General features: G+C 40.7%; 10 protein-coding genes across 13 annotated transcripts in view; 8 read left to right on the top strand and 2 right to left on the bottom strand.

Annotated features, from left to right (window-relative positions):
- The window catches only part of LOC134873689 (uncharacterized), a 17026-nt gene extending 2382 nt beyond the window's left edge, over positions 1 to 14644 (top strand). The window contains exons 4-13 of the mRNA XM_063897490.1: positions 537 to 639; positions 741 to 1006; positions 1144 to 1238; positions 6804 to 7072; positions 11884 to 11928; positions 12023 to 12083; positions 12275 to 12425; positions 12760 to 12856; positions 12935 to 13191; positions 13633 to 14644. Coding sequence (XP_063753560.1) covers positions 537 to 639; positions 741 to 1006; positions 1144 to 1238; positions 6804 to 7072; positions 11884 to 11928; positions 12023 to 12083; positions 12275 to 12425; positions 12760 to 12856; positions 12935 to 13191; positions 13633 to 13869 — 1581 coding nt within the window. The 3' untranslated portion in view covers positions 13870 to 14644. The remainder of the gene's footprint in view (positions 1 to 536; positions 640 to 740; positions 1007 to 1143; positions 1239 to 6803; positions 7073 to 11883; positions 11929 to 12022; positions 12084 to 12274; positions 12426 to 12759; positions 12857 to 12934; positions 13192 to 13632) is intronic.
- Positions 7444 to 11365, top strand: LOC134873198 (uncharacterized). Its single transcript, XM_063896654.1, has 3 exons — positions 7444 to 7629; positions 9263 to 10779; positions 11041 to 11365. The coding sequence occupies exons 2-3, from the start codon at positions 9297 to 9299 to the stop codon at positions 11310 to 11312; spliced, it is 1755 nt and encodes a 584-aa protein (XP_063752724.1). The 5' UTR covers positions 7444 to 7629; positions 9263 to 9296; the 3' UTR covers positions 11313 to 11365.
- Positions 14645 to 14771: 127 nt separating the features above from the next.
- LOC134873199 (arrestin domain-containing protein 3-like) lies at positions 14772 to 17929 on the top strand. Its single transcript, XM_063896655.1, has 7 exons — positions 14772 to 15087; positions 16099 to 16143; positions 16278 to 16338; positions 16543 to 16693; positions 16935 to 17031; positions 17110 to 17366; positions 17518 to 17929. The coding sequence occupies exons 1-7, from the start codon at positions 14829 to 14831 to the stop codon at positions 17758 to 17760; spliced, it is 1113 nt and encodes a 370-aa protein (XP_063752725.1). The 5' UTR covers positions 14772 to 14828; the 3' UTR covers positions 17761 to 17929.
- A 2961-nt stretch (positions 17930 to 20890) lies between these two features.
- LOC134873129 (arrestin domain-containing protein 3-like) lies at positions 20891 to 23443 on the top strand. Its single transcript, XM_063896553.1, has 6 exons — positions 20891 to 21257; positions 21371 to 21431; positions 21527 to 21674; positions 21769 to 21865; positions 22173 to 22429; positions 23029 to 23443. The coding sequence occupies exons 1-6, from the start codon at positions 20999 to 21001 to the stop codon at positions 23269 to 23271; spliced, it is 1065 nt and encodes a 354-aa protein (XP_063752623.1). The 5' UTR covers positions 20891 to 20998; the 3' UTR covers positions 23272 to 23443.
- A 1507-nt stretch (positions 23444 to 24950) lies between these two features.
- On the top strand, positions 24951 to 27173 carry LOC134873168 (arrestin domain-containing protein 3-like). The gene is made up of 6 exons (XM_063896620.1): positions 24951 to 25209; positions 25305 to 25365; positions 25468 to 25639; positions 25737 to 25824; positions 25905 to 26161; positions 26531 to 27173. Exons 1-6 carry the CDS (start codon positions 24951 to 24953, stop codon positions 26657 to 26659), a joined length of 966 nt encoding a protein of 321 aa, XP_063752690.1. The 3' UTR covers positions 26660 to 27173.
- A 21300-nt stretch (positions 27174 to 48473) lies between these two features.
- tmem167a (transmembrane protein 167A) lies at positions 48474 to 52483 on the bottom strand. The gene is made up of 4 exons (XM_063897319.1): positions 52351 to 52483; positions 50795 to 50904; positions 49394 to 49428; positions 48474 to 49285 (listed from the first exon to the last, which is right to left on the bottom strand). Exons 1-4 carry the CDS (start codon positions 52351 to 52353, stop codon positions 49215 to 49217), a joined length of 219 nt encoding a protein of 72 aa, XP_063753389.1. The 5' UTR covers positions 52354 to 52483; the 3' UTR covers positions 48474 to 49214.
- On the top strand, positions 52465 to 73878 carry LOC134873569 (DNA repair protein XRCC4-like). 4 transcript variants are annotated; one of them, XM_063897317.1, is made up of 9 exons: positions 52465 to 52576; positions 56032 to 56120; positions 56747 to 56882; positions 57771 to 57973; positions 65885 to 66051; positions 66674 to 66838; positions 66964 to 67064; positions 70038 to 70164; positions 72445 to 73878. In XM_063897317.1, the coding sequence occupies exons 3-8, from the start codon at positions 56750 to 56752 to the stop codon at positions 70160 to 70162; spliced, it is 894 nt and encodes a 297-aa protein (XP_063753387.1). In that variant the 5' UTR covers positions 52465 to 52576; positions 56032 to 56120; positions 56747 to 56749; the 3' UTR covers positions 70163 to 70164; positions 72445 to 73878. The 4 variants fall into 4 exon arrangements, with proteins under 4 accessions (XP_063753387.1, XP_063753385.1, XP_063753388.1 ...); XM_063897315.1 differs by having other exon boundaries at positions 70038 to 70168; XM_063897318.1 differs by lacking the exon at positions 72445 to 73878 and adding an exon at positions 71945 to 72427.
- Positions 73879 to 82312: 8434 nt separating this feature from the next.
- On the top strand, positions 82313 to 128722 carry LOC134873688 (versican core protein-like). Its single transcript, XM_063897489.1, has 12 exons — positions 82313 to 82397; positions 83184 to 83567; positions 84631 to 84805; positions 84958 to 85085; positions 86448 to 86741; positions 122595 to 122702; positions 122825 to 122938; positions 124385 to 124543; positions 124774 to 124856; positions 126339 to 126483; positions 126607 to 126789; positions 126901 to 128722. Exons 1-12 carry the CDS (start codon positions 82313 to 82315, stop codon positions 127056 to 127058), a joined length of 2016 nt encoding a protein of 671 aa, XP_063753559.1. The 3' UTR covers positions 127059 to 128722.
- LOC134874176 (mucin-3A-like) lies at positions 117062 to 121511 on the top strand. Its single transcript, XM_063898211.1, has one exon. It carries the CDS (start codon positions 117378 to 117380, stop codon positions 119925 to 119927), a length of 2550 nt encoding a protein of 849 aa, XP_063754281.1. The 5' UTR covers positions 117062 to 117377; the 3' UTR covers positions 119928 to 121511.
- Positions 128723 to 130783: 2061 nt separating the features above from the next.
- Positions 130784 to 138745, bottom strand: LOC134874173 (hyaluronan and proteoglycan link protein 1-like). The gene is made up of 4 exons (XM_063898208.1): positions 138467 to 138745; positions 133404 to 133748; positions 132641 to 132943; positions 130784 to 132451 (listed from the first exon to the last, which is right to left on the bottom strand). Exons 1-4 carry the CDS (start codon positions 138555 to 138557, stop codon positions 132159 to 132161), a joined length of 1032 nt encoding a protein of 343 aa, XP_063754278.1. The 5' UTR covers positions 138558 to 138745; the 3' UTR covers positions 130784 to 132158.
- Positions 138746 to 144179: the final 5434 nt, after the last annotated feature.

The following is a 144179-nucleotide window of genomic DNA, read 5'->3' as shown; positions in this document are numbered from 1 at the left end:
CATATTTGGAAGTGCATAGTTTTCACTGGACAGGGAGGGTTTTGTATCTGTATTCTGTAAAGTTTGTACAGCAGTCAACATTTTCCTTGTGTGAACTAGAATTTGACACACTGGCGTTCTTTAAGACATGGTTCCTTTTTCAGTGTCCCACTTTTTGGTGGTCTTCTAATGATGCATCTTGACTGAGGTTCACTTATTGTATAAATTCTTACTAGTAGAGTGGGTTAAATATGCATGCCTGCACTGCCCAGGTTGACTTATTTTTATATAGTACTATATAGGCTATACATTTTTATCTATTGACCTTTTCTGTGTCCTCAATAAAGCATTCTTGTTCTTGTTCTTGTTCTTGTTCTTGTTCTTGTTCTTCTTCTTCTTCTTCTTCTTCTTCTCCTTCTACTTATTATTATTATTATTATTATTATTATTATTATTATTATTATTATTATTATTATTATTATTATTATTATTATTATTATCATGTTCATTGCTCATGCATTCTAATGCACCTCATACACTGTGCTGTTTCTTTGCAGGCTCCTCTCTTAGGCTCCAACAGCATGACCGTGTGCTTCCTTTGCTGTGCCTCTGGTCCAATCACGATGACAGCCAGTACAGAGAAGCAAGGGTTCATGCCTGGTAGTGTTTCTATCAACAGATTATTATTATAATTTATTATAGTTTATAAAAACTGCTCGAAAAAAAATCAAAACCAAACACTGTGTCTGTTCTTCCTCCAGGTGAAACTGTGAACATAACTTGCAAGTTTAGTAATGCTTCATCTCGAACAGTCACTCCAAAGGTGTCACTGCAACAGAAACAGGTTTTCTACACCCTCAACAAGAAAAGCAAGAGGATGCGGATAAAGAAATTGATGTCCGTGACTGGACAGGTCATCAGTGAACACACCTCTGACGTTCACACTGTGATCATGCTCGCTATTCCATCGTCTGCATCCGTCACCATCTCTAACTGCAGCATCATTGATGTTGAATACTTTATTGAGGTTGGTAATGACAACAGATATATATATTGCTTTGTTTCTATCCATCATTCATCACACTTCTAAACCTAAAGTTATTACATCTGTTTTGGTTTTCAGTGGATTGGTCTGTTTAAATTGTTTTCTTGTTTCTCCTTTAGGTGAGCCTCAGCGTGAGAGGTTCCACCGACCTCACAGTACTGTTTCCCATTATTCTGTGTGACACCCCTATTGACGCTCAACCACCACCTTATTAGTGAGTTTCAAATGTGTTTAATATTAAAATGTTTTCTGTGTGACAACATTTAATAGTGAACAGTCATTTCTCAGTCAGTTATGAACCCCCAATAGCGTCAATGTCAGTACTGTAACTGATTCAAATGTTACTCCGTGTGGAAACTGCCATAGGTAATTATACAGCCTTCACCCTGTGTTCAAAGTGTCTGTTGTATATGTTTTACGGTAGATTACTGTTACCATCTTTAGAAAGTCTATTCCGTTTCAGTGTTGGATTGAGTAGTTGTAGTTTAAGTATTTGGTAAACATTGTGTTACAGTTTGAATGTTAAAAAACAATTCTCAATCAGGAATTGAGCCAAAGCGAAATGTTTTGCAACTGTAAAAGTTCAGACTTAATTGTTCTGCTCCTGTCTAACTAATAATTATATATGTTGCTATGTGCGAAGTCCAGGCCAAAACCTTAAAGGGGATTTTTTCAGATATGCATATAAATACTGTTTTCCAAGAAAATGTGTGGAGAGATATTGGACTCTTTAATCTGACTATTTCAGAAGTTTGCCGCAGTAAGGGTAGGTGATGATGATAACAAAGATCTACCACTCAAACCACTAAATGACTGAACTGATACAATAGCATACACAATATTACTTTTAGCTCCCGTAAGCAGAAAACTAACTATAAGAAAGCAGGTATGTTCATATTCACCAACTCTAGGGGACCTGGCGAATGTGGGTTAACATCATCTCAGGTTGCCCCTCTAACATTTGTGCTGAGTGAAAATCAAGTTTTGTTTTTGAAGTGTTTTCTTTTATATATGAAACATATTTACAGTATTGTAAAATAGGAATAGGGCTTTTTTCATTGTGTATACTTCAAAGCTGTGCTTGAACCTCAGTGCCTGTTCATGTTTTGTTTTTTTGTACCAGTAACAGGGTGACAATGGGTCAATAAGCAAATGTTTAAAAACCTCCCTGTTTTACAATCATATGTATGCGATGTCTTAACAGGGGATTTCTCAGAGTTTAAAGTGTTGCGACTATTCATTATCATCTGTTTGCCTTACAGGTTTATGTCATTTCAAAATAAAATTTTGGGAACTTGTCGCAACTCATTACCAAAGACAACTTGCGCTGATGCAGCTTTTTTTGCACTGTCACCATGCAGGTGCAGGTCTTGGGTTTATCATATTATAGTGTCAGATTCCCAAAATATGTATTGTCTTTCAGCAAGATGGATTTTTAGGTTTTCCTAAAGTCTGTCATACAATTGAAGAAGAATAAATATATGTATTGGTGAAGTCAAATAAAGCATTTGATATAAGTATGTTTTCCATCATGATTGTTTTTCTCTATTGCTTTAAAAACATATAGTTTTTTCCCCCATGCAAAGGCTGGTTGCCACGATGGTGCAGCAGGTTTTAGTGGCGTTTCTCACCATGCTTGCTCTCTGTCATATCTATTCCACTTTGACCCTAGCAATTAGCAGGCACTAAGGATATCAATGTTTAAGGTTATCAAGTTATGACATCATTTTTAGTTGTGTAAGTGGTGTGCCGTCACGTGGGAAATGTGACTGCACACCTTTACATCAACTCTTTATTGATTTTAGGAAAGTTTGATATCGCCATGTTATCACTGTGCAGGCTTTTACATCCAATTGTTTATTGTACTATAAAAGTTTATAATAGGCAATGAAAAAAAGAATCATGTTTTACTGCACAGGGCATGGACACATTATGGCAATAACATGTTTGCTGCAATTATGTATTAATTATTCAATTCTCATCATGATTTGAAACACTTTGTAACCTTATTAAAACATAAAACAGCTTCACATACAAATATACACACTATTGCTAGCATTATGCTAGGTAAATATAATCTTATACACAGTAGACAATTAACAGTCTTAATTATATAGACGTAAAAAGGGCTCATCAGGTGACGTGCTGCACTTCTGCTGCTGTACTGATTTCCATTGCTCATTATTTCCAGCATTTATTTACCTCACATGATCTGTGCTCATTCGTTTGACCGGACACGCCTACAGAAGGAGAGCCAGCAGCAGCCTGTAGTAGTTTATGCTATCACAACATACATCTAGTTAGAATGAACTCATTCATGTAAGGGTGTTGTTTAACCCCAGCAATGATTTATGCAATAAACATAAACACTCATTTTCTTTCCCATATGTAAACTTTTAGAGGCATAACTCTTTGTTTAGTATCTACAAATCCCTTTCTTACTAGTAAGCGATATTTATTGAAGTATTGTGTTTTAATCATTACACAAACCAGATTATCTATTTTATACGGATACACCTGACAACATATACAATTTATGTCCTCAACTTGCCTTATATTTTTAGCTTTCCTATACTGTATGTCAAATAATGTTTTTCAGTGGGATACAATCCCTTAAAAGAAAGTAATGTTTTCACCAGTGGTGACTGTAATACAGGAGAAATTACACTAGAACTGTTAAAAAAACCGCAACATAAATTCACTTTGAAAAGATGAAAAAGAAAAAAGTGAAACTCTGAAAAAAAGACATTCTGAAAGAGGTGGGTGACACCTTCTGCTGGTCAAACAGTCACCAGGATCATCAAGTAGTACAAGTTCAGTGTGAGTTATCTCTCTGGATTCGCAGGCTCCTAAAACAACAAAACTAAAATATACCTATATATAAGAAATAAAACAAATTTAAAAAACAATAAAGTGCAGAAAGATAATAATAAACGCGTCTGCAGGTCTATTACTTTACTAATTCTTTGATGGCACAGAGGATTGTTGACATTCACCTAGATCTATAGTTATCTTCTTCTTATTTATAGACACATGAATTTTCAAGCGTCTGGACTACCTTTATTCTAAATGTATTATCTTTTCAATGTACCCACGACATCTATTGTGTATCTGTCCATCCTGGGAGAGGGATCCCTCCTCTGTTGCTCTCCCCTAGGTTTCTTCCATTTCCCCCCGCTAACTTTGGGGTTTCTCGATGGAGTTGTCGGATGTGAGGGTCCAAGGACAGAGGGTGTCGTATTCATATTCTGTACAAACTGTAAAGTCCCCTGAGACAAATATAAAATGTGTGATATTGGGATACATAAATACACTTTGATTGATTGATTGAAGTCTGTAACAGAGCTGCAGGATTGTTATAATAAGTGCTGACTATTTGTCCTCAACAGGACTATCTGGATGTCAAGAATGCTTCCAAGTTTCCAATGCCCACTTCACAGGTGTCTAAGGAAGGAGAGCATCAATCTATCTATCCTTATTCAATTGTTCTTAACCCCTGTTATCCAGGCACATCACAAGAATGATAACATTGTATGATGTGATTGGAGAAAATCACTTTTTTCACTTGATTCACTGTGTTTTATCAGATGCCAAAGACTGGGCTGTGCTTGCTTCTTCTTGCACCAGTAAATTTGAAATATTCTTTCCCAGTACAATTCTTTCATCAGTCGGACAGCAGAAGAATGCATGACCAGCACATACTTTGACAACTATGATACCTCTGTAATTATTTATAAATAAGGAATATTACATCCAGGAGGGACTCGGAGTAGAACCGCTGCTCCTTAGTGTGGAAAGGAGCCAGTTGAGGTGGTTCGGACACCTAGTGAGGATGCCACCTGGGAGGTGTTCCAGGCACGTCCAGCTGGGAAGAGACCGAGGGGTAGACCTAGGACCAGGTGGAGGGATTATATCTCTTCGCTGGCCTGGGAGCATCTTGGAATCCCCAGTCAGAGCTGGTTGATGTGGCCAGGGAAAGGAAAGTTTGGGGCTCTCTGCTGGAGCTGTTACCTCCGCGACCCTAACGGAAAAGCGGAAGAAGATGGATGGATGGATATTACAATACGTCTTGGCCCCCTACTTTACATAACTCAATAGCCTGTTATTAAAGGATCTTAATTAAAAGACCTTATAGATAAGAGAGTTAATGAATAGGTGATAATGATAGAGGTATAAATAATATTTTCACTCTTACTGTAACTGACATGGATTTATAGTTTTAAAAAGATAAAATGGGAAAATAATAAATTACTTTGTGCTGGGAGTCTGAGCTGAGGCAACCCTGTGGATCCTCAAACTACTCTTATTCATAATCAATAATAAACACTGAGCTATTATTGATCAATACAATATGAAGGACTTAAGTCACAAGCTGTTTACAGACTGTATTGTATTAAGGAGCATGAATTTTTGATGAGAGTATTTTCTTTTCATTGTAAATAAAACCTGAATGAGTCAGTCATGCTGAGTGTGATTATAGTTCCTAAAGTAGATTTTAGTGACCGTTTCCCTCTTAATAAATCAAACAATATGTTGGAATCAAATAACTTTCCAATATCAAATATCCCAGGGGCAGTTAATACACCTACAACCACACCTTGTAATTTACAGAGTCCAATAAATCCTACCGTTGGAAAGCTTATCATGTTCGAGGTTGGTAGACACAGTGTCAGGTAAATGTTGAATGATGTGTTATCTTTTGATGTTGAAGGAGGTGGTAATGTTACATTGGGTTGCATTTACTGAAAACAATGTTAGAATAATTTGTCCATGCCCACTGGAATGAATACAGGTAGAAAGCATCTGTGATCGAGTCATCATGGGCTCTTATCTGCTGTACAACCAAATTAAGTGTGGCCTTAATGATATGGATGTGAGTTGAATAGGACTACATTAAAGTTAATACAACAAACAGCAATAATCTTTCAGCATGCTTCAACACTTTATTGTACAGTATTTTGCAGTGCTAGTGGCTTTAAGGAAGTGGATTGGAAAGTGTATTTCATGAGATACATAAACAGCGTTGCACATGATCAAGTAGGGCAGGTGTGAAGGCAGGAACAGCAACGTTTACTAAGTAGATTTACTCAAGTACTGTACTTAAGTTCAACTTTGAGGTACTTTTACTTTGTTTATTTCAATGTGATGTTACTTTTTTCTTTTACTCCACTACATTCATGTAGTATTTTTTAGTTACTTCGCAGATATAGATTAATGATAAACAATACATTCAACACTTCAATAAGAATTTAGTCACACCTGGATTAGATTCACATTCTACCCTGCAGTTAATAGAGTAATTAAAATGTGTTCCTCCTTTACCAGCTTGATAAACAAATCAATACATACATAATTAATCAAAACCTTTCAAATATAAGATTGTAAAATGGGTCCATCTGCACAATGAATACTTTTACTTTTGGTTCTTCAGGTATATTTAGAAGCCAATACTTTTGTACTTTTACTTGACTAACATTTTGAATGCATGACTTTAACTTAGAGTATTTAATCTGGTATTTATACTTTCAGTAAAGTAACATTTCTGGGCTGGGTGACGTCAAGGACAGTTACGGAAGATGAAGTACCCGGAGTTTGGCCACTACGAATATTTTCCTCAAAGTCCGGAGCAATTCCTGGGGGCTTGGGGGATGGAGTAGGGGTCGGTTTGGAATCGGGACAAAGTGTTCTCCTCAAAACTGTGACACACCCACAGCTGAGTTAAGAGGCCCTTCCTCTTAAGTCTTCTCGGTTTCAGCTAGTCGTATTTTCATGGGTGATATTACATCATGTCGAACACGGTGACGAGATTCACGGTGACCTATAGACCCGCCGCTAATGAGCAAAACATATTTACCAGTAGCGACTGGGTTTCTGGTGAGATCACGCTGGAAGTTGCCAAACAGTGCAAAATAGATTCCCTTTTAATTCAGTTCAAGGGGAAAGCAAGGGTCTTGTGGACCGAGAGCACCGGTCAAATTTCTGTAACTTATCACTCAAAGGACAAGTACGTCAGCATCAAACACTACTTCGTGTGGGACAAAGATAGCGGTAAGTGATAAATAATAGAGAATAGTAGCTTACACTGATTGGCTCCTTCGCCGAATTTTCTCAACATTCTCAAACTGTTTTGCATGCACATTTTCAAAAAAAGCAATTCAGATAGATGGCCAGTAAATCCTATCTGAAAAACATATCACACTAGAATTTTTCTGATTGGTAGGCCTACAGCCAGAGCTGGGCAGTATTTTAACTACATGTATTTGAAATACGTATTTAAAATACTTTTCAGTATTTTGCATTTTGTATTTTTACAAGATTGGAAAAAATGAAATGTAGTTTGTATTTAAATACTTTGAGGTGCTGTATTTGGGTATTTTAAATACAAAAATACTTTGCAAAAAACCTTTTTTTTAAATCAGTAAAAACTAAGCGAATCACCAGAGATCTTTGGGTCAAGACGTAAATCACGTGACACGCCCAATCGAGACTTGAATGCGACCATTTTTTCTCCGCGACGTCAGCAGTCATCACTACTACAGCAGTGAAGAGGACCTGCACCTACACGGCTCTGTTGCTGGCTTTTCGAGGCATGAAACAACACTAAGGTGAAATGTTTTGTATAAAAAAAATGCTACAGTCTTCCCACACACATTGTCAACAGAATTACACCATAAGCACTAGACTATTTTCGAGTGTTAGCTTTCTCTTGAATGATGAGTGTTTGATAGGCAGGGGTTGATAAATGACGGTCAGTCAAATTGCTTAGGTCAGCGAAATTGAGCAAGTTTCTTAGAGTGTAGCCTAGGTAGCTTATCAAATATAGACCAGAGAGGTCAAACATGAATGCTTGACTCGCAAAAGGTAAACTAGTACTAAACGTAAGATATGGTGATTAAATTAGTCACTCTCACTGAGGACAGTTAGGAGATCCAATTTTAAATTGGATGAAACGGTAGAGGAACACGGCCATATTATTTGATGTTAAACGAGAAAGGACCCGTTTCTATGACCCCCAATAAAACAAATAACGCCAGTTTTGTGTTTAAACCCGTAATAGCCCCTGTATCGGCCTAGTGATGTTGTAGGAGCCCTCGCAGGCATGTTCCCTCCCACGGCAAGACCTCGAGCTGGCGAATTCCTTTTCCACTCGGTACCAAATTCTATTACCAAACGAAAGAATGAGATAGGCTAAACTGGGCTCATAACAATGTTTTGAGCCCAGAACGATCCATAACTATAACCTGTCAATAAAGTACTTATTTATTTATTGTGAAAAAACGTGAGAAAATTGTGTTGTTTAGGGGCTTGGGCCACTTGACAAATGTCCATCATAGAGCAGTAGGCTAGGTCTAAGCATTTCTGAATAATATTAAGTCTTCTATGTTGATTCATACTAACTAATTATATGGAGATTCAGTTCCTGTTAGAGCTCCAACCAAAGCTAGGGAGGATCCTTGAAAACCCACTTTTATATAATCTTAAACTACACATTTAGCTTCTAAAATCATATTCACACTTGGCTTTTTTTTTTTTTAATAGTCCATTAGAGACCAATACAGTAGGCTGTATTAAGCATTTCTAGGGCATATTATTTATTTTATATTTGTATTTATTGAAAACTAATTCAGTATCTGTAGATCACTAGATTTGGAGTCACTGCCTGTTATGGCGCATAGTAGTTAGTTTTGTGCATGGAGCTTAGCTCAGCTGTTAGCAGAGATGTCAAAAGTAAAAGTTAAAAAAAAAAGAAAGAAAAGAAACACAGTTTCCTTCCAACACAGGTAACTTATCTGAGTAACCAGTAGACCTGTGTACTTGTCTTACGATCAGCTGACTACACTGGTTGGATCAAGTTTGTGGTGGGTCCTTGTTAGATTGTTAGAAGTGTTTTTCAGTAACAACGCAGTCTATCTATCCCATTAGGTACAATGGAGTAAATGGTCTAACAGCTATGTAATAGGCTACCACGTGCTAGTGTTGTACTTACACCAGAAAATGTACTTTTACTTTTACTTTTGACACCTCTGGCTTTTAGTTTTTCCACTTCCAAACGCTTTATCATTAGTATCCTAGGTAATATTTCACTTGGCAGGTTAGAAGAGCCCTTTCATGCAAGTGCATATAGTAGTCAGTTTCGGATTTAATTGTTTTTCCTTTTTTTATGATGTGATTTAAGTGTGTGTCTGTTGAAGAGTAACTGACTAACAACTTTTTTTTTGACAATTTCGTTTGAAATAGAGGATGTCCCACTGAACTGAGATGAGTGACAATCATGATGATGAAGAGGCGTCAGGAAACAAGAAAACACCCAGAGAATCTACAGGAATTTGAAAATTACAAAAAGGAAAGTGCAAGTGGCCAGCAGAAGAAAGCCAAAACATCATTAAGGCAGACTCGTTTGTTTGACCATGCTAGCCCAACAATATCACAAAGTAAAGTCGACTCCCTTGTGAAATCCTTTGTTGTCAAAGGAATGCACTCATTAGCCACCGTTGAACAAACAGAATTCATCGAGCTTGTGCAGGGACTTCACCCAGGTGCCAATGTAATGTCCAGACGGACACTCGGACGACGGATTGATGAAGAATTTGCAACAAAAAAAGCATTCCTAAAAGAGACGCTTAAAAATGTTCGCCGTGTTTGTACAACAGTGGATATTTGGTCAACAAAGAAAACCAGTTATTTGGGAGCAACAGTACATTGGATCAATGGAGACACGCTGGAAAGGCAGTCAGCCGCTCTTGCCGTTAGGCATTTTCCCAGCCCCCATACTTATAACCGAATAGCAGAACTGTTGGATGAGATTCACACAGAATATGGGCTGTCTTCAGACACCATTGTGTCTACAGTTACTGATAATGCATCCAACTTTGCAAAGGCCTTTAAAGAGTTCAGTGTCACTGGAAAAACAAATGACCCAGATGAAGTTGAAGAGCTGGACGATGAGCTGTCCTTCCTGGTCATAGATCCTGAGAGAGAAGAAGCATCTGAGTGTTCCATCATTTTACCACCACACCTCCGGTGTGCGACACATACTCTGAGTTTAATCTCAACTACTGATGTCAAGAAATCGATCACTAGCAATGCAACTCTCAGCAGGCTGAATCATTCAACGATGGCGAAGTGCTCAGCATTATGGACAGCATCTGGCAGACCAAAGAGTGCTGAAACGCTAGGCAAAGTAATCGAGCAGCAACTCAAGACACCCTGCATTACAAGGTGGAATTCTCTGCATGACTCCTTGAGTCAGTTGTCATTCTTGCGTGACAAGCTCCCTGATGCCATGACTGCCCTGCAACTTCCACCATTCAGGGAAGTCGAACTGGACTACATTGAGGAATTTTGCAGAGTGTTACGACCGATTGCCATCTCAATAGATCGGCTTCAAGGGCAATCTGCATGCTATTATGGTGAGCTGTTGCCAACACTTTTCACCATTCAAGCCAAGCTGGAGGATCTGCAAGCATCAAACTTGAGGTACTGCTCACACGTTCTTCAAGCAACCATAGCAGGGTTCAAAAAACGCTTCCACAATTTTCTGATGCTGGAGCATGACGTGAATGAGGCCATCCTGGCAACCACAACACACCCATACTTTAAGATGAGGTGGTTACCCCAGAGGTTGGCTTCTGAGAAGAGGCGAATACAGCAACTGATGCTGCACTCAGCAGACGAACTCGGACTTCTCTCAGAGAGTGACGGGACCACACCGAGCACAGAGGAGAATGACGAATTCTTTGTGTTCACTGATCAAGGTGAGAAGAATTTCTTTACACTTTAAAATACTTAATTATGTAATTTACAATAGCATGTTTTACCTTTTGGTGACAATTTCAGTATTTATACTTTGAAGAATGCATTATTTGGTCCTCGGGGGGGAGTTTGTGCTAGGTATTGCTATGACCCTGTCTGATTGTTGTCTATCTGTCTGTTTGTCCATGCATAGTGTCTGGCAGAGGCCAGCTTGCCATCTCTGATTGCTCTTGTTTTTTTTCTGTTGTCTTCAATCTCTACAGGAACAGTCAACCAGCTGGAGGCCGAGGCCTTGCCCAGCCACAGCAAGGCGGAACTGGAGACCCTTCATTTTTTGGAGGATCCCAGAAAAGACCTGGCTTCACTAAATGCATACCCTTTGATGAAACAGCTTTTTGTGAGATTTAACACAACCCTACCATCCTCAGCCCCGGTTGAGCGCCTGTTTTCTTTTGCTGGCTTAGTGAACCGGCCTCACAGAAGGTCATTAACACCAGATATGCTGGAGAAGTTGGTTGTCCTGAAGAACAACTGATCTGTTTTTCTGTTTAATATGGATAAAATAAAATGGATTTGAATGTAGCGTTAGCTGTCTCCTTTTTTATTTATTGTACATTCCTCAGTTTACAGACAGTATTCAATACAGGCATTATCTCGCGTGTATTTTTGTATTTTCAAAATACAAAATACTTGTATTGTATTTAAATACATTTTCCAGACCAGTATTTTTGTATTTTATTTTGATACATTTTTTGATCAAGTATTTGTATTTTGTATCAAAATACTTTATGATGTATTTGTGCCCAGCTCTGCCTACAGCTAACTGACTGAACAACAAACGCATTCCTTTGGCTGTCACGTTAAGAGGAGGGACTCTAGGGCAGGCGGAGACAATGTGGGCTCTCAATGAAGTTATCAAGATACTCGGTATTAAAACGTAAAAAGTAAGCTGTATGCTTTAACTCGTCTGCTGGGGTTGTACACTGAGTTTCCTTTTGGTTTGGATGGTAACTCGGAATTTTGAGATACTTTATCTGACCAAATGTTTAATAGTTCAACTAACACATTTTAATAGCTGCTAATTAAGTGTGTTGATTTTCCTTCAGGAGATGACAACGAAACCCTATTGACAGACCAGTTTGGAAATCCATGTAAGTATTTCTGTCTGCCTTTACTGAGCTGAGGCTACGGAGAAGTTGTAAAATGAACTTGTCTTTAAATGTTGACTTTTTTCCTCCTATTCAGACAGCAAAGTTGTTGCCCCAGGATGCCACGTTTACCCATTCACCTTTCAGATCCCTCCCCAGTAAGTAAACATTCTTATGATGTTTCTTTTATAAGTTGCAAAGACCCTTACCCTCTCCAGATAATTAATTAACGAAATGCATTAGAAAAGTGTGTTGGTCTGGACCTGAGTCCTTACAATATTTTCATTGCTTACTGTCCTGCATGTGCAATGTTTAAAACAAACTGGCTGACTCTGCTCTTCTGCTTTAGGGATATGCCCTCTTCCTTCGATGGGGACCATGGCAAAATTGTGTACTCGTTAACAGCCAAACTGAGCAGATCAATGAGGCTTCCAGCGGAAGATTCTTCCCAAATCAACTATGTTACGAAGGCAGACCTGACCAGGGACCCTGGGTTGATGGTATGTACATTCTCATTCATGGCATACCAACTGGGAAAATACTCTGCTTGTGTTGGTGAATGGCTAAATCCCAGCCTTTGAGGTGTTTTGAGGAATGTGCTTAAATCCCCAATTCCTGAATGTGTGATATTTTTGACTGAGTATGCAGTAACCACATCCTCACAGTATAATCTGAGATTCAACAATTCAGTAGTACACCTGTTGAATTGGCACAGCGTTTGGAGGGCTTTTTCTGAATGTGGGCATTTGAGACACCAGCATAAAAGCTAATAGGTGAAGTGTTTTCTGTCAGTCGATTAAGTGTATTGCATTCATATATTTGATCTTCTGTCAGGAACCTCAGCACGAGTATAAGGATAAGAAAATGAAGTTTTTCAACTCAGGAACAGTAGCCATGGATGTGAATCTTGAAAAGACAGGTTTCCTTCAAGGTGAGAGCCCTTAATCTTATATTGACACTTGTTACAAATATGCTTAGGGTTGTTTTGACACTTCTGATCTGTTTACAGGAGAAGGACTAAAGGTTATGGCCTGCATTCAGAACAACTCATCTCGGGAGATCAAGCCCAAGTACTGTGTGTACAGAAAGCATAGCTTCTTTGCACAAGGAAAGAGAAGAGTTTCAACTAAAGACCTGTTTAAAGAGGTGGGAGAGCCCATCCCTCCGTCTTCAAAACAAAATGTCACCAGAGTCCTCACCATCCCCCTTGATGTGGAGCCGTCCATCCTCAACTGCAGCATCCTGAAAGCAGAGCACAGACTCAGGGTAAGCATCCATATGTCAACAGAGATGTGTCTGCCTGTTCTTATGTAACTTATGTGTATAAAAACAACATGTCTCCTGGGAAAAAGTGTATTGTCAATTATAGGAATATTGAATGATTCATTTGACTTGTACATTTTTCAAATGTAGTCCACAATCACAAATGTAGCAATTAACAGTCCCTGCAAAAGCAAATACTCATAAATATTTAATTCTCTGAATTATTAAACAGAAAAATGATGGATACTGGGCATTGTGATGTCAACCTATCTGGATTAGTGTCTCCTATGGCTACACTTATCAGAACCTGAAGGCTTTGAGTAAACCCCGCTGTCATGGTTAATGGTGTTTGCCGAAAGAGTATGAGTTATGCACCCAGGATGTACAAATGAGTTTGATACAATAATTCTGGCGATTAAAGAAACTTCAACAATTTCTCAACAGGTCTACCTTGATGTCAAATATGCTTCGGATCCAGAGATCAAATTCCCCATAGTCATCTTGATTGCCCCTAAGGTTCCTGGTGTGGAGGCGCCCCCACTTGCTGCTTCTGGTTTTGGATTTGAAGCATTTGGAAACTCACCAGCCTGGGGAATTGTCCCTCCAGCAGCAGCAGCAGCAGCAGCAGCAGCAGCCCAACCCTCAGATCCCCCTCCTGCCTATGGAACATGGTTAATATAATTGGTTAGACTGTGAAGATATGTGGACATTCAAAAGGAGGTACAAATAAATGAGAGTTAAATAAACTTTCATTAATTTGTAAACCCTTTTTAACATTTTTTTACGACCTACATTTACATTTAAGCTGTACAATATTTACTGCTTGTTGCATCAATAAAAATGACAATACTTTGTGTAATGATAATACTTTGGAATGCTTGTGAAGAAGAATACTTTATTAATCCCCAATGGGGAAATTACTTTGTGTATATTTGTTCAAACTGGACAAAAACAGTTAACCATTGGTGATCAGTTGTAAAATGAGTGTTGAAAATTCCTTTGCTAGAGTCTTTAAAGTGTCAGGGAGATTTAAAAACATTAGTTTTGTCATCATAAAACAACATGGAATACTTTTTTAGACTTTACTGCCATTTCAGAATTATATACTGTATGTTTTGATTATAATTATAATTATTGATGCATTAATGTTTTATGCTGGTAAAGCTGCAGCCAGTTTACATTACTTTGTATGCTGCAGGGTAGCTTGTGGATTTATTCCAGGTGTGACTAAAGTCATTTTTAAGTGTTGGTTATGTTTCACATCCTTAATCAAAATCTGTACAGTAATTAAAGGTACAAAATAAATGTAGTGAGGTAAAAGTACACCATTTACCTCTGAATTGTTGTGGAGTAGAAGTACAAAGTAGCATCAAATGGAAATACTAAAGTAAAGTACAAGTATCTCAAAAGTGTACTTAAGAAGAGGACTTGAGTTAATGCTCTTCGTGACTTTTCAACCTCGATACATTCATTTGCGGAGGAATAATAACTTAAACGAGGGGAGGGAAAACAGCCTACCGCCCTATCCGGGGTTTCTCGTGGCGACACACCCATCGCGGAAGTTCGAGGTGGGCTATTTATTCCCTCGGTTTCAGCTCGGGACAACAACTTACCGTACTTTCTTCGGAAGCTGAAGCATCATGTTAACCGTGAAGAGCCTCACCGTCAACTACAACCCCGCCGCTAATGAGGAAAACACCTTTACCAGTGGCGACTGTGTTTCAGGTGAGGTCACGCTGGAAGTGACCAAGGAGTGCAAAATAGACTCCCTATTAATTCAGTTCAAGGGGAAAGCAGAGGTGTTGTGGAGCGAGCGTCACGGCCAAACTACTGTTGTCTACCACTCCAAGGACAAGTACTTCAGCATAAAACACTACTTCGTCGGGGGAAAAGATAACGGTAAGTGCTTGAAAAAACGTGTTGAGCAATAACAATTGAAGCTTACATGGATTGGCGCCTTTGCAGAAGTTTCACACAAAAAGCTTAACGTTTATTTATGCAGAATAGATCTTTGATGCAAATCGGATATATGCATAACTATCTTATAACATTTACACGAGAAACATTTGTATTAATACATTAAACATAATAATTATTATAATAATGCTTCTTAGTGCAAAAGGTCCATGCAAACCTCTTCTAACCAACGACCGTGTATCTTTGGCTGGTTCTCTTTATGTTACCTAAGAGGAGTGGCTAAAAGGGGCAGGCAGTGGAGTGAGGACACAGCGATAAAAGAAGGGCTCAACATTCCTCTGATCTATAAAACAATATTGCAAAGGTGTATCTGAACTGTCACGAATGGATTTTACTTCAAATATTTTAGCAGAAAATTAAAACTGTTTTAAAAGCTTCTATGTGATGTGAGCCAGTGACTACGAATCCATAAGATATTCTTACTACACTAGGCAAATTAGACACACCTTGGATTTAAGGGTTTTATATCAATATGTTTTATATTTTTTTTAAAGCTTCCATGTCAGGACACCAAGTGACTGCAAATCAATTCAATATTCTATAATATTTGTGTAAAAACGCAACAATATTTAATTGGAAATGTAACCTTCTGTATTAAATAAGTTTTTTATAAAAAATCCATACATGCCAAGGAAGTTATTGAAAACCAATTACACTGTAAAGACATTTGAATTTTCACAACACTATTGATATAATATATACTTTTACACACTAAGTTATGTGTTCTTGTTCTCCAGTGTAGTACAGTAATACAAACTGCATTGATTGGTCATGAGGTCACCTGCTATGGAAATTATTTTAAATAAATGAGCCTTTTAAAAAGAAAATCACTCTGAGATTAGGATAGACATTTTCCATTTTTTCATTAGACTACATGTTTGATAGCTGAAGATACAAATGTTAATTGATGTCAATGTGCTAATTTTTCTTCAGGAGATGACAATGAAACACTGTTGACAAACCACATTGGGAAAACATGTAAGTATTTCTCTCTCTGTGCCTGTGATGAGGACACAGCTATGTAATCAAAGGGCAGTTATTTTTGTAAGGGCTGTGAAATAAACCGCCATTTAGACCTGTTCCTCTTCAACACGTCTTTTTGCTTTCTTCAGACAGCAATGTTGTTGCCCCAGGATGCCATGTTTACCCATTCACCTTTCAGATCCCCTTCCAGTAAGTAATCAATCTTATAATGGTTCTGTAATGAGTTGCAAATTCCCTCCCCACCTCCAGAAGATGAATAAATAAATGATCCTAGCAAACATCTTTTGAAAAAAACATCTTAATTAATCAACCTCAGCTTTTCACTAGTAGTTCATTTCAGTAGATCCAGGAAATGTTATCATGTTCTTCTGGCTTTTTGATTTTTTACCTTAGGGATATGCCCTCCTCCTTCAAAGGCTCTGTTGGTAAAGTCTTGTACTCACTGAATACCAAATTAAGTCGATCAATGAGGGCTCCAACTACGGATTCTACCAAGATCAACTATGTCACGAATGCAGACCTGACCAGTGACCCTGAGCTGATGGTATGTGCAGAGTAACATTCTCGAACCTGTAATTCAAACAGGGAAAAACACTTTGACTGAGTATGCATTTATCAAACCCTCACAGTATAATCTGAGACTTATCAATTCAGTAGTACACCTGTTGAATTGGCAAGGCTTCTGTCGGCACTGGATGTGGGCATTTGAGACACCAGAATAAAAGCAAATAGGTTAAGTGTTTTCTGTCAGTCGATTAAGTGTATTGCATTTGATCTTCTTTCAGCAACCGCAGCACGAGTGTAAGGATAAGAAAATGAAGTATTTCAACTCAGGAACAGTAGCCATGGATGTGAATCTTGAAAAAACAGGTTTCTTTCAAGGTGAGAGCCCTAAAACTTATATTGACACTTGTTATAAATATGCTTAGGGTTGTTTTGACACTTCTGATCTATTTGCAGGAGAAGGACTAAAGGTTATGGCCTGCATTCAGAACAACTCATCTCGGGAGATCAAGCCCAAGTACTGTGTGTACAGAAAGCATAGCTTCTTTGCACAAGGAAAGAGAAGAGTTTCAACTAAAGACCTGTTTAAAGAAGTGGGAGAGCCCATCCCTCCGTCTTCAAAACAAAATGTCACCAGAGTCCTCACCATCCCCCTTGATGTGGAGCCGTCCATCCTCAACTGCAGCATCCTGAAAGCAGAGTACAGACTCAGGGTAAGCATCCATATGGCCAGAGATGTGTCTGCTTCTTCTTATATGACCTCATACAACCTCTAATTTGTAAACTAATTATAATTGCTATAACTCATTGTTTTCATCAATGAAATTTGTTTGCAGCACCATTAAAAATTGAGTTTATCAACAGGTCTACCTTGATGTCAAATATGCTTCGGACCCAGAGATCAAATTCCCCATAGTCATCCTGCCAGTCCCTAAGGTTCCTGGTATGGAGGCACCCCCACTTGCTGCTTCTGGTTTTGGGTTTGAACCATTTGGAAATGCCTACCCACCCCCAGCAGCAGCAGCCCTAACCTCAGATCCCCCTCCTGCCTATGGAACAAGTGGAACCTACCCTTTTCTGATGGATTATAACAATAAATACTCGTGATTGGAGCCTGAAGAGACGTGTACATTTAAAATAAAATAAAGTGAATGTCCTGCTATAATTACAATTTCAATGTATATCAAATTGATGTAGTGTTGCATTTTTTAAGGATGTTCAAATCGCTATGATAATTATTGCTCTTACATTCAAAAATAAATAATAGTTACCTTCATCTTGTGCTAGAGGTTATTTGTCTTTTCAAAACGTTTCGGTCCAATTCAATATGATAGAAACTGCCACTTTCCTCTGAAATCCAGGTACCCCTCAAAGGCACGCTGTTTTTAATCATGGCTCCTAAATGGTGTAATGGGTTAAAAATAACCAACTTAAATAGACAGAAAACGCAGGTTTTAAAATGGGGGTCACGGATTTAAAAAGAGAACAGCATTGAACAGGCAGGTCTGTTCAGATGATTTATGGGAATTTAACATCTAGCATATGTTTAGTTTGAAGCATCCATCCATCCATCCATCCATCCATCCATCTTCTCCCGCTTATCCGTCAGGGTCGCGGAGGTAACAGCTCCAGAAGAGCCAGCTCTGACTGGGGGTTTCCAAGGAGCTCCCAGGCCAGCGAAGAGATATAATCCCTCCACCTGGTCCTAGGTCTACCCCTCGGTCTCTTCCCAGCTGGACGTGCCTGGAACACCTCCCTAGGGAGGCGCCCAGCTGGCATCCTCACTAGGTGCCCGAACCACCTCAACTGGCTCCTTTCAACACGAAGGAGCAGCGGTTCTAGTCCGAGTCCCTCCTGGATGACTGAACTTCTCACCTTATCCCTAAGGGAGATGCTAGCCACCCTGTGGTGAAATCCCATTTTGGCCGCTTGTATCCTCAATCTCGTTCTTTCGGTCATGACCCACCCTTCATGACCATAGGTGAGGGTAGGAACGAAGATGGCCTGGAAGACAGAAAGCTTTGCCTTCTGGCTCAGCTCTCTTTTCGTCACAACAGTGCGGTAAAGCGACTGCAGTACCGCTCCCGCTGCTCCGATTCTCACTTGAGAACAAGACCCCGAGATACTTGAACTCTTTCACTTGGGGTAAGGCTTCATTCCCTACCTGGAGTGGACAGTCCATCGGTTGACGATCAACCCCGTGAGATTGGAGTTGATCCCCCTTCATACTCCAGCTCCGCCTCTAACATAGAGGGCGGAGTTGTCGGGTTCAGGAGTTCTTCAAAGTGTTCCTTCCACCGTCCTAACACCCTATCAGTTGAGGTCAACAGCGTCCCATCCTTACTGTACACAGCTTGGATGGTTCCCTGTTTCCCCCTCCTGTGGTGTCGGACGGTTTTCCAGAACAACTTTGGTGCCGACCGAAAGTCCTTCTCCATGGCTTCTCCAAACTTCTCCCACACCCGTTGCTTTGCCTCGGTCACGGCTGAGGCTGCTGCCCTTCGGGCCTGTCGATACCTTGCAACTGCGTCAGGAGTACCCAGGGATAACATATCCCGGAAGGCCTCCTTCTTCAGTCGGACGGCTTCCCTGACCACCGGTGTCCACCAGGAGGTTCGAGGGTTACTGCCCCTTGAGGCACCTAAGACCTTGAGACCGCAGCTCCCTGCCGCAGCTTCAGCAATAGAGGCTTTGAACACCGCCCACTCAGGTTCAATGTCCCCAGCCTCCACAGGGATGCCTGAAAAGCTCCACCGAAGGTGTGAGTTGAAGGCCTCCTGGACTTGGTATTCCTCCAGACATTCCCAGTTCACCCGCACTACACGTTTGGGCTTACCAGGTCTGTCCATAAGCTTCCCCTGCCACTCGACCCAACTCACCACCAGATGGTGATCAGTTGACAACTCCGCCCCTCTCTTCACCCGAGTGTCCAAAACATGCGGCCTCAGGTCCGATGATACGATAACAAAATCGATCATGGACCTTCTGCCTAGGGTGCTCTGGTACCACGTACACTTATGAGCATCCTTATGTTCGAACATGGTGTTTGTTATGGCCAATCCATGACTAGCACAGAAGTCCAGTAGCAAACCACCACTCCAGTTCAGATCAGGGGGGCCGTTCCTCCCAATCACGCCCCTCCAAGTGTCTCCATCATTGCCCACGTGTGCGTTGAAGTCTCCCAGCACGACTAAGGAGTCCCCTTCGGGAGCCCCATACAGGTTTCTTTTCAGGGTCTCCAAGAAGGCCGAATACTCTGAACTGCTGTTTGGTGCATAAGCATACACAACAGTCAGAGTTTTCCCCCCCATAACTTGCAGGCATAGGTAGGCGACCCTCTCGTCCACTGGGGTAAACTCCAACAAAGCGGCACTCAACCGGGGGCTTGTGAGTATCCCCACACCCGCTCGCGCCTCACACCTTGGGCAACTCCGGAGAACAATAGAGTCCAACCCCTATCAAGAAGTAAGGTTCCAGAGCCAACGCTGTGCGTAGAGGTGAGCCCCACCAGATCCAACTGGTAACACTCCACCTCCCGCACAAGCTCCGATTCCTTCCCCCCTAGAGAGGTGACATTCCATGTCCCCAAAGTCAGCTTCTGCTGCCCGGGTATGGTCCGTCGAGACCCTCTGCTTTCACTGCCACCCATCCGGCAGCGCACTCGACCCCATCGCTGTTTTCCGTAGGTGGTGGGCCCGCGGGACGGGGAAGCGGAGGTGTTGCCCACGTTGCTTATTCTGGCTTACTTTTGAAAACCATCTTACAAATCCCCCAATTTTATAGAAGCACAATACTTAATTGCTTGTAGATCCCTTTATCCTAAATGTAAAACAAACCACATCACATTTGTTAATATGTCTTAATTTTCATAAACACACTACTACTACTACTACATGTAATAATGGAAAAACAAAAGTGATTTAATTTTCCTTAATAGGCTACTTATCTAAGCTCGGGATAATATGCCATTAACATATACCTTGATCTCTATACAAGGTATTTTTGGAATGTTTGTGTTTCATAATGTCAAAGAGCATATGCCATGTGTTGAGTAAATGGAATTAGTTTGACGTGATTGGAAAATATGACTTGACACATAGAAGAAAGTGTATCATGTGAGTATCATAAATGGAGATGATAATCAAGAGAGCATGCTCCCAGCGCTGCATGCTCCCTGTCACTGTGTGCGCATGTGTGTCTTTCAACTGAGAAAAACAGGTTGAACAGGATTTGTCTGCTTTAGATAACATACAGTGCCAAGCAGCTGGCCAGGGTTAACAAGTCTTGGGTTTCCTCGTGGTTTTACAGGGGAGTTTTGATTTTCTGCTGTGACTTCTTTGTAAAAATGACCATCAACAACTTTTCAATTGAATATGATGCCATCAACAGCAGAAACACCTTCACAAATGGAGATACTATTAATGGGAGAATCATCATGGAGGTTTCTAAGAAAACCACTATTCAGTCTCTTGTTTTTATAGCAGAAGGAAAGGCTCGGGTCCGCTGGAGTGAAAATCACGGGAATAATCATCACCGTGTGTACTGGGCTGATGAGAAATATTATGACATCCAACAACATATCTTGAGAGAGTCAAGACAAGATGGTAATGTGTTACATTATTACAATCATTAATATGCCGTATATTGTAGGTAATGCAAAGACTTGAGATAAAGAACAATTTGAATTGCTGTTTAAGGATAAGTTATTCTCTTCCAGGCACAGAAGCTATTGGTAAAGGAAGACATGTATTCCCTTTCGCCTTCCAGATTCCTGACGGGTCAGTAATCTTTATTTCAAATGTCTTTTTAATTTATGATTCATAATGTCATCTTCTTTTTAGGTCATAACATTTAATTTTATTGTAATTTACAGGAAAATCCCATCATCATTAAAAGCTGGCATTGGCAACATTCAACATAAACTGAAGGCAGAGCTCAAACAATCAATGAAGCTGACTAAAAAGACCAAAACACACTTCACATTTGTGTCAAAAGCAGACATGGATATCCCTGGACTTCTGGTAAGAAAGCATTCATCTATAAACCTGAAACACATTTAATGACAAATGTCTGAGCGAAAAGTTATGTAACTGAGGTTTTGGTTTGTTTTTTTAGGAACCTCAGTATGGCAGCAAGGACAAATCTGTGAAGGTATTTGGCTCTGGAATCATTTCAATGGATGATCAAACCAAGCAAATGGGATACAAACAAGGTAACAAATCTAGTCTGGTAGAAGTATTCAAGCACCTGAAAGCACTCATTCACTGCCTTTCCTTACCTAGACACATGATCTTTTGTTGCAACAGTTTCATAATAGCATAAAGGAGGTAAACAACATTACGCAGAGGTTGTGAAGTGTGTATGAGGGACAAAACAAGTCTGACAGGTTTTTGGGCCCTGTGCACTCTAAAGGTTAAACCAACATTCAACATTAGCCTTTCCAGCCAGATTGCTAAATTACTCTTAAATGATTAATAATGTTTTCAACTACTTATTGGTTTTATTTCTCGTTACTACAGGTAAAGATCTCAAAGTCACAGTTGAAGTCATCAACAACTCAACTCGTTCAGTCAAGCCTAAATTGATCCTGTATGAGAAGAAGAGCTTCTTCGCCCAGGGTCGCAGGAGAGTTTCCACAAATGATATCCTTAAGGAGAAGATGGATGCTGTCGCATCCTCTAACAAAGAGACTTTGGCCCAGGTGATCAACATCCCCAGGGAATTACCTAGCTCCATCTTAAACTGCAGCATCATCAAGGTGGAATACAGGCTGAAGGTAAACTAAACTATATGCTGCTCAAAAGATACTTTGTGGGTTGTAATCTACTCTTTCTGAGCCATTCTCCTGTACAATAGCTTCTCAGCATATGGGGCTTTTCTATGTGTCTGTTTTCATTATTTTTTTTATTTTGGTAAGTGCATGAGTTTACATTTTTTCCGCCCGGGGTTACGTAACAATTAAATAGTTCTAGTGATTTAAAACCCCTGATATAAAATATACAAAAGGACAAAGAGGACCCTTTACTTCACTGGCTGTATACTAGTAAATACTAAAAGTAATATGGCAGAACACACATCAGCGCAATAGACAAAGGAAACACTGGACACTTATACATTAACCAACTTAAGAGAGTGAAAACATGACACTGAAACAGAGGTGATCTGTAGTTACAAAACAAAGTAAGAAAGACTAGGAAGCCAAACTGACTTAAACTAGATTGATACAAAAACTTTCAGATTATGAACATTTAATCTGAAGACTCTGAGCCCATCCCTCACTCATGGTGTTTGTCTAGAGAGTTAGTTATGATGCAAAGAATCAGAAGAAGAAACTAAATATGTAACAATACAATATCAACATTCTTTTCTTCTCAGGTTCATCTAGATGTCAAATATGCTTCAGACCCAGAGATCAAACTCCCCATCGTGATCCTTCCTGCGTCTGAGGATACTCCTAAAAAACAACCAGCTTCTGAAGCTGACTTTTGGTTTAATGCATTTGGGAACCCAGAACATTCACCCTGGAGCCTGGCACCACAACCACCAGCAGCCGCCAATGCTATGGATCCTCCACATCCCTATGGAGCACATGCACTACACTATACCTCCTTGCCTTAAATAACAAAACTATTCTTTGTGAGTTTCCATTCATGTTGATGCCAGATGTCTATTTTATTGTGAATGTATTGTTAATTTGTCCTTTTTGTATTGTTATGTACATATGGAACATACAACGACTTTGTACAGTTTTTAATCAGATGGTGAATTAAACATGATTCATAAAATGTTATTTCACAATTGTATTTGTTTACCTTATAAGCAATACAAAGATGAGGTGAGATGTGCTTTAGTGTTATTCGAATGCTTTTTGGTAACAATTTGGCTCTATATCGCAGTTTCTTTGACCAAAGAGTTGAATAATTTATTTTCTACCTACTGATAATTGTATCATTCCTCCTTTCTATATGTCAACTCACACACAGTACAGTAATAAAATATTATTTAAAGAAACTTGAGACTCTCAAAGAGAAAATTAGCCTGTGGCGTCTTCTAGCAAACAGACTGGCCAACATCCCTGGAGATGAACAGCCCTCCACCTTGAACTGCTACACATACGGTCAATGGAAAGGCTGTGGACGGTGTGCTGACCCTGAATCTGTCCACCCTTATGGTGTTAAGGAGTTTTCTAGATGTTTCATTGGTTAGATCTCCAGAAGTAAAACCTATTGGTTGTGATTCTTTTATGCAAAACATCTTCTGGTAAGGAAGCCACCATTCTGAATCAGATTCAGAATCAGAATCCCTTTATTGGTCCGATAGAGGGGTAATTTAAATTTGCTACAGCAGTAACAGAGCACAAAGACAGCTTTACAAAAGAAAATATGCAATTAAAAAAATATTAAGATAAAGAAAAACACACAATTTACAAAATACACATCCTGAAGGCGATATAGCAGCCAGGTAAATATTGCACTGTTATTAATAATGGCATATCTATGTTTATATATTGCACATATTTAAGGCATAACGTAAACGCTAAAGAGAGCCCACTGTATATTTCCTTAATGTTCAAGGGGCCCGATTATGCTCTTTTGGGTGTTCATTTTCCTGTAGTGTTATATAGATTTTTGTGCATTTAAGTGGTCTGCAAAGTTTACACTAGAGGGAGTTCTCTCACACACACTCCCCCCTGCCTGAAACGCCTCCATTGTTGGACTCCTTTGTTTACTTTGTTAACGCTTGCCACTTAATTGGTAAGTGCTCCAACACATTGTAAGCAATAGACTAAGGGGCGGCACCTCTCTAATTGGTTGACTATTTGTAACAGAACCAGCCAGCTAACCAATCAGAGCAGACTGGGCTCTGGTTTCAGACACAGGGTGAACAGATGTGCTGCAGCACAGGCATTATGAGAAAAATATAGTACCTTTTTGAACATTAAAACCTGGAGACATGTCACAGTAGAGGCACAAAATACAAATTTGAACCTGAAAATGAGAATAATATGTCCTCTTTGATGTCATCTTTATTTATTTGGCCAACTTAAGCTTCCAAGGCTGGAGGCTAGAGTTACCTGTGTGAAAATGACACCTGCAGCTCTTGATCACGTGATCATGTCTGACACAGATACAGCTACAGGAGATTTCCACTGCTACAGTGCGTACACCAGGTGACTCGGTCCTTATTCATCACTTCAATTCAAACCTGCTTTCTGTACATTTACAGGAGTTATTTTTAAGGAGGATTGTTGTTGTAGTTTCATACCACTTGGGAAAATTATTTGGTGTAGTCTTATCATGACTGTAAAGCATCTCTCTCTGGATTACAACAAAGTGAGCGAAAGAGGAACCTTCTCTCCCGGGGACATCCTCTCTGGCAGGGTGACTGTTGATACAAGCAAGGAAACCAAAGTGCAGTGCTTATTGGTCAAAGCCAAAGGAAAAGCTAAGGTCACATGGCAGGACCAAGAAGGAGAAGCCACGGGGACGCACAGCGACAAGAAGAAATACTTTTATTTTGAACATATTATTCTTCAGGATAAAAAAAAAGGAGATGGTTAGTATTGTCTCTCTATTTGGCAAAGCAAAAGGAAAGACCTTTTAAATGTATGGATAGTTTATAGTCTAAAAAAACATTTTCTTGCTTTTAAGGTTCAGAAATCATCCGCCCGGGGAGAAATGTGTATCCATTCACCTTTGTGATTCCAAATATGTGCGTGTGCTTATTAAGGCTAACCCTTTGCATGGAATATTTATAGTAAAAACTTCATTCATAATTAAATACTCTCCTATAATATGAATTTTTACCCTCCAGAGATATGCCTTCATCTTACAAGGGGAAATGGGGCACCATTACATACAGTTTGATGGCAAAGCTGACTCAGTCCATCTGGCTTGTCCACAAAACTAAGACTGAGGTCCCTTTTCTGACCAAGTCTGAGTTTCCCTTTGCCTCCAAATCAGATATGATAATCATTGGACTAAAGGTATGTCATTGGTTTTCAGTTTACTTCCGTTTTTTCTATCAGTTCCTGTTCAACTTTACAAGTTTACTTCCTGACAGCGTATGTGCTTCCTTTGTAGGAACAACAATATGCAACCAGGATATCATTTTATGGCTCTTCAAAGGTTACTATGAATGTAACCTCAGAAAAAATGGGAGTAAAGCAAGGTAAATAGACTTTATAAAGAACATATTTTTTGGTGGCCTTTACTGAAACATTAATGATTTATTTTGACTCCCAAATTCAGGTGACGCTGTTGGAATCTCTGTAGAGATACTCAATGACACTACACACGTGGTAACACCCAAATTCTACCTGTGTGAAAAGCAAACCTTTGTTGCTCAGTCAAAGAGAATAGTGCACACAAATGAGAGCCTCTTTTCTTCAGGAGACGCTGTCCCAGCTGAGAGCACTTTGACTATAACCAAAGTTTTGAGTATCCCTCCACAGCTCCACCCTACCTTCTTCAACTGCTGCATGATGAAACTCGAGTACAGACTCAAGGTATTGTGTCATATTGTGTCATCTTAAAAAAAAAAACCCCACTCTACTTGGATTTAAAGTGGTTACAAAAACACATCTGCTAAGAAAAAGGACATTGCATAATGTCAATAGCACCACACAGTGGCTGAATGAGGGGCAGAGACAGAGAAAGAAAGAGGGAGGATAATATGGCGTGTCTACACACTGATGATGGGTACATGTAGTACACAGTGTCATCTTTCCTGTTCTGTATATCAGCTTTAAATGTTTACGTATTTAGAACAAATCTGTTGTGACAAAGAGCAAGAGCAATAAATGGCCACTGCACAAAGAGAAGAAGGGAAGAAGATACAGTACAGAGAATAATTAAACATATGTTTATGGTTGCAGGTCACTCTTGACATCCCTCTGGCAAGAGACTCAGAGATCAAACTTCCTCTGGTCATTCTGCTGGGTTCCCCAAAACCACATCAACAAAAACCGAAGAGATCCATCTGGTTCAGGAAGCTTCCGGGTTAAACATGTGCATAAGATCAAGTACCAGATGTCAGTGTGCTGTATGACAAGGAGAAACAGGACTTAACATAACAACACACACAATAAATGTTTAAAATAGCTGCTTCTACATGAGTTTAAACTACCTCAAGGGCCTCAGAATTCACTGTGTGTTCTCTTGTCCACTAGATGGAGATGTGTGTCACTAACCCAGCAGTAGTGTTTGATTTGTTGGAGTGTATCTACTCAAATGAAAGAATCCTTTACTTAAGTTAAAATTCCATTACTACAATGTCAACCTGTAAAGTCTCTCCTGTCTGTGGTGTTATTAGATCAATATGGATGCATGTTTGCATAATATATAGCATGTTATGGTTGAAGATATAGAGGTATGGCTTGTTTAACTGTATACACTTTATATGGGTAGTTTAGTTTAACTAAGTAAACAAATCTGTTTTGATTTGGGAAAATCTTTGCTTTTTTGTTAAATAATGGATTGCTTTTTACAGTTATTAAAATTAAACCAGTGAGAAGTTTAGCACGGAAATGTTTCTTTGGTAGAACTGCTAACAATGTTTCTCAACCACACCTTTTCAGAAGCCAAAACGGTTGGTTTAATCTTAAACTATTTTTATTTATATGTCTACTATTCTTTTTCTAAATTATGTATTAAGGGCTACTGCTAAATTAGAGTGTATAAAGTTGCATCAAATGGAAATGTAGTAAAAATAACCAACATTTTTACTCAAGAACATCAACTGAGTAAATCTGCTTAGTCACTATCCATCACTTATGTATGAGGCCCTAACTAATTGGATAGATATGAATGATTAACACATAAGAAGCCATTTGTTTTAGTCTCACAACGACTGATGGGAACATTCATGGCAGCACAAGGGACAAACAATGACTCAGTAAGATCTTAGAATTATCGGTAGGGGTTTCTCACGCTCATCCACTCTAGCAACAGAGGAAAGTATTGAACAAAGGCACATTCATGATTCTAACAGTACATGTGTTACCCAACCAGCCTTTAAGTGAAACCAGGCCCATGTTCTTGTCAGAGCCTAAGACATCTCTCCCTGCCCAGGAGGGAAACATGTTGAGAGCTGAGCATTTTATGGTCTGGATCCATCCTGGATTACATCTGGCTATTGTGACAACGCACACAACACACAAACCTACCCAGAGAGAGCACAGATACGTCTTTACAATTTCACATTAAACCCACAAAACAGAGAAGAAAATTGACAGTGTTCCACCCTAGACATCAATAATAAAAAAGCCTAGGAGTGACCATCAAACAGGCTTCAAAACTCATGGTTCTGGTGTACATGTCCTCTGCACTGCTGTGGTGGGAATTGAAAAATTATGCTGCAGCTGACTTTTCATCTTGTGTTACTTGAGCCTGTTAAATTGTATTGTAATATTTGAGTGGAAACACATTAAATGTCATTCAAATACTATGTCAAACAGTCTTAAAGGTATCATTTATTGTAAGTAGCTGTAATAAATGTGATCGTATAATGACTATGTGGCTAGAGGAGAGCTGACAGCCTTTGACAGCAAATGATGGAACAATGGGGTCTAAATGCTGTATTTTGAATAGAAGTTGGCAGTGAGGCTTTTCAGATTGCAAACGCAGTGCAGATTTAGCTAATCCTGCCTCCTACACCTGCCTAGAGATCTCTGCAAAGCAGCAGGGTTGACCATGTTCTTCATTAGAAGAATATGAACTTTTATTGTGGTTGGGTATAATGCGGAACACAGTGTTGATTCCTCTACTCCCTAAATCCCACAGTTGCGTGTCATTTTCTTAATTTTTTCGGAGGCAGTTGTGGTGTTGGCTGTGCTGTAGCAGAGCCTGCCTGGTAACTACTCTGGCTCCGTGTACAGTGTGCAGGCCGTCAGCCAGCCAGCCAGCTCCCTCCCTTCTCACACGTACACACACATAGACACGGGCACGGGCACGGCACACACACACACACACACACACACACACACACACACACACACACACACACACACACACACACACACACACACACACACACACACACACACACACACACACACACACACACACACGCACACACTTGCCTGGTTTTGGAGAAGGGGTATGGAGGTGTGGCCTCTGGCACCTCCCATCTCCATAGCCAGAGCGAGTACCATGACAACCATGCGGGCCTGCTGGCGACTCCCTGTCTTCATCGGCCACGGTTGCCATGGTAACTCCCCAAAGGGGCTCCCGCAGATCAGCGGGACGGCCGTCCAGTTGACTAACCCTCTCCCAGCTGGGGAACGGCTGAGAAAGCGAGTAAGAGAGAGGAGTGGAAGGGAAGGGAGGGCGTGTGTGTGTGTGTGTGTGTGTGTGTGTGTGTGTGTGTGTGTGTGTGTGTGTGTAGGATGGCACAGAAGAGCCTGAGGAGGGAGAGATAGACAGTGTGCTACAGTGGAAGAGAGAGGAACCTCAGAAAGACACACAGGAGACAGCTAGTCTGACCTGCAGAAGCAGCCTATCTCTGCCTACATGCAGCCTTCAGCAGCTAGCATGATAACAGTGAACAGAAAAGCTTTGATGGAAAAACACATTTATCTGAACACAGCATATTATGTTTACATTAAATTCTCTGTGTCTCTTGTGATGGCAGCTTTAAAGTACTGTATATGCTCATTTACATGATTGAAGTGAATCTCTTTTGTCGTTCTATAACCAATATGCCATGAAGATTCATCTCCGAGAAACTGTCGTCTTTCTCCCTTTTTCCAATCATGTCAGTGACAAGAACCACATTTTGAGTGTGGACCCAGTAGACTAGGGCCACAGATGGCTCTGTGTAAGTAGTGTGGTTGGAGAAAGAAATGGCAATACTAGGTTCGTTGGCTAGAGAGTACTGAGGGGCTTTTTCTACTCTCTAATTGCTCCAAGCTGTGTCCCCTTGAAGGGACAGAGACACAGATTTCCATGTGAGAGTAGGATCAGGAGCTATCAAAGTGAAGGGCTTTTCAAACCAGTGTAAATGAATTTAAAGCTCATGTTTGATTATTATATTAACATTATATTAATCTGTAAAAACGATGGTGATGTTGGGCATGCTTCAATATCACATAAAGAAACAGGTGATTCAGTTAAGTACATCATAATGAAGTTTTTATTTTGGAAAAGGAGAGAGATAAACTTCCCATAGTAAACATTTTCTGATCTAATGCAAGTGCAGAAAAGTTTGAATTCTTCTTTTTCATATAAAACCTTTCTCATTATTTTAAACGTATAAAAAAGTGACACAAGGCAATTCTGTCAATGTTACAGAAGGCAAGTTGCCAAAACATTCTATACTAAATCAAATCATCTAGTTTCTTAGTTTATTTTCTTTATTATACGTGCAATAATACTTCTATCCTAAAACTAGCTCTACATAAAGTGTGACTATATTGTGCACTTGTAGTGGTAACCTTTGGAATAAGAAATGGTTTGACTGTTTAGAAAAATCCCTTGACACAAGTTGCTTGATTAGGCAAAGGATATAAAAACAAAGAGCAGGTCAATGTTATTTATGAAACTCAGAGAAGCACCCTCCCCTGCATAGGTGGACATTGCATATCTTGCATCCGAACACACTTTCATGCCGCAGTCCTTTGTTGGTGCAATTCCTGCAGCGACGAGAGCGCTCTGACATGCGCTCAAGGCGGTGTCCGTACTCTATTGGAGAATCTGCGTGTCTCTTGCGTGCTGCCCGCTCCATGCCCCTTGCCCCTTGGTAGTCCCCAATCAGCTGCTGTGCCAAACGCACCCGGAAGTGACGCTGGGTGAACTGCTTGCCGTTGAAGCCCGCCGGTGGTGCGCCCCCTCTGCTCTCCCTCAGGATGATGTAGGCGTTGACGATGCACAGATTGACGTAGAACCACAGGAAGTAGCGCCACCACTTCTTACATGGCCTGCCAACCTGGTAGCATTCTCTCAGCTGGTCACACAGGTCCACGCCCCTCATGTTCTCTTGGTACAACAGCAAGGGCAGAGGCCGAGGTACACCAAAGGACAAACCTGAGCAATTCATGCTGTCACCCTCACTCTCCCCGTCCGTCTCATGCTGCTGTCGGCCTGGACTGATACCAACAATCCCCGGGGCAGAGTTGGTAGAAAGGCAGCTAACCATCTTGACATCTCGTGTCACTGTCGCCACTAGGTTGCCACGCTGACACTGGTAGAACTCACCCTGTGACAGCTTTCCGACATTACCGGGTCGCAGGACCTCTGGGTAACCTTTGCGCCCCGGCTGGGTGGGCCCGCAGGCATACAGTCCGTCCCTCAGCAGCCGCTGGAGGAGGGGCACTGTGGTGAAGAAGCTGTCCATGAAGAGATGGTGGTACTGACCCTCCAGGCCACGCACCAGGGAGGTCACCACCCTGTGGCCCAGGGAGACAGCTTCGTCATCTTCACTAGGCTTGCCTACGTAGATCTTGGCCCGGTGGCAGTAGCCAGTACGCGAGTCACACAGCATCCACACTGTCAGCCCTTTCCTCAGGGGCTTGGAGGGCATGTACTGGGTGGGGGAGAAACGTCCCTTCATGACAATGGCACACTTGTCTATAGTCAAACAGCGGTTAGGCGTGTATGCGTCCCACATGGTGTTCTCCACCACATCAAGGAGATGCCTGATTTTGAAGAGGGCATCATACCCTCGCTCTCCACGCACAGGCTCAGACTCACGGTCACACAGCTGGAGATACTGTGTGAGCTTTTCAAAGCGCCTGGCTGTCATTGTTTTTTTAAAGCCTGCGTTTCCAATGAAAATGTCACTGGCCCAGTACATGCCGGTGTCTGGAAGCTGATTGATGCCCATAAGAATGTTCAGACCCACATAAGCTTTTATCTCCCTGACATCAGTGGGGTGCCAGTGGGGGTCTGATTTTCCACTCCTCCTTTGCCGATAGAGGGCGTATTTGTTTGTTTGTTCTACCATGTGTTCAAAAAGAGAATCTGGGAAGAGTATCCGGAAATAGTCACGGGTGTCAGCATCGTCCCCCAGCGAGTGCTGAGGGCCGCTGACAGCAGAGAATTGTTCGATTGAAATTACCTGATCAGGTTCGCCCCAGAAGTCGGGAGAAGTGCAGTCCTCGTCCGAGTCATCTTCAAAGCTGAAAAAACTCCTGCGCTCCTCCTCCTCCAAATCGGAGAAATCAATATCCGAATCGTTTGAGGTGGTATCAGAGCAGTTAGTGGAGGTAGAATAATAACAGTCCTCTGCGTACTCCTCCTCATCGTGCGTGATACCATTACTACTACCAGTGACCAAAATTATGTTGCAGCCTCCTCCTGCGATGAAGCTGGCCGCGTCTGCAGACTCCGCCGCGGCTGCTGTGCTCGTGAATCCATTCTCCCCCTCGCCGTCCTCTTCCTCGTCCGAGTCTGGCTTTCTGTAAGGAATTTCAAACCACTTTACATCGGCCGAAAGATTAAGCGGAGACTCTTGACTGTCGCACACCGTGGTACTTTCTGTGTCCGCGCTAGTTTCCAAAATAGTAAAAAGCTCTCTCCCTTTTCTTGCCGTCGCCATGTCGGGGTATTAAAGTGCCCCTGCATGAGTCTTTTTATGTATATTTTTTCAACATGAGAAAATAATCGCACAAACCGGTCATCCAAAATGAACTGATGTGCACTTAACGGCAGCCTCTTCTCAAAAACTTGCTGGTCGTAAACCTATGCGGCGTATATAAGCTTGATTCTCATTGTTTCCGCTCCTGGTTTTTCTGGGCTTTGTAGCGCAGTGTGGCCGCAGACGTCAGAAGCTGCATGCATGTCCTGCTTTGTAGGGCGTTTTGCGACTGCAGCTGGTGGGGTTGCTAGTTCGCTAGGCTGGCAGATGGCCGCTTGCTGTTCTAATGCCCGCTGGCATTCACCACTATCAATAAGCTGGATACCCATCTCTGAGGCCATGGAGATTCAAAAAGTAATGCGTAAAACCCAAACGTCAAAATCATACACTGTCAATCATCTCTCTAACCTAACATTTGGGAGTGTGGAAACTTTCCAGTGACACTGTAAATAAACTCACACACTGCACATGGTCTCTCTTGTATCTGTTATTTTAAAGTGTATTAAGCCTTTTTATATATACATTAGGAGGAAATGCTTAAAAAGCACACAACATGATTAAAATGTACTGATGGATGTCTCCACATCACACAGGACTCCTTATTCATCTGTTTTCTAAACAGAGTACACACTGAACTCGGGCAGAGAAGCAGCTTGTTCATTCATAAACATGCTTCTTCCCTCTGACAGGTTCCTACATGAATCTGAAGCCCTATAGGCTATTGTAGAATTAGGGACCTCCCTCTATTTTATGAATGTGGGCAGATACTCTTGTGTTTTACTCCCGGACTGAGGATGAAGAGTTCCCCCTGATGAGATTGATTGATCCTCTTCTGGCTGTGGCACTAGACCCATAATATGCAGGCACTCTCATTCACCAGCCTGATTTTGATTATCATTTTCTGTGTAATCATTAATACATTTATGTTCCAGACACTTTAAAGTGACATGCCTGTAACATCTGGCTACCTTAGCTGTCTTAGTCATTCCATTATGCATGTGTATTCATTTTTGCTTCAGCAGTATAGTCATACCTGTGTTTATTAACTGATAAACAACCCACCTATTATTCCCAGCCTTTACTGTTTTAGTGTCCTCCCTCAGGTGTGACTCCTATGATAAGTAGAGCAAGCTCTGATGTGTGATGTCCTCTTCAAATACTGTTCCAGGATGTTTTTAATACTCTCCCTTCATCACAATGTTATTGCAAAGGACATACAATGTAATATACACTACTTTGTCTGCATTGGTGCAATGTTTTTAACCACATAACATATACTGTGACTTTCATTGCAACAGAGAGCAGGAAAACTATTAACAAGACCTTTGGGTTCGACTTCAAAACATCAAAACAGATCGTGGATTCCTGCTCACTTGGAAGGAGACTGGTTATGTCTTCACTTATGGGGGGATGGGCAGCAGGAAGGGTCCTTTCCAAATTCTTTTAGCTGTGGCCTGAGACTACATGGCTGGCTGAGCACTGGGTTGCTGCCCCTGGGCCCTGCAGCAGAGGCACAATTTATGCGTCCTTCCTCACTAGCTTATTGCAGAGATTCTTGTTGTCTCAGTGGTATCATATTGCCTGTCTGAGCTACAAGCCTTACTGCTGAATGCACTAAAGCTGTGCAAGCAGTGCACACTGGGAACCAGTATGTTGGAAAACAGTGGAAACTGAGGGAAGCTATGGACCTCTGATATCCAGCCCAAAAATAGAAGTAAGGAAAAAAAATGTCTCACTCCAGCGTTTCCAGGCCCCTGGAGCAGAGTACTGCAGCAGACCCCTCTGAGACTCCCGCGGTGGGGTGGAGAGACGCCGACCAATGGGGGCTCAGGCACTCAGTGTGTGGGAGTGTGTGTGTGTGTGTATCTGTGTGTGTCTGTGCGGCTAACTCAGCTTCTCCACAGCTCAGATCCTTTTCTCATGGATGAGTTCAGAGATGGTTGTGTGTGTGTGTGTGTGTGTGTGTGTGTGTGTGTGTGCGTGTGTGTGTGTGTGTGTGTGCGTGTGTGCATCTGCCAGCATGTGAGCAAATGATGCAACCACTGCAGCCCTACTAAAGACACACCAACCCTTCACTCTGTCATTCCCTGACACAGTGAATGTTGTGCATATGTGTGTGTGTGTGTGTGTGTGTGTGTGTGTGTGTGTGTGTGTGTGTGTGTGTGTGTGTGTGTGTGTGTGTGTGTGTGTGTGTGTGTGTGTGTGTGTGTGTGTGTGTGTGTGTGTGTGTGTGTTGGTGAGGGGCTTATTAATAGTGATGTTTTCTTCCTCTGCCTATGGCATCTTTAGTCTTGGTCGCTGTGATTGGAATACAGAAAGTAAATCCATAGCAGTGCAGTGGATTTACTGGTAACATCAACTCATTTAAACAGAAGGGTAATCACACTCTGTCACATAATTAGACAAACTGAATTTGACTAGAGTGTTATCTAAGTAAATGTATGTTCAGGAAAGCCTTGACCTGAATGGGTCTCATTTATAGAAGCCCATTACCTGCCTAAATAATCAATGTGATGTTTAATACTGACCTTGAAAAACACTCACCTGGTTGCCCCCTCCCGTTGGGCAGCAGTGGCACACCGCCCTCTGGTGGTTATTGGAAGTAACAACTCATCCAGCACTGTGGCAATGCTGGTAGAGATGGAGTGTGTGTTTTTCTTGTGTGTTGGATTTTCATAATCACGAAGTGTGATTCTGATTCTTGAAAAAACACCATGGTTGAGATACCATTAAGAATAGATGTCGTACTTTGCTCTGATTGCTTTAAAATATTGGTTTATTCATTTTAATAAAAGTCATGTCAAAATGAGTATGTTACCATAAACATCCATCAAACAACCATTAAATGATAATAGAGAACAGACTGTGATTAAAAACCTGGTTGTCTTTGTTTGTTCAAAGGCCCATCTACGATGATGATCTGACTTAAATTTTACTATTTGCATAAAAAAAGCTATTAAAACAAACAGCCAAATTTGATCTGTACCCCATACCTTATTAGATATTGGCAACAGGTTATGGTACAGAGCAAATATGTATTCATTTATAACCACTAGATGGAGGTAGAATGCAGAATACGGAGGTAGAAAAAAACGTTTTTAGTGTACTATATATCATGTTTAATCATTTTAATGTGCACACAACTCTTTTAACAGAGCAGAGGATGAGGAAAGCTTTGATAAAAGTGTATGGAACAGTATCTCACACCACAACCTGATGTCTGACTTGGCTTTTGGTTGTCAGACCATGTGTTTCTCGTTATCTGCAGTGCTGGTCCAGGACCTGGTCAGTGAAACCCTGGCGCAGGTCTTGACACACTCACAGGTCCTCTGCTGGTTTTAAGCCAAATTCAACCCACGTGACGTGTCCCATTTATTACAGTAATTAATTGCTTGTAGTCTGAAAGTTCTGCCTTTTCAAACATCCTAATTTTCATGTTGGCTGCCATTTGAAGGGAGTACATTAAACATGTAGCACAGTCCGTCTGTTCTTAGAAACATAAGGTAGGTGAGTTATGAACAGGGAAAGAGTTTACAAGATAACACAGTTAAACTGAACTACTAATGCTCAGAATAGTGACCAATAATTTGTAGACTTAGACTTAACTTTCCATTTGAGAGAGATAAAGATAATGTTTTTGGAAGAACTTCGGACCATCTGACCATTTTAATGCTTGTTGTATTCCTTGGAAAACTGGATATAGAACTTAAAGCCCATAATTAATCCTATGTTAAGATTGCCCTAAACAGAGACATGGCGGTTCTTTGCTGCTGACCTTCATGCAAGAACAATTGAAGGATAAGTTCCAGAAGCAGCCATTTTATTCATAGAAAGCATAGAGTATTTTAATTAAAACGAACTTAGCAATATAAAATAAAAAGTGCAGAGCAGAAACTCTTCATTGTGATCTTCCCAGCTGATAATTATTTTTCATGGATGTATGAATTATTGTCTCTTTTGAAATGTCTCTACTTGCGGCAAACTAAAATGTAGTTTAAGAGTGGCTGTGTTTCTTTTGGAATCCCATTTGCCATCTACCTCTAGCAGAGCATATGTGCGCTGTTGTTGTTGTCATAACACCCAGGGACAGATTCCCACAATGACGCATCAAAGACCACAACATATGGCACATTTGGGGATTGTGCAAAAGTGTTTTGTCTGCACCATACAGAGAATGACCGGAACCCTGTTCAGAAAGTAATAAACAAACACAACAATTGTTTTGAAGAATGTTTCACTAATCCTCTAACATGTCGATAAATCACCCTTTGTTAGCATCCATGGGAAACTGAGTGAGTTGCTATTGGTTTGTATCAAAATTAAAGTTATGTGACCTCCATAACACGGGCTCTTCCCCTTCAGTTTTTTATGCACGTCTGTGATTTTATTATTAACAATAAATCATCTGTTTGCTTTGGAGTCTCCCAGATTACAAGAACTGTTTACGTGTTGCCTTTAATTACATCCAAATGTCCTGGATGGGAAAAATATCAACAAATGGATTGTGGCCGTTGTGCAGAGTTATTTATCAGCACTGTAAGTGACAAACAATGCATTCAGAGGCAGATGTTGGCAGCTGGCATGGAAGATCCACTGCCTACTACATGCTGTGTGCTAACATGGTACAAGCTCCATGGGTCCTTGTTTCCCTTCTGTTGATCCTGTATTTCAGCAATATTTGTGGACTTGTGCAGTATGTCATAAACACGCTGTTGCAACTGATAACCTGATACCTTGGAAACATACTGTATTCCTCTGGAACTTCAAAAGTTGCATTTCCGTGGCAAATTTATTTTCCCTCCACTGAGGCCATATGGCGCAATAAATAAGCTACGTGAGCCATTGTTTCAAATCTTTGAACAGGCAGTTATTCCTTTGAAATGCTATCTCTAACCACAATCTGACTTATTGGGAGCTTGACTAACCTTATAACGAATTCTGAACCAATTCTTCCAGGAACAAGATGACAAAATTCAAACATACAGTCAACATATTGAAAACAGGTCATGACATTTTCTTATTGTCAAATTGTCTTTTTCTTTGTTTTTCTAAGTTAGTTTTACAGACTCGATTGGCGATCTGCCTCACCAAATTCCACTGACCCCTTTTATGATCCGTGATGGGAAGTGAAAAGATCCAATTCTGCTGCTTCATGCACATCCCAGTGTCAAAGAATATAATTGTGCCAGGAAGTGTTTCAAGCTGTTTTTGTGTCTTCTGGAGAGTAAGTCAATGGTTTCAGTTGTCTTGTTAATACTGCCCCCTCATGTCAGAGCAGTGGAGGGAGGTAGTGACCACATATGGACCTTGTTATCATCCCTTGATGCACACTTCAGATCACAGAAAAGGGATGTGCGTGGTGCGTTTGCGTGTGTGAGCGGGCGCTCTTCAAATGTTGCACAACTACTACCACTCTTCCAAAGTCTTATATCTAGGTACTTCCCACTGTAATTGGTACCTCCTCATTGTGTTGTGTTTTTAAGGCAGCTTAAATTAGATGGATAAGAAGGATTTGAACAAAAAAAAAGCAGATTGTGAAAGCTGCATAGTGACTGACCTTAAATGAGTAGGTCTGCACAGTATTTAGCCCATCTTTGAGAGATAGGCCTTTAAATGGGAATGACTTACTGACAGTGAATCTGAACCTAAACATTCTCACGACTGCAGCAAACAAAAAAGGAGTGCAAGACATTTCAAAGTGGGGAAACTCAAAACCTCCTACAAGTGTTTTGGTCGAAGACAAACTAATCCTGAGCTTTCTGTAAACCATAGGTAATTATTTTCACCAGTTATTATGAGTGCTCAGTTTTGAGAGTGAGCAGTTAAGAGAATGAATAAAACATCTGCATGTGGCAGTGTTTGGTTCAACACTTCCAAAAGAGACAAATGACAATAGGGATGTCTTTCATGTATGTTTCTTAGACTTGAATGTTCAAGTTGTTTCCAGGAAGTGAGTTAATGAACTGATGGTCACCGGTTGTTTAGTATATCTCTTTATGTTGATCGTTTTGTAGTTTGAAAAATGAGGGCTGAGATTAGAGGTGTGTTAGTCTCTTAATATACAATATGACTAAAGTAAAGACGTAGTTAGTTTCCATAATGCTGTCTTCATAGCAGAGAGCAGGGACGGCTGTAACTGCGAGACATCATCTCCTCTCTCACCCTGAGTCATGTCTGAGAGACCAGGAGGGGACAGAGCAGCCATTGTAACGCTCCCAGTTCACACATCAGAAAAACTTGTCTCATCTGGGTAAATATTTTCCTCTTCCTTGGAGCACATGCAGTGTAAGCTGAATGATTGTCCTAAATCACAAGTGTATATTCCGGATTAGTCAATCCTATCTTGAAATTACAGAACAAGAATTTGCAAAGACTACCACCATATATCTTCACGACAACTGTGACCATTTTGCTGTGGATTTTCCTGCTTGCTCAGCCTCTTTTTCATCACTACATCACTTAGCAGTCACACCCATGGGCAGAAAGAATGAATGGTGGTTAGGGTTCCCAACAGACAACTGGAATAATAGAGGAAAACAAATTAAGTCATTAACAGCAGGGAAATAACGTATCTCTTAAATTAAATGGACTGAAGATGTGTTGGATCACAAAATATCCAAATAAAGGATCAAGTATCTGTGATCCCACAGTTACATTGGAAACCCTTAATGTGTCTCAATGAGTTTATCTATGGTGTCTAGCAATTATGACAGCGTGTGTCTTAAAGCTTCTTCAGTCTTATCTGGTGCTTCCTTATAAGTACAACACATGAAACCTTTGTGAAGATTTATTTTTAAAGAGGTTTTAAGACTGCATGGGTCCGAGACATTTTATTTTCCACACCTAACAAATTTCAAATCTGTATCAGCTGCTTTAACACAATTTTTCTGCCTCTACAGATGGATCAATAGGGCACACCATTATTTTGTTTTCCTAGGCATTTGTTATTCCAGCCTGTGCACATCACTGCTCCATTTCCTTGCCATTTTTATTGGTATTCAACATTCACAATAGAAACAGAGAAAGTAATGCATGGCCTCTGTTAACACATTTAGCTTCAGCTTAATTTGAGTGGTGTGTTACATGAGACTAATTTAAACAGACACTCTGTTTGGTTTGGTAATGAAGAGACACCATTCTGCATTGTCTGCACTGCACGATCATGTTGTGAAAATGAGTAGAAAATAAATTCAGTTTACTTCCTGGCTGATAACTCATCCTCCTGCTTGTGTGAGCTGACAGGCACGTGTGGACAAGATTCATTTTGTGGATAATTTGTTCAGGCATAGATAAACAGCTTGAGGAAATTAGTTGTCACAGTGTGAGTGATGTTATCTTTGTAGGGCTGAAAGACACTAAAAATCACAGATGTTTATTTGTTAGTCAGAAGTGTTTTATAAATTGTCGAAACATTAACAATAATCGTTAGGAGCAACTGCTTTTCATCCAAGAGAAAAGATGAAGTAAGAAAAACATATGGAAAGATTTGGAGTAGAGTGTCCAAGTGGCATCCTGCCTCTCTTTCCTGGAATATTTTTATGATTAAAAATCACAGCCAATAAGTTGTTGCAGATCTTCCCGCTCTTTTTTATTTCAAGCTAAAAGACTCTCGCAATAGTTTAATTGCTCAAACCTGGGGCTGTTTTTTATTCTACTTATTCAGGATAAATGTTACAGTAAATTGAGTAAAAAACAATGTGGAAGTGTTCATTTTCAGGCAATATCTCAGTCAGTGACTCACTGTCTGCCTCTCCTCCTGCCACACCCTGCCATATTTCATTCTATAGATCCATCCATCATTTCCTCAATTTCCCTCGGGATAAATAAAGCTTCTTGAATCTTGAATCTTGAATGCTTATCTTGACACTGCTTAAATCTACACCACCGACTCAAATCCACATATGAAAACCCCTTACAATGAAACTAGGGAATTAGATATATAAGGGGTCATCTTGACTCACTATGCTTCAGACTTTCGCTACTAAACTAAAACTTGCAGAAATAAACTGATGACTAAAGTTATCGTTGGTGCTGGAGAAACTTTGGCTTTGGCTACTCTCTAAATGAATGGCTTCTGTAAGAGTAAGGATGTGGATCCATCCAAATCTTCCTATATATTGGAAGGACAAACTGGACCTTAGTTATATACAGAAGCCCTGAATAGGCAGTCTGTATTTGATATGGAGGCTCAAGTCGTTCAGTGTTTGCAGGACACATATACTGTCCATTGTCCACCGAATACTCCCAGGAGCTTAAGTCAGGATCTTTTGCAACATCCTGTTGGCGTTTCCATCACACAATTTTCATCAGTAGTATCAGATCAGCATAGATAGATACATACATAGGGACATCGTGATATTAGTTTTGCCTTAAGGTCAGGGAAGGTGTTGGATACTTGGCTCGTATGCAAACAATCGAATTGGATTAGTATATTGATTGGTAAAGGTGATTATATATTAGCCTAAAAGACTCACCAGTTATTGATTATAAGGATAATGTGCTTAGATCACCCACTGTGTCCATCCATCCATCCATCCATCTTCTCCCGCTTTTCCGTCAGGGTCGCGGAGGTAACAGCTCCAGCAGAGAGCCCCAAACTTTCCTTTCCCTGGCCACATCAACCAGCTCTGACTGGGGGATTCCAAGGAGCTCCCAGGCCAGCGAAGAGATATAATCCCTCCACCTGGTCCTAGGTCTACCCCTCGGTCTCTTCCCAGCTGGACGTGCCTGGAACACCTCCCTAGGGAGGCGCCCTAGGTGGCATCCTCACTAGGTGCCCGAACCACCTCAACTGGCTCCTTTCAACGCGAAGGAGCAGCGGTTCTACTCCGAGTCCCTCCCGGATGACTGAACTTCTCACCTTATCCCTAAGGGAGATGCCAGCCACCCTGCGGAGAAATCCCATTTCGGCCTGCTTGTATCTGCGATCTCGTTCTTTCGGTCATGACCCATCCTTCATGACCATAGGTGAGGGTAGGAACGAAGATGGCCCAGTAGACAGAGAGCTTTGCCTTCTGACTCAGCTCTCTTTTCGTCACAACGGTGCGGCAAAGCGACTGCAGTACCGCTCCCGCTGCTCCGATTCTCCGGCCCATCTCACGCTCCATTGTTCCCTCACTCGAGAACAAGACCCCGAGATACTTGAACTCCTTCACTTGGGGTAAGGCTTCATTCCCTACCTGGAGTGGACAATCCATTGGTTTCCTGCTGAGAACCATGGCCTCAGATTTGGAGGTGCTGATCCTCATCCCAGCCGCTTCACACTCGGCCGCGAACCGATCCAGTGAGTGCTGAAGGTCACAGACCGATGAAGCCATTAGGACCACATCATCTGCAAAAAGAAGTGGTGCAATCCTTAGCCCACCGAACTGCAAACCCCCTCCCCCACGACTACGCCTCGAAATCCTGTCCATGAATATCACAAACAGGATTGGTGACAAAGCGCAGCCCTGGCGGAGGCCAACCCTCACCGGAAATCGGTCCGACGTGCTGCCGAGGACCCGGACACAGCTCTCACTTTGAGAGTACAGAGATTGGATGGCCCTGAGCAGAGACCCCCTCACCCCATACTCCCGCAGCACCTCCCACAGTATCTCCCTGGGAACCCGGTCATACGCCTTCTCCAAATCCACAAAGCACATGCAGACCGGATGAGCGTACTCCCAGGCCCCCTCCAGGATCCTTGCGAGAGTGAATAGCTGGTCCGTCGTTCCACGACCAGGACGAAAACCGCATTGTTCCTTTTCAATCTGAGGTTCGACAATCGGCCGGACCCTCCTTTCCAGCACCTTAGAGTAAACTTTCCCGGGGAGGCTGAGTAATGTGATGCCTCTGTAATTGGCACACACCCTCTGATCCCCCTTTTTAAAGAGAGGAACCACCACCCCGGTCTGCCACTCCTTCGGTACTGTTTCCGACTTCCACGCAATGTTGATGAGACGTGTCAACCATGACAGTCCCTCAACACCCAGAGCCTTCAGCATTTCTTGGCGGATCTCATCCACCCTCGGGGCTTTGCCACTGTGGAGCTGTTTAACTACCTGTTACCTGTGTTATTCAAAAGTCTTGCAAAATGAAAAACAGAAACAAACAGCCCAAGCAAATCAGAGCTGCTATTACTCAACAGAGAGGAGTGTTATTTTCTTTGCACAGCACCAAATCCTGTAACCAGCAGAGTATGAACATTCGCTGTTCGTAGCCTTACTCAACATCACTGTTTTGTTGCATCACTGCTGTTTCCGTCATCCAGCCAAAGAACATTCAGCGTGAATTGAACTAATGTGCCAAGTCATGGAGCAGCAATAAATAAAATCAAGTGATACACTTGTAGACTAATTAGAAACATTGAATTTCTGTTAAAGTTTTCATCTGTCTTATGAAGATGTTTATTCCTTGAAATCCCTGAAGACTCACAGTTGTGTAAAATCTCAAAAATAACCGATCATTAATGTTATTATTTTCAATTTGAGGTTACACCCATGAGTTTGACTCTAAGATGAGCATCTGACAGAATTCTCAAACTAATGACTTCAAGCTCGTTGGCATGTTTACATTGGCCAGATGTGCCTTGACATGGCTCTGTGAGAAGCACTGCTGTCATCTGTGTGATTGTGCCAGGACTGGCCTGGTGATGTCTGCAGCCTGTAGGTACTTGCATGAATCCACCTCTGAATGCAATACTGTACTCCCTCTGCTTTTTATGGAGACCAGTAAAGAGATAAAAGGCTACACACCGTTTAAAGTCAGAGCAGAATCAGCCAGATCTGTCCCGGCAAAGAGAATCATTAACTAATAAAGTGAGTTATGGTTATGTGGGAGGGTTTTGATAAATCAAATATGTTTACAGAGACTCTCTCTGGAAGAAGGAAAAAGCTAATTGCACTGTTCATACTGAACAGCTTTCCATAATACACTGCCGTGCAAACTCTTGTCACTGGATGGTACACAGCCTATAGACTGAAGGGACGAACAGAGACTAGAGCATGTTTATATGACTGTGATGAGGCAATGGCAGCTATCTAATAGAGGCAAACTGATAAAGGTAGTTTGAAAAGCAGTTTTATACTACCGTTACCACTGTATACTATTATACACATCTTTGAAGTTTTGTGACTGCATGGTTGTGATGATATTGTGTAAGACTTAGGCCGAATCTGGTTTTGAAGTTTTAATAACACCTTTCAAGGTTTTCAAGGTTTTATTGGTCATATACAACGTACAGTATATGTTGGCTATGAAAATCTTATGTCCCATGCTCCTCCAACAACTCAACATACATGGTGCAAATAAGATAAATAAAATAGTGCAAAAAGAGAGAAGAATATTTACAATAACAACACTAAAGATTTAAGGATGTGAAATATATACATATGTGGAATACATTGAAAGTATTTAAATACACTGTACGGTCATTTAAATACTTTACACTGTTGAATGAGGAGGTATGGACAGATGCATATTACGTTACCTTCATTGCAAAATCATATCATCAGGTGTAAGACAATGACTCAATACACACTTTCACACGGATGTACGTGTGAATGTGTGGTGATCGAACTGCGATTATATAAATTCAGGACTTGTGCGTTCATGAACATGAGTAAGAGGTAGTTAATTATCCTGCGTAGTGTTTTCTTTTCTGAGTCATTTTCTTAAGAAGCTCCCAGCAGTATTTCTCACTGTCCTGCATTTCTGATGACTTTTGATTCAGGCACAACATCTTAACATGCTCGGTATTGAAGTCTGTAAATTACAGTTTTTAATTAAGAGGTTTCACTCTCAATATGTTCAACATCTGCAAGGATTCCTGGCAGCTCAGAGAGAAAAAGTAGAAAGTGCACGTTCAACCAAAACTCATGTGCAGAAATCTGCCTGCTGGACTCAAGTGGCCCTTTAAGCTGCCAAAGTGGGAACAGCCCTCGGTCTTCCTGGAAGTTGAAGAGGGACTTAAAACTTTGGTAGTCAGACAAACTTCCCATTAAACACATACAATTGCTAATAATGCACAAAATAATCCTGTCACAAAGGTCTTTGACAAGGCCCCATATTATGAGGCTCTAAGAGTGTTTTAATTTAAAGCAAATTTCTTTAAAATTTGCTTTGTTCTTCTTTGTATCTTCAAATTACCCAGGTAATAAGCACAAGAATAATCCATTGTAAATACATCAATAAACATTTATCTAATAAAATGTACTCTGTGTGAAACTAGGACTTACTCAGAAGCTAAACCTGTTTTTAATACACCTTAATTGCAACAGTGTTTGCATCACCAAATGATTAGAAGGTTGAACAATGACTAATACCAATTATTAAGATTGCCGTACTTTCACATGAAATGATGTGCCAAATGTCGGCGCTTTAATCAAACGATTCACAAGAAATTATAACATATGTTTACAGTCAAAAACCTGCAAAAACACAATGTGGTTTCTCAATACTTAAGCATTATAGATTACATTTGATAGCAGAGCACGCAACCAAATCTGAAGCCAACGGTCAAACCAGTACAGTAAAGCTTTGTTTTATTTACCTCTGTATGAAGTGAAATGTCAAAGCGTAACTTAATTTATCTACTACCAAAGACAAAATCCTCGCTGGCACAGACTTCAGACTCTGGTGCTTTGTGGAACTGTTTTGTTACGCAGTCACAACTCCTGCCTAAGGCTAATGAGCATGGAGTGAGATGTCCTCTGAACAAACTGCAAATGCCACCTTCAAAGGAGACATGCAGTGCCCCAGTTTTGTGGCCACAGGGAGCTGTCTGCCAGGACCAAGTTTAAAATTGTCTCTTGTTACCATAAAATATCTGGTAAAAGATTACATGTGGAAGGAGTTAGAGTGACCTAGAAGGCTGGCAGCCAGGGTTGGACTATAAGCTAATGTACAGTGTTCATGTTTAATTTCTACAGTGTTTATTATAAAATGTACCCCACATACTGTCACACATTGTCATCAGGCCTGCCGACCCAGACTTGCCCTACACAGAGGATATTGGTATCTTTCAGCTGGCAACATTTTCCTTTCGTTTGTTCCCTCAAAGGCTGGAAACAGAGGTTGCACTTCCCTAATGAGGAAGTGAGAACAGAACAAAGGCTTTACAGTATGAATATGATGTCAAGCATTTTTAATATATCATACTATGGCCTTTGTACTCCTTTGTCAAAAGAGGAGTTCGGGGTTGTGGTTGAAACCAGAAGCAGCCACAAGAGAGGACTTGCCCTGCTAGGTATCGACAAACTAAGAAGCCACAGGATTCTAAATAAATAAATAACCAGAAGCAAAATACAGGGTTATTGGGATGTTGGTTTACTGGGATATTCCTATGTTATAATCCAAGGACTAATCCACTCCATTCATGTTTTGTTCTTTGGCTGTCTCCCTGTCATTATCTCTATCTTACATTCCCTCCAAGAAAGAAAAAGTGGAGTGATTTAAAGAACCTCCAGTGACCATTTAAATGGTCGAGGTCTGTTTGGACTCTTCTGCTCAGCAGGGGAAACTTTATAAGCCTGATGGCCTTTGAAGTCCTCAGAACGACTGCAAGAAAACTCTCCTTCCTGATCAAAGAACGAAAGAGAGGAAATCAGAAAAATATGATACCTGCTGAAGCTGTGTGAAAATACTTATGAGTTACTGTGGATTTTATTTATTCGTACAGTGAAGAGCTGCACCAGGAACACAAGCATTATGTGCTGAAGGAAAATCTGCAAATTCAGGGAGAGATTCAGGAGCATTTTATATAGCCTCTGTTATTCCACAATGTTGTTATTCCTATTATTTGATTCTCAGAATCATTTTCATCATCAGTGCCGGTACAAACAACAAAAATAATCATCTAGAATGAGCTCGGTATGGTACCTAGCAGTGAGGTTGGCATGACTCTAGATGTATGAAAAAACCACACTGTATTAGATGAAGTGTTATGGATTCGGTGGCTAGATTTCATATATTTATATGCACACACATCTCTGCTAGTCCTCTAATCCCTTGAAAATAGAAGATAAGAGGGTTCATGGAGAAAGGCTGTCTGATAAGTTGCAAAGAGGGCCCCATTTATGGAAGACAATACATATATTTGCTTAAATTCATTAAAAATAACAAGATCATATTCATGATTTCATAAATAGTGACATAATGACTCAACCACATTCGATTTTGAATAAACATCAACTTTTCCTGTTCAAGTCATCAGTCAACTGTTCCATTAAACTGTTTAATTATATTGGTTGTAAATGATATGTTGCTTAATGGAGATTTAAATATTGTTCCAAGCCCTTCACCCAGCCAGGAAAGAAAGTTCTATTGGAATTGGAATCAGCCAATCAATAAAGATTTGTTTTGTTTATCAGAAGTTAAACAGTATCACAAATGAAGACATATTTAACATGTGTTAATATTTAACATATCTAGCCCTAAACCTGTTGGATAACCAGAAAGAAACAGGAACATAAAGAATGAATGTAATAATTAAATGTACAACAGAATTCTGACAAGCTAAACATGAAGGGGTCTATCTTGTGTCATTAGGCATTGGGCGTCCACTCCGATGATGATCAGCCAACTCAAACACAGAAACCAGAACAGTCACTGTCCTATTGATAATAATTTTGAATCAAAAAGTATACACAGAAAACGGTTTTACTCTGTCCTCAAAAGGCCTTTAATCTGTGCCTATGGGTCCTCAATTTCCAACTGTATGTTTACTTTTTTTTTAGGATTACCCTTTAACACCCCTCTGCGAAATGACCCAATAATATTCTCCGATGTTGGTTGATTTTGTGTGAATATACGGAATGGGTAGGAGCTGCTATCATCAGCTAAGTGACTTCAGGTTTTCCCTTTCGATTTCCTTTCATCATCACCCAAGACATCAGCTTGGTCCATTGACCCAGCGATGTCCTCCAGTATCTCTGCCTCCCAAGATAGAAGCAGATGACTGAGAGCTGCTCCTCTGTGTCTCCTGTATCTGCGTCACTGACTGATAATCACGACCTTAACGGCAGCCTTCTCTTGATGCCTTATCTCAACCGGGGAGTGCCAAAACGGATGCACACCATGGGATGCACGTTTCCTAACAAGGGGCTGTGTGTGGGGGGGTGTTGGGATCTGGACACTCATCGGTGATCGGACTATCAAAGGTGAGTGTGTCAACAAGTCTCCTCCTCTATTTAAATCTGTACCACACAGGAGAGGGACCATGTGTGTGGGATTGTTTTATAGTCACACCTAAATTCTACCTCTTCCAATTTCTCAGAAGAAACCCATAATGCAACTCTGCTATTATTTTAAGCAGGATGCGTCAGATTAGATACTTTACAAATAAAAATTACACATTGTTGTAACTTTTCATTGACATTTCGGGTTTCCTCTGGTCCCCTGAATTTCAATCAATGCTTCCACACATTACATCAAAGCCTTGGTATGTACTGTGTAAAGACCTGGATTTCAATTCATAATGCAGCTTACACTACCACAAATCTGCAACTAATGCGATGTGATTTTATGTGGTACGACAGCTTTTTTGCAGTCAACATTGCTAGATGAGTGATGACTGTGAGGTTATAAAAGAGCAAACGCTTCACTTTCCATCTCATATCCTGAGAAATATATGCTACCTAATGCAGCAATAGGGGAACACCACCATAAATTAAGAAGTCAAAATGTGATATCCATTGCCAATTCAGATTCAATAAATAAAGAGCTACACTCTTTTAAAGCAAGAAACCAGAACAGCCTTACATTATATATCATTACATATTGAAAAACCAAGCTGCTCCATAGATCATAAATGGTTGATGGATTTTGTTGCACTCAAATCAGCGTTATTATTTTATATAACACAAATGTCCCTTGTTCTGTTAAATTGCTTTCCCCAAATCATTGACATCCCAGATCTGAATTCAAGCACTCTAGCTTTTGGATTCAGGAGAAAATAGCTCATGTTTAAGAATATTTTAGCAATAAAATGTAGGAACTTTGAGAACGGGACGAGTTCCCAGTGGTGGTTTCCTTTTAACCTTAACATGTATCATCGAACTGTATCAATCTAACTTTGCAGGCACTGTATAACGTACAGTCTAGGTAATCGAAACCTTAAAAGACGAGATATTGACAAAAGCAATCCAAGTTATCATTAACATGTATATTCTGCAAGTTTGACGTCATTACTAATGACACTTTATTTAAAGGGTGGCATTATCACAATAGACATTCATTGCAAAAAAAGACAGTAAACAGCCTCAGACCAGATTTCCAAAAAGGTTCTTTAATAAATAGCGGCAAAATGACTGACTTTAAAAACATCAGTAGCTCTTTGAGGCAGACATGTAGGACAATTAACCACCTGAAGAGCTAAAGTATCATTTTGTTTGCTGTTGAACATGATCACCATTGCCTCAGACAACAAACAGGGCGCAGGTGAGAAAGAGGGTGATGAGATGAATTTAAGTCACACCACGTTAGAACTCCGTTTACAAATATAAGCCTTCATGTAATCGCGGACAGTTGTGAACATTTATAAAAGGTCCTTTTTGTGGAAAATGTCTAACTGGTTGATGCACTTGACAAACTCAAAGGGGAAAAATAAATCAGTGTGAAATGTTTGGACAAACAATGTGTCATTTTGATCCCCCCAATGATGCCAGAATGTGACTGACTCTTCTTTAAACTAAATGGAAGATAACAGAAAGCATTGCACCCCCCCACACAGACATCCGGAGTAAACATTCCACACTAGCAAACACGAGGACAGACCTGGGAGTCCGTGGAGGGATCTAGACACACTCCGGGGCTATCAGCTCACCCCTCCCCCCACACAGGACACATTTACTCTCTCCGTGGCTACAGTGAGTGGTGACGGCTCTCTGGTTTTACTTTATCTGAGTGACAATCACTGAAGGTCCTGTTGTGCTTCTAGGATCGTACTGTCCATGCCTCGTTTTCTCTTCATTCCTCCAATGTTTCCATTTGTGGTTTTCTGTGGACTGCTACTGTAGGAACAGTATACTAAAAGCCATGACGACACAGCAGCAAGCCACCCACGGACTTTTCCGCTCACCTGGAGTAAAGAAATAAAGTTGAAAGCGACATCATTTAGAAACATTTCAGTGATACTAAGATAAATAATCATTATGTATTGAAAAAGAAGGGGTCATCACAGGCTTACCTATTCGGGCACACTTCCAAAAAATTCCTAGAAGCCTAAAAGAAATGAATAGAACACATTTTAAGCACAAGAGAAGCCTGAAATGATATAAATGCTTGGTCAAAGTTCACCGTCATATCACTGTAATAAAAAAAGCAACCGAAAAAATGACGTTGCTCTGGTGATACTAAAGTGATGGGGCTGGGTTCTGTTTGAATATGTAGAGGTAGCTAAAGTGACTCCAAGGGAGAATCAGATGTCAGTTTGCTATGTGAGCCAGTGGTGTACACATAGGAAGAGAGGGGGCAGCAGGCAAATCGTATTATCTCCGGCAACAGCTGAGGCAAATCTGGCATTCCAGGCCTTCAGTTTTCTGAGGCGTTTGTTGGCCTGTGTGAGGGTGGGTGTCCGCAAATTAAAAGCCAACTTTCAAACTGACCAGATGGGGTCAGCATCTCATTGTGATTTCTTTTTTATTTTATTGATTTAGGGTCAAATGTAGGAAAATGTATAATGATTTTTGTACAAAGCATTCATTCTTCCCCTCAGACTCTGGCCCTATCCATACCACACCACAATTATTTGCAAAATGGGTAAACAAAATTAACAGTTCATGCCTTAGTCAACAAATCAATCAAGAGGGACACTATTAAACCATCCATCTGCCAGTTTCAGTCTCATGTGTTGGTCTGAAGAGGATGTCCCTCCCTGCTTCAATTGTGTGTGTGTGTGTGTGTGTGTGTGTGTGTGTGTGTGTGTGTGTGTGTGTGTGTGTGTGTGTGTGTTTGAGAGTGTGTCTGGCTGTTCCTGGGCTGTGCCAGACATATTAAAAGTGAATCATAGAGTTAGTACACCCAAGAATAATAAGGATTCAGTGTGAAGAACATTTAGAACTACTGCCTCTTCACTCGCATCAATGAGGAGCGCCTTATTAGCTGAAAAAATAAGCAAAGTGTTCCATATAGCTAAAGCCAGTTACATAGGGATGGAAAATTGCAGGGTTTAGGCTATAGAGCTTTATCACAGACCAGTTCTTGTTGGTAAAGATGTGTTTTTTACCACAGAGAGAAGTATTCTTAATGCAAGTTGAAATACAGAAGTGAACACCCAGGAATCAATTACTGTAATGAAGACGTTTTTGGGGATGGGACATTGAAGGATGAAGCCTAATGGCATTGTCAGTGATATCTGTACTACACAGTGGCATGCACTGAATAACATGACTGGGGACATACGATTAGGATGTGATTCTTTTCAACCCTGATGCTTATACTTTAATGTAACACAATGATTTGGTTGTGCAGCTTGTTATAACACGGTGTGCCATTCGAAGACACAGGCAGATATTTCAGGGTTCAAATTACTGGAAAGACTTCAATGGCAGTGTCAGTGTTAAGTATCACAATCGGTATCTGATCATACCCGGTCTTGTTCTTGTCTAGTAGGCTGGGAGCCAGTGCTCTGATGTAGGCACAGGTACAGATCAGGAGGAGAATCACTGTCAACAGTGACTGGAAGTTGAAAATGGCCGACTGCAAGATGAAAGAGAATTACATATTTAGTAAAGACAGTCATAAAATCAGAAACACTGAATTCACTTTTGGTAATATCCTGCAACACTGATGTAGTGCTACTTGTTATAAGGAATGTTGTTGTACAAGTCGTTCATTTCCGTGACAAAGTTGTGGGCTGGCTGTGCAGACACAAATGGACTCACAATTGTCAAACAAATGTATGGCCAAATTGAAGAAAGGATATAAACATGTTTTCCTATATGGTGCCAGTGAAAAATATCCTACATATGCTTATTTTACGAGATCAACAACCTGCCTAAAAAGAACACTGGCAAGGAAAAATCTTCATCTCATATGGCGATCATGTGGAACACACAGAGATTCAAGTCTGCTCTGTCTGGGTCATTCAAAAAAAAAAAAAGTATTACAAAGTTTAGGAGCCCACCTCAAACTCACAATAAATCACAGTGAATTGCATATTACTGATCATGTTCTTTTATTATCCAAAAGCACATTTTCTGGCTTTGAAACACCTGTGTAGGGCTGCACGATTATGGCCAAAATGATAATCACGATTATTTTAATCAATATTGAGATCACGATTAATTATCACGATTATTTGTGCAGCCCTACACCTGTGTGTCTCTGGAGGCTTCTAACATGGTAAGCAATTAAAATTGATGATGTATACTAATTCATCCAATACATTGACTAAGTCATCCTTTCCCTGCTACTTATACTCACGTGAACATGTGCATCATTCCAAAAAGACCATCTTAATAAATGACATTAATTTATTCTGATGATAAATCTAATAATAGTACAAAAAGAAATCAACCATTGCATACTTTATTTTGCACTTTACTTTTTAACAGGCTGTCTGTTATTGCTACATAATGTTGTTTATAAATAAAGTTGTTGACCGTTTGCTAATACCAGTATGCGTTTCCTTAATATTGTAAATGTGGGAATAATTAAGTTACCTGTTAACATATACGCTTTTTTTCGTTACAACCTCTCAATGCCAAACTCCACCATAGAGCCAAAACACACACATGCATGCTCCCTGAACTCTGGAGCAGCTACGTGGCACACCTCAAAACATTGCGCTGCTGCATTCATAATACTCAATTATTTTTCACACGTAGAGCCTTTCTGCTCAAACCCCTGTGATTGACACAACAACCCATTTTAGGTGGTGATATGAAAAGATATGTTAACGATATTTAGTAACGGAAACATTCCTCTTATAGCTTGACTCGCTAAACTTTTAGCTTATTTTAGCTAACCGAAGCTAGCGAGCTTAACAAGTATACTAAACGTCCTGCTTTGCACCGATTGTTCGCCCTAAGCTGTTATCACAGTGTTTCGTGACAACGATTAAGCGTAGATTGTGTGTTATAGATGATGCTTAAAATACGCTGGACAAGAGCAAAGGCAAGTTATTAATAAAAACAAGCTTACCATTTTTGTCAAGTCAAAGCCACATCACACTTCCTGCTCTCTGGAATATACGTAACGTAACTGGCCTAGTGACGTCATTACGCGCTGAACGTCGTTTGCTTATTGGCTTATTGAGAACACAGGCGTTGAAGGTTGAAAAGTCTGTCACACAATTTGCCAACAGGGAGAGAGCTGCAATGATTTCAGTTTCATGCAAAAATGCCTTCGTATGGACATCGCAGTAGTAGTAAGTCTTTTGGGAAATGTGTAAGTTTTAAAAAGACTACAATTGTTGTGAATTTTGTGTTATTTTAGTGAAAACCACTGACATTTGCAAGATATAACACTTAAAACTCGGTGTTTTGCAGTTAAAGGCGTACATTATTATCTGGAACATTGCAAAAAATATGACCTTCTTTGTTCTTCTCATGGATGTATAAAGATGATGTTATTACGTTATGGTGCACTGGTGATTAAGGTAGTAGAAAGATAGTAGGAACGTAGCAGAGACGGCATTTGCAGAACCCGGAAGTAGCTATAACGTTAATAATATTTTAGAATAAACCCTTACATAAAAAAATTAAATCCATTATCCAATACACACTTTTGACTTTCTTATAAATCCATTTCATAATATAACCTCCACTCTTTTGATGACGTATAAAGCCTACATTTTTGTGGTCCACTTTTCCCTCAGAGTTTTCACAACATAGTCCCGTCCCTCTAACCAGCCACGGCAGCATCTTGATTCCATTGAAAACATGTTTCATAAATCCCAATCAACCCTTCATTCACAGACACTCCAAGAGAGATCTTCATGTAAGAAGAAATCTGTCAGATTGTAAACCACACATAAATAATGTTTTGCATTTTTTACTGCAAAAGTGTGGATAAAACTTGGTGTAAAAAGAGACAGTCTTCAGATGGATTGCAGGTTTATAAAAGAGGAGCAAGGCTCACATTTCTCTTTAATGTTATTAAGTTATATATTTTACAATGGACTAAACTATGTAGGCTGCTTCGATGTTAATGTCACAATACTCCTATTTTCTCGCTACCCGTTTGATACCTCATGGATTTTTTAATAGATTTCTATTAAAAGTTTATAGCCGAGTGTGTGTTGAATCACTGTCTGAGAGTCGAGAGAGCAGATTTTCCTTGTGCATTCATACTGCAGAACCGTACTTTTGGATCTGTGTCAAATACTCAGTATTGATACTTTGCTATTTTTGATGATACTTATCGGAGAACATGCATGCCTGATTCTTTGCAGTCAAATCAAGGCATGATGTAGACACTTTGTGCAATCTTTATATATTTTAATTGAAAAGACGATTAGGTCAAACTTTTTGGGAATTACATTACTAATTCAATGCAGAGTAACACCTTTAATTGTTTGTATTTGTGATTTTCCCGAACTGCAGTCTAAATGGTCAAATGGATTCTTGGCAGTTTTGTCCCTAAAAAAAACCATGAAATTGGCAAAATTCAGAACAGATGGTAATAAAACCAATTACGCCACCGATCCTGTCACAGCAGGTTGTATCATGCATTCGTCTCTTTACTTTTACGCAACCGCAATCACTAGGAGCTTCCTTTGTGATTGAGCAGGGGTTGTAGCCATAGACTGTTTATGGGTTGTACCTCTGCAACTTATTCCTTTATGAATATTGGAGATGTGAAATGACCTGTTATGCGGATAACTCCAGTGTTAGCCTAACGTTATACAGAAGAGCTGAGGTTCAGTGGACAACCCTTTGCATGCTGGTAATGTTAGTTTAAAATAAAAGGTTTTGTTCAATTATTAGTATTTTCAAGGTTTTGAATGCACACTAAAGTAAGTGGGATCACTGTTTGGCTGCTCTCTCCTGTTTGTTGCAGGACATTTCAAATGACTTTACGAATAACCAGTTGTACAGTTTCTATTTTCAATGTGGGGTCAATAATTATTTTTATATACAGTACAGGAATTCTGAGAAGGAACACCCTGTCTAACAGCATGAGACAAAGAGCACGACCCTGAACCAAAAACACTATACCATAGTCCCCTCTGCGTGCAGCAAGAATACATTACAAGTAGTAAAAATGTCCTTGGTCAAATTACAGTAGTTCTTTAAACATAGTGTTTGTGTAAAAGCTTGCATTGGTCAATTTCACCTCACACGCCCTTTAACCTTTAGGTCTTCATTGTAATGCGTATTATCTTTAAGTGGCTTAAATAGGCCAATACGTGATAATAACAATGACCAAAAGGGAATGACACAGTCCATTGCTATTAAGTGCAGCGCTAGTTTATTCCCTGAGTGATCATAAGAGTTCCCCTTTAAATCTTGAAGCCATTGTGTTGTAGAAAGCATGAGGGGAAAGTCAAGTGAAAGGACAATGAGAGGAGGACTGGCCTAATTGTCTGGGCCCATTAAACAGATAGTTAACTGCCATGGCTTTTTCTACTCTCTATGAACTCCTCATTTAAGGCACTATGCATAATTAGAGGCTTTCTTTGTGACTCATTTACCTAGTACTTCCTGCAGTGATGTCTTGCCGTTTTCATATGCGGCAATGCTGAAGAAATGACAATGAAAAGGTTGAGCAAAGAAATTACAGAGAGGGTAAGTTAAGAGGATAAAGGCTGTGTGTCAAAACTGTAGGGGAGCAATGGTTGATGATTTAAGCATTCCAGTGGTTTGGTCCGCCAACTGAATTACTGAACAGTAAGACTTCGGGATTGACTTTGAAGGTTACACGCTGCTCTCCATTCCTGACAGACAGCGCTGTTTATTTAACTGGAGTGTCCTTCTGTCATTACCACAGGGTCATCGTACCTGCACAACAGATGTTACAGTAACTAATGAGTAGCTGGGCTCACTTTATGAGGTTAAAGTTGAACCCTTCAGCTCCCTCATCTTGTTCATCCCCTTTCCTCCAGCCACACCCCTTCTCAAAGCACAAAGGGTCAACTTTGCTGCAAGGTTCTTTGTGCATATCTACTGGTGTGTGTGTGCCAGGGCTCTGCTGAATGCCTCATTTTAAATAACCTTGACCACCTGCTCTGTCAGCATATAGTGTGGGGGATGCAAAGAACGAATAAAAAAAACAAAACAACGGGCTGTCACGTCCTAACTTATAACACCAAGTCCGAAGGCGCTCATTTTCATTTTTGCAAACATGTCCAGCTTGGCTAACTGCCAATTTAGCTGTCCTTTTCCCTCTATCTCCACACACTTTGCCCTGTAGTTAAGCAGGGTAGATGTCCAACTCACCTCTCACTTCACTTGGAAGCGGTAATCACATGTTCTAGCCTACACATCCGTAATAAAGTAAAAGTTTTCAAGACCCCTGAGAGCAATAAAAGTCAGGATATGTAAGGAACATTGTCATGGATCATATTGAAACCCTAAGATCAACATTGTTTGTAACTGATCGGTGGAACAAAGGCAGCTTCTTGAAGGATACTTAACTTTAACTGCAGCAATGAATCAGTTAGCCAACGCATAAGGATGAGGGCGATGTGACATTTAGCAAACAAACTTTCTCAGCACATAGAGGAGTTTTGTATTGGCAAATAATGATTCAATTTAGAGTATGAAGCAACCCTAGTAATCCTGGACATGCATGAATTAGCTTGAGATGTGTTGGCCTGTAGCAATAGATAGAGACACCACTGAATGCATAGGACTTATGATTGTTCTTTGCTATTTTCAGACATGATGGGTCTTCTGGAAATGTTGTATTCCTCCCTATCTACTATATAACCACCCACTAACTGTCCACCAAGATCTAAATAAGTTAAGGTAAGTAAAAGTCCCTGCAGCTGAATAATACATCAATTTTCTTCTTCAGTGTATCATAAAGTTAGATTTATTTTTAAGGCTTTACTGACATTAGTCTACTCTTGAGGGATGTTTCCAGATTCACATCTCATTGTGTAAACTAATGAGATGTTGTTGGTGTGAGTTAAGGGTATTCAGACTCAATATATACTGTAGATCGTTGGATAGCTGTACACACTGAGTAAATTCAGACAACAATTGGGCCCATTTGGTATTGTACTTGTATTTATCTTTAATAGCTTGTAATTAACTTGCTGTGGGTCAGAGAGCCCCCACTCCCATGCAACAAAACTGCCAAAAACAGTGTGGTTCCACTGACTCAGAAAGAGCCCTATTAAAGACACATAGGGACCTTCTTTTGTTTTCCTTTACAACATCCAATAAGTGAAACAATGAGGCTTGTTGATGCAACTGGAGGATTAACGCAAACCTGTAACCTTAAAATTTGATTGGTAGGAGGCCGCTCTTTGAAAGAGGTCCAAATTCTAACAGTAGACCCACCTCATATCATGGACACATGCCACAGTCCTGTGGCTGGAAAAATGTATCATAATGGTTGGGATATATCCTATCTTTGATTTCTGCAGGTCATGAGTGGAATAGTCCAACTGATCACTGTAGGTGCAGCCACCCCCTACATCCTGCGGGTGGACTGGGCCGTAGACCTGGGTGCTGGATTCACATTAGCTCTAACCGATGGCAACTCGGCATGGATTGGAGAGGGTAAAGATTTCAGATATGAAAACACACAAACAAATGAGGAGCCTAGAACTGTTGGCTTATGTGTTCTACAAAGACTTCAATCTTTTGACCATTGATTAAACTAGGTTGTCACCAGATTAGCCATTCATCCGACCGTCCAAACTGGAGGCACCTGGCCGACCCCATCCCACAATATTGTAGCTGTTAGTCCTTAACCAGAGGGACAGCAGGGACCTTGTTTCATCATCCTATCTAACCCCTGTGCTGCAGCTTACAGGTGTAGAAAGTAGATTAAACTCTACAAGGCTTGTCTTTGTATGTGCAAGTCAATTTTGTGTGTGTGTGTGTGTGTGTGTGTGTGTGTGTGTGTGTGTGTGTGTGTGTGTGTGTGTGTGTGTGTGTGTGTGTGTGTGTGTGTGTGTGTGTGTGTGTGTGTGTGTGTGTGTGTGTGTGTGTGTGTGTGTGTGTGTGTGTGTGTGTGTGTGTGTGTGTGTGTGTGTGTGTGTGTGTGTGTGTGTGTGTGTGTGTGTGGTAACATATGCACATAAGTATATTTTCTCTGGAAGGACACCTGGAACTTAACTGCTCTCTAGTTTTCTATTGCTCTCCATCTGCAGAGTTGACAGGCAGAGATGGGGTTGTCGTTTCTGGGTCGTCAGTGTTTCTGTGTTTGATGTGTTAATTGGGACCCTGAGCCCCATGTGAGCAGCTGTGCAACAGCTGATGACATTCCCCTTGGTTTCTCCGAATGCTTCCTTTTTAAATCTGCTTTCACATGCATTCATGCATTGCCACATAATTAATGTTTATGGTTTTGCTCTGCAGTCTGCCATCACCTCTTTGCTTTTCTTTCAACTGAACACTTGAAAATGATGCAAAAATGAGAAAAATGCCTTTATTTGTGTTTAGTTTCAGAAGATGAAGTGACAAAAGAAGCCAACGACTTGGGAGCCGAAAGGGACAGATATGTTGAGGATCTTCTTCAAGCGCTAACAGGAGGCGCAGGAGGTAGAGGAGGAGGAAGGAGAGAAGGCGACAAGCCTGTGTATTCTTTCCACGTCAAAACAGATCACTGTCATCTCTCGTACCAGAAGATCTGTGATGACATCTCGGTGAGCAAAAGCTTTGGGTAGATTAATATTATACTCAGTGTTATAACATCTTTAAAGTTAGCAATATGGTCTAGTGGACAAAACCTTTACTTTTTTAGGTTTTAAAGTTAATATACTGTATGAGACAAAGATCAGCAGCTTAAAGGCTATTTTCAGACAGACAACAGCACTTCTTAAAATGGCCCATTTATTTGAATCGTCCTGCTGCATTAGCACAACAGTATTGTCAAAAAAACCATAAACCTGACTTAGCTTTGGCTGAAGTATAGCAAACTCATTATCTAAAGTGGGTGGTTAGAAAAACAGGTGTTAAAGGAGTCTATACCTACAGATTAGCTCTAATGCATTTTAATTATGTCTATCTATCAGTACTTCACCCTTAAATTCCACATCATGCACTCCCCTGTGTCACCGTTCCCTCAGGATAAACGCATCTCACTATAACTAGATAGAAAGGAAGTCTTATTTTTTACAGGGGGCTGTTCAAAGGATAAGGTTTATATTGTCCCCACATTAAAGCAGAATTAGAATTGCTTTGTTGCCTTCAGGCCACTGTGGAAAAAGCCAGAGATAGGAATCAGTCAGTCATCCAATAGCAACAATATAAGGCAGTTGTCTTACGGCCACAGCTCATAAACATTTGGGGAAAAAGGTTTGCTGATTGAAGGTTTGTTAAATTGTAAGGTGGAGCTAGCTTGAGTTAATTTAAACAATTGGTTCCCCACATAAAAGAGCATCTTTTCTTGAATATATGTTGTCTCTGACAGAAACATACATTTCATACTGTGTAAGGGGATTCTTGCATAATTCGGAGTGAGTGACAGGTTTGAAGGAGTACAGGTCATAGTGCTTCCAGTTGATTTTGGTGTATTTTTCGTGAGAGGACGCTATTGCCCCCGGGAAGCAGGTCACCAGGGGTCCTGGGACTGCTGTGAAGGAAAAAGAGACCAGAGGGAGAAGGCCAGGGGGTTAGGAAAACTAGAGACCATAAAAGTCTGATTTATGAACAGGACCGTCCCATCTAACAATCTTAAACAACAGTTGATTAGAGTCGTATTCTTTTCTTTCCCCAACTCCCCCTGGCTTTCTTTGAGTCGATGAGTGTTGGCCGTGTATACAAGTGTGCCTATGTGTGCATGATCCCGTGTCCAGACACGTGCAGACATACTGTGTCTCTTAGATGAGGCAACCAGGGGGTATTGGCCTTTGACATTCTTGACAAAACAATTATTTTTTACTGTTATGGGACATTGGAACCATCTCATGTTTTAATATGAAAAGATCAAGGGATCAAGAAACAAAAGAACAAACCTTTTAAACAACACATTTTTTGGGGTGTTTTTCTCTTTCACATTGAGAAACACACACACACACACACACACACACACACACACACACACACACACACACACACACACACACACACACACACACACACACACACACACACACACACACACACACACAAGGCGTTCTTTATGGAATAAGAGATAATCAATTCTGACTTTTGCGACATGTTTCTAACGCTTTGATTTTTATAATTCTTTGTGCATCGCTCTATTAAATCACTTTTTACTTCTGATAACATGTCATCACCGAGCACAAGAGGGACCCACAAATATACAACTGCCATCATTTGACTATTGTATTCCAAATTAAACCATTTCAAAGGTTTTAACATGAAATAAATAAGATCTATCATTTGTGCAGGGGTAAACCAAAAGGAGCAACTAGACCACACAAAATATGATTGACAGTTGTCTAAATTTGTCCCGCCCCAGTGTGCTTTTCAAATATGTATTTAATGCTGATAATGTTGCTGAGAGTACTCATCACTGTGTGTGGGGTGTGTGTGTGGTAGACACAAATCTAAGAAAACAGCGTGACTATTTGCATTGAGTGCTAACTACCACTTTTGCTTAACACCTGCTTCTTTTTTTTCATGCTCTCCCTCTTTTTCCTTTTTTCAACACGTCAGAGGTTCAAAAGTGGAACATATTTTCCCAGACAGATAATTTGAGGGTGCAGAAATGACCAAAAGTTTCCTTGGGGATTAGAGAAAAAGAAGGCTGGAGACAAAACAGGTGGCAAACTTAACCTGACATTAATCTTTTATGAATATGACCCCAGACAGAGGTTGTAATGATGGATGTAATTTAGGTCTTTCTTGTTAAATTGCTACTAAGCAGGTGTTTTACATTGTCATGTCAGACATTATCTCATCCTTAATGTCTGTTTAAGTACCGATCTGTCATTGGTGGAAAAATAAATACTCTAGTTCTGACACCTCAACTTCTAAGGACTTTAAATGAATGATCTTCTGTGTCTGTATATGACTATCATTGGGCTTCCAAACAACCAACTTTTATCAGTTTGGTTACACAATAGCAGCACAGCATTTAAGTTTAAGGCCTGGCATACTTTGTTTGACATTTATCAGTTAATACCTGTGTTGCCTCTCTTTTGGTTAGAACAAACACGATATTGCTATCAAGCACTTTGACAAAAAGCAGGATGGCCATACACATGCTGGACCAGTCATCCAGAGGCTTCCTGTCAGTTTTTAAATATTGTCACTGTCTTTGAGAGTACTGAGCTGCACATTTCTCACTTCAGACAGACTTTCGATCCGGGGAGACTGAGTCTTTAATGCTTTAAAGTTGTGGTAATTCAAGCCACAGGATTCTGGATGAGTCTGGGTGAAAACATGTGACACTGATTGTCCATGTTTTATGTTTTGTCAAAAAGTGCTTGTGTTATTGTTCATTGGGGATTTCAGCTGTGCAGCATTATGCCGCAAGTCAATGTTTCTTTTTATTATGATTGAATTATCCCAAATTCTGAAGTGCGAAGTTAACATTATGTGCTTGTTTTGAATGTGTTTGTTCATTCAAAGCTTCACAGCATTTGTTTGTTTTAAACACTTATATTTGTGTGGGCCAAAAAACTTTACATATACAATAATGATAATACTTTAAGCAACTTTAATGTGGCTAGTGTTTTCTCTTCCCTTTCTTCATGAAAATATAATTTTCTTTTTAATTGTTAAAGTTCTCAGATTTTTATCTCTCTAGTTTTGTGTCCTACTCCAAACACCCTCAAGTACCTTGTATCTTTTGGCAAACCTCTGTGGTTTTTAAAACAAATGTCTACTGTCTAAACAATAAGCTATATTACTCATCATCATGGTTTCCTTTTTATTTAACAAAACAGGTATTCCCACTTTCAATGTGGTGGTCTGCCTCTGATTCTCTGTAAATTGAGAAACAACTCATTGCGGTATCGAAACAGTTGTGATGAATATCATAAATATCCATCTCATTTAACCAGAGCCCAAGGTTATGTTTTCAAATACAAATGGTCAATTTCTTATCAAAATATTTGATGGGGGAATGTTCTTTTAATCAGCTAGTAAATCTATGCTTAATATGAAACCATCGTAACATAGGGCCCTTTGTGATTGTTCAGTATATCATCTGTCTGCATGTGGAAAAGCACCATCTGCCTGCATGTGGAAACAGTTTTTTAAATTACATTAGTTAATGTTAACTCTAGCCCGGTTTTCATAAGCCCAAACAACAATGCGCACTTATTATTATTGGTGATGCAAATCCCACGGAGCAGCCACATTACTTTTATTGTGGTTTCAGAAAGGAAATAAATGAATGTATGGTTACATGTTTGGATTTACAGTGTTTCTTCTTTAGTGTAGTAGTTGTTTCTCTGGTTGAGAGTATAGACTTTATGAGAGTGAATATTAATGATGCATATAAGCCTTTCCTTTAAACGTCATTGAGCTAAGTATTCTAGGCAGATACCTGTCATCTTTAGTAATTCAACATGTTTCTGCCTCTATCTGCTCTGGTACGGTGCCATCGCATGCCCTGTGTTTACGGGAACATGCAAGTTATCTGGGACAGTCTGAGTGCTGTCGCCCCTCACTTCCTGCTCTTTATCTGGCCTCACGCCTCTGCACGGTGGGCGACGGAGCTGATGGGACAAGTTGATCTCCGCTCTATGCCCACACTATCCATACTGAGCACCCTTGCCCATCTTGAACACTGTGTCTTTGTCATCACGCTCACACTGCCCACCCACTCATTTCCCTGGACAGAATATTTTATTACAATTTTGCCATCAAATGAAATGAGAAAACAGTAAAAACATTAATATTATTTTGAGCTAAAGTATTTGTCAGCTAGTGTTTGAAACTTTAATCTCTAAATTCCAATGATGGCAACTGACTTTAATATTATTGATTACTGCTTATTGATTAATGGGGTTTATTGTCCTCTGACCTATGGTGGATTTGGTCTCCATTGATATGTTGTACAGTGTAAAAAGAAAGCTTTGTGTCCTCTGTGCTCTCATTGTGTTTTGGATATTTTTCACTTGGCCGTTGTTTTTTTGGCTTTGTCCTCCACACCTACGTCTCCCCTCTCCACGGGTTTGACCTTATGATCTGGCTAGCTGTCTGGTGATGCACACAAAAACAGATTGTTAGACCACTCTCACACTGGACCTGGTTGAAATGTAGGACAAAATAAACCTTAATCCTGAAAGATTTTACATTCAAATGATTTGCTAAGTGTAAAATATTTCTCTTTTGTCTAATTTTCATCCCAAAAAATATGTTTTTTGCAGTTTTACAAAGTCATGATATTCATCTGAGAGAGATAAATGAATGAACAAGAAAGCATTGATCTTTACATGTGAAAAATCAGCCAAACGGTCAAATAAGGGTCTAATGTTGTTAGAGGCTGAAACAACTGCTATGAATAGTGTTATAGTTTTTTAAGTAACACAGTAGAAAAATGTGGCAGTGGGTCGTGGATCAGAGACAAACAGTCTGACCTCCCACACCTTTCTGGCAACAGTGAGCAGACTGACCTTTATCTTTATCTCTGTGTCTCAGGAGGGAAGCAACAGCTCAAGAAATAAATCTTTTTAGCCCTTTCCCGTGTTTCACATGTTTACGCAGTAGTTCTTCTAAGAAAACCCTGAAAGTAAAGATACTAAAACACACAACCTTTGGTGTATCAAAGAAGGAGCAGAACAAATAAACAGCAGCTGCAGTTTCATCAATGTTAATCCAGTAAATAAAGGTTGTGCCTTCAGCAGTTTACGTCTCTGTATCAGGTGTCTTAAACTGGTAATACCATGTTAACACGCCGGTTAGAAAGATTTATGGTCTTGAACTCAGTCAGTGGGTAAAACTTTGATGACAAAGTTTGACATATGACATGTTAATGTAGTGAGACATGTACAGTAAATGTAGGACATTACAAGTTTCTTTAAAGTGTGGAAATATTAGTGTATTCAGCATGTCAGAGTCAAAAGCCTTTACATTATCTGTTCTCATGTGGCTGATTTATTGCCAAATGACTTTCCTCTGGATGCACAGTGAAGATTGAGGGACAGGTAGTAAAAGTGGGAGGATGGATTTTGGAATAAGATCAAAGCTTTCACAGCTATCGCAGCCTCCTATATGTGCATATAATAATTTGTAGCCTACAGTACTGTGCATGTTAGCATATCTTTGAAGCTGACGTGAAGGCATTGAAAGACTATTCAAACTAATAATTATGAGGCGCACATGAGCCATTCTTACTGGGCCTCTTCCTACACAAATCTAACTGTCTCCTAATAATGGTGGACCATCTTGCACAAACACTGAATCACCATGCCAAATTGCAGAAGACCTGAGAAGCTCAGTGTCACACGGATGTCCTTCAAATCCCTGCGAGGAGCCTGCACCGTTTCACTGTGACATCTTGATGTTCTTCTAGATCTTTTATGAGTCCTCGGGAAGCTCATCCTGTTTAGATACTGGGTGGTTTCCTCTATATCCCGATCCTATTAGGTTGACTTTTGTTAAATCGCTGATTTTATTTTATTTGATCATCCTGGGTGCAGTGGCACTAACAATCACCATCCTAAATACTTTTTTACATAATTATTTTTTCATCTTTATTGATGTTATCCTGGAATTATAGGCCACTGGAAGGAATCATTACCTTTGAGGCTGTCAGTATTCAGAGTTTTAGACCATTACTCATTTTTTGATGAGTGATCCCTGGTCTGCTCTCTCATCTCATGCTCAAAAAACATTTGAGGACAAACATGAGCCCCTGTGCTCATTGCGTGCATTTTTCTTATTGCAGAGGGCAGTAATGCATTTAAAGATAGAGGCGTTCAAGCCCCTAAAAAAGACACAAGAAGAAGACCACACTAGCGGCTCTGTTTTTAGGGACAGTGTTTTGAGCTAAATGATAGCTTCAGCATGCTAACATTTTAACAGTGACAAAGCTAAATACTGACTATTTTGCCAGTTGCTAAATTAGTTTATGGTTTAAGCATGATTGCTTTAGAAAACACAAAGGATATTTGAAGCTGATTCGTTCTGCTGGTATTTGGTTGTAAATGGTAAAATAAAATTCTAAACCTGATTCAAAATATCAAGGTCATGGTGTTAGAGTTAATATTGCTCTTGGTTTCATTCAATATCAGCAGGGTATTTGAAATATAAAACAATGGAGAAAAGTTTGTATTGATAGGGACACACAGTTTGTTTGACATTGATGGTAGGGAAGCCGTTGCAGCGATGTGAAGCAAATGTCCACTTAACATGTTCAGGTTCAACAGTGGAGGAACAAACAGCTGTGTAGCCTGCCAGGACAGAATCGGCCCAGGACAAAAATGACAAGTATTTTATGAGAGCTTTTGAAGATGGCGGCTTTATTACAGTGGGTCGGCGACCCCGACATAGCCCAGAGAAGATTTAGCACCTCTTCACCTTCTGGTTTCCCAGTACATCATGAACGATACCTGTGTGCTCTTGTGTGAGTGTGAGTGTGAGTGTGAGTGTGAGTGTGAGTGTGAGTGTGAGTGTGTGAGTGTGTGAGTGTGAGTGTGTGAGTGTGTGAGTGTGTACATTCATGGTAGGATCTCCGAGACGACAATCAAGCAAAGGTTGTGCAGCTATTTGAACATTGATGTGGCTGTGGCAGCTTTGATGTGCACACTTAAAGTTGACCGCTGTTTCTGTGCTTTAGGGTTTTCTGTATTGAATCATATCAGTTTTCCATCGATTTAATCACATTTTGCCTGTTCAAAATCTGATTGCCACAGTGGGATTTTCTAAATTTGACACATAAACTTAATATTTGAAATCTTACGCAATTTTCGGTCGCTCACTGCAATGCCTGAGCCCCGCTTTGTGACTTATTGCCAAAATGCAAACCAAATGAGGAATGTTTTATGACATCTAAAGCCTGTCTGTGAACCTTTGAGATCACAGACAAGAATCAACAGAGAGGAAGCTGTGAACGCACTTGCATAGTTTACTGGTGACTAATGAATTCATCGTGTATTTCAACCAGACCAAAGAAACACCTCGACTATAAAAATAATCTCCCACTTCATGGAAAAAAATGAAGTAATGGTTAGTTGCACCTCTATATTGCTTATGTTCTTGGAATGAGGCTAAGGAGTAAATGCTTACTCATTTTTCACTGTAAGCAGAAGAAGCTTTGGATGTGAAATTATGGCCTTAATACATTATTATATCAATTAAGTACTTTTTCAAGATTGTGTGCTAAATGTGGTTTTCCCAGGTAACTCCCCCCAGCCTCTCATAGAGGAGCCCCTGGTACTTAAGGGGGAATTTGGACATGTAGTCTTAAAACTGTCCGGTTGTTTCCTCCCAGTCGGTCATACTCAAAGAGAGGTTATGCTTACCAAGTTACCATGAGCCATTAACTATCTTAACTGTAACCTGTCAATGCAGAGGAAGGACAGTCAATTGCTGAGCTCCCCAACTGTTACTCATACAAATTGGACTCTTTTATCATCATGCTCTCTCATATTCCCTTTTTTCTTATTCTTCTCCTCTTTCCCTTCTTTCTTCAGGTTCATTTGGGTTCAGTAGAGCTCCAGCCAGCTCCAGACCCTCTGGAGCTGAAGCGGGAGATGATTGGCCAGTCTCTAAAGTACAGTACAGATCTACAGTCCAAAAACTGCCAGTTGTTGGAGGAGAACCGTAGACTGAAACAGGAGCACCAGAGAATACTCAGAGAGTAAGGATGATCAGCTGATGGTTTTAAATATTAAAGAATATGTGATGGACAGCAAATATTAAGTTCAAATTGAAAGTCCCCCTACAGCATGTAATTATTTCTTTAGGATGATGGTATTTATTTGTTGGTTGTGTTGTTTGCATGCAAACTCTCTTTGCTTTATAAGTCGGTCTCTCAGCTGTTTGTAAGCACAGCAATAAACCAGAATGACATCATCACTGGTCGCCCATTTGAGAGCTTTAAGGGTTCCACCCTGTGATGCAAACTGGGCTTGTGATTTCTGGGAACTAACCTCAAATGATTTACTTGTATGTGTTTCAGTTTATATGTGACTTCTTTTCATTTTGTGCAATTGTTTGTTTGTTTCTTTTTTGGTTCATTGGTTAATGAATGAAGCATTCTCACAGATAGAGGATGAGAGTGACACACAGGGTGGAGGCATCAACATCACTCCTCTTAACAAATTACTCCCAGAATGCACACAGACAAAAAACCCTTTCAAAACCATCATCTGTCTTTCTGTTTTTGCTTGTGTCCATGTGTGTCCATGTGCAAGTGGGAGTCCAGTCCCTGGGAAATATGTTTTACAGATACACTTGAGTCTCTGTAATGTTCTCACCAGGCTGGGGCAGAATGTGGAGGAAAAGGAGATGCTGGAGGGGAAGCTTTACTCACGTTTTGTCATGGTGCTGAACGAGAAGAAGGCCAAGATCAGAGGTCTGCAGGAGGCTCGCCGCCATCTCCAACCAACTGAAGACCAGCAGGCAGATGGGGAGGGTATACAGAGGTCAGCAGACTGGTTTTGCATGGCTTTTATTTATTCAACACTTGTTGAATATTTTGAAAGAAAACGTTAAAGTGTTTTATCAATTTACCTTATTTACTGTTGAATTTTGTTTTTATTTCGTTTAGTCACAATGACACAACTTACAGCGAAGACGACAGTCTCGACAGAAAGGAGGACACGGTTCAGATGATCCATCCATCTCAGGAGCAAACTCTTCTCATCACAGGTGAGTGTGTGATGTGTTAAGAGTCTGCTTTTTTACATTTCAGAGGAAAAACTGCTCCAACCCAAATAAATAAAAAATGTTCTGCTCACTCAAACTGAATAATTGGCTATTCCAAGTAATTCATTTATAATCAATTACAGAATGATCCATTGTTTTCATGTTTTCCTGCGTCAGAATATATTGCAACAGCACAATCAATGAAATTAACCAGACTGAAATATCTCCTTGCCCTCCTATTACTCAGAGTAAAGCAACAGGAGGGTTCCTCTAGGGATAGGGCAGAGCCTAACCAACGCAATTCATAACAAGAGAATTGGCACTTAGTTTTATATGTGGGAGTTAACAAACACAAATGTGTGTGAGCTGAACTGTGTCACAGTGTAAGCTGAAATATCATTTGGGATCAGCTGACGCAGTTGTTCAAACTTAAAGCACTGCTTATTTGTCTTTGAGTGAAGAAAAGTAGAGGAAAAGAAAACAACTTAAAATGAAGGAAATATTGTTTGTATAAATAAATCATTATGGTAAAATAATCATACATATACTTACATACATTATCAAAAGCTGATTTCATAGATCACCTTTATAAAATCTGCTGTTAAAGTGACCATTAACGCCTTGTACTCCAAGGTCCCCCTTACTTATGCATGCACCATGTCTTGATGTGGCAGGGTGTAAGTATTGAACTCGGCAACACTTCGCCCATTCCTAGCACTCCTTGTTATGTCATAGGTCACAATGTGACTCAGTATTGATGCAGGGGTAAAACTCTTAGGTTTAAGCTTCCCTTGAACTGATTTTACTGTCTAATAAACTTGACAGTTGAATGTAATTGATCTTGTAAGCAAGGGTTTTCAACGTTAACTTAAAAGCACACACAAGCAGAGAACATACCCTCGGGTAGCCAGGTTCTGGGAAACGCTAGTCTGTCAGTAATAAACCCACCCGGTCTGCTTTTATTGCTTCAACACTGCCGGCCATGAGGTGGTCTCTCTCCTCTTCCTCTGCATCATGCAGAGCAGGCGTGATGTCACAATTTCTGAGTCATCCCCCCCTGTACTACAAGTTGCAATCTGCTGGGATAACCAACTGATCGCTCGCTGAATGGCTGCGTTTGTGTTCAAAGCCAAACTCAAGCTCCCCCGAGATGCTAATACTATTACAACACATATTGATGATGCAGTGGCTTCAGCAGGTTTCTGTTGTTTGGCTCTCTTTTTCTTCACTTTCACTCACTAACACAACCATGAACACACATTTCCCCCTCCAGTGAAGAGGGATGACGGTTGTTAATTGCGCAGTAGGGGTTTTGGCTCACACACTTTGCTGTTTGAAGTCCAGAAGTTTTTCACAATGCTTTCTTGTGTTCTCAGCTCATCAGTAAAAGTCACCTGGCACTTATCTCATTTCTTCATGCATTATGTATTTGCCCTTATATTCTCTCCATGTTCTGCACTTTTTACCATTATGGGTGTGTTTCAAAAAAAGATTTGAGTATTTACACTGATTCAGCTGTCCGGCAAATCTGTCTCTAGGCGTTTCTCTTTTGGCCATCACTTGTCCATCGTAGAAACATGCCACAACTTAATATCAATATTTGTTACAATATGCTAATAGATGCCTAATGCATTATTAGTTTTACTTGCTTACATCTGGTAACCGTAGCAATCAATCAATTCACACCCACCTTTCTAATATTTTGAGGACATGAAACATACAGTATGAGCCAGGACAAAATGTAGTATTTACAAATTAAGTAAACACATACAGTAACCACATTAGGTAACCTTTAGTCAATTTGAGAACTCACTGACATTTGTTTAATTTCAGTCCCCACCCATTTGGCTGTTCCAAAAGTAAACCTAGATTAGACAATGCCTGCCTGCAGATTAATGTTTCATTTGCATTAAAAGCACTAACTTCCCCGACATAGTTGGCTACAAAATGTCCTTTTGACATGAACGGCCCCAGTTAACCCTCGTGCCTCGGGGTTAAAGAGAGTAATGACAGGGAAGAATTGGAGACAAAAGAAGAAACTCTCTCTTTGACCTGTTCCCTCCAGCATCTGATAGTGACAGCAGAGGAAGCATATCACTCACAATGAGGTGACAGAAGATGAAAGGAGAGGAGCTTGACACAAGGGAAGAGAGAGTGTCTGAGAAGGAAGAGAGACATTGAAAACAATTATGGGATGCACCTTTTTATCTATCAGATATTCTGTCTTTCAGGACTTCATTTATTTAACCCCCCAAATATCAACAGTAGCATTATTTTCAGCATCAGCATTCTGCGTGTTATCTCTCAATCAGATGGCAAATCAAGTCTTTTAGGTATTTCTTTTTTATCTCACACAACTGCTTAAGCAATCTTTGAATCTGAATGTGCTAGCAGAAGCGTTAAAGGGCAAACAGGTGTGTTTTTGTGTCTGTCTGGATGTAAACCATTTTATGACTGGGCTTGTTTGGAATGCCGGATCTTTGTTGCTGATAAAGGTCACATGACTTCAAGTGTGGAGTTGTCTAGGGTTAACAGGGGTTATCTCAGGCAGTATGCCCAGAGACTCCCACAAATGTGTCACAAATGACACAAATGTAGAATTGGTTTTAAGCAATGAGACTGGAGAATTTGGGCTATAAGAATGACACCAAACATCCCCCCAAAAAATCCATGATATCCATGTGCAGGAATTCAGAGTCCATGGAGGAACTTGCAGTTCATCAAAGGTCATTGGGAAGGAATGTGATTAGAATCTAGTACCTTTGATTTACAGTAAACTTGCTGTTTTAAATCACCTGAGTGATAGTTTGCAATATAAGTGACATCATTAATCAAAGGTTTATAGAAAAATGCTAAGCAAATGCTTTTTTTAAACCTTTTTTCTATCTTTGGTCTCACACATAAAAACACGATTCAGTAAGAGAGTGTTTTCTAAACAGTTTGTGTGTGCCTCTGTGTGTGCTGTATGGAATGCAGGTGGTGATCTGGTGAGCCAGGGCATCCCTGTGGACCGGACCTTTTCTGATGAAGAAGATGAACAACCGCGTCGGAAGAGAAGGTTGCTTCACACCCTGAGCCCAGAACCTTCTGAGCAAGAATAAAGGCAGGTTAGTCATACAACCTTTTTTTTGCAGCCCTTCTTCAAACACATTCGCACAATGTCTTGGCTTTTCATTGGAGGAGTAGAGATGGGAGAACAAGATTATATTCAGCAGATTTTTAAGTAGCTATAATTAAGATAGTGTCAACGTGACACAATAACATTTTATAATATCTCCAGTTGACTTTTTAGCTGTTCAATGGGGCCTAACATCAGAGTTTAACAACAATACAAGGAAATCATTTCCAGCTCATTTCTGCCCTGTTAAACATTTCCATTATTATTATTCCTATTACACAATTTCCCAGCATTTAGACACACTTTTGTAAATGTACATTATATTACATTACATGTTTACATTTCATTGCATTTATGAGTTGGTAGGATGTATTGCATTAGGTACTGTATATATAGATACAGTCCATCTCCTGCACTGGTTTTAGATGAAAAACGTGTCTCTACATAGTTATCACCTCTTCTTAATAACTAGGCCACACAGCATTAAAAAAAGACACCATTTATTTTTTATATTCTGTCTCTGGCATTTAACTCTTCCCGACTTCCACTACATATCGTGAGTAAAATGTCTACTGCAGTTCTCTGGGTTGGAACATTTTAACAATTCAACTTCAGTCAGACTGACTCACTGGTGGGCCTTGCAGGGTTTGAGATATTTATCAGCTTCTGTTAATGTTTGGGTTTACTGAGGAGTCTCCTGAACATCCGGCTCATACATACAATGTTGTGCGGTCTTTCCACATTCACCAGCTGCATGTTTTCTGATACTGACACACTGCAATAAAATGACCAGAGGTTGTTGGACTAGTGCATCTCTGGACTACACACAGGCTAAGACTAACATTTCATTTTGTTTGTAAAGTATGCATCACAGTAACTTTAACATCTCATGATTCACTGTAATGTCAACCTTCAGGTGCTATCATGTTGTCAGTCAATTTGTGCTACATTTGGTAAAGTAATCACCTCTCCTACAGTTGTTGTCGTGACCCCTCTTTTGAATCTAAAAGTTCGTAACATTCTCCCACAGCTTACATTTGTGTGTTGGCTGGCAAATAAACAAAACAGAAAATAACTACAATGTGAAGAATAGCTTATTTCAAGAAATGACAGCAGTAGCTGTTTAATTTGACTTAAAACCTGAACTTGTTTTCTTATTTGGACCCTCACAAATTTGCATTCTATCGTATTTGTTCCATTATACATATCCTTTATTGCTTTATTCAGCCTTGGCTCATAGGAAGACATTGAACTGTATTTTTCAAAGAACATGAGTAAAAAATGAAATGGGCTGTTTGTTTTTTAAGTGCAAATGATAAACCATATCTTTTTACTTTTCCTTCACTTCTTTCTTCTCTATCCTTCTCAATGAATAGATAACATTAGAGACTCAAAAGCCTAAATCTAAGCTTTTTCTGATAAACAAGGCTTGTGGCTAGTCAACCCTCACCTCGATACACACAACCATAACAGTGATAACCAAGCAACAGAGTACTGGAGGTGTCCCCAGATTTTGACCCAGATTGTGAAAGCCAGAGCATGTCACCATCATCTGGTTTGCTTTAACTGTGACAATTACCTGCTACAGCTCTCATGAGAGCCTAACTGCTTGTCTCTTGTCTTCAATAAATCTAAAGATTAACAACTAATGACGCTGCCTTTTTCCCGACACTTCAGACTGTGTGCGCCCCATTGTGAGCTGCCATCAATACTTTGCCCAGATACGTTAGTAGTCATGAGATAACAGCCACTTTACTCCCTCCAGTGCTTCCTCAGGAACTGCTGCTGTTGCTAATGACTTGGAGAACATGGTAGAGAATCTGGACCAAGACTATGGAAGCGATTTCTCAAGAGCTTGACTTCGCCCTGAGCTTGAATTTGGCTTCTAAGCCCCTCAACCTTGTCTCTGTGAGACTAATACAAGAGTAACAACTACTGAGGGACAACAGGCTACGCCCAGAAAACAGGGTGTCACCAACATCGAAACAGAGCTGCCTTGTTGCTGCTTTTTCATCATGTTTGCTGATGTTTTTTCTGCTCTTTTCATTATGAAAATAAACCATGCGCCATCTCTTTCATTTCCTCTTTATAAACTAGCATTTTGCGTACAATCATTTTACCTCCCCCTTGTTTCTCGTTTTCATGTGCCCTTTTATTCTGTAGATGTTTTGTGGCCCAAACTCACTGTGTGGTGTTTTGCAGAGGGTTAATGAGCTTATGTTGTCTCTCTGTATTCCTAAACTCTTCTTTTACCTTTGCTATCAGCTTTAGGTCCTGGGGTCATCACAGTGTGTCTTCACACTGACGGTAATGAACCTCTGGAGATTTACTCTGGGTTTTTCTCTGACCATTCTACCTTTGACTTCTCGGCCTTCCTGCTGTCTTTATGATATTGATGAAACCTAAACATCAGCTGAAGACCACGGGTGGCCGCCTGGATAATCCAACAACACGCGCTTGCAGGTTTAGTAATCCCCACAGGAATGTCTCACTGTCTCCTCCATACATCCCATCAATAAGGCATTTTGTGAACAGAAGCCCAGATCAGTTTCTGAGGATGATTTACAGATGAATGCATGAAAGTGTGTTCAAGGATAAGACGAAGATTATGAAACTCTTCTAATATTTCACTGAGTAGTTTTATTTAAAATATGATAGCATGCTGTAATACTGTATTAAGTGCAGAATAGTCAAAACACTGGCCTATTTTTTAAATAACTAATGATATATTTTGCTTATGAAATACACATGTACATGTTTCTCCTTTCAATCAGTTGATTCAAAAAATTTTTAAACATTTTTTTTAATTGTTGAAATGTATTTAAATACGTGAATAAGAAATGTTTTAATTGGGGAAAAAATGAAAAGTTGTAAATGTTTTGCAATATGTTAATAATTAATAGAGCTCTGGAAAAAAATTAAGAGACCACTCCAAATGTATGGCAGCCATTCCACTGTCTGTTGAATTCCAACACAGAGAGAAATTGTCAGTAGTTTATAGAATACAATAACAATTAGTTAAACTCAAAGACATACCTATAAATAACAAAACAAGAGAAAATGATGATGCTGGTCTCTTAATGTTTTCCTCGGCTGTATATCTAGAGACAAGGCATTTTAATTTGGACTTGACTTCAACAAACATTCAAATACCTTTTCTATATTTTCTTAAACATTACGCCACTGAGACGAACAACATACATTATTAAACTTAAACCAGCATGGCTTTTACATTAGGTCAGTATACACCAGCGGGGGCTATACAGCAGCCCACGCAGCTGAAAGGGTCAACGCTGTTTGAGAGGGAGCGATGAACGGTGCGCCAGTATGAAATTAAACGTTCAGTCACTTGCTTATCATCGTCATTCACTTACTACGTGCACCTGTATGATTCCCATCATCCAGGGAAATGACAGGAATCGTCCTGCTTTCCCGCCGCAGAGCTGCAGTGAGACAGAGCGGTCTTTGTCTCATGGCTGCCCTCATTGCTCACTGTTACTCTGTAATGTCTGAAGGAACTTCACATCACACAAGCAGTTTTGAATACTGAAGATGAGGACTCATTTGAAAAGATATTAAGAAATACTCTTTTATGAGTAACTGTTTACACGTTGGACCATGTGTTGAATGCTTCCACTTTTCATTATTGCTGTAGCCCACATTTTCTCATTCAATAAAATTATCACTGCAATGACCACATTTTAAACGCCTCTTCAATTCTTGTTTTCTTTCGAACTCAGAAATGTAACACTGTTTATTGTACCAGTTGTGTAAGGCTCCAGTTTCTTTTATTCCTTTCCCTCTCACAGTGGGGAGTACCACAGCTTCTGCTTGGGGCGGCACACATGGAAGCAAAGACATGGGCTTTCTGTTCCAAACTAAGGGAATATATTTCATTGCGATACAAAACCAGCAGTTAGCCTTCCTGCTGGATCAGTTTGAGTTCAATTTGTGAGTGTTTGCTTTGTGTGTTCATATTTTTGAGACCAACAAGCTAATCTACATATATATCATTGTCTACATAGGCTACGAACAAAAAGGAAATCCTATTTAGTTCTGACTTGTATTTCACTTGGGACTTTTCTGCCTTAATCTCCTAGTTTTGCCAGTGGCAAAAACGTTCTGCTTTGTTTCAACCCAGTCATTAAACAGCCTTTTGATCATTGCAAATAACAGTGATTTCTCTTTGAGATGCTGGTGTGAACCGATTGGCCTCATTATTTGAATTCAACCAGAATGTTCTGCAGGTTGGTAGTTGAACTTTAACTGTGTGCTAATGACAACCCGCTGCAGCATGCCCGAGGGACACTTTCTATTTTTTCTCATTGTGAAGGAGTTGTAATAAATATAGACTTTTGTCTTCTTTAGTTACTGTTGGTCAGATAAAACTATTATTATATCGTTGCTTGGACAATAGTGCTTACTGCTTATTTTATTACCATATCCATATGAGAACGTTGAGATCTGTCAGATTTTTGCTTGTTAAGATTAAGATTGTTTACGTTCCCTAGTAAGTTGTGTTGTTTCATGTCTTTGCATGTGAGGGTGCTACTTAGAAAGGAACATAAATATACAGTTAGCGCTACCACTATATCATGTATGCCACCCAAGCATTTTAATGGGTCGCTGAAACAGATTTTTATTGCAGTGTTACCGAAACATCCTTTAAAATGGTAATTGGAACCAAAGAAACCAAAATTACTTTCTACAGTTGACTGGATTTTCTGTCATGGCTAAGAACGCATTATGTTATTATCTTGACTTCCTCTTGGTCAGAGACCAAAGGATCGACAGGCTGTCCACATTGCCGTCTCTCGTGTAGGCCTAATTGCTGCCTGACTTAATAAGTGACTGACTCACATTTTTTTCCTTGGTTGAAATACAGTGAGAAGCATGACTCCTCTGGGAGGTTTTACCATAGGGACTGCCATACATGTCATAGATCACACACGTTTTAACACATTGGTGCTAAGTTGTCAATTATGGCACAAACTTCATTTGAAATACTGCAAACCCGAGTCCCTAGAGTTCATGTATAGGGTGATAACAGCAGAAGGAATGAGGTTAAAGAATTAAATGGTTCCCACAACGCTGCAATATGTTAACTGCAATTGGCAAAGATCTCTGACGTGGAAATGGTCTGGTTCTTGTTATCAATCCAGCCCGCCTCTCTCTCTCTCCCTCCCCCTTTCTCTCTCCCTCTCCCACACTCTCTCTCTCTTATACTCACTTCCTCTGTCTTTGTTCCTCTGCCGTCCTCTTGGATTAAAGTGGTTTGCTAGAAGGTGGCATAGGCAGTTATTCACGTAGTCCGAGTCTGCTGCGCCTCTCAAACAGTCTCAATCAAAACGTGATTCTTTTGCAAGCAATTTGACGCTGAGGTTTTTGGCTGGGTGTTTGAATCACAATCAATCAACACTTTGAATCAATAGAACTCATTTGACTTTCACAGGAAATGTTTTTATGTATATGACATGTAGGTTAAAAAGATGTGTGTTACATGGAGGCGGTTTTTTGTAGCATCTGGAATTTGTTGACATGACTTAAGACTAGAGAGTAGATAGATTTTAAGTTGTGAAACCCTACATACAAGTGTGGAGGATTAGATCCAGATAAATGTTAAAAAAATAAAAGGTAAAGCATGTTGATGGCTCTCACTAGAGGCACCAATTCGGGGACAGCGGGGCAAATCAAAGTATCTTTGTAACGCCCGTCAGACTGACTGACAGTCCACCAGCTGTCCCCCCCATGACTGACACATGCCTGTTGATTGACACCTAGTGCAGAGGACTCCAGACAGTCTTTCTGCAGTTGTCCTCACAATGGCAGTGTGCAGCTTCTTTGCCCTTTTAATTATTTTTATGTGGTTCGGAAGTCGTAGAAACGAGAAAGGTGTGGCATTCAATTGCTGCTGTCTGGTTGTGCTCAAACACAGTTCAGGTTTACTGAACCTTTGACAACTCTAAAATTTACTGTAAGTTGTTTTGTGCAGATGTGTCCAACATTTTCTTTGGAAATATGAACTAGAAATTCTTAATTATGAGAATTTGACCCTTTTTTCCCCCCAATTCAGATTCTATAGCCAAAATATTTATGTTTTCACTCATGATTATTGGTTTACTCTCAAATATTGACCCTCGTCTTCCTGCTAAATGTAATTTTTATGAGAGTTTGCTGTTGTTTAAGCCTTTGATACAATTCTATAACAACCATATTTGAAGGCTCAATTCCATTAAGGCTGGCAGAAATGAATATTGTAATATATATTCTTATCTCCAAGACTCAATACCACATATTAGCCTCTGCTTCAAAAATCTCATATTAGTCAGAACCAGGCCCGTACGCATAATTACTTTTTAATCCATCTTCCTTCAAGGTACATTATCCTCAGACGGTATCGCCAACAAAACTTGTTTTTTGTCTGAAGAAATGTGATTAAAATCAGTTCCTGTGCTGTGCGTTACCTTGCTTGGCCTCTCCGTAAAGCTGAAAGGATCAGATTCTGGTGGTCTGGGCCTCCACACTTGGCTTGAAAGGATCAAGGTTCATGTCTGTCCAGAGGCTACTTCCCTTTCCCACATTTTGTGCTCTAAACAGGGGTTCACCGTCAATGCAGACACACACACACACACACACACACACACACACACACACACACACACACACACACACACACACACACACACACACACACACACACACACACACACACACACACACACACACACACACACACACATACATACAAGTTTGTTTCCCTGTGAAAACAGTTTTTTCTCACAGGTTTGCTGATTTTTTTATACCTAAAGTGTGCGTCTTGCACTGTTTACTAATTAAGTTCTGGTTTTACTTATACAGTGGCAAACATGTCAAACATTTCAGTTGACTTGACATGTATTCTTGATTTTCTCTATTCTACTTATACTTGTAGACATCTGATGATTTCTTTACACAGAATCAAAGAACATCTATGAGCATGTAAGTTTTGGCCTTCAAAAAGTTTCAGTAGGACAGATCCCCTATGGTCAGAGAATTTTGAAGCCCATTTTATGCTGTCTGAGGAGGCATGGTGCCGGAGGTAGACCACCTTTATAGGTCATGTGATATGTCGGTGATCTTGGGGCCCGCACAGCGGATCACCAGGATCAAACACTCTTAGATTGGCTCTCTGAGTTGTTGATTTATGGGTACTGAAAGGCAACAGGAGTCCTACAGTTACTCATACAGTAAGGACCTTTTAAATGGCAGTTAGTGACCTGCAGCTTTTAACTTAATGATGACTCGGTTAAGAAGGTGAAGGAGGAAAAGGATTAAATGATACCAATAACTCTAAAAGTGAGTATTGGTTAATTATGCTAGGGTCAGGTGGCAAATTCCAAGTTAGTTTGAGCTTCTTTTCAAGTTGGTGGTCTCAGTGTGAAACCTGTTTGCTGGAGCTTTGACGGCAGAATGCAATCTTTCTCTGTCAGAGCCTATTATTGATTGCTGTACATAAACTTTCTTCTGCTTAAAAAGAATTCATGCCTGTCTCAAACTGCTAATGTTGAATATATATTTTTGACAGCTTACCTTTAAATCAATATGACATAATGTGACCTCTTACCTGTTGTGCTATTCAGAATGTTTTGGTGTGAGTTTCCGGTGATATTGGTTTTTTGAGAGGTCTGCCTTCTCTTGACTTTCACAGAACCTGATGGAACTAGGTAGGTGATACTTTAAGTGCATAAATATGACATTTGAGGAACAAAAAAATAATGTCCCTTTACAGAAATTATGACAGAGTCACTCCGAATATTCCCAAGATCTTGTTGTGAATTGTTTCGTGCAATAACCTCAGAGCAGAGGGCAGTATGCATCTCAGCAGGCAGCATCTTCTCAGAAGAGGACCTAAATAATGTTTACATTTTGCACTGTCACAAGTATACACCTGATGTGACGTCCATGACTAGATGCACGCAGCCCTCTGTGTAGTGTGAGGGGTTGGCGGATCTGTTTTGCTAGAAAGAAAATAGTTCTTGTTTGAGACTGCTCACAATGAGGTCTCCGTTGAGAAAACGGGTTATGATTTCTGGAAAAAAGTATGTCAGATGAATGTGATGTCCTTTGTTTCCATCGCTTTTCAAAGTATCTGTGTCCTATTTTTGAAGAGGTGATCAATTCATTATTATGGCAATAAAAGTGCCTCACCAATTAAAGTTTAGATCATGTTAGCTAGGTTGAGTATTCATTTGCCCCTTATGTGTTGTTTTCTATTCAAGACTTAATGCCATGGTAAGTGGTAGACTGTTCACATGACATGGGACATTCGTCAAAATTGACACCCTGTTAGCTCCAACCTTCCCTTTCTGTCTGAGCCAGCACTCATTTCTTGTTCTCAGAGTCCGGCTGTCCAGACCAGTCCAGCCTTGCAGAGGAAAGATACTGTGTGTAAGTGGTGCAGAAGATTACAACGTAGGCATGTATGGAAAAGGCACTCACAACTTTTTACAAGGACCCCGGGCTACGAAGGGCAATCTACTGTGTCAGAAGCTTATCACCTCTGCTCCGGCCCTAAGCTGGTGTGAGCGCCTTCAGAAGGAGACACCAATATTTTTACCAATTACTCCACCTCCATTGAGTCATAAGCAGACTTTCCCATCAGTTTGATTCACCTGCAGTCTCAGGATGTCACACTATGATAGGTGTGATCTTCTAAAGTCATTCATGATGTCGAACTGTTAAGATAAAAAGGCTACTATGTCAAGTAAAGTTGGCCTCATTAAGCTTACATTTATGATGAATATATGTTTCACATTGATAGAGAACAGTCACAAATGGCCTGATATTTTGTATATACCCATAATATGCAGTCCTAAATAAATCTCTCTATTGTGTGTCTGTACTGTAAAAAAAATGAAATGGAAAAATTGCACACAGTTCTTAAATAGACTAAATTCTAGATGAGTTCTTGTCTGAGTTATATGAAGTATAGTTTCATTGGATTAAATGAAATCATACATTGAACCACCAAAATTGATTTTCATTGGAAGCAAAAGGATTTTATTTGTTTCACTAATCTGACTTTATATCAGACATATTCATGTTTTTTATGGCCGCTGTACGCAATGTAGGCATAGTTTCAAATACTACAAATATCGTTAATAGTTCTTTTTTTCTTCCCCCCAATTTACGGCGCCCCCCCATGGATTGATGTGCCCTTAGCATTTGCCTATACTGCCTATGCCCCGGGCCGGCCCTACATGGATAACCCATTTCCATTTGAGATCACAAGTTTATATTGATGGACTTCAAACTTCATAATGAAATCCAAACTTGATACCTTAAACACAATGCAAATAAAACGTGTGTCTTAAATGAAAACGATTTTCTTCAGGTAAACATTATTGATTAATTTTTCTTTCTGTGCGCAGTGGGGACCTGCAAATCTGTTAATTTGCTAAATGGTGTGGATGGGACGTCCTCCTTCATAATATTGACAGAAATGTGTGTTTGGAACAAACAGTAGACTGTGACTCAAATCCAACCAGAGCTGCACCACCCCGTTTCCATTGCGCACCCTTGGATATGACTGGTGCGCTCTATATGGCATCAACTTGATATTTAATCATCAAAGGTTGTTGATTATATCAAGCCAGGGATATAGACGTGAGTTCCCGAATGTAAAGTTTCAATTTTGGTATATCTAATTCTTCATTTGATTATTTTAATACTAATAAAACATCAGATGTTAAGCTAGTCTGAGATAAAGATGCAATATCTCTAAAGTGACATGTCACCACCTGCACAAATGATCGATCTGAGGGAAAAGGAGCCGTTTGATTGGATGATAATGCACCTCTCAGGCACAGGGCCAAATTAAGTTTGTTCCCCCTCCTCCCCAAGGTGTCTCACTCACTTTTCAGATGGGCACTCTGCCCCTCCTCTGCAACAATGACGAAATAACAGCGTGCGTTAAGCAAAATTGAACTTGTTTCTTGCCAGCACTTCACAGTTTCTGTCCCTCCGATCAGAACCAGGATCATCCCGGAGTGGGAACCTGCAGCTCTGGAGCATCAAGGAGAACAGAAAGGCGCACCGGGGAGATAAGTGTTGCGCCGGTTGGAGTGGACATACTTGGACACATTTTACGCACCTATGCACTGGGACTAACTGGATTTAAGGACATATCTATCGAAAGTTGTGTATTTTATGGAATAAAACACATTTAACCGTAAGTATTTTCAGTTTGAAACAAATCAATTGAGCATTTTGATTTAAACTAGATAATGTACAATGTAGCATTAATAGCTTATTGTTTTTTCTGTTTAATTGTTGATATGGAGCACATATTGAAAAACACATACAAAACAAACATATATTACAGTTAACTTCTCAGTCCACACACGGACGCACCCAGTGATGCCGTGTTGTCCTCAGATAACCTACTCTGGTGTGTCCCGCTACTGAGTGAAGTAACTGTACTTCAAAAGTCAGCCCTGCGGATTGGTAACAACTTTAAAGTTTAAAAAGTAGACCCAGAATTTAAATTTGAATAATGAAAACCATTATGATAATACTCAGTTGAAAAGGAACAGGTGTTTTTGTGGAGAAAAAAGGAACCAGCGGGGAAAGAGAGCAGATATCACGTTTTAATCAACTTCCTACAGGATAACACATCTGTATGTTATCTCCCAAGGAGCAGAACTTTTTGTGTAATTGCGGGATCATCTCTCGCACAGAAAACCCGAAAGGTCCAAGCATCTGCGATCTGTTACAGCTCCGTGTTATAAGTAATGATCTTTCGTTGAATGACTCTTTTCTTCGTTTTTCCTAGAAACCCTTCTGCGACTGCCTGTAGTTTATGCACATCATTCTCCAAATATAATTGAGTATTATTCATATTAAATCGGGAAAAAGCAGTTGGAGATGTTCTTTTTCTGTTACTGTCTCTTCAAAGTGTCATCTAATTTATTTTCCATTAGGGTGGGTCCGTTGACTTGGGACAGAGTATACAATCATTGCCTTTTTCCCACCCAGACATATTTTAGTTGATGATCTTTTGACATAGCCAGCTGTCATTATAAGATGTGAGTGTCTCGCTTTTATAGAGTAAAACAGTCTGCAGCTCCCACTGCGACCCACCACTTGTGTTTATACAGTGGGGTTGCAATGAGGACAGGGGTCTCACTGCTTCTGTCCTCCAGACTCCAAAATCTCTATATACCGACCTCACAAGAAGTTTTAGTTTTTTAGTTTTTTTTGTTTTTTTTGATGTCCCTTGTTTCCATCACTTTTCAAAGTGTCTGTGTTCTATTTTTGAAGAGGAGATAAATTCATTATTATGGCTATAAAAGTGCCTCACCAATTAAAGTTTAGATCATGTAAGCTAGGTTGAGTATTCATTTGTTAAAACAAGATTTGAAGCCGCACTAATATTTGTATTTAATAGTTTTTTTAGATTAAGAGTATATATGTTTACACTATTTAATTATTCGGAAGTCCATGCATGATATGATCTTTAGCAGACTTATTTGTTATATGTTAAATGAACACGGATGCACTGAAAACACGATGAGAAACAACGTAAAACATAAAGGCCATGTATGCATTGTTTCCTAATGCATATGTTTTTAATTTTTCCAACAGATGTTACTCTATATAAAGTTTATCCTGTGGCTATATTATCTCTGTGAAGCTGCAACTGCAACAAGTAAGTTACATGCTCCGTCTTCTGCCTCTTTCTCAATCACAACTTTTGTACCTCCCTCCTTTTCCCCAAATCCCATCTCTCTTCATTTTATTTTCCCCCTTCTCTCCCCTCCTATCACTTTTTTGTATCTTCCTTGTTTTACCAAACATAAATTCAATGTCGACGGTTGTCAGTGTTGCTTTAAAGCTTCACTCTGTTCTTTAAGTAGCAGACAGTGAAAAGCCCCCTCCAGTCTTTTCTGTGTGAAACATCCAAGACTTTACTCAATGGTGAAGGTCACAGTGTTGGCCACTGAAGTTTGCCTCTCAGGCATTGTTGGCCCCCCTGGCTCTCATGGCCCCGTACAGATGGACACCTTTCAATTACACTGTGCTCGCAGTCTGGAAATAACAGCTGGTTTCACCTCTCATCATAATAAGGCCCTCAGGTAAAGCTCACACAGTCATGCCTCCAGGGCTGTCCCACCACTGTGTCCAGAGCATTCCCCACATTGTTTGCTCTAACCCTCCTGTGAAGAAAGCAAAAAAAGGTGAATCTTCTTCCTCTTCACAGAGTAGAGCATGATTCAGCCTGTTGTCATTTCACATCCCCTTAGATTCATCACATAGCAGTACATTCAAGTTGAGATACTCTAATTGTCAACAGACCTCCAAGTTAGGGCTTATTTAACCCTGTCTGTCTTCGAAGTAGTGAAATAAATTGTGTTTGCAGTTGGATTACACTAAATATCCTTACCCTGTTCTGAAATGTGCTGCAAGTTTTCAGCTGAGAATAGAGTAGGAGGTCATGAAAAGGAAGATACATATGATTATCTAGTGTGAGGCACACTGATGACATATTTCACTTCTGTCTGTGTGGGTCTACCTGTCATCATCATGTTAGTGAAGGAGGGATTTTTTTAGAAGCAAAACTAACATGCACAGAACTCAGCTGTGGCCTAACCTGGACTGATGCAATCATGACTCCACTGTTTAACCAATTATCTTTAACTTCATCCAAACATGCTGTAAAGACGCTGCAGTCAGTGTTGAATGTGTTCCCACACCCAGCATTTTAAGGATGAGGTTTGCCTTTCCAAGAGCCATTTTGAGGCTATGATGCATGTTTTCTTTTATTAGGCTGGGTGTAGGCGTCACACCCCATCAATGTAAATGAGCTGGACAGTTTGTAGTGTCTATACTTACAACATTTTAAAAAAGTAAACAGAAGAAAGACACGTTTTAGCATGGAAAATAACAGAAAAGAATAAGCAAATACTAAAGAAGTAAATACATTTGTAAATGCATTTTTAACCCTTTTGCTTTTTGCATTTCAGCCCCCAACGCATTATCGATAATCAGACCAGTCTCTGGGTCCCTCTCAGGGAAGGTAAATCTTCCCTGCTTCTTCTCCATCATCCCAACCTCAGCACCAGTGATCAGTTCCGATGGACTTGCCGTTTCTAGCAGAGATTACTTACGGATCAAATGGACCAAAATAGTTGGAGACGTGGAATCAACGGTGCTGGTGGCACAAAATGGTGTCATCAAAATAGGCTCCATCTACAGGAACCGGGTATCGGTGCCCAGTCACCCTGAGGATGTAGGTGATGCCTCGTTGACGATGGTGAAGCTGCGAGCCAGTGATGCCGGCACTTATCGGTGTGAAGTCATGTACGGCATTGAGGACACCCAGGATACAGTTAACCTTGATGTTGATGGTAAGACATTCATAATATCCTTCCCAGGTCATATCAAATTCTCTAAATGATCCCCCAAGATGCTCCATAAAAGTAGAGGGGTTAGCTACAAGGGTTTTATTATAGTGAAATGTAATACAAGTGGTGATAGATATGTAAACAATATGAGAGAACCATGGGCGCCCTTGTGCTTACTTTGATAGCAGACGCTACCCACTAGTTACTCAGAATAACCACAGTTTTCAGCTCCTTTTTATTTAGAGGCAATGCCTTCGTAAAGGGATGACACTTGGGGTCCCTGTCCATACAAAGTACTCCAGTGTTCAGACATCTAAGCCAATAAGTCATTACCCAGATATGGATGGTATTCCACAAGTTGACAGAATAAAAACTTTGTTATAACCTCAACCATCCCTGTCATCTCGGGTGCCACCTTGTCAGTGAAGATGTTTCACTCCGTGGGTGTCACCAAACCTCCTTTGCTTTTATTGAATAATACAATATTCCTTAATACCCCACCCCAGAAGTGATAAATTATATACAAGATGATGCAACATTGGTGCAGTACTCTCCTTGGGGGGATCCCTACCTAGTGTAGTTATGTGCACACTATGTGTCATTTGATAAGTATTCTGTGAGATATAACTTATGTTTCGGGATGCCGAAAACATGGGTGGGGGAAGCTGGGATAGTTTTGGTTTCCACTCGTTTTCAGTCTGCATCATTTTTTTTCCAACTATCTGCAATGTTAATTACATCTATCAATCATATCCTCTGGTTCTGTTTACTGTCCACAAATATGGAAATTTCAGGGACATGGCATCATCTGCAGTTATCTTGTTCATTTGTGGTAAACTGTAACAGTATTTGGTTTATCCTCTTGGTTTATTGCAAAGTTTTCCCTTTCCAGAGAAGTTGGGAGACTCAATTATTTCACCCATGGTGTGTGCTTTATAAGACGTTTGACATTATTTATGGCACTGAAATTACACTGATGAATTCCAGACTTGTGTGTTTATGTTTTTATACACAAAACATTGAGTTTCACCTTTGGATCGTCATTTTTTGCCTTATTTCCTGTCAGGTGTTGTGTTTCACTACCGGGCAAGCGCCAGCAGGTACACTTTGGACTACCAGACGGCTGTCCAAACTTGCCAAAATGTTGGAGCCTCCATTGCCACATATGAGCAACTGAAAGCTGCCTATGAAGATGGCTTTGATCAATGTGATGCCGGCTGGATTGCTGACCAGACAGTGAGGTTAGCTGCGTTTTAATCATCTGCCATGAAGTCCTTTACTTAAAACAACACTGGTATTTAATGATATACTGTATATTTGATGTGTGAAATGCTATGTTCATAGATAAGATGATATAACCTATGATCATTTCTTTGTTTTTCTATCTGTTCAGATACCCAGTCACAAGGCCAAGGAAGGGCTGCTTTGGAAACCTGAAGACTAAACCTGGTGTCAGGTCGTATGGGACCAGGAAAGCCACAGACACCTACGATGTATACTGTTTTGTGGATAGACTTGATGGTAAGTCTGCCATAAATGTGGCTTTTCTAATCTTAAGCAAAGAGGTGTCGCTCAGAGGCAGTGACACACCCTCTGAGATGAGGAAACCTCCAAATGATCACAGTGCCAAAGCAAATTACTTTTACTGCTTATAAAACCGATGTGGAAACACGCTTAATTCATTTCTGTGAATATGGCATTGGGGACAATTAGATTTTCATACATTGTGTTACACCATACAATTTGTCATGTTGAAGAAACTGAGTAAGAGAGAAGCACCTATTGATTTAATTCTTCATCAGGAATCACAATGTATTCCTCACCATAAAAAGTTGGAAACCAAAATGTGATATTGGGGTTTTTGATTGCACTTGGCACTGCTTAAGGGAAGTCCTCACATCTCAGCCAGATCTTTGAGTGTCTGTTCATCATCCAGCCTCTAACTCTTGTTGGACTCATTTTCACTTAGAGTGTTTTATGAGAATTACCTCTTGATACTTTAACTTCAGTCAGCATTCTGTAGTTGCTATTGTTATCGGGGAGCTTTACAATGCAGCGCAGCTACAACACAGTTGCAAATCAATTTGTTTCTAATTTGAAGCCATCAGTCAGTATTGTGGTTCGTATTTTACATTTGATGAACAGATGTAGACAATGGTGTCAAACAGGGAATGTCAACCACATGTATCAAAACACTGAGTTGGATGAGTTTTGTAGAAAGTGTGTTTGAGCCATATATATGCCATTATGCCATTGTAAATTAATGGTATGAAACTGACATACTTCCAAGACTAACTGAACACATCCAGTCAGCCAGTCATCCTCTTTTGTAATGTTGTATTGTTTTATTTCACATCTTCCATTTCAGTAGACTTCTGTTTGGATTATCCTGCAGGAAAAAAAAAAACATATTCATAGTTGCCATAGTGCAGTCAGATTTCAAAGGTAAGACTTTTCCATGAACCAGAGGGAAGGAAACATTAAAAGTGTAACCTTTATAGCTTCGTTGGGAAACCTTATGACGTAAACTACAGACACATTCATTGACAGGCAAGACACATTGTCTGCATGCATTGCTATCCCACCTCAGATTTATTTAATGAATGAACTATTGTTTTCCTGAATATGATCTGGGGGAGATGCTTTGTGTCTGGGCCCTGCAAATCTGTAACTGTCAGCTGTTTTTTAGACTACGTCTGTACTGAAATATCAAAATGATCAAAACACCTGTAGTTGGAGAAAACTTAAAATAATGCCTTTAATCTTAGATTTTTGTTCAGAGTGTTGAAACATGAAATATGGAATGACTCTCTTGTTGTCAGGATGTCTTTGAGTTAGTGCTTTTTGTTAACTTATCTTTGCTTTCTGCAATCTTTGTTTCAGGTGAAGTGTTCTATGCTCCTGTGACCCGTAAGATGACTCTTGAGGAGGCCAGTGCAGAGTGTAAGAGCAGGAATGCTGTCCTGGCATCCCCTGGCCAGCTCCACGCTGCATGGCGACAAGGTCTGGACAGATGTGACTATGGCTGGCTCTCCGACGGCAGTGTACGACACCCTGTGGCAGTACCCAGACTGCAGTGTGGGGGAGGCCTGCTCGGTGTCAGGACCATGTACCGCTACAAAAACCAGACTGGCTTTCCCGAACCAACCAGGAAGCTTGGGGCTTACTGTTTTACAGGTACATTACTCACCGTGTGTTGTTGTTTGTATTTAGTGTACTTACCATATGTCATGGAACAAAGTGATACCTACCTCGGTATAGATTATTCCTTCGTATAGACAGTGACAGAGTGATTGAAGTCACAAACCATTCACTGTTAAAACCAGGCCTGGACTGAAAGGAGTTATGATTTCATGTGCTATTTGCGTCTGTCTCATTTTCTCCATTGTTCTAAAAGAATGATTTATGTCTTATGGGCATTGTGTGTCACATGCCACACTTGTATTACAGATTGGAGAGTCCAGGCATTAACATTTGTCAAGATGGGAGTAAAATCTCAGTGGCAAACTTTACCTCTTTACTTTAAAAGCGACGGAGATAGCAATTCGTATTTCAATGAGGAATTAATGACTAACAGTGAGTAAGGGTTTGTGAACAGTCCTTGTTGTAAAAAAAACAAAAAAACATAATTAATTCCAGCTGGGCTAATTGAGACTGCTTTGTTCTTAAACAATAATCAAACTCTGTAAACTCTTGGTCATATGTTGATTGCATGGAAATCTCTTGTCTTTTCTAACTGTGGTGACTCCTGACTATAGGAAATCAGTGTAATATAGCTATGAGTCTTTATTAATAGTGACACTTCATGGTTCACTGGAGGTTGGCACAATAACGGTAATCCCTTCTCAAATAGGAGTGTTCTTAACTAATCAGTATCCCCAGGGTAGAGCCAAATGAAAGATGATGGCCACCATCTAGAAATGCAGCAAAAGTAAATAATACCTCACCTGTCAGCCTTTTTAGTCTCACTATCTAACTCCCTTTACGCCTTTCTCATCTTGTTTCCGCTGTCAGAGTTTGCCCTCTGTCACTCTCACTTGTACTTATCAGAGCAGACGTTTGGATAATGGACAAAGCTACTGCTGGACATCTAAATCCAGTCATCCTTGGCGACCCCTGACCTGGCCTTTCCATCTTTACAAATGAGAGGTTGGACAGATAAGCTGTCCCCTGCCTGTCCATTTACTGCCCCTGAGCTATGCTAGCTCTCGCGGTGATAAGTCCCCATGGAGTTCAGAGGGCACACAAACAGGCCACCCTCACCTCCTGCTCTGTGTATTCCATGTCAACTCTCTCAGTCCTGTTGTATTTACACCCCGTCTAAGTGCTTTTCAAGTACCCTTGTTTGGTTGGACCCTCTCCATCATTTCCTGCTTTCCCACTCTCAAAAAAAATAGTATGTAAACCTACTTCAGTTTGGCTACACGACAGGGTGAACAGAGGTTGTTGCAGAGGAAAAGGGGGATAATTGATGTCTGATTGGTCTATGCATTGGACTGGTGAAACAAAAGCCCCAGTAACAGCATTGGTGAGATAATGCACTCTCTGAGAGAAGGCCCTTTTTTTCTTTTAAGGAAAAACATGTCTCACCCCTTACATCAGAGATAGTTTCATGAAAAAAGAGTGCTGGTACGTAATGGTTCACATCTGGCTTTATTTGGTCTGTATGGGCCAGCAAGGAAAGCTTTCTAAGTTTCTTTTAGTGGGTGTGAGTAAATGAGAGAGCACGGGAGGACACAGGGGTAGAGGCAAACATAAAGGAGGCAAAGGGAATAACTTATTAAAAAGTAGACAAGTTCATTAGAAGCATTTGAAGACCAAAGCTGAGGGAAATGAAATCATAGGCTGCTGCTCAATGACAGGAGAACATGCAAGCAAACTGTGTAGGAGAGACACAGGGTACAGGAATGACAACAAATAGTCAGGGCACTTCAATCAAAACCAAAACACTAGATTACCCAAGGTCTAAATGCTCTTCTGTTATAGTCATGTGAATACTGTTCAAGCAGATCTGGAAATGTTTAAAGGTGCCATAGAATGGAAAACTGTATTTACCATGGCATAGTTGAATAAGGAGAGTTCGGTACATGGAACTGTCATACCGTGAACCTCAAACACCATTGTTTCTCCTTCACGTGCAAATCATGAAAATGCATATCACAGCAGTAAAACGGGCGAATTACAACAATCCCTGTGTGTTACGTCACACACGGTAGTCCAGCCCCAACATTTGCATACACCAGCTGCTGGAAACACAAAGGCTAACACTTACCACTCCGTAACATTGCTCTCCAATCTCCGACCAACTGGCTGTTCTTCAAATCCATCGGTTTCCTCCTCCGATAAAGGCTCAAACATGTAAGGTTGGATGCCAATAGCCTCCATGGTTCATCTCTCACAGTTTCGCAAACTTCACTTACTTCTGTGGGCTCTGAGACAGCCATGGATTGCTCCTTGTAAACCAGCCAATCAAAGCAGAGTTTGTCATAATTATTTAAATGAGCCCCCAAATAAGGCAATTCAGCTTAATTCATTCTAGGACCAAATCATAGGGTTATAGATGGGCCTGTAAAGCCACATCTGGACATTTTTTTGGATCAACCAAAGTTATAAACCTTCTTTGTAGACATCAGAGAATAATTTAAAATACCAGATAGATACTTTCTATGGCACCTTTAAAGTGGTACTGAAAGTGCACTTAGGTTTTCACAGAAAATAATACATTCTGAAAATAACTTCATCTGCAGGGAGATAGTTTGTCATCGGGTACAACACTTTGGGTGCTTAAATGATAAGTGTCACATTTGCAACTGTGGCATGTTGCTCTTTGACTGCTATCCAATTTAAGACTTGTCTCACAAACTGTCTTCCGTACAGTAAGGTTTAAAGATGTACGTTTTTATAAAAATATTTTCTGTAATCTTTTCTACACAACATGTTTGTGTAACATTTTATTTAAGTGAAAGGATCGCCATTTGTTGTGGTGTGATCTTTGCATCCTTTTGCACATCAGCAAGGCCAACAATTGTCTTTATTTTTTATAATTTCTCCTATATTATTTGATCTGCTTATGTGTGTTCTCAGGAAGGACCAAGGTGATCAATCAGACATCCTTTGTGGATATGTCTGTGGTGGAAATCTTCACCAGCACCATCACATCCACCATCCCTTTGCTGGAGAGTAGCACTACTACACTAACCCCAAAAGCTGAAACAGTGTCAGAGGCAGAAGAGTCTCCCGACACTGCAGTTCCCACACATCTTCCATCTATGTTCTCCACTAGCATGTCTCCACCTGTCACCACACCCGCAGAGCAGGAAGAAGAGCTATTCACCACAGCTGCACCCACAATCAAAGAGGGACATGAAGACCATGACTATGTAGCAGCCACAACAGACGGTAACATAGAAAGTGTTACACGTCATGTGGAATATTTTCCCTACGAAGGTGGCACTCTCTCAGTAACCGAACATACAACAGAGACCACTGATACCACAGAGTCATCAGCAAAATCCTCCGAAGATCCAGACGATCAGATAGGCTTTGAGATCAGCACAATCCAACCTGATGTGCCCATACCAGACGCCTCTCTCAGCACAGAGCCCATGTTTGCTAAGGGGAGCACTGAGGAAACTATTGTAGATTCTGGGATCACCTCGGACCTCACCTACACTCCGACCGACTCAACAGAACTGACCAGCGAGGAAGTGTTCATCCCGTCAGAATCACCTTCAATCACTAGGCTTCATTCAACAACACCATTCCCAGACAACAGTGGTGATATTGTGACAAAGTTGGAGGCCAAACCACCAACTAGTCCACCCCAACAGACCACAGTCTTACCTGCTTACTCCACCTTTATGTGTAACACCAGACCTGGCAGCAGAGGACCTCAAGGGACTACAAGCACTGCCATAGAAACCACGCCTCAAGCCCAGGATGTAGACACACCTTCTGACATCTACAAGAAAGTGACCACATCTACAGCAGCAACATCCGCCACTATTGATGTTGGAACCTCAGCTGAAGATGTGACAACAAGTGTAAACGTCTTTGATGAGTCCATCCCTCTGGTGCCAGAGCACAGCGGTGACTCCCTGACAGAGGATGACACAGCAACAGAGATGAGCACAGAGTTCTTTACATCCGCTCCAATGGCTTCAACCATGGCTGACAAGACCACCACTCCAGGTACACAGTCAATCCAAGTGACCACCGTCATGCAGAATGCATCAGGTAAGACATACCAACAATTTGTTTTATCTTTGGGGTTTTATTTAGCAATATTGTATTGAATTCAAATGGTTCTAATAATTAAAGTTCAGATTTGGTTGTGAAAATAGGAAAATAACAGTCATTCATAACAGTAATGAAATGGTAAATAATAGGAGGTAGTTAAACATTGTCATAAACTGGCCTGTAATTTACTGTATTCAATCATCTCTGCAATCAGGTCTATCCTCATATACTGTGTCCACTTCACTGAAGGGACATGGAACTTTTTTATGAGTTGCTCTAATGTGTTTAGCTGTCTTGATTGTCTGGTGATTTGTTGTTGTGATATAGGACTCAAGGATCATTTATTGTCATTATACAAGACAGGGTTGCACAACAAAATGCAGTTGTGTCCAAATCCATTATGGTACACAAGTGAAAACAAAAACAACAATGAATTATCTGTTTTTTTATTGTTAACATTTTGACATCATATTTTTACCATTTTTGGTCCAGCAGTCTGCCCATCTAGTACTAAACTGTAGCAAAGTTCATGGGACAGTCGTTTTGTATTCTTCAACATAAATGTAATGCTACAGAAGCTGGGAGTTGTTCTGTAGGGGGCTCTGCTGTCCAGGGTGCTGAAGTAGAGAGATTGTTTTCTGGAGACAGCCAGGGAAATGTATAGAGGTTGGATTGAACTGTCTGTAACTGTAAATGTATTCACAGCATAGGCAATGTTCAGGCACTCTGGGGTTTGGCACTTGGATGTTTGTTATTTAACCCAGCCAGTTCAAAGCTGAAAGTGTTTTGTCTCGTTTGCTGTTTGACAGGTATGACTAAAATATTCTCGAGTTGTTAATTATGGTATGGCAAAATGGGATATTGGAAATACTCATTCAAAGCCATGACTTTCTGGTCAGAAGCTGAATGCTTTTGTTCTCTTTTTGTTTGCACTCCATCTGGGCTGCAATCGATGCCATGTTGACTCACTACTTTTCCCTGAAGAGTAGCACTTGTTGGAGAAGAGGGATCTGTTATATTTGAAAGGTCAAAAGAGAAAACGTTGGTAATGAAGTAGTTTTTGGTTCTTGGTCTGGATTTCTGGTAGACGACTGAGAGAGCAGCAATCTGTTCTCCAGGTTATACACACTGTAAGCTGTCAGTGTGGTCATCAGCTCTGTGTATGTGCAGTGGGTTCAGTTAGTTGGCCAAGATTACCCATTACCTAACGTTTATGTCTGTGTGCATGTGCAATACTCAATATGAAAGAGATTCAAAATCTGTCTGTGTGTGTTCTAGCATGTGTGTATTTGTATTGCAAATCACTATGTATTTGCAGTGTTTCTATCCTAGTGTGTGTGTGCATCAGCTTACTGACAGCTCGCCTGGCAAAACTGAGTTGTGTTGGCAGTCTACCTGAGTAAGCACAGATGCCTGTCTTCAGCAGTGACTGGACACCACCTCACAAGGTGATGTCATCGCTAAGACAAAGTCTGCCCTCTGTGAGGCTGCCTGACCAAAGCGAGTGATTCTACAAACTTTCACTGCCCCATCACGTGATGTGCCTCAGCTGCGGCACTGAAGGACTTATTTTGCCCTCTCAGTTTGTGTGCAAAAAGCTTGCGGAAAATATTGTAGCACAGGGATAAGTGTGTCGTCTTGCTGCATGGTAACAAAGTGTAGCTTAATACTGACAGTGGTTGCTCGTGTTAGCCCGAATCTGCCAGTGTTATTGTCATGTGAACAGTGCGCATGTGTTTCTGATAGACTGAAGACAATTCAATTCTTTGTTTACCAAATGTTTATAAGTAGATCTTGTGAGGCGTGCCAACCACAAATGTCACAAAACAATGCACAGAACCACCAACAGTCCATTGTCCTGATAAAGCATTTGTTAACATTAATTTGCAAACGTTTTCTAAATTTATCCTAGAAGGAAGCGTTTGGTGTCAAGGGAGATACACTTAATAACCATTTTGAGACCTTCCAGGAGTCTCGGCTTGTTGCATGGTAACTGGACCCGCCCAATGAATTGTTGTTTGTTTGTTGTATAGAGCCAGGATAGCTGCCTCATCTTCTGTTTCCAGAAAATTAACCGCTTTAAGCTGATTGGTAGATGAGTTATACAGTGTATTTGACAAATGCTAATGTCGGCTACTTGGATTTGGACGTTCATGTGGCTTTAGGAAGATGGTACAGCCTGTGTGTGTGCGTATGTGTGTAGAAAGAGAGAGAAAGGTAGTTTGTGCATGACTTGTGTGTAGGTTGCTCAGGTTTGACCATTGCCTGAGTTCTAGGGCCTGTTCTGGGTGTTAAACAGGTGTCCTCTTGCAGAGCTGAGCTAGTGCAGTGGTTCTTGGTGCAACCAATAATCTGAATCACCATTTGGGGATGACAAGGGGCAGAGTGGAACAGAGAGGGAAAGAGATAAATAGTGAGAGAGGGAATGGAGAAAGTTTATACACCAAATGATTTCATGTTGTGTGTGAATAATCTTTTCCTTTCCTTTGCTTGTTCATTATGCAAACAATGGTAAACAATTGAGCCTCAACAGGAACAAGCTGTTAATTTGGGGATTCACTGTGGCTCTGTTCTCTTTGCACACCTGGCCAATGCATAACAAATAATTTGTCAAAAACCCAGCCCTGTGGCTCACTCTCTAGGGTTAAAAACGTGAACTTTGTAGGGATGAGGGAAGGAAAGAAATTAAGTTAATTGACCCAAATTAAGGGTTTTTGTCTGGGTCAGTCTTCATAAATGACACGCTACTCTAAACACATTATATTGACATCATGTTTTTCCTCACACCAATCCTTAATTTTCCTAAAAAGAAGTGCTAAATCATTTTCTTGTAGCTTTCATAAGTTTTAAACGTGTGTTCTGTGAAGTAGTTTAAGAAACATATATTTTAGTAGGTGAGGTGAATCATATCTAACTAATAAATAAACCAGTTCAAGGAAATTAGAGGCAAGACAGTGTAGGTGGATGATGATAGTGTAACCATGTGTGCTGTAATGTGAATTGAACACTGCTACTGTGTGACAAGCTGTGAGTCTGTGGACCTCTAGTGGATGTTGTAGCATGAACAATTCTATACATGTTTTGATGTAATTGTCCACTTATATGTTAAACAGTGAATTGTGATGATGTTGTTTTGGTTCATATTTTATAACCTACATGCATAAAATGACAGTAGGTTGTGAAATAATGGCAGATGATGAATGCTTACATGGCTGTGTTATAATGTGTGAGTGTTTATAGCTCCTGATGAGCAGGTGGCATTGGTATTGCAGCCTCTGCCACCAGTGTATAAATGTATGTATGAATTGAGGAATGCTGACTTGTGTTTTAAAAGCCCTGTGAGTGGATAATGTAGTAGCTTTAGTATATCAACAGGTCAAAGCTGTTAACGTCGCTGAATGACTTGACAACATCTATGTTCAAAAAGCCTCATAATATTTTGTTTTCACACCAATTTAGAATATAAATCTTTGAAAAGTGGTTTGGATAAAGTTCAGACAATAATATGTGGGAGGAATATTTATTTGCGGTGTTTCACAATGTTTGTTTATTGCCAGAAAGTTTTTAAGAATGTTTCTGTGAGAATACTTACAAAATACTGTGGATGTTTTGTTGCTGTGCTAACCATATATTTGTCATTTTAAATCACAACAGTTGTATTGGTGTTGAGTCACAATTGATGCACTAGTTAGACTCTCTCCGCCTTATAATCGTCCATTTAAAAAAAATATTTGTAACACAGCATTTCATTCATTCAAATGTGTCTAATCCGAGATTACCCTGATGACATAACTGGGGCTATTTTTTTAGACTTGACAAAGCTTTCATGATAGCTACCAACATCATGTATTGGTAATCCCCATTTCTAGCTAATTTAATTCAATTTTAAAAATGGTGGAGTTCCCCCATGAAATGAATCTTTAAAGGAGCCTTTACCAAAGCTGCAAAATCTCTTTTTTTGGAATTAAGTATTTTGGTGTTTTTCCACTCAATTAAAACAGCATATGTTTTATGTGATGTCTGTAACAATGATCTTTGATAGAATATCAAACCTACTTCTCTCTTACTACGTTTTCTCTTGTAGTTTATGTTCAAACCATGAACTTTACTTTCTGATGTTTGGCAATCAAATTGACACAATCTGCCCCTTTTTCATTTATTTTCTTTGCAGTTGACCTATCTATACTACCACAAGATACTCAGTCTCCTGCCATACCAGTTGTGCCTGACCATCCCACCCCTTCCATAGCCGACGGTGAGCCCATCCTGCAGAGTGGAGACCCAGAATTTTCCTCTCAAGCAGCAGTAACCATCACTCCAATGGTCAGCTTTATAAATGGTAAACATGAAATCACACTGGAGCCACACAGCCAGATAGAAGAAGAGGCCAAAGGTACCCAGATTATGACAAATGTGACAACTCTGGGATCAAGTGATGAAATAACCACAGTGTTTGATTATAGTCAGATCGATCTCCCTGTTGACAGCTCCAATGAATCTACAGAGGAGCAGACAACAATGCTGACGTCTACAGAGTTCCTAGATGAGTATGACACTGATATAATCTCAATAGTTGAATCAACACCTCCTCAGATACTCCCAGGAGTAGATGAACTGACTACAAAAGGCCCAACACGGAATGACACAACCTCTGTTCCAGCCCTAAAAGTTGAAGCTGGCCCAGCTGTCACATACAACACAGAGAGGATGTATTATGTTACAGCTACCTCAGCTGACTTTATTCCTACAGTAACGCCAGCTGCAGCACACATCACCACAGCAACTAAAGAAACCCAGACCATGAAGGCTGACATGGAAACCACATCTGTCGTCACCCCAGCTGCACAAGAAGAGACAGAAGAGTCAAGGAGGACTCCACTGTATGTGAAAAGTGACTCAGACGTGACTCCGACAGAGAAGGATAAGGACCAATCCCCTGTCACTTCTGCAACTGATCTTTACTCAGTCAGAGATAAAGCAGAAACCACAGAGGACACAAAAGGCACATCTGCCCCTCCAGCTGCTGAAGACAGCACTCAGTCTACATTACAGAGTGTGTACACACCCTCTTCGGATGATGCAGATGAGAAAACACTAACATCAACAACAAGTGTCTCACAGAGCTCCACTCAAGATGTAGAAGGAGTGAAAGAGACCCAAACCCCGAAAGAATTTCCTTTCAGCACAACAGCTCCTTTAGTATCTAGTAGTTTAACCACTCCTAAACAGACAGCCAAGACTGAGATAACACCAGCTATAGATGTACGCAACAATGAGTCATCAGCATCTGTAGCATCTACCCTGGCTGAAAATGTAGAGGATACAGTCACGAGTCAGGGAGGAAATACAGCCAGCCAAATGTCTTCAGTCTCCCTTGCAGAGAAAGCTGCAACTGATGCAATGTCTACACCAGAGGAAGAGGGTTTGAGAGTTCAAACAGTGCAGTTTACAACTAGCTCACCATCAGAAACATCTGCAGGGACAGTAATATCAGGCACACATAGAGATGAAGCTACAGAGGAGAGTGAAGTAACATCACAAATGGAAACAGCAGGCCAAGATATAACATCTGTTTATTCCGCTGGTGAGTTAAAGATAATGTCAAGCCCCAGTACTATGCATGAGGAGTTGAAACAGGATGACACAACAACTCCTTCCTCACTTAAATCCATTTCTCCAGTCATTAGCACTGTCAAACCAAACGAGTCTCTTTCAACTGCAGCTTCTACAGTGGAAATCTCAAGCATAACTGTGGACATAAAACAGACACAAAATCTCACAGGGACCCCAGTAAGTGACATTAGGGAAACAGATTCATCACATCCTAGCACTGCTAGACAGATTACAGATGACCAAACCTCTGGTACGACATCAACTGGAGCTAGCGCTTCAGAAGAGAAATCAGTATCAGGAACAACACAATATGAGACAGCAACAGCTTCTTCTGCTTCAACCACTGAGATACCAATATCAGTATCACAAGAAGGAACTGTAAAACCATCAGAGTCCAGGGTAACATTAACAACTACGGTTTCTCATGACATCAGTGGGACCCCAACCCCCTCGTTTACATTTAGCACAGATGGCGAAGTGACTGGGAAACAAACAGAAAAACCATCCAGTTCACAGGAACCCACAGTTAGTAGCATCACTGACATAGTTACCAAACCAATGCATACTTCAAAAGCAGAGGTTGGCTCTGGAGGTCAAGTCTCTACATCTTCTGTGTACAGCTCTGAAAAACCAACAGAAATGTTTGAAGGGACACAAAAAACAGCAGCTTCACTACAACAAAGCACATTTGCTCCTACTGGTACAACAGAGGCAATCTCATTACCAACTTCAACACAAGAAGAAAGCTTAGGCACACAGACAACTGTAAGATCAAGTGAAGAGTTGGTCATATCTACAGCCTCTCACTTTTTCAGCTCTGAGACAGAAAATCTCAGAGACACTACAATCAGAGAAAGTTCTGTTTTCACTACAACAGATGCAGATGAGAAAATATCATCTTTATACAGCACTGGGACACCACAGACAGAAATATTACCAAAAACCACAGAAACTGTTGAAACCTTTGAGACAAAAACAATGTCACCTTCAGAAGGGACATCACTCTCTTCTGATTCCGATACGACTGTAATGAGCACAGAGACAACGCCTCCAAGTTTGGCCTCTGTTATATCTTCTACTGTTTCGGATAGTGAGAAGGGAATTATCAGCACTGAACAATCAATGGTAGAATCCATTCCTTCCTCCATTGGAGCAACCATCAAACTTGAAACAATGCAACCCTTCACTCCGACAGATACACAAAGTTCTGTAGAGCGCACATCGGATTTCACTGCAGCCTCTACGATCTCCTCAATGTTAAGCACAATAACTTCCCTCTTTATTCAAACAGAAACTCAAACAGTAACTGAAACAAGTGATTCTTCAAAGAAAGATGTAACTTCCACTTCATCACTATACAGTAGTGAGAAACTAACCTCAGTTTCAACAAAAATACAGGAGCATGTAACCACAAGTGAGACAGAGAAAGCATCAACAAAACAAGAGGCAAGTTCGACTTTACCAACAACAGATGAAGAAATCTCAGGTGACCAAACCCCAATTATGTTCACTCAGACCTCCTCTGTCACAGCTAAATCCCCTGTCTCCAGCACTGAAGCACTAGCTGCAACATCTCCTGTCACATTATCAAGTATGGAAGATAAAGAAATGAGCAGTGAAACTACAAAGGCGGAGTCAATTCCATCATCAACCATGAAACCTGAAGCAGCATCAGTCCTGATTTCCACAGGTACAGAGAGTTCTGGAGAAGGCACTGACGATGTTACAGAAGGTTCAGTCATAACAGCAACTACTGTTTCTTCATTGTTGAGCACAGATTCCCAGTCAGTGACAGCATCGCGTGAAACTGAAAAACTTGATACTTCAAAAACGGCCGTCACTAAAGCTTCATCCCTATATAGTACTGAGAAACCAACCTCAGTGTCAACTGAAACAATGGGGACTGCGACCACAAGTGAGACAAAAAAAGCATCAATATCACCAGAGACGAGTTTCAGTTTTGCAACAACAGATGAAAAGATCTCTGAGGAACAAACCCCAGATATGTTTACTCAGACCTCCTCTTTCACAGCTAAAACATCTCTTCACAGCACTGAGGCACCAACAACAACATCTTCAGAAATAAGTAGTGAAACTGAAATGGTGGAGTCAATTCCAACATCAAAGGGATCAACCGTGAGAACTGAAACATCATCATTCCTCATTAAAACAGGCACAGAGAGTTCTAGAGACAGCATTGAAGATTTCACAGAAGTGTCAACAATCAGAACAACTACTGTTTCTTCATTGTTGAGCACAGACTCACAATCAGAGACAGCATCGCGTGAAACTGAAACACTTGATACGTCAAAAACAGCTGTCACTAAAGCTTCATCCATATATAGTACTGAGAAACCAACTTCAGTAGAAATTGAATCACAGGAGAGTGTGACAACAACTGAGACAGAGAAAGCATCGATAACACCAGAGACGAGTTTCACTTCCACAGCAACATATGAAGAAAGCTCAGGTGTACAAACCCCAGATATTTTCACTCAGACCCCCTCTTTCACAGCTAAAATGTATACTTACAGCACTGAGGTACCAACAGAAACAACTTCTGTTTCATCAACTGATGAATCAAGCATCGAGGATGAAGACTTAGGTAGTTCAACTCAGTTGGTTGAGTCAATTCCTCCAATAATTGAATCAACCATAAAACCTGAATCAGCAGCTCTCCTGTTAACCACAGGTACAGAGAGTTCTGGAGACAGCACTGACGATGTTACAGAAGGTTCAGTCATAACAGCAACTACTGTTTCTTCATTGTTGAGCACAGAGTCACCATCAGAGACCGCATCACGTGAAACTGAAACAATTGATACTTCAAAACCAGCTGTCACTAAAGCTTCATCCCTATATAGTACTGAGAAACAAACCTCAGTGTCAACTGAAACAATGGAGACTGCGACAACAACTGGGACAAAGAAAGCATCGATAACACTAGAGACGAGTTCCACTTCCACAACAACATATGAAGAAGGCTCAGGTGTCCAAACTCCAGATATGTTCACTCAGACCCCCTCTTTCACAGCTAAAATGTATACTTACAGCACTGAGGTACCAACGGAAACATCTTCTGTTTCATCAACTGATGAATCAAGCATCGAGGATGAAGACTTAAGTAGTTCAACGCAATTGGTTGAGTCAATTCCTCCATCAAGTGAATCAACCATGAAAACTGAAACAGCATCAGTCCTGATTTTCACAGGTACAGAGAGTTCTGGAGACAGCACTGAAGATGTTACAGAAGGTTCAGTCATAACAGCAACTACTGTTTCTTCATCGTTGAGCACAGAGTCACCATCAGAGACAGCATCGCGTGAAACTGAAACAATTGATACTTCAAAAACAGCCGTCACTAAAGCTTCATCCCTATATAGTACTGAGAAACCAACCTTAGTGTCAACTGAAACAATGGAGACTGTGACCACAAGAGAGACAGAGAAAGCATCGATAACACCAGAGACAAGTTTCACTTCCACAACAACATGTGAAGAAGGCTCAGGTGTCCAAACTCCAGATATGTTCACTCAGACCTCCTCTGTCACAGCTAAATCCCCTGTCTCCAGCACTGAAGCACTAATTGCAACATCCCCCGTTACATTATCAAGCGTTGAAGATAAAGAAATGAGCAGTGAAACTACAAAGGCAGAGTCAATTTCATCATCAACCATGAAACCTGAAACAGCATCAGTCCTGATTTTCACAGGTACAGAGAGTTCTGGAGACAGCACTGACGATGTTACAGAAGGTTCAGTCATAACAGCAACTACTGTTTCTTCATTGTTGAGCACAGAGTCACCATCAGAGACAGCATCGCGTGAAACTGAAACACTTGATACTTCAAAAACAGCCGTCACTAAAGCTTCATCCCTATATAGTACTGAGACACCAACTTCAGTAGAAAATGAATCACAGGAGAGTGTGACGACAACTGAGACAGAGGAAGCATCAAGAACACCAGAGACGAGTTTCAGTTTCGCAACAACAGATGAAAAAATCTCAGGTGACCAAACCCCAGATATTTTCACTCAGACCCCCTCTTTCACAGCTAAAATGTATACTTACAGCACTGAGGTACCAACAGAAACATCTTCTGTTTCATCAACTGATGAATCAAGCATCGAAGATGAAGACTTAAGTAGTTCAACTCAGTTGGTTGAGTCAATTCCTCCATTAAGTGAATCAACCATGAAACCTGAATCAGCAGCTCTCCTGTTAACCACAGGTACAGAGAGTTCTGGAGACAGCACTGACGATGTTACAGAAGGTTCAGTCATAACAGCAACTACTGTTTCTTCATCGTTGAGCACAGAGTCACCATCAGAGACCGCATCACGTGAAACTGAAACAATTGATACTTCAAAAACAGCTGTCACTAAAGCTTCATCCCTATATAGTACTGAGAAACCAACCTCAGTGTCAACTGAAACAATGGAGACTGTGACCACAAGAGAGACAGAGAAAGCATCGATAACACCAGAGACAAGTTTCACTTCCACAACAACATATGAAGAAGGCTCAGGTGTCCAAACTCCAGATATGTTCACTCAGACCTCCTCTGTCACAGCTAAATCCCCTGTCTCCAGCACTGAAGCACTAATTGCAACATCCCCCGTTACATTATCAAGCGTTGAAGATAAAGAAATGAGCAGTGAAACTACAAAGGCAGAGTCAATTTCATCATCAACCATGAAACCTGAAACAGCATCAGTCCTGATTTCCACAGGTACAGAGAGTTCTGGAGACAGCACTGACGATGTTACAGAAGGTTCAGTCATAACAGCAACTACTGTTTCTTCATTGTTGAGCACAGCGTCACCATCAGAGACAGCATCGCGTGAAACTGAAACACTTGATACTTCAAAAACAGCCGTCACTAAAGCTTCATCCCTATATAGTACTGAGACACCAACTTCAGTAGAAAATGAATCACAGGAGAGTGTGACGACAACTGAGACAGAGGAAGCATCAAGAACACCAGAGACGAGTTTCAGTTTCGCAACAACAGATGAAAAAATCTCAGGTGACCAAACCCCAGATATGTTCACTCAGACCTCCTCTGTCACAGCTAAATCCCCTGTCTCCAGCACTGAAGCACTAATTGCAACATCTCCCGTTACATTATCAAGCGTTGAAGATAAGGAAATGAGCAGTGAAACTAAAAAGGCAGAGTCAATTTCATCATCAACCATGAAACCTGAAACAGCATCAGTCCTGATTTTCACAGGTACAGAGAGTTCTGGAGACAGCACTGACGATGTTACAGAAGGTTCAGTCATAACAGCAACTACTGTTTCTTCATTGTTGAGCACAGAGTCACCATCAGAGACAGCATCGCGTGAAACTGAAACAATTGATACTTCAAAAACAGCTGTCACTAAAGCTTCATCCCTATATAGTACTGAGAAACCAACTTCAGAAGCAACTGCATCACAGGAGAGTGCGACAACAGCTGAGACAGAGCAAGCATCGATAACACAAGAGACGAGTTTCACTTCCACAACAACATATGAAGAAGGCTCAGGTATCCAAACTCCAGATATGTTCACTCAGACCCCCTCTTTCACAGCTAAAATGTATACTTACAGCACTGAGGTACCAACAGAAACATCTTCTGTTTCATCAACTGATGAATCAAGCATCGAGGATGAAGACTTAAGTAGTTCAACTCAGTTGGTTGAGTCAATTCCTCCATCAAGTGAATCAACCATGAAAACTGAAACAGCATCAGTCCTGATTTCCACAGGTACAGAGAGTTCTGGAGACAGCACTGAAGATGTTACAGAAGGTTCAGTCATAACAGCTACTACTGTTTCTTCATTGTTGAGCACAGAGTCACCATCAGAGACAGCATCACGTGAAACTGAAACACTTGATACTTCAAAAACAGCTGTCACTAAATCTTCATCCCTATATAGTACTGAGAAACCAGCCTCAGTGTCAACTGAAACAATGGAGACTGTGACCACAAGAGAGACAGAGAAAGCATCGATAACACCAGAGACAAGTTTCACTTCCACAACAACATATGAAGAAGGCTCAGGTGTCCAAACTCCAGATATGTTCACTCAGACCTCCTCTGTCACAGCTAAATCCCCTGTCTCCAGCACTGAAGCACTAATTGCAACATCTCCCGTTACATTATCAAGCATTGAAGATAAGGAAATGAGCAGTGAAACTACAAAGGCAGAGTCAATTTCATCATCAACCATGAAACCTGAAACAGCATCAGTCCTGATTTTCACAGGTACAGAGAGTTCTGGAGACAGCACTGACGATGTTACAGAAGGTTCAGTCATAACAGCAACTACTGTTTCTTCATTGTTGAGCACAGAGTCACCATCAGAGACAGCATCGCGTGAAACTGAAACAATTGATACTTCAAAAACAGCTGTCACTAAAGCTTCATCCCTATATAGTACTGAGAAACCAACTTCAGAAGCAACTGCATCACAGGAGAGTGCGACAACAGCTGAGACAGAGCAAGCATCGATAACACAAGAGACGAGTTTCACTTCCACAACAACATATGAAGAAGGCTCAGGTGTCCAAACTCCAGATATGTTCACTCAGACCCCCTCTTTCACAGCTAAAATGTATACTTACAGCACTGAGGTACCAACAGAAACATCTTCTGTTTCATCAACTGATGAATCAAGCATCGAGGATGAAGACTTAAGTAGTTCAACTCAGTTGGTTGAGTCAATTCCTCCATCAAGTGAATCAACCATGAAAACTGAAACAGCATCAGTCCTGATTTCCACAGGTACCAAGAGTTCTGGAGACAGCACTGAAGATGTAACAGAAGGTTCAGTCATAACAGCTACTACTGTTTCTTCATTGTTGAGCACAGAGTCACCATCAGAGACAGCATCACGTGAAACTGAAACACTTGATACTTCAAAAACAGCTGTCACTAAAGCTTCATCCCTATATAGTACTGAGAAACCAACCTCAGTGTCAACTGAAACAATGGAGACTGTGACCATAAAAGAGACAGAGAAAGCATCGAGAACACCAGAGACAAGTTTCACTTCCACAACAACATATGAAGAAGGCTCAGGTGTCCAAACTCCAGATATGTTCACTCAGACCCCCTCTTTCACAGCTAAAATGATTACTTACAGCACTGAGGTACCAACAGAAATATCTTCTGTTTCATCAACTGATGAATCAAGCATTGAGGATGAAGACTTAAGTAGTTCAACTCAGTTGGTTGAGTCAATTCCTCCATCAAGTGAATCAACCATGAAAACTGAAACAGCATCAGTCCTGATTTCCACAGGTACAGAGAGTTCTGGAGACAGCACTGAAGATGATACAGAAGGTTCAGTCATAACAGCAACTACTGTTTCTTCATCGTTGAGCACAGCGTCACCATCAGAGACAGCATCACGTGAAACTGAAACAATTGATACTTCAAAAACAGCTGTCACTAAAGCTTCATCCCTATATAGTACTGAGAAACCAGCCTCAGTGTCAACTGAAACAATGGAGACTGTGACCACAAGAGAGACAGAGAAAGCATCGAGAACACCAGAGACAAGTTTCACTTCCACAACAACATATGAAGAAGGCTCAGGTGTCCAAACTACAGATATGTTCACTCAGACCTCCTCTGTCACAGCTAAATCCCCTGTCTCCAGCACTGAAGCACTAATTGCAACATCTCCCGTTACATTATCAAGCGTTGAAGATAAGGAAATGAGCAGTGAAACTAAAAAGGCAGAGTCAATTTCATCATCAACCATGAAACCTGAAACAGCATCAGTCCTGATTTTCACAGGTACAGAGAGTTCTGGAGACAGCACTGACGATGTTACAGAAGGTTCAGTCATAACAGCAACTACTGTTTCTTCATTGTTGAGCACAGAGTCACCATCAGAGACAGCATCGCGTGAAACTGAAACAATTGATACTTCAAAAACAGCTGTCACTAAAGCTTCATCCCTATATAGTACTGAGAAACCAACTTCAGAAGCAACTGCATCACAGGAGAGTGCGACAACAGCTGAGACAGAGCAAGCATCGATAACACAAGAGACGAGTTTCACTTCCACAACAACATATGAAGAAGGCTCAGGTATCCAAACTCCAGATATGTTCACTCAGACCCCCTCTTTCACAGCTAAAATGTATACTTACAGCACTGAGGTACCAACAGAAACATCTTCTGTTTCATCAACTGATGAATCAAGCATCGAGGATGAAGACTTAAGTAGTTCAACTCAGTTGGTGGAGTCAATTCCTCCATCAAGTGAATCAACCATGAAAACTGAAACAGCATCAGTCCTGATTTCCACAGGTACCAAGAGTTCTGGAGACAGCACTGAAGATGTTACAGAAGGTTCAGTCATAACAGCTACTACTGTTTCTTCATTGTTGAGCACAGAGTCACCATCAGAGACAGCATCACGTGAAACTGAAACACTTGATACTTCAAAAACAGCTGTCACTAAAGCTTCATCCCTATATAGTACTGAGAAACCAACCTCAGTGTCAACTGAAACAATGGAGACTGTGACCACAAGAGAGACAGAGAAAGCATCGAGAACACCAGAGACAAGTTTCACTTCCACAACAACATATGAAGAAGGCTCAGGTGTCCAAACTCCAGATATGTTCACTCAGACCTCCTCTGTCACAGCTAAATCCCCTGTCTCCAGCACGGAAGCACTAGCTGCAACATCTCCTGTTACATTATCAAGCATTGCAGATAAAGAAATGAGCAGTGAAACTACAAAGGTGGAGTCAAGTCCATCATCAACCATGAAACCTGAAACAGCATCAGTCCTGATTTCCACAGGTACAGAGAGTCCTGCAGACAGCACTGACGATGTTACAGAAGGTTCAGTCATATCAGCAACTACTGTTTCTTCATTGTTGAACACAGATTCACAATCAGAAACAGCATCGCGTGAAACTGAAACACTTGATACTTCAAAAACGGCTGTCACTAAAGCTTCATCCCTGTATAGTACTGAGAAACCAACTTCAGTAGCAACTGCATCACAGGAGAGTGTGACGACAACTGAGACAGAGAAAGCATCGATAACACCAAAGACAAGTTTCACTTCCACAACAACATATGAAGAAGGCTCAGGTGTCCAAACTCCAGATATGTTCACTCAGACCCCCTCTTTCACAGCTAAAATGTATACTTACAGCACTGAGGTACCAACAGAAACATCTTCTGTTTCATCAACTGATGAATCAAGCATCGAGGATGAAGACTTAAGTAGTTCAACTCAGTTGGTTGAGTCAATTCCTCCATCAAGTGAATCAACCATGAAAACTGAAACAGCATCAGTCCTGATTTTCACAGTTATGGAGAGTTCTGGAGACAGCACTGAATATGTTACAGAAGGTTCAGTCATAACAGCAACTACTGTTTCTTCATCGTTGAGCACAGAGTCACCATCAGAGACAGCATCGCGTGAAACTGAAACACTTGATACTTCAAAAACAGCTGTCACTAAAGCTTCATCCCTATATAGTACTGAGAAACCAACCTCAGTGTCAACTGAAACAATGGAGACTGTGACCACAAGAGAGACAGAGAAAGCATCAAGAACACCAGAGACGAGTTTCAGTTTCGCAACAACAGATGAAAAAATCTCAGGTTTCCAAACTCCAGATATGTTCACTCAGACCTCCTCTGTCACAGCTAAATCCCCTGTCTCCAGCACTGAAGCACTAGCTGCAACATCTCCGGTTACATTATCAAGCATTGAAGATAAAGAAGTGAGCAGTGAAACTACAAAGGTGGAGTCAATTCCATCATCAACCATGAAACCTGAATCAGCAGCTCTCCTGTTAACCACAGAGACAGAGAGTTCTGGAGACAGCACTGACGATTTCACAGTACAGACAATCAGCAGAGCAACTAGTGCAACTTCAGTGATGAATACAGAGTCACCATCATTGACATCGTCACCTGAAATTGAAAGAAGTGATACTTCAGAAACAGTTGTAACCATAAATAGTTTTGCAACCAGCCCTCCATTGCATACTACTGCAGGGACTGAAACATCAAATACTACACATACAACAGATCAGGCTACATGGCAGAGTCAAGTAACATCACAAACATTGAAATCAACAGGCCCAGATAAAACAGATGTTCCTTCAACACCCACAACTATGCATGATGAGTTGAAACAGGATCAAACAACAACTCCTTCCTCACCTACATCCATTGCAACTACTGCCTCTCCTTTATACACTGCTATTGAAATGATTAAGACAACAATGGCGTCCATCACTGAATACTTCCGACATTCCTCAACACAAAGTGCATCAACCATGAGAGAAGTACCTGAAAAAACTACCACCATTGTCAACGATAAGGAACCTTTAGTAGATGTGATCTCCTCACCCGTGGTTACCTCTACTTCGTCATTTATTAGCACTGTCACAGCTCAGACAGAGAAGTCCTCACCCTCTACACTAACTGATTCGACAGACCAAAGTTCCATTGTCAGCTCAAAAGATAAAGATGGCTCAGGTGACGAAACTCCTGACATGTTTACGCCAACCTCTTCTTCAACAGCCACAGCTTCTCTCTACAGTACTTATGCACCAATAACAATGTCACCTGTAGCATCAAAGAGTCTTGACACGGATAACACAAAACTGCCCCCACTTACAGAAGAACCATCAATTTCTCCATCCTCTGAAGAGACACTCACTGCCTCAATAACAGTGTCTCCAAATTGGGATTCTGTTATATCCTCTGTTTTTACGAAAATGGATGATGATGTTATAAGCAGTATATCTACAATGGTGGAGTCCGCTCCTTCATTCGGTGGACCAACCATGGGCCCTGGAACGGCATTCTTGCCACTTGACATTACCACTAATGCTGCAAGGTCCAGAGGCAGCAGTGTTGATTTCAGCGATGAGTATTTAATTGTGGCAACCACTCCGTCTTCAATGTTGGACATAGAGACTCCATCAGTGACAGCATCACAGGATACTGATATAACTGTTACTCTAAAGCCAGAGGTTGTTACAGCTTCATCTTACTACAGGACCATGAAAACAACATCAGTGTCAACTGAAACAGACGAGACTGTAACAAGTCAAACTGCAAAAATATCAGCTACACCAGAAACAAGTTCTACTCTCCTGTCAACAGATGAGGCTGGCTCTGGTGACAAAACCCAATACATGTTCATGCAGTCTTCCTCTGTCACGGCTAAATCCTCTCTGTACAGTACTGAGGCACTAACTGCAACCTCTCCGGTTACATCCTCTGCTGTTACAGACGTTAAGGTTAAAGACATTAGTGGTGAAGCTATAAAGGATGAGTCAGTTCTTACCTCCATTGCATCAACCATCATACCTGAAACATCAGACTTGAGTAGTACCACAGAAACAGAGAGTTCTGGAGACAGCACTGATGATTTGGCCCAAAGGTCAACCATCAGAGCAACTACTTTCTCTTCGTTGTCGAGTACAGAGTCACCATCAGTGACAGCATCGCATGAAACTGAAACAAGTGACACTTTGAAAACAGCTGTTACTAGAGCATCATCATTATACAGTACTGATAAACCAACACCAGGGTCAGCTAAAACTCAAGAGACTGTGACCACAAGTGATACTGAGAAAGCATCAATAACACCAGAGACAAGTTTCACTTCCACAACAACAGATGAAGAAAGCTCAAGTGACCAAACCCCAGATATGTTCACTCAAAGTTCCTCTATCCCACCCATGTCATCTCTCTTCAGTACCGAAGCTGTAACAGTTACAGTAACATCAAATGTTACATCATCTGTTATTTCAGATGTTACTAGTAAAACTTCCTTGTTCAGCACAGAATCACCATCAGTCACAGCATCAAGCCACACTGGAACAAGTGATGATTCAAAAACAGCTGTCACGACAGTATCCTCACTGTACAGTACTGAGAAACCAACTCCAGAGACAGATGAAACACAAGAGATGGTAACCACGAGTCAGCATGAAAATGCATCAATTATAACAAAGACAAGTTCTACTTTCCCAACATTACATGAAGAGAGCTCAGTAGAGCAGACTACTAAAATGTCCAGCAAAGACACTACAGCTCCTACATCTTCTTCGCTGTATAGCACCGAAAAATCAACGGCTCTTTCAGTTGGGGAACAAGACACTGCTACCACAGCTCAGACAGATAAGTCCTCAGTCGCTGCAATAACTGATAAGACAGAACAAAGTTCCATCGTTACTCAAACAGATAGAGATGGCTCAGGTGACCAAACGCCTGAAATGTACACTGCTATCCCTTCCGTCATGGTTGAGCCAAAACTGCCCTCATTTACAGGAGAACCATCCATGTATCCATCCTCTGATGAGACACTCACAAGCTCCATGACAATGTCTCCAAATTGGGATTCTGTTATATCCTCTGATTTTACGGAAATGGATGATGATGTTATAAGCAGTACATCTACAATGGTGGAGTCCATTCCTTCATTCAGTGGACCAACCATGGGCCCTGGAACTGCAATCTTGCCACTTGACATTACCACTAATGCTGCAAGGTCCAGAGGCAGCAGTGTTGATTTCAGCGATGAGTATTTAATTGTGGCAACCACTCCGTCTTCAATGTTGGACATAGAGACTCCATCAGTGACAGCATCAAAGGATACTGATATAACTGTTACTCTAAAGCCAGAGGTTGTTAGAGCTTCATCTTACTACAGGACCATGAAAACAACATCAGTGTCAACTGAAACAGACGAGACTGTAACAAGTCAAACTGCAAAAATATCAACTAAACCAGAAACAAGTTCTACTCTCCTGTCAACAGATGAAGCTGGCTCAGGTGACCAAACCCAATACAAGTTCATGCAGTCTTCCTCTGTCACGGCTAAATCCTCTCTGTACAGTACTGAGGCACCAACTGCAACCTCTCCGGTTACATCCTCTGCTGTTACAGACGTTAAGGTTAAAGACATTAGTAGTGAAGCTATAAAGGATGAGTCAGTTCTTACCTCCATTGCATCAACCATCATACCTGAAACATCAGACTTGAGTAGTACCACAGAAACAGAGAGTTCTGGAGACAGCACTGATGATTTGGCCCAAAGGTCAACCATCAGAGCAACTACTTTCTCTTCGTTGTCGATTACAGAGTCACCATCAGTGACAGCATCGCATGAACTGAAACAAGTGACACTTTGAAAACAGCTGTTACTAGAGCATCATCATTATACAGTACTGATAAACCAACACCAGGGTCAGCTAAAACTCAAGAGATTGTTACTACAAGTCAAAGTGCAAATATATCAGCTACACAAGAGGCTAGTCCTACATTCCCAACAAAAGATGAAGAAAGCTCAGTTGACCAACACAAAGACATGTTCCCTCAGACCTCCTCCGTCACAGCTAAAACATTATACAGCACTGAGAAACCAACTGCAACATCTCCTGTTACAATATCTGTTGTTTCAAGTACTGGGGATAGACAGATAAGTACTGAAACTATAACTGTGGAGTCAATTCCATTGAATGTATCAACCATGAAACCTGAAACAGCATCATTCCTGATTTTCACAGGTACAGAGAGTTCTGGAGACAGCACTGACGATGTTACAGAAGGTTCAGTCATAACAGCAACTACTGTTTCTGCATTGTTGAGCACAGAGTCACAATCAGAGACAGCATCGCGTGAAACTGAAACAATTGATACTTCAAAAACAGCTGTCACTAAAGCTTCATCCCTATATAGTACTGAGAAACCAACTTCAGTAGCAACTCCATCACAGGAGAGTGCGACAACAGCTGAGACAGAGAAAGCATCGATAACACAAGAGACGAGTTTCACTTCCACAACAACATATGAAGAAGGCTCAGGTGTCCAAACTCCAGATATTTTCACTCAGACCCCCTCTTTCACAGCTAAAATGTATACTTACAGCACTGAGGTACCAACAGACACATCTTCTGTTTCATCAACTGATGAATCAAGCATCGAGGATGAAGACTTAAGTAGTTCAACTCAGTTGGTTGAGTCAATTCCTCCATCAAGTGAATCAACCATGAAAACTGAAACAGCATCAGCCCTGATTTCCACGGGTACAGAGAGTTCTGGAGACAGCACTGAAGATGTTACAGAAGGTTCAGTCATAACAGCAACTACTGTTTCTTCATCGTTGAGCACAGAGTCACCATCAGAGACAGCATCGCGTGAAACTGAAACACTTGATACTTCAAAAACAGCTGTCACTAAAGCTTCATCCCTATATAGTACTGAGAAACCAACCTCAGTGTCAACTGAAACAATGGAGACTGTGACCACAAGAGAGACAGAGAAAGCATCGATAAAACCAGAGACAAGTTTCACTTCCACAACAACATATGAAGAAGGCTCAGGTGTCCAAACTCCAGATATGTTCACTCAGACCCCCTCTTTCACAGCTAAAATGTATACTTACAGCACTGAGGTACCAACAGAAACATCTTCTGTTTCATCAACTGATGAATCAAGCATCGAGGATGAAGACTTAAGTAGTTCCACTCAGTTGGTTGAGTCAATTCCTCCATCAAGTGAATCAACCATGAAAACTGAAACAGCATCAGTCCTGATTTCCACAGTTATGGAGAGTTCTGGAGACAGCACTGAAGATGTTACAGAAGGGTCAGTCATAACAGCAACTACTGTTTCTTCATCGTTGAGCACAGAGTCACCATCAGAGACAGCATCGCGTGAAACTGAAACACTTGATACTTCAAAAACAGCTGTCACTAAAGCTTCATCCCTATATAGTACTGAGAAACCAACCTCAGTGTCAACTGAAACAATGGAGACTGTGACCACAAGAGAGACAGAGAAAGCATCGATAACACCAGAGACAAGTTTCATTTCCACAACAACATATGAAGAAGGCTCAGGTGTCCAAACTCCAGATATGTTCACTCAGACCCCCTCTTTCACAGCTAAAATGTATACTTACAGCACTGAGGTACCAACAGAAACATCTTCTGTTTCATCAACTGATGAATCAAGCATCGAGGATGAAGACTTAAGCAGTTCAACTCAGTTGGTTGAGTCAATTCCTCCATCAAGTGAATCAACCATAAAAACTGAAACAGCATCAGTCCTGATTTCCACAGGTACAGAGAGTTCTGGAGACAGCACTGAAGATGTTACAGAAGGTTCAGTCATAACAGCAACTACTGTTTCTTCATCGTTGAGCACAGAGTCACCATCAAAGACAGCATCGCGTGAAACTGAAACACTTGATACTTCAAAAACAGCTGTCACTAAAGCTTCATCCCTATATAGTACTGAGAAACCAACCTCAGTGTCAACTGAAACAATGGAGACTGTGACCACAAGAGAGACAGAGGAAGCATCAATAACACCAGAGACAAGTTTCACTTCCACAACAACATATGAAGAAGGCTCAGGTGTCCAAACTCCAGATATGTTCACTCAGACCTCCTCTGTCACAGCTAAATCCCCTGTCTCCAGCACTGAAGCACTAGCTGCAACATCTCCTGTTACATTATCAAGCACTGAAGATAAAGAAATGAGCAGTGAAACTACAAAGGTGGAGTCAAGTCCATCATCAACCATGAAAACTGAAACAGCATCAGTCCTGATTTTCACAGTTATGGAAAGTTCTGGAGACAGCACTGAAGATGTTACAGAAGGTTCAGTCATAACAGCAACTACTGTTTCTTCATCGTTGAGCACAGAGTCACCATCAGAGACAGCATCGCGTGAAACTGAAACACTTGATACTTCAAAAACAGCTGTCACTAAAGCTTCATCCCTATATAGTACTGAGAAACCAACCTCAGTGTCAACTGAAACAATGGAGACTGTGACCACAAGAGAGACAGAGAAAGCATCAATAACACCAGAGACAAGTTTCACTTCCACAACAACATATGAAGAAGGCTCAGGTGTCCAAACTCCAGATATGTTCACTCAGACCCCCTCTTTCACAGCTAAAATGTATACTTACAGCACTGAGGTACCAACAGAAACATTTTCTGTTTCATCAACTGATGAATCAAGCATCGAGGATGAAGACTTAAGTAGTTCAACTCAGTTGGTTGAGTCAATTCCTCCATCAAGTGAATCAACCATGAAACCTGAATCAGCATCAGTCCTGATTTTCACAGTTATGGAGAGTTCTGGAGACAGCACTGAAGATGTTACAGAAGGTTCAGTCATAACAGCAACTACTGTTTCTTCATCGTTGAGCACAGAGTCACCATCAGAGACAGCATCGCGTGAAACTGAAACACTTGATACTTCAAAAACAGCTGTCACTAAAGCTTCATCCCTATATAGTACTGAGAAACCAGCCTCAGTGTCAACTGAAACAATGGAGACTGTGACCACAAGAGAGACAGAGAAAGCATCGATAACACCGGAGACAAGTTTCACTTCCACAACAACATATGAAGAAGGCTCAGGTGTCCAAACTCCAGATATGTTCACTCAGACCTCCTCTGTCACAGCTAAATCCCCTGTCTCCAGCACTGAAGCACTAGCTGCAACATCTCCTGTTACATTATCAAGCATTGAAGATAAAGAAATGAGCAGTGAAACTACAAAGGTGGAGTCAAGTCCATCATCAACCATGAAACCTGAAACAGCATCAGTCCTGATTTCCACAGTTATGGAGAGTTCTGGAGACAGCACTGAAGATGTTACAGAAGGTTCAGTCATAACAGCAACTACAGTTTCTTCATTGTTGAGAACAGAGTCACCATCAGAGACAGCATCACGTGAAACTGAAACACTTGATACTTCAAAAACAGCTGTCACTAAAGCTTCATCCCTATATAGCACTGAGAAACCAACCTCAGTGTCAACTGAAACAATGAAGACTGTGACCACAAGACAGACAGAGAAAGCATCGATAACACCAGAGACAAGTTTCACTTCCACAACAACATATGAAGAAGGCTCAGGTGTCCAAACTCCAGATATGTTCACTCAGACCCCCTCTTTCACAGCTAAAATGTATACTTACAGCACTGAGGTACCAACAGAAACATCTTTTGTTTCATCAACTGATGAATCAAGCATCGAGGATGAAGACTTAAGCAGTTCAACTCAGTTGGTTGAGTCAATTCCTCCATCAAGTGAATCAACCATGAAAACTGAAACAGCATCAGTCCTGATTTTCACAGTTATGGAGAGTTCTGGAGACAGCACTGAAGATGTTACAGAAGGTTCAGTCATAACAGCAACTACTGTTTCTTCATCGTTGAGCACAGAGTCACCATCAGAGACAGCATCGCGTGAAACTGAAACACTAGATACTTCAAAAACAGCTGTCACTAAAGCTTCATCCCTATATAGTACTGAGAAACCAACCTCAGTGTCAACTGAAACAATGGAGACTGTGACCACAAGAGAGACAGAGAAAGCATCAATAACATCAGAGACAAGTTTCACTTCCACAACAACATATGAAGAAGGCTCAGGTGTCCAAACTCCAGATATGTTCACTCAGACCCCCTCTTTCACAGCTAAAATGTATACTTACAGCACTGAGGTACCAACAGAAACATTTTCTGTTTCATCAACTGATGAATCAAGCATCGAGGATGAAGACTTAAGTAGTTCAACTCAGTTGGTTGAGTCAATTCCTCCATCAAGTGAATCAACCATGAAAACTGAAACAGCATCAGTCCTGATTTCACAGTTATGGAAAGTTCTGGAGACAGCACTGAAGATGTTACGGAAGGTTCAGTCATAACAGCAACTACTGTTTCTTCATCGTTGAGCACAGAGTCACCATCAGAGACAGCATCGCGTGAAACTGAAACAATTGATACTTCAAAAACAGCTGTCACTAAGGCTTCATCCCTGTATAGTACTGAGAAACCAACCTCAGTGTCAACTGAAACAATAGAGACTGTGACCACAAGAGAGACAGAGAAAGCATCGATAACACCAGAGACAAGTTTCACTTCCACAACAACATATGAAGAAGGCTCAGGTGTCCAAACTCCAGATATGTTCACTCAGACCTCCTCTGTCACAGCTAAATCCCCTGTCTCCAGCACTGAAGCACTAGCTGCAACATCTCCTGTTACATTATCAAGCATTGAAGATAAAGAAATGAGCAGTGACACTACAAAGGTGGAGTCAAGTCCATCATCAACCATGAAACCTGAAACAGCATCAGTCCTGATTTCCACAGTTATGGAGAGTTCTGGAGACAGCACTGAAGATGTTACAGAAGGTTCAGTCATAACAGCAACTACTGTTTCTTCATCGTTGAGCACAGAGTCACCATCAGAGACAGCATCACGTGAAACTGAAACACTTGATACTTCAAAAACAGCTGTCACTAAAGCTTCATCCCTATATAGCACTGAGAAACCAACCTCAGTGTCAACTGAAACAATGAAGACTGTGACCACAAGACAGCCAGAGAAAGCATCGATAACACCAGAGACAAGTTTCATTTCCACAACAACATATGAAGAAGGCTCAGGTGTCCAAACTCCAGATATGTTCACTCAGACCCCCTCTTTCACAGCTAAAATGTATACTTACAGCACTGAGGTACCAACAGAAACATCTTCTGTTTCATCAACTGATGAATCAAGTATCGAGGATGAAGACTTAAGTAGTTCAACTCAGTTGGTTGAGTCAATTCCTCCATCAAGTGAATCAACCATGAAAACTGAAACAGCATCAGTCCTGATTTCCACAGGTACAGAGAGTTCTGGAGACAGCACTGAAGATGTTACAGAAGGTTCAGTCATAACAGCAACTACTGTTTCTTCATTGTTGAGCACAGAGTCACCATCAGAGACAGCATCGCGTGAAACTGAAACACTTGATACTTCAAAAACAGCTGTCACTAAAGCTTCATCCCTATATAGTACTGAGAAACCAACCTCAGTGTCAACTGAAACAATGGAGACTGTGACCACAAGAGAGACAGAGAAAGCATCGATAACATCAGCGACAAGTTTCACTTCCACAACAACATATGAAGAAGGCTCAGGTGTCCAAACTCCAGATATTTTCACTCAGACCCCCTCTTTCACAGCTAAAATGTATACTTACAGCACTGAGGTACCAACAGAAACATTTTCTGTTTCATCAACTGATGAATCAAGCATCGAGGATGAAGTCTTAAGTAGTTCAACTCAGTTGGTTGAGTCAATTCCTCCATCAAGTGAATCAACCATGAAAACTGAAACAGCATCAGTCCTGATTTCCACAGGTACAGAGAGTTCTGGAGACAGCACTGAAGATGTTACAGAAGGTTCAGTCATAACAGCAACTACTGTTTCTTCATCGTTGAGCACAGCGTCACCATCAGAGACAGCATCGCGTGAAACTGAAACACTTGATACTTCCAAAACAGCTGTCACTAAAGCTTCATCCTTATATAGTACTGAGAAACCAACCTCAGTGTCAACTGAAACAATGGAGACTGTGACCACAAGAGAGACAGAGAAAGCATCGATGACACCAGAGACAAGTTTCACTTCCACAACAACATATGAAGAAGGCTCAGGTGTCCAAACTCCAGATATGTTCACTCAGACCTCCTCTGTCACAGCTAAATCCCCTGTCTCCAGCACTGAAGCACTAGCTGCAACATCTCCTGTTACATTATCAAGCATTGAAGATAAAGAAATGAGCAGTGAAACTACAAAGGTGGAGTCAAGTCCATCATCAACCATGAAACCTGAAACAGCATCAGTCCTGATTTCCACAGTTATGAGAGTTCTGGAGACAGCACTGAAGATGTTACAGAAGGTTCAGTCATAACAGCAACTACTGTTTCTTCATTGTTGAGCACAGAGTCACCATCAGAGACAGCATCACGTGAAACTGAAACACTTGATACTTCAAAAACAGCTGTCACTAAAGCTTCATCCCTATATAGTACTGAGAAACCAACCTCAGTGTCAACTGAAACAATGAAGACTGTGACCACAAGACAGACAGAGAAAGCATCGATAACACCAGAGACAAGTTTCATTTCCACAACAACATATGAAGAAGGCTCTGGTGTCCAAACTCCAGATATGTTCACTCAGACCCCCTCTTTCACAGCTAAAATGTATACTTACAGCACTGAGGTACCAACAGAAACATCTTCTGTTTCATCAACTGATGAATCAAGCATCGAGGATGAAGACTTAAGTAGTTCAACTCAGTTGGTTGAGTCAATTCCTCCATCAAGTGAATCAACCATGAAAACTGAAACAGCATCAGTCCTGATTTCCACAGGTACAGAGAGTTCTGGAGACAGCACTGAAGATGTTACAGAAGGTTCAGTCATAACAGCAACTACTGTTTCTTCATCGTTGAGCACAGAGTCACCATCAGAGACAGCATCGCGTGAAACTGAAACACTTGATACTTCAAAAACAGCTGTCACTAAAGCTTCATCCCCTATATAGTACTGAGAAACCAACTCAGTAGAAATTGCATCACAGGAGAGTGTGACAACAACTGAGACAGAGAAAGCATCGATAACACCAGAGACAAGTTTCAAATCCCCATCAACAGATGAAGAATTCTCAGGTGACCAAACCCCAGATATGTTCACTCAGACCTCCTCTGTCACTAAAATGTCTCTATACAGCACTGGGGATATCACAGAACAGTCAATCATCAGAGCAACTACTGCTTCATCATTTTTGAGTACAGATTCACCATCAGTGACAGTATTCCAGGAAACTGAAAGAAGTGATACACCAAAAACAACTGCCACTAGAGCCTCTTCACTTTATAGTACTGAGAAACCAACACCAGTTCCACCAACTGCTTCCAACGAATCTCAAAGCAAATTCCCATTTTCTACAGCCACAGATAAAATTCTAATATCTGAGACTCTTTCTGTATCAGACACTGAGCTAGAAAGTGGTGATTTTGCTGAACTAGAGGGCTCAGGAGACGACACTCCTGCAACCACAGATAAAACTCCAAGAACAACAGCCTTTGATCAACACACAATAATGACATCTGAGCCATCAATTGCATCGACTTTTATGGAGAGAGAGATTTCAAGTATAGGAGATTTTACAACAGTCCCAACAAGTCCATATACCATAGGAACTTCTCAACCCATGGCGATCCCTAGTGCCACTGTGTATACCTCAAATGAAACCTTCACATTTATTGACATGGAGAGCTCGGGTAGCTCTACAGATGAGGATGATTTGGAATCAAGTACAGATGGATCTGGAGCAGAGGTATCCATTGAGCCTACCATAAAACCCAAGGACAATTTGACTGGAGCCACAGATGAGACTGAAATAGATGAGACAGAGAGCACACCTGACATGTTAAGTGCTGCATCCTCAACTCAATCCAATACACAGCTTACCAAGAAATATATGACATCAACTCAATCACCACACATGACAAGCAATACGATTTTTATTACTGAACAGGGCAGTGGGGTCTTCACAGATGACTCTACATTGGATGATGATAGGTCAGGTGATACTGCATTGGCACCAGTCACGAGTCACCCCCTGTCCACCACTGTTGCAGCTACAAAAGGAATCATTTCTTCATCTAGTGCTGTTGCTCTTCCTGAGGAGAGCTCAAGTGACCAAACAACTGCTTTATTGGCTACTAAAGATATGGAGATAAAGAGTACAGCTTCTTCCCTATTCAGCACAGAGAAACCTAAAACAACAACAACAACAGCAATGCACGAAAGTGGATCATCATATGTTTCAAAATCTGCTGAAACAGTATCTTCTTCTCTCTACAGCTCTGAGAAACCAAACATAACAGTACATGCTGTGACATCTTCCCAATTGGTAATAACGTCTTTATCTGCAACAGATAAATCAACACCAAGTCCAGCCTTTTCTTTAACAGAGGAAGGGAGATCTGGTGACGAAACCACTGAAATGTTTATCTTCACGCCATCAGTGATGGAGAGCGTCACATTTGGAGAAGCCACAGGTGAAACTGAAACCCTCGTGTCTGTCACAGCAACCTCTGATGAGCAGGTTTCTTCACAGTCGGGCGACATTACTGCAGGTACAGAAAGACCCATCACTTCTGAAACGACAGAGCCTTCTGTCTCAAGCATTGGGAGGGAAGAAGTTACTCTAGCTGAGCACAGCATGCAGTCATCCTATACAACTGCCACCCCCCATACAAAAGGAGCTTCAGTTAGTGATCACTCTGCAATTGACTTCACCACAGTAAGCTCAAGCACTGAACATAAGCAAAATGTAGGCACTTTGATGTCCACCCCTATTCCCTCCATCATATATCAAAGTATCACAGACCAACAGGTTGTCATTATTACTCCCAGTAGCAGCAAAGCCAAAACTGACCTAACTGAACAAACACCTACCATGGTCTTGCATGTGTCTAAACCATCAGCCAGCACAACCATCATATTCACAGAGGATGCAAAAGATGAAGATGAGCTTTTCTCTACAGCTACAGACAGTATGAAGGAAGGAGGCACCACTCCCGAGCTTGTTACCAAAGATGATAATATCATTGATGCAGACACTAACTCGATAGTTCCCTCTACTTCGTTTTACCCAAACATTCAGACAGAAGAAGCAGGAGGTGTCACACCAGTTATAATGTCTCAAATGTTGGAGGTAACAGAACAATCTGAGGGTTCAGGGACTGACAACACCTTCTTTACTCCTACACCAATAACTGTACATGCAACCTCAATCACTGAAGGGGTATTATCATCTTCAGAATATTTACCACCCACTCCAAGACCAACAATTGTGGATGGTGTATCTAGTATGGAGACATCTAGTGAAGAGGTGGTAACATCTGCAACACAGGCCACCCCAGCTACCACTCTGTCCACAAAGTCAGTCTCTCAAGTAACTTACAATTTTACTACACCATATACTGTATTTCCCATTGAGACACAATCGAAACCAGTTCCAGAGCTGGTGAAGGAGAGTGACTTTTCAGGCGATGACACTGCTGTTAATGTTACTGAGTCTGTCACTGAGATTGATTCTTCATTTGTGCCTTCTCAAACTTTAACTGAAACAACAGACTCAAGCTCAATCACACCGGTGTCAAGTGAGGAGTATATGATCAGCACAGTGGAAAAACAAAAAAATACGACATCCTTACCCACAGCTGTTACAGCCGCAAGTCATAGCACAACGGATGGAACAGTTGTACCTTCAGTTGCTGCCACACAACGTACATCAGTGTCCACTGAACCTGGCACACTGAAATCAACAAGTAATGCCTCTGATGAAGAATCTTCAGGTCATGACTCTAGTGAATGGACAGCATCTGAAAAAGCAACATCTACAGTCTCTTCACTGTTCAGCACTCACAAACCAACTGTTGCCCCTAAACAAGGACATACAGATGAGGTGAATGCAGGTGAACAAAATCAAAGTATGTTCACTGAGGGCATAATAACAACAGAAAGGGCAGATCACATCTCACCAACCTCACCTGGAACTGCCACGGAGAGTTTGCAATGTCACCAGCAAGTGCTCCCTCCTCCCTCTATAGTACAGAGAAACCATCTGTCACTGCTTTGAAAGATGCAATTACAGTATCACAGACTGCTTCCAGTCTTTATAGCACTGAGAAGCCAACTGTCACATCAGCTCCTGATCTAACTGGGAAGGATAGCTCAGATGATTACACTGTGACAAAACCTGCAACGCAGAAAGTTGCTCTTCTGCACAGTACAATGGATACATTGCTTTTGTCAAAAACATCACCTCCTCACTACAGCACGGATACAGTTTTAATCCCAAGTAACATTGAAGTTGTAGGCTCTGGGGATGACCTTTTAGATACCGCAACTGCATCAACAAAAACACTGACAATCAAGACAGAAAATACTGTGGCCACTCCAGCCTCCCCTCATTTCGGCACAGAGAAACCCACCACAATGACCTTAGAGTATACAACTCAAATGAGTGAGATACCCACAGAATTATTGAAAGCATCATCATCAGAATCAATGTCAACCCCTGCCAATGAAGCATTATCAACCCCAGCACATGAAGAGAGCACAAGGGGCCACATTACCTCTAAATCTACAAAAGAATCAATTTCCACATTGGCAGCATCTTCTCTTTCAAGCACTTCAATGTCTGATGTAATGGTTCAGTTTGTTAATACTTATGTAACTGAACCAGATACGACACCATTTGAGGTGTCCTTCCAACAGGCCCGCTCTGAGATCACGTTCACTCATCATCCCCACATTGAAATTTCCTCTGAGAAATCTGTGTTGGCCACAACCAGCCCAATGATGCCCACTGAGGAGTCAAGGCAGCACTTTGAACCTAGTGATGTGATTTCCCCAACAGGAATTACATCCCTATCTGCCTATGAAAAATCAACTGCAGTGCCAAGTATTGCAAATACATCATCGGAGAGTGAGGAAATCCTTGTATCAACAGAAACAAGTATGAGTATGTTAACACAAGAAGAAACTTCAGGTGAAACAACAACACGTATCTTCAATTCTGTCACTCCAACTGTTTCCTCTGTGTCCAGCACTCTTAATTTGGATATAACCACAATCACTTCATCACCTGAGATTGCAAATACTCAAACAGATAAAACAGAATCCTCTACATCTGACCAAACCTCAGGTCAGAAGGCAACTGAGACCTTCATCACTGACACTTATGCAACACAATACCCTGCTGTGACCAGCACTGAAGAGTCACCAAAGACATTAACTTCTCTTGAGTCAGGGTCAACAGGTTCTGAAAGTCTGGAGACACAAGATGCAGACCTAACAAGCACACATCAACCTACTGGTGTTACACATGCAGCAGAAATCTCTATGAGCTCAGAGACTAAAGTAGTCGTCACGACAATCCCAGCAGAACACATTTCCTTTGAAACTACTTCAAATGTTCCCTCAAAATCTTCACCATCACAGCCTGAAGTCATGGTCCAATTTCTCACAACCTTTTCCCCTGTACAACATCTAACAACTCCCCAGAGGTCGTTTGAACAGGCCAGATCAGAGATGGCAATAACACACATCCCTCACTCTGATCTTTCTTCTCAAGATATATCACTGACCACAACTCGCCCTATGTTTACAAGTCATGAAGCAAGCCAGATTACAGAATCAACAACTGTACCTGCTGCCTCTTCTTCTGTTGCTGAAGCTGTTTCTGCTTCCTCTTCAGAAAATAAATTTGATGACAATAACTATGATCCCTTCCCAGATTATGGAGACCCAAACCTTAACATTGTTGAATCAACTCCACCATCCAATAAAGCTGAAACATCACAAGAAGCAGCAGTGGTCCTTACTACACCACCTGTTGCTCCTCAACCATTTGAGAGTCAACCTACTGACTCAGTTAGCAGTTTCGGAATTAGCTCAGAAGAAAGGTCTTCTACCAAGTCTCCCACAGTATCAGCAGCATCAGCAGCAGCTATCACTTTCTTGCCTTCTGCCTCATCTCCCGTCAGTGCAGCATCCTCCTCTAGTTCTGAGAGTGTTTTCAGAAAGCATTAGCAGCTCAGAAGAAAGCATTAGCAGCTCAGCAGAGAGCAAGTTGACAGCAAGCACTGTTCAGTTAGATTATAATGAAGTTGAGAACTCCACCTCTGAAATTATATCTGCCACGACTAAGTCACCATTTATGATTAGCACTGGGGCCGGAAGTGGGTCCGTCAGTTCTGAGAATGTGTTTGGTGAAATGACTACTACAAAGAAACCGAAGATCAACAATATGGGGCAACAGTCCCTGTCCCTAGAGGACATTCTGACTGTATTCAAGGACAATGCTATCACAGCCTCAAATATTGAGTCCAGTAGTGTTGATAGTACCTCTGAGAAAGAAGATGTTGTGAGCAAAATTGAGGAGGAGGTCTCTTCTAACACTGAAATACCCACAAGGATCCATACAGAGTTCACAACGGCACCAGCTCAAGCCCAAAGCCATCCAGTTTCAGTTGCATCTCTAGCCACCACTCAGTCATCTTATTCTGAGGAACAACATAATGACACAGCAGTCATTGAAGTTAAACCACCGATAACAGGGGCGGAAACAACTGCAGTGGCTGACACAGGATTCGAGTTGGGGCACACTGTCGTCGGCGAGACTGTCGATATAAAAGGTCCATGTCTTTAAACAGCTTTCATTCAAATATAAAACAAAGTTTATACTCATCATCATTTCCTTTTCATGCAACTTTTTTTTTAACACTTTTTTCATGAACAGACTCGTGTACGGAAAATATTTGTCTCAATGGAGGATCTTGCTTCAAGAGTGGCAGCATCTATATGTGTAGCTGTACTCCTGGTTACAGTGGTTATCGCTGTGAAACAGGTACTGTCAATTATTTCTCTCACAATTTCTCACTGCCTTAACTTTCTCCCTGGAAGCATCGAATCAATCCTAAAAGTGTTTTAACTACTTTGTGTTATTCATTATCTCTTTTTCTTATGTAGATATCGATGAGTGCCAGTCAAACCCATGCCGCAATGGAGGTACATGTGTTGACGGGCTGGCCTCCTTTTCTTGTGTCTGCCTGCCAAGCTACTCTGGGCTGTATTGTGAAGAGGGTAAGTTTACTGTTAGCTGTCCTTGCCTTCTTCCTAAATATTTTGCTTCAGCTTAACTCATTTTTTTCATGTCATTAGTGTTCTAAATAGTTCTAAGCATTCATTTAAAATCTCTTAATTTAGAGCTTTTTTTTTTCTTCCAATTGACAGAATAAAGAATTGTAACCTATGGATAAGTCTTCCATTTGGTAATGTGTTTAGACCATTATTACTCAATGATTACTCACCTGACTACCTGAGAAATAAACCAGAAAATGTAGACTGTGAGTCACTAATGATCCACTAGCAATACAACTATAGAGCATTGCCTTCTGTTTCTCCACTGCATTAGCTGAATCATAAACACTATATCTATGTCATCATCACAATCAGAAAGTCGTGTCTGAAAGTACTTTAGGCACCATTGAACTTTAGTTTCCACGTGTTACAGACGGACATTTCAGACATTATTCCCCTTTTCCGACATTCATTTCTCTATGCCAGGTTAGATGCGGTGTACTTCAGGTATGCTAGACATTGAGTCACTCCCTAAAATGTATTCAGAAATGTCTGTATCCCTATCATCTTACTATAGTTTTCCAGTTGTGGCCCACTTTCTTACCCAGGGCATAATCTGAATAAGCCAATTATGTCTTGACCAGAGTCTACACCTTACATTTTGTCGGGATCACTCATCAGTGAATCACACCCATGCGCTGAACTCAGACACAGCTGCGGTCTTAAACGTTTTGCCAGAAGGAAGGGAGCAAATGAAAGGAGGAACCACCCCCAAAAGAGATTTTGCCTCAGTGACTCAGAGGAGTGGAAGGAGTAAAATAAACGGACATCCTTTATATCTGAGCGACATATACCATTGGTAGGGTCAAGAAGAGGACACTATCAAGGTTTGAAAAGTTGAAATGTTTGGTAAAATAATTGGAAAATCTAGAAATATTTAATAGTTCACCTTATCCCAAACCTATTTAATCTTGAATCACCTTTTGAGTTTCTGGATCTGACATAAATCTCCTCTTTTTGCAATTGCACAGCTACTGCTCCATTCATCTTTCTGTAATTTTGGAATCTTGTTGTAGTGATTTGGTTTCACAGTCTTGATGATCTTTGAAGTACCTTTTGATGATAATTGGCACTCAATTAGTTTCCTTCTAGTTTTGCCTCAACCTCCTTATAGTGATGATGTTAAGGACTGTAGGAACTAATCCATAATGTTGTTCCCATCTAGATTAGAGACAGTAGTCAGAGATAACTGCAGGCCTGAAGGCTCAGTATAGTCAGGTGTTAGAGGTGCTGTAGATGCATTAGATGAGAAAATGTCTTTATGTGGTGGAGGTGTCAGGATAAGTAGATGCATGGATGGAAGTGAAATTGTGGATTTTTTTTGCATTTCATGTCTATCAATCTGTTGCAAATATGTACCTCATCCCATATTGCTTTCTCTACCATCAGATACAGAAACATGCGACTATGGCTGGCACAAGTTTCAGGGCCACTGCTACAAGTACTTCCCCCAAAGAAGAAACTGGGACACAGCAGAGAGAGAATGTCGCATGCATGGGGCTCATCTCACCAGCATCATCTCCCACGAGGAGCAACATTATGTCAACCGTAAGTCAAAAATCACAGTTGTAGGTTATCAACAAGGGCAAGACAAGATCTCTATTAAACATTCACCATAATACACCCATGTAACTTCACAGTCATTGCAGGGAAACGATTCACTCATCAGTATGCTGTCCATATCTCTGTCTTCCTTTGTTTGTAACCAGTCCTTTTTAAAGGACATTTTTTCACAGGTAAACACAATCTGATTTAATTCACTCTTTCTTCTATGGCAGGTCTTGGACAGGACTACCAGTGGATTGGCCTAAATGATAAGATGTTTGACAGTGACTTCCGTTGGACTGATGGCAGAACTGTGGTAAGATAGGCTGCTTTCTCACCTACTTTTGTCTCAAGAAACGTGGCACAGAGACAGGTTAAATATGTATACAAGCTGCCAATGATGGATACAGTCATCTTGGGACAGTTGTTATTATCTGGGCTCTTGGTGACTTTCACATGACGGTCTCTCCCGCCTTACAAAGATGGGTGGGTCCAGTACAAGAAATCCAATAATTTCAACAATACTTAAAGATGATAATCTAGTTTAGAAGAGATGGCAGGGATAGGAAATGCATGCTGCTTATATTGTGTATGTACACAGAAGTGGGATCGTGTTTAGGATAGTGATTATCTGCTGAAGATTCCCCTCACTAAACAGGAAAGTTTCTAATTACTATGTGCATCCAAGTCATACAGATAGATGTCCTCACTTTAAAGATAATCATCCAGGAACAGAGATATGGGAAGCATAGGGGCAGCCTGGGGGTGAAAAGATAAGCAGAGGCCGCATATGGGGACCCTTTCTCAGCTGAGGGATTGAGGGGGGATGAGGGTGTGAGTGACACTGTGTAAAGGGGAGTTTGGCAGGCGTGGACAGGTAGGTTCCCCCATTCGAGCCTCAAACATATCAGAAGGTCCAGCCAGCAGACAGCCACCCGGGGGAAGGGCCACCACGCAGGCAGACAAACAGATGGACAGCACCTGTGCTTGGACGCAGAGAGACAAAAACATTGGATAGAAGCAGCCCAGGGGATCTGGGTGGGTGGTCACCTCCAGTGGACCTAACTATAAAACAAGGGTACCTCATAAATAACTGTAACATGTTTGGTTTTGGAAACCTTCAAATACATTCAATTATTATCAACCAAAACGGTCAGGTTGGTTTTTTTTGGTTGTGCGTGTGGGCGATCAACGTTTTTGTGATTGTTTTGAGTAGGATGCAGGCCTGCTGCACAGCTGATGGGTCACCCATTTGTTAGCTTTTAGTGAGCTGAGCAGGAAGTCAGTGTGTGTTTTTTAACCATAATGACAGAGTAGCAGACCCTAAAGGCATGATCGGAGTGGGTGGGTGGTGGGGGTCACAGCTTTGAAGATGTTTGAACCTTGAATGCGCTGAAAGACTTCAGGTAGCAGCAACCCCTGGTTGAATGCCCCACAGCACTACTACAGCTGTGTGTATACTGTACTACTTTGTAAATGTACATCTGTGTTTGTTAGGATTTTTGAAGGCAGACTACACATGTAATGCTAGGTACTGTATGCAGACTGTGTGATTTAATAACATTGCATGTATGGTTATTCATTAAAATGCGGCCCTTTAGGTCACTTCCTGTGGCATTAACATACCAATCATTTCACAAATATGAAGTGACATGTTATTGTGTTGTGCATTAGGAATCTTAGTAAAGAGCAATGGACACTTTTATGTCTGCTCATTCTACAGCATTTTAACATTTTTGGTGTAGGTATAATAGACTGTATTTACTATCGGGGTCCTAATGCTCTGCTCTTATTTCAGCAATATGAAAACTGGAGACCCAACCAGCCTGACAGCTTCTTCTCTTCCGGCGAGGATTGTGTTGTGATGATATGGCACGAGGACGGCCAATGGAATGATGTTCCTTGCAACTACCATCTGACCTACACTTGCAAAAAGGGCACAGGTAAAAATGATTTTTGTGTTGACATATATTCTCTTTGACTTTACATGTGTTTTTGAAAACAGAAAGGTCTTCTGTTACTGTAAATACCCTCACTTAAATGTTATCATCCCCTCTGATTATCAGTGGCCTGTAACCAGCCCCCTCTGGTGGAGAATGCACGTACCTTTGGTAAGAAGCGTGAGAGGTATGAGATCAACTCGCTGGTGAGATACCAGTGTCGAACAGGCTTCATTCAGAGGCACGTCCCAACAATCCGTTGTCGTGGAGATGGACGATGGGATAGCCCTAAAATAGCCTGCTTGAACCGTAAGTACAAAACTATTGCTCTCAACAGAATATCCTTAGTGTCTCTTGCTGGATAGGATTTGAACAATTGCTGATGTGTGTCAGAACTAATATCTGCTTTCTTTTTAACAGCATCAAGCTATCAGAGGGCTGTTTTCAAAAAGCATCAACACAAGAGTCTCTACAGCATTAACAACTTTAAAAGTTGGCAGGACGAGGCCTTCCGCATTCACCATCAGCGCTACCGAGGAAGAAGAGACAGAACTGAACATAAGCAGAAGAGACAATAATGCCATTTAACTTGGCACAGCTTCCCCTGGACAAGAACACATGGCTGATGCATGTGTGATAAAAGGAAAAGATTCCCCAAGAAAAAGCACATGAGAAAACTCATCAAAGAAACCAGGTGGATAACCTCGGCTTTTGTTGCGTTTTGGATGACAATGGAATCTTATGAAGTGCCTTTTGAAAAGATGTTGATACATTACTTTTCTTATCAAGGAGCACAGTTTTATAACAATGCCAATGTGGATTTAATACTTTCAGCTGGGTACTGGAAAAGCAAAAAAGTGTACTCATTCTTTTTAAACTGTGGACGTTTTTCATTCTTCCAGCTTATCAAATAATACATTCATGACTGTTGTCTAATGACTTTGTACACCAAATGTGTTATTTAAAATCACCAAAAGTGTTCCTTATTCATAGAAAAACAAAGCTGTTGTGAAAGATAGCGCTGATGTTATGTAAAGCAATCTTTTATGTTGTCGTGCTGTTTTAAGCTGGACTTCATTGTAAGAGCATGCAAGCATATGCATATATACATATATTGAAGTCCTCACATTTTAACCAGGCTGATTTTGTGTATATATTCAAATTCCCACAACACAATTGGAGCCATGGAAATATTTTGATTACAGATTATTAATAGGCCCATGTCCTTGATGGAACCCTTCTTTGTGGTGGCAGCTTTGAAACTACCAACAAACTTCCCTTAGCTCCAGTCATGAATGGCTATCATCGATTATGTTTCTGAAAGCATTTCTTTACACAGACATTTTTTAAACATATTGATATTCTTTTGTGTGATTTTTAGCAATTTAATATGAGGGATTGCTCTTTAAGTACTTACCAACAAAGCCTTTATCCGCTGATCAAAATTGATGTCCGTCAGTACTTTCAAATGAAAGAAGGGAGGCGTCTCAGCAGCATGTATTTTCCTCTCATGTGTGTTCAGTGCACATCTGAGTTGCCACAGCATGTTTACAATAACTTTATTGCAGTTTACATTAACACACCAAATAGTCCTGCTCTAGTCTGTTGCTGTTGTGCTGTAGCCTGTGATGGTTTTTCTAGGTTATGCTTTTCTTCTGGACACACAACTTTTCTGTTATTGTGATCAATTAAAAACAGCCTTTGAGAGAATGTATTTTGTGAAACACTCAAAAAGACTTGAACATAAAGGCTGTTTAGGAACAGATGCATATAATTTATTTTCAAGCTGCTCTTCATCTCCTTACTTGTTCAATACTCACAGATAAATGTGATGCTATTCCCTGTCCCAGCTGTGCTCTTCATATTGTATGTTGAACAGGAGACCAGCCACAATCACAGGCTGTTTGAATCGAATGGATCTTTAATGCCAGCAGCTGACCTGAGACTAGAGGGCCCCATTGGCTGCAATAATGTTCTTTAATATTAACAACACACTTGTGTATGTCTCCAGCATTTTTAAAGGGAAAAATGTATATGTTTTGTCTGCCTGTGAATGTCAGTGTGTGTGCCTTAATGTGCACATAACATCATTTTCTATTTAAACTGTTTTTTATTTTTTTATTTTACAATGTGAATGGCTGGGATGTTTGTGAATTTGTTTAAAGAGCTCAAAGTGTTTTTTTTTTCCTGCTTTAAATCACCAAAGAAATAAAATAAATATATGGATATTCTATACTAATAACATTTTATTTTTACTTTTTAAGGAAATGTTTGGGACATTTATTGGAGAACTTTTATGGTGTATAAGGATTATAAATATCCCTTTTTTCGATGTTGTGGCCAGCAGAAATTTAATTAGCAATATGGTTGTTTTTCAGTTTTGTAGAGCTTTTATGGAGTGGCCACCTTTTAACAGTATCTGGGGTCAATATTCAAATAAGCAGGTAATGGGGTTAAATGAACGCAGATGTCCTTGTGCATTTTGTATGGAGTAAGTAGTGTGGAGGTTTCACCAGCAGGAAGCACTATAAGACTAGAGATAATTTTTGTCTGCAGAATACCGAAGACAAGGGTAGACCTTTCATTGAATTCTATGAAGCAACAAAATAGATTTTAAACATTATATAAGGAATTAACACTGAATTTTGTGAATCACAATCACGATTTGCAGCGGATCAATGTTCAAAATACTGCCACTTCTTGCACCTAGATCAAAAACTCAGACATGCTACAAGCCTCTTGGTAGACAGACGATACATTCAGGGGGAGTGCATAGGAAGTGGGGATGTGAATTATAGCTAACATATGGAGTTAGAATTGGATTAAGGATGCTTGTTCTGAAATGGCTGATGCTGCAGAACTGTGGACCCGCACTATAGTTTTCCTTTAGTAGATAGCATGGCTGTTTGTGGCTCCTATTGAATGTAAAATCATTTCTATGCCTACATGGCGGTGCATCAAGGAAGCAGATAATTCAACTGGATGTGAAAACAGAAGCTGCTTTGGTACATTACAATGCACCGCTATTCCAAGAGCGCCTCTTTACACAGACTTGAAGTTGTCAGTGACCCTGCCTTAATATCACAAAGCACCATTACCAGTGTAATAACATCTCGTTGGTTTATGTAATCTTTATGTGAGTATTGATTGCTTTGGTTTTTACTGTGACTGCCAACTCATGTCATTAAGAGTAGACTTGACTAGTGATTAAAGGCTGCTCCTGGGTGCCCCAGCAGGAGTAAAACCATACTCTTACCTCATAAAATGCAGATGTCTCATGGGTGATCAGTGGAAAAACCTGGCCCTCTCACCCCATTTCTCTCTGGGATTTAACAGGCTTTCTCTGTTTGTTTTGGAAAGGAAACCCACCCTGGCTCCTGACATTTTTTTCCCAATTTGCCAGGCGTCTAGTTGGATGCAGAGTATCCATCATTCCCTCACATTTGAGTAGCTTGCCTTTTAGTTGAAAGAACAACCATGCTTAGTAAGTTTTTGAAGGTTGGGCATGATTCACTCCTTGCTCTGCTATTTTCACATGTAACTTACTCTGGATGCCTGTAAATGACAAGCTTTTTGGATTTAGCATTTAGAGACTTGATGGGAGTCAGCCAACATTTCATTGGTTGAAGCCACAAAAGTAAACCTAATTAAAATCAGTCAGCAATGAAACAGAGGTGGTCCACAAGAATCTCAATTCACAATTTCTCACCAAGTCAACGGTCTGTTTCTAGCATAGACAAAAGAGAAAGGAAAGCTCACTCTATGCTTAAACTGTACAGACTCAAAATGTGCACACGTATACCATAGTTTACTTCTCAAATTTGAGGATTCAATATCATAATTCCATTTTTCGATGCTGAAAAAAGTGTAAAAAGCCCTTTTGCAAATTCTCAGTTTCTTCTGTTACTATCTGCCATGGCTTACACAGCACTCAAGCTTGCTTCAATGGACTTTCTACCAGCTCACACATTTACATTTCACTGCTGTATCAACCTTAATCTGACCCCATTCCCATGCATTCCCGCAAGCAGTCTTAAGTACTGGGTTTCTGTTCCCTTTGTCTAACGTAATGGAGGGCGGGCACGCTGGCACTGAATAAAAAAATGCCAAAGAATAAATAAATGTGAGAAAAGTTTAATCTTAAATCCTCTAAACGACAGGGGTCAATGCCAGATACATGGCCCCTTATTTGGCAGCTTTAACAATACTGTTTAAATCTGCTTAAACCTCTCCTCACATACTGCATGTTGATTTGGTTTCAGTGGAAATCAAAGTCTTCCTTGTTAAAAAAAAAAGAATCACATTTAACGTAAAAGTTGTATTCTTTATTTCGAACTGTTTTGTTGTAAAAAGGTACATGGTGATAACATACAAAAATACCTTCACTTTTTTCATGCACAAAGGTTTACAAATGCACAAATGTGAGACAAGTTTTGCTTTTACAGACAATGAATCACCATTTTTTTCCACATGTAGCCTGCAGTAAGTACCATAAGTCAGTGCCCAGGGTTACAAAAAGTAAAACACAAAATATCAAATCATTTTTGAAACTGTACCTAAGAAGGGTGCTATCGTCTCGTTGTGTTCTTTATTACCAGAGAAAGGTTCAGATCCTAGTTACTGCAGCACAACTTTTAATGAATCATTTAACTACTGTAAGAGGACCCATCAGTATTACCTACTGTGATATTAAATGCAGTGTTTGTCTTAGGGAATGACTACAAACGTGAGAAAATCAGGGGTATAAAAGGTTGTGTTCATGGCATCAGGGGAATATCAGTACGTATTCTGCATTCACTATTGTTGAAATGTTGCTGGTTTGTATTTTAAAAAGTGACACAATTTGTTTTTCTGTTTTCAAAAACAAACCTTTCAAATAAGAAACTATTAAAAATTGTTTTATAATAAATGTTAAAACAAGCATGGTTACAATAGTACAATTGTCTGTCAATTTGTAATTAAGTTGTTGTAAATGGAGCTATAGATTCAGAATAGATCACAGTCCATCAAGACATTTAAATTCATCTTGTTAAACAGTACATTTCTCAGGTTGAAAAATTGTCTAGGGCTAAACAGGGCAAAAAGAGCTTAGCTCTTATTAGAGTATGATCCAGTTTAATGCTAACTGCAATATAAAATCGCTTTATAGTGGTAGTCTTGTTCATGATTCTTTAATCAATCTTAGGTATTTCATTGAAGTGACACTTGATAAATGCATAGCTTATCACATTGGTCTTTTCTTAAGATACATTTCAAAGCAGCAAATTTCATCTGCACATGAGCATGAATGCTCTTCTTGAACTTCACACATCTGGTCATTCTGTGGAGGACAAACCAAACTGAGATAATGCTTCACAACCATCAAGTTTTAGTCTCTATCCCATCACTCATACATTAACAGTGTTGCGTTTCCCACAACTGTCTGTTCAAAATGAATGAATGCAAAGTAGAGAAAAACAAAATTTAATGGCTACAGAATATTTTGTCATTCATTGCATATGGAAGTAAGACGTACAGTATTTGTTTTTAAGGAGTTAAAGAAGGTTATCACAGCTTCAGAAAGGTATTGAGCTTATGCTAGGTAAGATCCAAAGCTAATCTGCTTTGTTGTTGTTTTTATTTGTTGTGGTTGTTGCTGCTCTTTGGTGGTTATGACTTCCCTTTTCCTAGCTAAAGCCTTACTGCTCCTCATCCTTGAAGCAGTAGACACCATAAGACTTTTGCATCTTATCAGGGAATCCAACATAGCGCACTGCAGCTTCATCTGGGCTGCAGTTCTTGCGGGGTCTGGAAATGGGGTAGCGGACACTTCCGTCAGCCAACCAGCCGGCATCGCAGCGATCGTAGTCTTCAAGTTTCCAGGCGGAGTACATGTGGCCCACCTTGGCAATCTCTGCACCATCGTCTACGCATGCCTGCACAGCCTCATCAAAGGTCAGCCTGTCGGGTTGGACCAGCCAATAGAGACGTCCTGCAGCAGAGAGAGCAAAGTAGATGGTCAGGAGGAAAAATAACTATTAGTAGGTTTCAAGTAGCTTTGAATATTTTTCCTTCTCTTTCCTACATCGGTCCAACAAACATTAATAGCCATTTTTTCAAAGAACCATCGATGTAATTTATTTTCCGGTGTGACAATGGTTGACGAATAAAAGGAACTTACCCGTGAGGGCACCAGCAAAGCAGAAGACGTCAAATCGACCAATCTCTTTATCTTGGTGGCCATAGCTTCTAACGCCTGGCCCGCTGTTGGTACCACCACAAGGCCCTCTGGGGTTGTTGATAGGGTACTGCACTGTGCCATCACTGAGCCAACCAGCATTGCACCAGTCCAGGCCGCCCTTCCAGGCATCAAATAGCTGATCAAAGGTGGCGACAGAAGCATTTTGCCCCTGACAGGCCTGCACAGCTTCGTCGAAGTTCAGATTGTAGCGGCCCACAAGTGGGGAATACGGGAACACAACACCTGGGCAAACCAGAAGAGAGAAAATGTACATGTTAGGTGGAAGGAAGTTGTCTCCTGAGGCCAAACTTCGCTATCTCATTTTAATATTCGGTCTCTCTATCACTCTACATGAATTAATGTAAACTAAAACTGAAAGCAAACAATGTGCTAACCTACACTAAAGCTATCAGTCAGTCAGTCAATCAGTTGTTTGAGGACCTGGACTTGAAAACATAGAAAAATGTGTTTCCGTTTACTGTTCTTCAACACTATTCAAATACAATCTTGGCTGAAACATTACAGCAGTTAGGATATAACAGCAGAGTTGAAAAGAAAATGTGGATGTTTTAAATAACTACAAATAAAAACAGGATGATTCATTCTGATTTATGTTTTATATGAAAATGAATGTACATGACTGTTGAAAGAACTCCTTTTGTTATCCCTAATATTAGTTTCTTAACAGATCAAGAGGATTTACCGTCAATCAGGCCACCAAACACTTCTAGGGAAATCTCTTGCATGGAGTCTTCTACTCCATTGATGATCTCACAACGGTACTTTCCTACGTCATCCCTGGAGAAGTCAGTTATTATCAAGGAGGCATCTTCATTGTCGAGCTCCTGCAAAAAGACACGGTTCTCGAAGGCTCCATAGGTTTTCTTGTGGAATCCCATTGAAAGCAGAACATCCTTATTCAGTGCTTCATCACTTTCCACCTTGGTCCATTTGATACGCATACCAATGGTACCAAAGGCCATGGCATCTTGGGACAGGAGTCTGCAGGGCAGGGTGACATTGGCACCTAGGTCTGCGATGATCTTAACTGGAAGAAAAAGGAGAACATCATACAACCTCTTTGAGATTTAGAGTGGTAGTGATTATGGTATTTGTACATACGTATACTGGAAAACATGATTTATTCATGTATAATTTAAACTCTGTTTCCAAATATTACAGCCACAGATCTAAAGGGAAAGGGAAAAAAGCCCTAAAACTACCTTTCCCATTTGTACCTCATCTTTGGTCATCCTTTTTGTACATAATACATACTTGTACATCATGTTATGGCATGTGTGTTCTGTATGTTTTATTGGAAACACAGCATTTACACAAAACTTTCAAAGACCCCTGGAGCCAATCCTCCTCTTTAGTCTCCTTCCTCCACTTGTCAATCCTGGTTCTTATAAACCTTTGTTTCCTCATCTTTAACCTTGAAGATGAAGATATAATATTCCATTCTCTCTATCTGATTTGTGTTAAGTCAGGCACCAAGTGAACAAGAAGGACAGTCATCCGATAACATATAAAATGTAGCTCATATAAAAATGTTTTCTATATTATGTTTTTGTGCCCTCCTGTCCAGACTAGGCCACCCTTTTACCCTCTATGGCAGGTCATTTGTGCCTCTCTATGGGTTCCCACAATCTTGCTGACCTCCATGTTTAGACCTCACAGGGCTTGCTTAGCTAAGAGGACCCCAACCAGCAAGGGGCCGTCAGTGCCAGGCAATAATAAGCACCAGATGGATGGATGTACACAACCCCTGACCCCCACCACCGCGGGTACAGCCTTGAACACTCAACCTTGTAAGTGGAGTCAAATCCTGCAATGCACAGGACATGTGAGAGAATATGGTAATTATATACCTGAGTAGATTAACTGGCTTTGTAGCTATAAGTAGTCTGCAGGTATAACTAGTAATCTAATGCAATCAAGCCGTCGTTGGAATCCTGGTTCAGTGCCGTTGCCATGTCTAGTAGTCAAAGAAAAAACCTTGTTCTGTGCCAGTTTTTTTCTTTCCCACTCAAAATGGATGAACTGAGTCTAAACCAGTCTCCTTTCTGATGGACGATGCCAGCATTTGTGTTTTCGGCGGCTCACATAAGCAGAAACACCAAAGCCATGACTTGAATACTGTGGCTCTGGCTCCTCAACAGGGAAACGTTTCCCAGATGGGCAATACAGGAACTAATAGGAGCCACTGGCCTGCTGCCTTCAGCACCGATCAAACCATTATTCCTCCCCCAGCAACCACACACACAAACACACACACACACACACACACACACACACACACACACACACACACACACACACACACACACACACACACACACACACACACACACACACACACACACACACACACACACACACACACACACACACACAAATATGGACAGTGGAATTGCTTCTAATCAACCCCATGCCTAAACTGTCCCAAACTTCCTCTCTAAGCATACAGTACACATGTGTCTGGACTTTTTTCAGTGGTGCTTAGATCATTTGTATTGAGCTCCCCGGCACAAAGATTTAATTAGGAGAAGTACTGCTGACAGACCTAATGTACCCTTCAGTCAAACCTCTTGCCATTTTTTTTTTCCATTTAGTTTCAACATTTTTTTATTACACTGCAAACATTCTAATATGTACTCCTATTACCTCATCATCACACCCAGTAGCCTCATTCACGTCTTGACTGTTCACTAAGATGCCAGGTATTTTATGAGCAGGCTAAACCCCGTTTTTGCAACTGCTAATTACTAATGTCTTCGAAGCAGAATTTAAAAGCAATCTGGACAAGGGTCCCCTTGCCCATTCTGTCAGTGAGGAATGACTCACAGCCTCACAGTGCCTCATAAACTCTCCACATGGGTAGCAGTTGCATGAGGTGCGTTTGAAACCTGTAAGATCCAGAATGACTAATTCCCTCATCAAAGCCCTGGCCAAGGTGAAGCCGATGGTGACGTCAACACCAGCTCACCAGATGTGCAGCATTAATGCATATATGCCTTAAAATGTCCACATTTCTAAATTTTACTTGGGAATAAAGAGAAGATCAAATAAAGCAGTTCATTGTGCTGTCGTTGCTCTGTAAATGGACAAAAACCAACCAATGCATGGAGTTTCTAATCCTGTAATGTGAGATAGAAGGGGATTGATTGAACATCAAAGAGTCAACATAATGCTCAAAAAAGCTTGAAATGATTAACTGTTTACAGACTAACTTAATACCAGATCAGTAAATGTCTCTAAGACATGGAACAACCTTGGATGTAATGGTTCCTGCGAGACAGTAGTAGCAGACGAAGGAACAGGCATGTTCAAAGCGATTCCACACTCTTTCCTGCTCCTACAGTTACCAGCAGACATGTCCCACAGGGAGAATGTGGCCCCGACCATGTGGGGCTCACTGCACTCATAAAGTAGCAGCCTGTTATGTGTACTTAGCCTTTCAGGAGAATGAAGCCATTCTTTTCGTTGTCACACCTCACCCACATCCTATTTATATAAGTCTCTCTGAGGTCAAAGGCTGTGTCAAATCGTCACATTTAAAATAAAAATGGCTGTCAAATAATTCTGAACGGTTCTATCAGAAATCTGTGTGGGGTGCGTGCAGCTTGGATGAAAACACAGCAAAGTAAATGAAAATGTGGGCATGACAATAAAAAGCCCCGTGGCTGCAGCCAAGACCCGCTGCCATTTTATGACCGAGCACAATTCTCTCTGACTGTGTTAAAGGAGGTAATAGCAAGAGATTGGAACCATCTGCTTCATCGTAACACCAAACTGTAAATTAACAACAACATTACAGTGGTCCAAGTTTACTCAGTGACCTGAATCAACAAAAGTGTAATTATGTTGTTAAAAACCGTAACCATAATTTGCACTGTATGTTATTGAATGAACAAAATGTCAATTTGGCTCAAATCCCTCGTCTGTAAAATCATATGGTGGAAATCAGGGAGGATTCACTGCATCTCTGTGCAACAATGTGCCACACCCACTGAGAGAGCATCTAGATGTGGGATGATTTGTGATAACCCAGACTTTTGTTTTGCTCTGCTGCTGGCCCCTTTTGTCAATATGGAAAAAGAATTAACAAGCACAGCTGGGACAAACGCAGCAGGCCAACTCCTACACACTTATTCCAATAAACTCTTTCTTCCTCCCTGTCATGCAGGACAGGCACATGCACAGGGTGTGGATGTGCACGACTCTCTTGCAATCCCCACATATGTAAAGCAGACTATCATCAGTGTCTAACACTTACAAAAATGCAAAAGCACCAAAAATGCTCCGTGGCTCCGTCAACGTCTCATCTCCCAGCCTAAACACATTTTCAACTCAGCCCCCAGCCCCAGCCCATTTCCGGCCAAGCTCCTTTTTCCCACCCAGCCCTGGCAACGGGGCCAAGCCTCAGTACCCAACAACTACACTGAGCATTAGACTTAGCAGACTATTACCTCACAGGGAAAGACAGAGTCATTTGGCTGCTGTTCAGCATGGGGCCCTATACGTTTGGCTGTGGGTCATTAATCTTAACTCTGCTCCTGTCAGGCTGCCTGTTGCCATGGTGGATTTCCACAAGCATCAGTGCCAGAGTGAGTCAGTAGGTATAAGAAAAGGCAACGCCCCGTGAACAGACTACACTGCTCATGTGGCCAATAAAAGCTATACTATATGATTAAGTTTGCCTGAACCTAGCCACAGTGTTTATATCATGCAGACAATGAGGTCATACATAAACATACTTGTACTGTATAGACACATACATACACACACAAACCTGTGACATCACTGGCTAATGGGAGCATTTCCAATTTTTGTATTAAGTGAGTGAAACTTTTCTCCCCACAGACAAACCATTTCCTCCCGTCTTGGAACAGAGAGGGCTGAGACGCCCCCAATTTGACATCCACTGAGTCAGCTAACAGGGCTGCTGAAAGCACATTAAATATCACTCATTTGACATGAGAGCTCCCAGCTTTCTTTCACCACAGCGGTAGATATATTCTGTTGCAGCAACCATCTCAGTGTGTTATCCTGAAGGCGGTGTGAATTTGAATTATAACAGCCTCATGATGGAGTGCAGGTGCTCTGTAATACGGACATCCTTCTAGGGTTTCATTTTTGTGTCTGCCGCAGGAAGAAGCAGGACAAACCACAGACAAAATTACAAGAAAAATGAGAGAAAGCCAAGGTTTTACTGTGGGAATTTGCTGACTGTTTTGGCACTCCAGTGAGAATTTATATCCAAAAATGGACAAGTACTGCTAGCCAAGTTTTAGCCACTGAGGAACCTGGGACTACTTTTAAGAGCACAAACAGTAGTATTTGTGGTGTGGTATTCATTCAGTAGTGTGGGCAGTGAGCCTGAATGGAAGTGTTATTTATAGTTTACAGCCAGTTCATCCAGTGGTAGTCTGTTTGCAGCTTGCCAATGGTGAGTTACACTGTGTGTGTATGTGTGTGTGTGTGTGTGTGTGTGTGTGTGTGCGCATGTTACCCCAGAGACGCCTCTGTTACCTACTGCTACAAAGACCCTGTTGTTACACAAGGCTAAGATGTGGTACCACTTTTTTCATGTCCTTTTCAAAGCTCATCCTAAATTTCTCTTTTCTTTATGCATGGTAACAGTCCTGCACACATACACACACACACACACACACACATGCATTCACAATAGATGGTAACAGACACACGTAATGACTCACATATTTAAATATCAAACTTTTTTTACATGAATACTTATCTTACCTGTTAGTTGGGATGCAGAGCCTGTTGGCAGACTGAACGCACTGCCGGCCAGGGTCAGGGAGAATATTGTGATGCACAGCAGACTCGTCATTTTCTCTTTTGTATTGAATGAAAGGCCCTCTCGTAAAAAGTGTAATATATAAAACTACACTAAGTTGTCTTAACTTTATATATTTTAGGAGATCCAAATCTTAGCTTTTACTTTTCTCTGCTTTTTATTAATTTAGCTGTCCCTCTTTTGTCTGTCTTTATGCAGCAGCCGCCGGTGGTGCTACTGGAAAGTTTGGGCTCCTCAGAGGTCCAGACAAGTGCCTTTTATTGTAGCCTTACACGGTTGAGACCACTCCCCTTCCCCTCAGCCCATCACCATGCAAAGCTCCATACTGGCTCCCCTTTGCCACATTATTTAAGAAAAACTCCCTTCTCTTCCCCCTGAGAGACTGAAGGATACAGCAGAATTAGAAGTTACCCTGCAGATCATTATCCAGAGTAATGTGGATTGAATATAAGTGAAACTCCATTAGTAATGCAATGCAGAAAATGTTAGACATCTGAGGTATAACCTTTTTTAGATAAGATATAAATAAAATAAAATAAAACCTCAAATGATATCAACTCATTTCCACCACATCCATTGTCCCATGACTTGGTATGTTATCAGTCTATTAACTCTAAATGATTCTGGTGTACACCCCCATTTAATCATGTCTCTTTTATTGTGTCTTTTACAGGCTTCAGGAACACAAATCAAAGTTAATGTCCATACGTTAAATATTGTCATGCATCACTCTGAACTCTGTAAATGCCCAAAACTCTTGACTCTGTCCAAACACACACGCCTCCTCCTCCTTTCCTTCTATAAATATTACTCTCCTCTTCACTTTATTTTCCCTACCATTCATTCGGTACAAACATTTGCAGCCTAGTTTTTTAGTTGTATCATCTGTAACTAAGAAGGTAAATGCCCAATTGAGTTGTTGGCCAGCCTCCCAGTTGGACATTTCCACGGTTGCTGTATATTGTGTAAACATGTTTTTTTAAAATCAGTTTTGTCTGATGCTGTAGCAGATCAGAGACAGCAGAGTAACTCTAAGTACATTAACAACCAGCAATGAGCTGTGTGGTCTCTCTTAAACGTTTTCTCAGCCGCCCAGATTGTCTTAGGAAGATGGCAAGACTGGGAGTGGAGCGACACGCTGCAGATGCTGTTCTGGACCTCTCCGTCACTAGAGTTATTACAGCTGGGACAACTCAAGCTGTTTTCTTTCTCTCTGTCTCTCTCCTTCTCTTCTCTGCCCTGTCTGCCAATCTTTCAAACCCTGCAGAGATGTCAACAGAATACATGGGGGGCCTCCGTTGTATATTCTAAAGTCCCAACATACCCTGGGCACATCCTCTCTGCCCCTGCCTCCAAATCCTCTGGAGATCTAATGAACTGTTACATAACATGGCTAAAGGTCCTGGTACACAAAGGTGAAATTATATACATACATGGCTCCAGTGTGAGGGCAAAGAAACTCCAGACACAGGCTGTGAGTTTAACCTAGAGCTGCAATCACCTATTGCAGCATCTGTAAGATACTTCGAGAATATCAAAGCCAATGTAGACCCCAATTATGGCAATTTAACTGTTTACGGCTAGATTGCTGCCTAAAAGCGAGCGCTTCCATACCCTCCAGCAACCAATCATTTGTGAGAACATAATGTGTTAACATGTGTTTGAAAAGAAAGACTTTTGTGTTACAATATTCTCATTCAGTCATGCTTGACTAAAAAATACAAAGAAGAATAGATTAGAGCAGCTTTGGCGGTGTTCGTGAAGGGTGTGCATGCATGATGGAAGTGTTACTCGGCTTAACATGTGTTGCCAATCTATCAACAGATATCTAACTCACATTATGAAATTGTAAATATTTGGGCAGTCAACATAATTGTTTTTGAAGGAGCTTGGCAACTACAGTGCTGCTTTGGGTTTGAAGAAACTACATGACTTGCACTCATTGTTGGATTTCTGCTCTGCTTAAAAAACTGCTCAGTCTTCTATGCTGATTAAACATGAGTGATGAAATGTTACATAATGCTATTATTTTCCAGCTGCCTAAAGGGAAACACGTACAGTACTACTTATGTAATGATATGACTTCTTCACAAGAGGTCATGATTACATAGATTGATGGATAGATAGACAGACAGACAGACAGACAGACAGACAGACAGACACAGACAGACAGACAGACAGACAGACAGACAGACAGACAGACAGACAGACAGACAGACAGACAGACAGACAGACAGACAGACAGACAGACAGATAGACAGACAGACAGACAGACAGACAGACAGACAGACAGACAGACAGACAGACAGACAGACAGACAGACAGACAGACAGACAGATAGATACAGTAGATAGATAGATAGATAGATAGATAGATAGATAGATAGACAGACAGACAGACAGACAGACAGACAGACAGACAGACAGACAGACAGACAGACAGACAGACAGACAGACAGACAGACAGACAGACAGACAGACAGACAGACAGACAGATAGATAGATAGATAGATAGATAGATAAATAGATAGATAGATAGATAGATAGATAGATAGATAGATAGATAGATAGATAGATAGATAGATAGATAGATAGATAGATAGATAGATAGATAGATAGATAGATAGATAGATAGATAGATAGATAGATAGATAGATAGATAGATAGATAGATAGATAGATAGATAGATAGATAGATAGCTTTCACTAGCATTTTCAGATATTTAAAAGAAAATGCAAATTGCAATGCAAATAATGAGTTGGGTTCATCAACATCGATATTTGGCCATGCATGCACTAAAATGTCCAATGCAGAACATGTTTGAATCCTAACATTTAGGAACCTACAAAGTACTTTTAAAAGTAGACTCTTCCTTACATAGCCCTAAGCCTAACCTCAAACCCGCAGTATTGAGACATTCTGTTTTGCAAATCTATAGCAGACCTGAACATTAGTATTGGCATCTAAATGAATAGCACTTTTTCTGGTTTTGTTAATATTCTGCTGGTACGTCTGTTCACACAAGACATATTGCAATAGTGAGAACATGTGTGTCTACTTTTGCCCATTTCATAATACTGTGTAATCTTATGCATCTGTAGGCATGCACATTTGGGAGTACAGAATGTACTGGCCTATATAGATGTATATTGAATGTCTTGTGACTCAGAGGAGTCCCACCCAGAGACTTCTTCATGGGTCTGCTGAGTCAGAGCCAAGTCTCATGGCCATGAGCGCATTCACAGCTGGCTCTCTGCAGCCTGAGCTCCCAGCTCTTGGACGGATGGTACTATTCCTATTAACTTAGCAGTTTTCTGGGTCCCGAGCTATCAGAGGCACAAGGAAAGGATGTGTTCAGCAAAGTGACGGTCAGGACCTTTGGGAGCCTCTTATATAAACCTTTCCATCAGACTGTACAAGAAAAGGTCAAAGCTGAACATGCATGGGTTATCCCGTTAGCCTTATTCACATTAGCCAGCACCAAACATGTGTTCCTCATTATGTGCACCAGTACACGTGATAAGGCTTGGAAACAATTTTGTAGATGACGTGGGGATAATATGCTTTTCGCTTCTTGTAATACGATGAAATAATGAAGATAGCGACTGGGGCTTTAAAAGGTCTGGGTGGGATGAGAAAGCAAAAGGGTACATACGTGAGCAGAGCAGTTCTGACGCCATGCAGCTGGTGTGTCACAGTCCCTTCTCAACATTAGATCAGGGAGGCACAGAGAGAGCATGTTTCATGTTAGGGTTTGCAATGGATTTTCTCCATCATCAAATCCTGAGCAGAGATTGTTTCATACATGGTGGCCTTCACTTGGCTTCTCTGGCCATTCTGTATGCCATCTCTGTGCAGTGATTGAATGGTGGACAGAGCGGCGATGGATGCAGCGTTATGGAACTGGGCTTTGGTGTTTGGACAAGTCATCAATCTGCGGTCTTTGACACAGATGCCACAAAAGAAACCCAACAGCTTCAAGTGATTTTTTACAGCCCAGTGAATAAAAGAACACTGTACATTGTCCTTTATTTTATATAACTTGTGTTGTATGTTTCTGTACTATTGCCTGGTTTCTTGATGCTGTAGGTTAAATTTGCTGCAAAGATCTGTATGTCTACTTCAAGAAAAATAAACACTTTTACCTGCAGAACAACTCGGATTCAAATTGACCTTGTAAGTTGATTTGGCTTCTCGTTATTTTGGCATGTTAACTAGTTTAAGGAAGACAACTCTAAATCAGTCCTTGGAACCCAAAAGTGGTACATCTGTTTTATATTTATATTCAAATATTAAGGCATCATATAAGACCAGTGTTATCTATATGAACATGAACACTAGACCACACGTTGAACTGCTCTACATTATGTATTGTTTTCATGATTGAAATTCTGCTGTGTCACAAGCAGACATTTGTTTCTGTTTTTCTATCCGTCTCCTTTTTCACCTCTTTCCATCTGATGGTTTGCTTTCTTCTTTCACTTGGCTGCCAAGCACTCACCGGGGGGCATGTGGGTGTATGGCTCCATGTTAGCCACAGCTGCAGAAGACTGTGGGAGAGTCTCTGCAGTTATACAACTTCACTCCAGTTGTGTGAACTCATAATTATGTAGTCAACCGAGGTTGCTCACCATTAGGAGCCTGGATAATGTCCTCAACCGCAATTAAGTTTTTGTTTCAGTAGATTAAATAAGTACATGTATCAATATAAATCGCTTAAGATAACACATATAATTAGTTAATCTTAAAGTCATTGACTTTTTAAAAGCTTGAGAAACAGTAACGCGTAGAGATATGTATTACTTTCATTTCTTACAGTCATTATTTCCTATAAGTAGTTCAGTCATCTGTTGTAAAACTTTCACAAAAAGGTGGGCAGGGGTGTTATTGGCTCAAACACACAAACACACACACACACACACACACACACACACACACACACACACACACACACACACACACACACACACACACACACACACACACACACACACACACTGTAGCATAACTGACAGATTACACACCAAAAGTGCTAGCACATGACTCAGAACAGCATACGTGTATCTGAGTCACACCTCACAAAAACAAATGGCCCACAGTCTCCATGCATCTTGAGATTTAACTGAGCAGCAACTGGATTCATTTGACGTGTGTTTGAGGTAAACTAATGGAGTCTGGGTAACCATAACACAGAGAGTAACACATGGAGATTGCCATGCTGCAGTCATACAGAGAGAAGACAGGCACTAAGCGTCCATTTTTAGGAAAGTGGGAAAGGATGAGAGTTTATCATCAAAAGTGCATATCAAGAGAAGCATAAGCCTGCCAGTGTGATATTTGTTCCTCCAGATATCATTGACAATGGCACATTCAAACAGAGCTTCAAACTCTAAATCTTGAAAACTTAAAATCATGAGCACTAGATGAGGCTTTGTAGATATTGTCCAACATTACAAATTTCAAGAGCTTCAACATTCTGTACAGCAATGTGTTTCACAGTGAAAGCTTTCAAACTGTGAATCGGAAATTGCCAGCTATTACATCACAGAGAACAACTCCTTTTTGCTTACACTCTTGCCAAACTTGCAATTTTGTTCTCTGGTAATGCAGTCAAGACATTCAAAATGAATCTGCAACGTCAAACTTGACAATCCGA

This window comes from Eleginops maclovinus, chromosome 12 (assembly GCF_036324505.1).
Source record: "Eleginops maclovinus isolate JMC-PN-2008 ecotype Puerto Natales chromosome 12, JC_Emac_rtc_rv5, whole genome shotgun sequence".
NCBI classification, from domain to species: Eukaryota; Metazoa; Chordata; class Actinopteri; order Perciformes; family Eleginopidae; genus Eleginops; species Eleginops maclovinus.
This window is presented reverse-complemented; position numbering and strand designations above follow the sequence as displayed.

What these genes read in the sequence shown, in the direction of transcription:
- tmem167a (XM_063897319.1), bottom strand. An exon ending in CTAGACAAGAACAAGACCGG is followed by an intron (nt 49,429 to 50,794) that starts GTATGATCAGAT and finishes CATTTCTTTTAG; the next exon opens with GCTTCTAGGAATTTTTTGGA. An exon ending in TTGGAAGTGTGCCCGAATAG is followed by an intron (nt 49,286 to 49,393) that starts GTAAGCCTGTGA and finishes TCTTTACTCCAG; the next exon opens with GTGAGCGGAAAAGTCCGTGG.
- LOC134873569 (XM_063897317.1), top strand. Translation starts at nt 56,750, where the DNA reads ATGAGTGGAATAGTCCAACTGATCACTGTAGGTGCAGCCACCCCCTAC. An exon ending in AGATCTGTGATGACATCTCG is followed by an intron (nt 57,974 to 65,884) that starts GTGAGCAAAAGC and finishes TTCTTTCTTCAG; the next exon opens with GTTCATTTGGGTTCAGTAGA. An exon ending in CACCAGAGAATACTCAGAGA is followed by an intron (nt 66,052 to 66,673) that starts GTAAGGATGATC and finishes TGTTCTCACCAG; the next exon opens with GCTGGGGCAGAATGTGGAGG.
- LOC134873198 (XM_063896654.1), top strand. Translation starts at nt 9,297, where the DNA reads ATGATGATGAAGAGGCGTCAGGAAACAAGAAAACACCCAGAGAATCTA. An exon ending in CTTTGTGTTCACTGATCAAG is followed by an intron (nt 10,780 to 11,040) that starts GTGAGAAGAATT and finishes CAATCTCTACAG; the next exon opens with GAACAGTCAACCAGCTGGAG.
- LOC134873129 (XM_063896553.1), top strand. Translation starts at nt 20,999, where the DNA reads ATGACCATCAACAACTTTTCAATTGAATATGATGCCATCAACAGCAGA. An exon ending in GCAAATGGGATACAAACAAG is followed by an intron (nt 21,866 to 22,172) that starts GTAACAAATCTA and finishes TCGTTACTACAG; the next exon opens with GTAAAGATCTCAAAGTCACA. An exon ending in AGGTGGAATACAGGCTGAAG is followed by an intron (nt 22,430 to 23,028) that starts GTAAACTAAACT and finishes TTTTCTTCTCAG; the next exon opens with GTTCATCTAGATGTCAAATA.
- LOC134874173 (XM_063898208.1), bottom strand. Translation starts at nt 138,557, where the DNA reads ATGACGAGTCTGCTGTGCATCACAATATTCTCCCTGACCCTGGCCGGC. An exon ending in CTCTGCATCCCAACTAACAG is followed by an intron (nt 133,749 to 138,466) that starts GTAAGATAAGTA and finishes TTTTTCTTCCAG; the next exon opens with TTAAGATCATCGCAGACCTA. An exon ending in GTTTGGTGGCCTGATTGACG is followed by an intron (nt 132,944 to 133,403) that starts GTAAATCCTCTT and finishes TGGTTTGCCCAG; the next exon opens with GTGTTGTGTTCCCGTATTCC.
- LOC134874176 (XM_063898211.1), top strand. Translation starts at nt 117,378, where the DNA reads ATGACATCTGAGCCATCAATTGCATCGACTTTTATGGAGAGAGAGATT.
- LOC134873199 (XM_063896655.1), top strand. Translation starts at nt 14,829, where the DNA reads ATGTTAACCGTGAAGAGCCTCACCGTCAACTACAACCCCGCCGCTAAT. An exon ending in CGTCGGGGGAAAAGATAACG is followed by an intron (nt 15,088 to 16,098) that starts GTAAGTGCTTGA and finishes ATTTTTCTTCAG; the next exon opens with GAGATGACAATGAAACACTG. An exon ending in ACCTTTCAGATCCCCTTCCA is followed by an intron (nt 16,339 to 16,542) that starts GTAAGTAATCAA and finishes TTTTTACCTTAG; the next exon opens with GGATATGCCCTCCTCCTTCA.
- LOC134873168 (XM_063896620.1), top strand. Translation starts at nt 24,951, where the DNA reads ATGACTGTAAAGCATCTCTCTCTGGATTACAACAAAGTGAGCGAAAGA. An exon ending in ACCTTTGTGATTCCAAATAT is followed by an intron (nt 25,366 to 25,467) that starts GTGCGTGTGCTT and finishes TTTACCCTCCAG; the next exon opens with AGATATGCCTTCATCTTACA. An exon ending in AACTCGAGTACAGACTCAAG is followed by an intron (nt 26,162 to 26,530) that starts GTATTGTGTCAT and finishes TTATGGTTGCAG; the next exon opens with GTCACTCTTGACATCCCTCT.
- LOC134873688 (XM_063897489.1), top strand. Translation starts at nt 82,313, where the DNA reads ATGCCTCCAGGGCTGTCCCACCACTGTGTCCAGAGCATTCCCCACATT. An exon ending in TGGGCTGTATTGTGAAGAGG is followed by an intron (nt 122,939 to 124,384) that starts GTAAGTTTACTG and finishes CTCTACCATCAG; the next exon opens with ATACAGAAACATGCGACTAT. An exon ending in GGAGCAACATTATGTCAACC is followed by an intron (nt 124,544 to 124,773) that starts GTAAGTCAAAAA and finishes CTTCTATGGCAG; the next exon opens with GTCTTGGACAGGACTACCAG.